At 39.6% G+C, this 144,179-nt stretch overlaps 1 protein-coding gene across 1 annotated transcript; it reads left to right on the top strand.

Annotated features, from left to right (window-relative positions):
* The first annotated feature begins 43,678 nt into the window (after positions 1 to 43,678).
* LOC128687534 (uncharacterized) lies at positions 43,679 to 143,480 on the top strand. The gene is made up of 5 exons (XM_070080601.1): positions 43,679 to 43,852; positions 79,747 to 79,895; positions 89,552 to 89,687; positions 118,931 to 119,045; positions 143,170 to 143,480. Exons 1-5 carry the CDS (start codon positions 43,725 to 43,727, stop codon positions 143,377 to 143,379), a joined length of 738 nt encoding a protein of 245 aa, XP_069936702.1. The 5' UTR covers positions 43,679 to 43,724; the 3' UTR covers positions 143,380 to 143,480.
* Positions 143,481 to 144,179: the final 699 nt, after the last annotated feature.

Raw genomic sequence — 144,179 nt, 5'->3', positions numbered from 1 at the left:
AGACTCATTAGAGAACATACAGAGAAGAATGACTAAAATGATTTACTGTGTAAGGAACCTCCCGTATGAAGATAGACTTAAAGCCTTAAATCTCCACTCTCTGGAGAGGCGTAGAATGAGGGGAGATATCATTGAAGTGTATAAGTGGATGACGGGCATAAACAAGGGAGACATTAATAAAGTACTGAGGGTGTCGAACCAGGTAAGAACCAGGAATAATGGATTTAAGTTGGATAAATTTAGATTTAGAAAGGACATAGGTAAGTACTGGTTTTCTAACAGAGTTGTAGATGCGTGGAACAGTCTTCCCAGTGGGGTGATAGAGGCTAGGACCTTGGGTAGCTTTAAGAAGAGCCTGGACAAATATATGAGTGGGAGGGGCTGGGTTTGATTGGTGTCAAGGGGTACGGGAGTTATTTCTTGAGTAGCTTTAGGTAGATGTCGTTTTGATAAGGACCTGCCTCGTATGGGCCAGTAGGCCTTCTGCAGTGTTCCTACATTCTTATGTTCTTATGTTTAAGTGCTGACATTTGATGAGGGTAAATGAGGGTAGAGCTGATGCCAAAAGATGAGATGAACATCGCCCTCCCTTTGTTTTTGCTGGTATACTAACATTTCTGTCTGTCTATTTGCCTGTCTGTCAAGCTCCCTGTCTATCCGTCTAGCTCTCTGTCTCAGAGAGCCACAAGACTGCGTCATCACTTTTACTCACATCTTCAAGCAGAGTATAGCACTTTGTCTGGGTTTCTTGGGTTATCCTAGGTAATTTATACTATGTATGCTTGTATTTATGTGTACCTGTGAGACAGAGATAAACAGACAGATAGAATGAGGGAGAAAGATAATTAGATAGAATGGAGGAAGGGAAGCAGCATCTGACCCCATTGTTTTGACAGGCGGGAGAGGGAGTGAGTAATGAGACAGTATGTCATTTTGACAGCTGCCGACTCCTGGTAATTTACACTATGGAGGAGGAGGAGAAGGAGAAGGGGGAAGAGGAAGAAGAGGAGGAGGAGGAAGAGGAGGAGGAGGAAGAGGAAGAGTAGGACTAAGAGGAATAAGAGGAAGAGGAGGAGGAAGAGGAATAGTAGGAGGAAGATTAGGGGGAAGAGGAAGAAGAGGAGGAGGAGGAAGAGTAGGAGGAAGAGGAAGAAGAGGAGGTCCTGGAAGAGGAGGAGGAGGAAGAGGAAGAGTAGGAGGAAGAGGAGGAGGAGGAGGAAGAGGAAGAGTAGGAGGAAGAGGAGGAAGAGGAAGAGTACGAGGAAGAGTAGGGGGAAGAGGAGGAAGAGGAAGAAGAGGAGGAGGAGGGTGGAATACTAGTACACTGGTACTGGTACACTAACATTTCTGTCTGTCTATTTGTCTGTCTGTCAAGATCCCTATCTGTCTATCTGTCTAGCTCTCTGTCTCAGAGAGCCACAAGACTGTGTCATCACTTTTACTCACATCTTCAAGCAGAGTATAGCACTTTGTCTGGATTTCTTGGGTTATCCTAGGTAATTTATACTATGTATACTTGTATTTATGTGTACCTGTGAGACAGAGATAGACAGACAGATAGAAAGAGAGAGACAGATTGAAAAAGATAGAATGAGGGAGAAAGATAAAACACCATTGTGTATGACACCATGTTTCAGAGTTCCACAAGCTGCAGAACTAATAGGAATATGTTCAGTGACTGTATATTGGTATATATATTATAGAACAATAATAATAAACAATGTTTTGTATTGTTTGTTTTTGTAAACAAGTTGTGTAAACAATATATTGATAATTATGTTTGTGTGCTTATTGTGTTGTATACAACGAGTGTATATATGTACATTGCACCTTACTTTGGTCTCACAGGCCACATAAGTTATGTGAAAAAATAAAATAGTGAAAAAAACAACAAACCTTCAAATACAAGTAAACTAAAGTTTACCGGGTGAGCGGCAGTCACCACTGTTGCCATACGTGGCTCATTTTCTGCAAACTTCATGCATCCATATCTCCATAAGTATTGATGGTAAATTTTTTTTGTTTATCCTATAATGTTTAGAAAAAAAAACTATTTTTTCATAAGAAAAAAATAATTTTTTTTTTTTTTGAAATTTGGCCGACCCTGAGAACGAGTTTCGGAGAGGGCCTGTCGACCCTCAAAGGGTTAAGGGTATGGCTTCAGGGAAACTCGAAGCATAATCAACTAATGTTAATATATATCTATGTCCCCCAGATGAAAGTGGAGATAAAGGACCAACGATGTCAACAGCTACTCTTTCAAACGGTACCGTAAAGATAGGCATTTTGACCATAGGTACTCGCCTGGTACCTCGGGAGGATGACAGTTGGCAAACTTTACACGATCTACAATAGGTAGTGACATCTGAGGACATTTTAGGCCAAAAATAGGTTTCCCTAATTTTATTTAAAGTTTTACGATGCGAGAAATGTCCGGCCACTGGCAGGTCATGAGCCATTTTAAGAACAGTCTCTCTGCATTGACTTGGAACAACTAAGATGGAATAGTCTATCTCATCTGAATTTAATTTGAATACTGACTTGTACAAGATACCTTTTATATATTCAAATTTATATGAAAAGTTTTTCCTTTGGATCACTTGATTTTGTTTAGCGGCATTATGGCAATTCTGAAGAGAAGGGCAATTACGTTGTAAATTGACAAAGGAGTCCTTCGATATATCTAAAGGCTTAAAGTCAGGGAAAATCAAAGGATGGACAGTAGGAGAAGCCTGGGCTTTGGTCTGAGCCCTAGTCAAGACATTTATGGTATCGGAGGTGATATCTTCACTTTCATCTAACAAGTGAACTTGTGATCCTACTTCCTTGCTTTCGAGAGTAGCATCACTGGTTTTTAATCCCACATGAATCTCGCGAGACATTGTCTCATCTGAACTTTTGAGCGGCTTCTCTGACTCTACAGGAAGAGGATCTGAAACACTTATGTCCATCTTTGGTGCTGACAGGTCAAGCTCAGAAGGAAGAATGGCACCTTTTACATTACCTATTAGTACGTAGCAAGAAGTGATGGGAGCTAGTACGGCTTCAGACCAACCTGTGAACCATTTAGACCTAATGTAACAATGGATGGTAGGAAAAGTGTCTGTACGGCCCAAGTAGTCTGAAAGTATAGCAGAGGAATGAGTTTCTTTAAGATTAGGGAACAGCTTATCAGAAATGACTATACATGTGCATCCAGTGTCTCGTAAAATGGTAGATACATTAAGTCCATTAACTGTTCCTGAACAGAAGGGTGCTTGGTCATTACAGTCTTTAAAACATCTTCCAACTTTTTGGACCTTCTTAGAAGGACAATCTGGATGTTTATGTCCCTTAACACCACACAAATGACAGACAGGAATAAAAGAAGTCATTTTACTTTCCACTAGAGGCTTTGATTTCTTAAGGTTTGATGAACCCTTGCCCTTAGGGTTCGATCCCTTTAGGTTTTTATAGGAATTGTGAGCCTCAGCATACAGGTCAGCAGCCTCAGCAACTTCCTCAGCTTTAATCAGGTTACGTTCTCTAATGAATGTTCGTATCTGGTGAGGAAGAGCTGTCAGGAACTGGTCAGCAACCATGAAGTCTTGAAGAGATTCATAACTGTGATCAATTCCTGAACTCTCTATCCAAAAGTCGAACAAACGAAAGAGTGTTACCTGTAACTGTTGAAAGTTCTGGCCAGGCTGTAAGGTGGCATACCTGAAATCTTTCCTGTAAGAATTAGTGGTTTTTTGATATGCTTTAAGGATTGCCTTCTTTAGTAGGTTATAATTACATATGATATCCTGTGACAAAGTTGCATAGATATTCAAAGCAGTACCAGAAAATAACATTCCTAACCTGGTAGCCCAGGTGTCAGCAGGCCATTCACAGAGGGTAGTGGTATTTTCACACCTGATAATTTATGAAGTTATGTCTTCCCCCTCTGTGAAGGGAGGTAAATTAGGTGTTGGAATATGTGCACTGACTGCACGTTGTTCCATTACTCCTTCCTCTAATTGTTGTTGTGTAAGAGTTAACTTTTTATTCTCCAATTCAAGGCGAGATTTCTCGAGCTCGCGATCCTTTTCTCTCTCTATTAACTCATGTTCTCTAGCTTTTGCATCATGTTCTCTAGCTCTTTCCTCACGTTCTCTAGCTTTTTCCTCAACTTCTCTATCCTTTGCTCTTTCCTCAAGTTCTCTTAATTTAACCTGTTCTTACGTATCTTAGCTTGTTCCTCACGTATCTTAGCTTGTTCCTCACGTTCCCTAGCTCTTTCCTCACGATCCAGTCTATCACGCTCTTTTTGGTCTTTTCGCTCTCTTTCTAACTGTGTTTCTTGGATTTCTCTCTCAATTCTCTCTCTCTCCTTTTTCTCCTGTCTTTCAAGGTTCTCTTTCTCCTTTTTCTCTTCTCTTTCGATTCTTTCTGTCTCCTTTTCTTCTTCTCTTTCCCTTTCTATCTGTCTCTCTTCTCTCTCAATTCTCTCTCTTTCAAGTCTTTCCTGGATCTTAGCACTAATGAAAGATTCTAAATTTTTCCCTGTTATTCCTAACTTCCAGCGTTCATCCAAAACTGGTATTCCTCCATGCTTGCAAGAATAACTTAAACTATCAGGGGAAATGAAACGGGTATTAAAGAAAACGGAGGGTTCAATTCCTGCTCCGCTCAAACTGTAAATAAACCAGAGGGCTCAATCCCTGCTTCAATTAAACAATATGTATTAACGAAAACGAAGGGTTCTATGCCGGCTCTGAGCAAACAGCAAATAGAATGGGGTCCCTTGACCATCCAATCTTCTCACCAACAAATCAAGAGTGTCCTATGACAGTTCCCTTGATAAAATGAAGAGCTCAATGAAACAAATTGTCACTGGAAAATCTCGGGTCCCTAGAGTCTAATCCTCCAAAGTGTTTCAAGCTCACACACAATTAGGTGGCAGAATTAAGTATTATATCCTGCCTGACTTGACTTACAATAAATTGAGACTATAACAATCACCAAATCTTTCAAATACCTGTACTGTAGTCCTACCATAGAGAATGATTACTCATGGCTGGTGGTAACCGTCTGTGGTATGCGGCATTGAAGGTCCAATGGTAGATTCGAGATGGAGTTGAATCTTGATTCAGTAGAGTTGTATCCTGGCAAGGTCGCCACTTGTGAAGGCTTACTCAGCCCTGTAACAACTTGAGTCAGTATTACTCAGGCTGGCTCCTCCTCAGGAAAATTAGTGAATAGAAAAAGAAATAATAACAGACAAACATAAACACTTTATTATGTAGAAAATATAAAATGTAAAACACTTAAATATGGAATATTAATCCTACATTAAAGAAAATGAAAAATATAAATGATAACTGAATTCAACGCTAATTTAAATGTATATAAAACGTGGGTGTCTGGTGTTGGTGACACTGTTGTTGAAATCATAGTTGTTGCTGATGGTGGGGGGGAGGGGTCGCAGGTGTTGGTGACCACCACTGGCTAGTTCTTCACAGTATACCAGTGAGTATTCTATCCCGAAGACAGGAAAGCAGGTTCTTTACCGCTGCAATGCTGTGGAGTTACGTCCTGCAATTTCATACAGGTGCACAGGTACTTCAATACAACCTGGAGAAGTCTCTGGACGTTAGTCCTTCTCCTGTTCTACTCGTTGATTGCCAGGTGACCCTCCCTGACATCCATGCTGGAAAGATAGACAGGTTACCCACTGCTTAAATAATCACTCTCCATGGTAAGTCTGATACTTAAAAGATGTGGTGATTATTACAACAGTCAACATAGAGCAAGGCTGAAAAGACTAAGTTTATTATTGATCAAAAGTGAAGCTTTCAACCAATAAATCCACTAGAATACAAGGCAGGCATGTACTTACAGTAGAGTTGGGAGCTGTGAGTCTAGTGATTTACTGTTTAACCAGAGCCCCACACGTCACCTTTTGGGGGGGGGGAAAGGGAGGGGAAGGGATAGCGGGAGCTAGACTGACCCTACCTTAACAAGCAGCCGGCAGTCAAACTATCACTTTCAGGGAGGGGGAGAAAAGGCGGGAAAAACGGGAGCTTGACTTACCCTACCTTAACTAGTAGCCGGCAGACAAACTATCAGTTTAGGGGTTGGGGGAGAAAAGGCGGGAATATCGGGAGCTAGACTGACCCTACCTTAACGAGTAGCCGGCAATGAAATTATTGTTAATATATATATATATTCCCTCTCTACTCCTATCTATTGAACTTTTCCCCACAAGACACATGTGCAACTCTTGGGTATCTTTATTGAGGAAACGTTTCGCCACACAGTGGCTTCATCAGTCCATACAAAGAGAAACTTGAAGAACAGGAGGAGAATGAGGTAATCAGTCCCTTAGCCTTGAGTTGATGTGGTCAGTCCATCAATCGTGATGGACTGATCACATCGACTCAAGGCTGAGGGACTGATTACCTCATTCTCCTCCTGTTCTTCAAGTTTCTCCTTTGTATGGACTGATGAAGCCACTGTGTGGCGAAACGTTTCCTCAATAAAGATACCCAAGAGTTGCACATGTGTCTAAATTATCAACGTGTCGGTTCTCTGAACCATTGATCTACAATCACCAGATCTTCATTAAAGTTAAGTGTCAATTATTCTATTGTTATTATTCTATTGTTATTGTTGTCATTGTAATTATTGCATTAAACTTAATATTTCATGTGGTATTTTTTTTTTCATACTTTTGGGTGATATGCACGGATTAATTTGATTTCCATTATTTCTTATGGGGAAAATTGATTCGCTTTTCGATTTTTTCGGCATTCGATGAGCTCTCAGGAACGGATTAATATCGAATACCGGGGGTCCACTGTATATTGAAATAACCCATCTGGAGTGACAAAGGCTGAAATTTCCTTGGCTCACTGGGTGAGGGGTATCTGATAATAACCTTTAAGTCCAGTTTGCTCAAAAACTTTGCCCCTCCCACAGCATCAATCACATCATCCATTCATGGCAGAGGGTAACAGTCAGCCTTCATTACTTCATTTACTCTGCGATAGTCAGTGCACATACGCATAGATCCATCAGGTTTGGGAACCATCAGGCATGGAGATGCCCACTGACTCTGGCTAGGCACTACAGACTTGTTTTGAAGTAGGAATTTCACTTCTTCCTCCATGTGAAGCTGTTTTGTTGGGTTCATGTGGTAAGGAGCCTGCTTTATTGGAACAGCTTCCCCGACATCCACATCATGGGGAGGCAATTTACTTACTTTGGGTACATCCCCAAACAAATTTGGAAATTTTTTGAGTAACTGAACCAAGTCACAGGCTCCTGTTACACTGAGTCCCCTCATGTGTGCCAAGGGATTTTGCAAGATGGCTGAATTGTACAGCCTTACTTCTGTTGTTACAGGAAGTTTTTCAGTATCGTCACACTCAACTTGGATGGCAGCAACTCCTGCCCTAGAATGGTATTTTTTCAACCTGTTAATATGCACAGTCCTTTGTGATTTGCGATGGCCAGGTATCTTAATTACATAATTGGGACCAGACCTGCCTGTGATGACAAAGAGTCCATCAAATCGTGCAGCCAAGGCATGTCCCAGAACTGGCTCCAAAGCTAACACTTCCTCTCCAACACTGAAGGAGCGAGGAGCTCCCCTTTGGTCGTACCGCTGCTTCATGGCCCTCTGACTAGCTTTGAGGTTGTCTGCTGCCATCCGTCTCACCTGGTCCAGTCGTTTCCTGAAAAAGAGAACATCTTCCGGCGGGGAAGCCTCATTTTCACCGCTCAACCAATGCTCCTTGAGAATAGTCAGTGGCCCCCTCACTGGATGATCATAGACGGGCTCGATAGGGCTGAAACTGAGAGATTCTTGGGTGCTTTCCTGCATGGCAAACAAGATAAAGGGGATTCCCTCATCCCAATCACTAGTGTTATTCATACAATAAGCTTGCATCATTGTCTTAAGAGTTTGATGAAATCTCTCTACTACTCCCTGAGACTGAGGGTGATAGGCAGTTGAAAATTTAGGGTGTTCATTTAACCCCTTTAACACATTCCTAAATAATTTTGAGGTAAAGTTAGACCCTTGATCTGTTTGTACCTCCTGAGGAAAGCCAACATTGGAAAATAACTTCAAAGCCCTTAAGACCACTCGAGCTGTTATCTTGTGTAGAGGGATTGCTTCTGGATACCTGGTAATGGAGCAAATAATCGTTAGTAAATAATTATTTCCCATTCTGGTCCTTGGGAGTGGGCCAACGACATCCACTACCAGCTTGCTGAAGGGTTCACCTGGTGCTGAAATTGGCTGAAGGGGAACAGGTTTAATGCGTTGATTAGGTTTCCCTATAAACTGGCAGACATGACAGGTCTTTATATAATCTCCTACCATCTCCCACAGCCAAGGCCAGAAGAAGTGCCTGGAAACCCTGGATACTGTTTTAGCAATACCTAAGTGTCCACCTAGAGGTGTGTCATGCACTAAGCTAAGAACATGGTTTCTATAAGGCTCAGGCACCACGACCTGGTGACAAAAACTTGGCTCTCCTTCTACTGGTACTGCAACCGAAGGTGCCTTCTTCATTGGTATACCTTTCCTGAAATGGAAGCATTTACTTAAACGTAAAGATTCCTCCTCAGTCACAGCTGAGGCTCTGATCGACTTAAGAGTGTCATCACACCCCTATGCAGCAATTAACTGCATCATAGTAGGCCCAGTCTCCCTCACACTATTTCCCTGATCCCTGCACTGATAGGCTCGACTCGGGTTGTGGTATCCTTTTCTTCAGTTGACTGCAGTTCAGCATCAGAAAATAGAGTTTCCAAACCTAAGTCCTCACCATCCTCATGAGAAATATCAGGATTACCCTTGGCAGCCTGGTCACGAGACATACTTCTTGTGATGGCACCAACAGGGAAAAGGTCTGGCAGGGTTTCCCTAGCCTTCTTCTCCTAAACTTTGGGGTCTGGTTCCCCCATACTAGTGGTTCCTCACTGTCTAACAGACCCATAACGTTATTCCCCAATAAGAGGTTAACCCCTTTGAAGGGAATTTCATCTGAGATACCTACAGGGAGATAGCCAACTTGGTATGCAGATTCTACCCATAATTTGTATACAGGTGTTCTTATGGGTGAGCCTGTAATACCCTTCAATAATGTATCTACTCCAGTATAACTATTCTTAGACACTGGCAGCATTCCAGCACGTAGCAAGGAGTAGGTGCTACATCCATCTCTCAAGGACAGTATGTTCTCAACCCTACCCACATCCTTATGCAAGGCAACTGTGGGCTTACTAGAAAATACCTGCATCCTAGGGTCTAGATCCAATGGTTCCTCCTCACCTTGCTTTGAAGACCTAATGCAGGCAACTGGGTGTGTCTGCAGTTAGGGTCCTCTGGGGTGGTTCCTCTCTTTCCTGATCTCGCCATCTTGACCAGCAAAACTTTTGTGTGTGTCCAATTTTGTTTCAGTAGTAACAGGCATAACTCTTAAAGGTATTTTTACCATTTGGTGTAGGACTGGTACTGTTTACCTGAGGACCTGAAACATTATCTGATGATCTAGGTAAACTTTGAGCTCCAGCTGACTTACCTTTTCATTCTATTTTAGAGGGCACCTCAGCCTTTATTTGTCCCTGAAAATTCTTGTCCCACTTACCTTTATGACCATAGGACTTGGAATAAGGCTTAGAACGAGTGAGGAAATTTTCAGAAGGAGCATGACTGTTTTTACTTACCAGCTTCCTGTGAGCCAAGAATCTGTCACCCAAATCCAGTGCTTCTGAAAGATTATCCTGTTTTTGTCCTCCAAATATTCTCTGAGGTCAACAGGGATTGTAATGTACAATTCCTCATGAACCATCAGATCTACTAATTTGTCTTAGTCTCTGCTCACTCCTTTTGAACAAACCCATTTCTTAAAAAGAAACAGTTTCTCATTCCCAAACTCATTTAAGGTCTGTCCATCCCAAAATTTTTGATTTCTGAACTTTTGTCTATATTTCTCAGGTATAAGTTTTTACAGACGAATCTCCAGACTTGAGCTAGAGTTCATCACGGCCACGCTAGCTGGAGATTCGTCTGTAAAAACTTGCATTTGTGGTCACAGAGGTGCCTGTGCTAACCTTTCTCAGGTATCATTTGGTATGCAAGCAATACTTCCTCCTTAATTTTATCATAGAAAAATCGTCCCCTTCCAGAGTCTCTACTCTCTGGAATTCTTTACCCACAAGCTGCGTGCGAACTAGGGTAGCCTACTTCTGTTTGGGCCATCCTTGCTCCAAAGCAGTCTTCTCACAAAAAAAAAAAAAAGAAAAATATCTATCTGGGTCACTCTCTGTAAACTTAGGGACAAAATTTGCAGCTTTAGTTATGTTAAAGTACTGCTCAGGCTCTTGTTCTGAACCTCCTAACCTGTGATGTTCTTACTCTTTAGCTTTCATTAATTTCATTTCAGCCTCTAGCACAGCTAGTTTAAGTCTCATCCTCTCCATTTCCATATCACCTTGAGTAGGTGATCCCTCATGTTCACTTGTACCAGGCATGTTTACTGATGAATTATTACCTTCCTCCCTGAAGCCTGAAAAGTCTGAAGACTCCTCTTCTGACATAGTTCTCATCTTTAAGTCTTTCAGGGTCCGTCCCATAGATCTACGGCTTTACGTTCAAGGTCCAAACCATAGATCTACGCCAAAAGTCTAGCGGCGTCAAATTTAGCACGAAAAGGCTGGTAGGCCTACATCTGAGAGAATGGGTCTGGGTGGTCAGTGTGCACCCTATAGAAAAAATCTGGATGCCCGCATGGCATTGTGGGAACACCAGCAAAGTAGCTTTGTTCATTGTACCTGGCAGCAAGGAAGCTCTCACTCTCCACTCACTCGATTGAATTCTGACTCTCCTCTTCACAACTTACAGTTCTAAGACTAATGGAAATAGAGCTGAAGAGGAATTCTATGGTTTTGAACCATATGGTACCATTGTGCCATATGGTACAATGGTACCATGTGGTACAATGGTGCCATGTCATACAATGGTATCATATGGTACAATGGTATATGGTACAATGGTATCATATGGTACAATGGTACCATATGGTACAATGTACCATATAGTACATTGTACCATATGGTACATTATACCATATGGTACAGGGTACAGGGACCCTAATGGAAATAAGTCTGACTTTTTTGGGTTATCCTAGGTTCTCCAAACATATGCTGCTAAGTATCAATCAATCAATCACTCAATCAAGTTTATTCTCTATAAGGATTACAATCGCAGTTTACAGATTTTGGATATTGTGTGGTTTACATGTTTTAAAATACTAATTACAGAGGGGACCACTAGGACACCTAGCATGGCTAAGCATTTCGGGCAGACTTAGATTAATTCTAAACTTTAAATTATTACAGATTATGGTATTAAGGGTAAGTGACTACATTTTGGCGTATTATAGTTTGTAAGTTTAGCACTGTGAATGCTTTTGTTTTGGCACAATACATAATGTCTATATTGGAGTATCATAGGCAAGCTTATGACTAATTAGGGTTCATTATTTGAAGATTAAGATTCGTATTTCGATGTTTATAGTGGATGGGTAAGTGAGTGTAAGTGTGAACCACCAGGTGGTTTACATGTAGTTAGTTGATGGGGTATATCAGGGAGATAAGATGTTTTCTAACTGTAGTCTTGGAAGTGATGAATGTGTCTGCAGTTCTAGAGTTTTCAGGTAGGGTGTTCCAGATTTTAGGCCCTTTGACACGCATTGAATTTTTGTAAAGGTTTAGTCGGACACGGGGAATGTCATAGAGATGTTTGTGTCTGGTGTTATGCCTGTGGGTCCTGTCACAACTATCAAGAAAGTGTTTTAGGTCAAGGTTAATATTGGAATTTAAGGTCCTGTAGATGTAGATTGCACATTAGTAAGTGTGGATGTTCTGAAAAGGGAGTAAGTTTAGATCTATGAAGAGTGGGGGGGTGTGTTGCCAGGGATGGGATTTAGTGATTATTCTTACTGCGGCTTTTTGTTGGGTTATTATTGTCTTTAGATGTGTTGCTGCAGTTGATCCCCAAGCACAAATAGCATAGGTGAGGTATGGATAAATGAGTGATTGGTATAGTGTGAGAAGGGCAGTTTGTGGCACGTAATATCGTATCTTGGAGAGGATCCCCACCGTTTTGGATACTTTTTTTGTTATGTGTGGATATGGGTGCTGAAATTTAGGTTGGTGTCGAGGTATAGACCTAGGAATTTGCCCTCATTATGTCTGGCAATTAGAGTGTTGTTGATCTTAATGTTAAGTTGCGCAACACCTGCTCTGCTACCAAACATAATGTAGTAGGTTTTGTCAGTTTTAAGTGTAAGTTTGTTGGCTGTCATCCAAGTCAGAATTTTGAGCAGCTCCTTGTTGACAGTGGTGTTGAGGGTGGGAGATGACGTAAGTCGTATCGTCAGCAAAGAGAATGGGCTTCAGGTGTTGGGATACATTTGGAAGATCATTAATGTAAATGAGGAAGAGCAGGGAACCAAGGACACTTCCCTGCAGAACTCCAGTATCAAGTGGCTGTGTTGATGAGGCTGTCTTTAATGGTGACATACTGATACCTGTTAGTAAGGTAGGATTTGAAATATGCAAGCGCATGGCCTCTTATACCATAATGGTAAAGTTTCTGGAGTAGGATGCTGTGGTCTACTGTGTTAAATGCTTTTCTTAGGTCAATAAAAATTCCTAGCAGATATTCCTTATTTTCCAATACTGTGTAAAGCAGATCTAGCATTTTTACAATTGCATCATTAGTGCTTTTATTTTTCCTGAATCCAAATTGGCAGGGGTTGAGTATGTTTTGTGCCGTTATAAATGAATATACAGTGGACCCCTGGTTCGCAATGCTATCGGTATCCGATAAATCTGGTAACTGATGCATTATATCGCAGAAAATTTGCTTCAGTTCCCGTTACAAAACCCGTTATGCGATACGATTCGTATGAGACGTGTCCAGTGTTTACAAGCCAGCCAGTGTGCATGCATCTAAGGATACATTTGGTACATTCTATATTATCCATATTATCACTGTTTTTGGTGCTTTTTTCTGCAAAATAAGTCACCATGGACCCCAAGAAAGCTTCTAGTGTTGACCCATCAAGACAAGGGTGCTAATGACTATTGAAATTAAGGAAATGAGTGCAAAGTGGCTTGAAGTGCAAACCTTTTTTAATGAAAATCACCCTGACACAGCTACTGCAAGCCGTGTTGGCAACCTGTACACTGGCAATGTTGTGAACCACTTTAGGAAAGTCATAAAGGAACGAGAGGTACAGGCCTCTTTGGACAGATATGTTGTGCGACAGAAGTCCAGTGACTCTCAGGCTGGTCCTAGTGGCATTAAAAGAAGAATTCAAATTCAAACTTTATTCTCTATAAGTATTACAATGCTGAGTTTACAGAATTTGGTTATTGTGTGGTTTACATGTAGTAAAATAATAATTACAGAGTGTACCACTAGAATGCCTAGCATGGCTAGGCATTTCGGGCAGATTTATATTAAATCTTAGGTTTAAAATGTTACAGAATTATGAGATAAGTTGGTATTATGGCTAAGTGACTAAATACTAGTTGTGAGTTTAGCAATGTGAATGCTTTTGTTTTGGCACTATACATAGTTTCAGTATTGGAGTATCACAGGCCAACTTTTGACTAGTTAAGATTCATTATTTTGAGATTGAGATTGATATTTCTGTTTATGGTCAAATGGGTGAGTGAGTGTAAGTGTGAACCACCAGGTGGTATTCGTATTATTAGTTGACAGGGTGTATCAGGGAGATAAGATGTTTTCTGATGGTAGTTTTGAAGGTGATGAATGTGTCTGCACTTTTGGAATTTTCAGGTAGGGTGTTCCAGATTTTAGGGCCTTTGACATACATTGAATTTTTGTAAAGGTTTAGTCGGACACGGGGAATGTCATAGAGATGTTTGTGTCTGGTGTCATGCCTGTGGGTTCTGTCACAACTATCAAGAAAGCATTTTAGGTCAAGGTTAATATTGGAATTTAAGGTCCTGTAGATGTAGATTGCACAGTAGTAAGTGTGGATGTACTGAACAGGGAGTAAGTTTAGATCTATGAAGAGTGGGGGGGTGTGTTGCCAGGGATGGGATTTAGTGATTATTCTTACTGCGACTTTTTGTTGGGTTATTATTGGCTTTAGGTGTGTTGCTGCAGTTGAACCCCAAGCACAGATAGCATAGGTGAGGTATGGATATATAAGTGAGTGGTATAGTGTGAGAAGGGCAGTTTGCGGCACGTAGTATCGTATCTTGGAGAGGATCCCAACCATTTTGGATACTTTTTTGGTTATGTGTTGGATATGGGTGCTGAAGTTCAGGTTGTTGTCAAGGTATAGGCCTAGGAATTTGCCCTCATTATGCCTGGTAATTAGAGTGTTGTTGATCTTAATGTTAATTTGCGCATCTCCTGCTCTGCTACCAAACATAATGTAGTAGGTTTTGTCAAGAAGAAGGGAAGTAACCCCGGAAAAGGACTTGCTACCTCAAGTCCTAATGGAGGGGATTCCCCTTCTAAACATTAAAAACTTCGAAACTCTCTCCTCCTCCCATCCCATCAATCATTACCAGATCTTCATTAAAGGTAAGTGTCAATTATTCTATTGTGATTATTCTATTGTTATTATTGTTATTGTAATTATTATATTGCATTAAACTTAATATATCATGTGGTAAAATTTTTTTTCATACTTTTGGGTGTCTTGCACAGATTAATTTTATTTCCATTATTTCTTATGAGGAAAATTGATTCGCTTTCCGATAATTTTGGTTTACGATGAGCTCTCAGGAACGGATTAATATCATGAACTGGGGGTCCACTGTAGTCTCCTGTGCACAAGTTTCTCGAAGATTTTGGATAGCAATGGTAAGTTTGATATTGGCCTATAGTTGTTTACATCTATAGGGTCACCTCCTTTATGTATTGGTGTAACCCTTGGTGTCTTGAGTAGTGTTGGGAAAGTGCTAGTTTCTTGTGACTTGTTAAAAAGTAATGTAATAGCATGCGAAAGGACATGGGCTGCTCGCTTGTACAATAATGGTGGGACTTGAGACAGATTCCTGAGTTACTTTTGAGTGACTTTATAATCGCGGTGTCTTCCGTGGGCTCAGTTGGTACAAGATAGAAGGAATTTGGAAAATTCCCATCTAGGTAGTCCCTGGCACAGGCATTGGTACATGGGATTTTACTGGCGAGATCAGATCCTATGTTTGAGAAGTCGTTTACCTTGTTATCTGTATCAGTGGGATGCATTGGTGTTTCATTAGGTTTAGCTAGGACAATATTCTTGTTTTGTTTCAGTTTGTGGGTCTCCAGAATCTGGGAAAGTGTTTTCCAGGTCTTTTTTATGTCTCCTCTGGTGTCAGTGAATCTGCTGGAGTAGTACAGTTGTTTGGCTTTCTTTATTAATTTGGTGAGAACTGATGAATATTGTTTAAGAATATCTTTGTGTATTAAGCCCTGTCTATATTGCTTCTCATATTGGTGTTTCTTATCTTGGAGGTCGCTGCTGTTGCTGCCGCAGCTTACTTATGATGCCACATGCGCTTGAGTAAGTTTATTCAGGTGTACAGAAATACAATTACATAGATTATCATACATAGCAGCATATGTATAAAATCCTAGGATAACCCAAAAAAGTCAGGGTGACTTATTTCTATAGGGATCCCTGTATCTGTACCATATGGTGTCCTGTACTGTATGGTACCCTGTACCATATTGTACCCTGTGCTGTATGGTACCCTGTGCCATATGGTATCCTGTACCATATGGTATCCTGTACCATATGGTACCCTGTACCATATGGTACCCTGTACCATATGGTACCCTGCACCATATGGTACCCTGCACAATATGGTACCCTGCACCATATGTTATCCTGTACTGCATGGTACCCTTTACCATATAGTACAATGTACCATATGGTACCCTGTAAATTATGATACGGTGTACCATATGGTCAATAGGTGTTGGTGGCACAAGACACCAGCCAAGACTGAGTGGCAACGCAAGCTAGCTACTGACTCCGCAGTTTCCGAGACAAAGCTCTTTGTCATCCACCTCAAGGAACATGTCAAGTTCCTGTACATTTGTAAATATATAATAGAACATTACTAATACAACATTTTTGCATATTTTTGTTGTAAACAATTATTGTAAACAAAATAATGATGAAAATATTAGTGTGTTTATTGTATTGAATACAACAGTGCCATATAGTATCATATGGTACAATTAACCATATGGTATCATTGTACTATATGGTACAATGTACCTCATGGTACCATTGCACCATGTGGTACCTTTGCACCATATGGTATCATTGTATCATATGGTACCATTGTACCAAATTGTGCCATTGTACCATATGGTACCATTGTATCATATGGTACCATTGTATAATGTGCCATTGTACCATATTGTACCATTGTACCATAGGTACAATTGCATGGTACAATTGTATGGTACCATTGCACCCTTTTGCTCCATTGTACCATATGGTACTATATGGTACCATTGTATTCAACACAATAACTGCACTAATATTTTCATCATTTTGTTTACAATAAACTTGTAAACAAGTTTTGTAAGCAATATAATGATAAACAAATTAGTGCAGTTATTGTGTTGAATATAATGAGTGTACACTTATACAGTATACATTATATTGGTCTCACAGACCACAAATGTTATTAGAAAAAGAAAAAAATTAGAAAAGAAAAGAAAAAAGTATAAAAAAAAGTAAAATAAAAAAATGCAATTTTGTGGAAGTCACTGATGTTGCCGCCACCTGGTCATTTTGGGTCAACTTCCCACCGCTGTATCTCGGTAAGTACTGATCTGAAAAAAAAAAAAAATTTTTTGTTACCCTCACAAAAATATTATCTTTAATTCTGGGGCACCCATTCCGATTTTGGCCTTGGACCCAGAAAGGGTTAAACACTTGCTTCCCTCTTACAGTATCAGTGGACAAAGTTTTCCCACAAATAAAATAACACAAGTTGAATGTAAACTATGCACATAGCACTTACCATAACCACAACAAAAATGTGTTACTCAACCTTTCTCCCACCTTAGGAGAAAAACAACCTGTAAACTAATATATGAAAACAACACTTCCACTGACACCACCTTGGTAAATCTCCTACCAGGAACATGCGACTGTTATTACCCCATACCAGTACATATAGTTCAATGAATGTTTTGAGTTATTTTAGCAGTCAAATAACTCTCCCGGTCAAGCTCCCATGTTATGTTGGTTTGTCCTTTATTACTTTGATAGTAAGGTTCTCACTACATGTTCTAGTGTGGGGTAGCTTTTTACATAAGGGCCTTATCAGTCTAGGGTAATACTTACATTCATGATTGATCATCCTCAGTCTCTGAAATCCTTTCACCAGTCCTCTTCACAGGTTATTTAAACCTGTGAAGAGGACTTCTACCACAAAATATATACTTATATTCAGGTAGATATATACAAAATATACAATATACAAAACATAAGTCTACACACTCCTTAGCTGCTCTCCTGGGAACAGCCCACATGGTGCATCTCAGCAATTTACCCTTCTCTCTTCTTGACTAATCTCTGGACTAACCAGTGTTTTGACACACTTTAGTCACCCTGGGTATGGTGGCCACAACTTAAGTTATTAAACCTTTGACTGTCGCAGGCCCGTTTCTAAAACTGTCATTCTATGTCGCAAAATATTTGAAAAAAAAAAAAAAAAAATTTCATATGAAAATGATAAGATTATTTTTCTGAGTGTTTTAGTCCAAAAAAAAATTTTGCCATCAGTACTTACCGAGATATAGAGGCGTGAAGTTTGCAGAAAATGAGCTGCGTATGGCAACAGCGGCGACTGCCGCTCACCCGGTAAGCTTTGGTTTACTTGTATTTGAAGGTTTGTTTTTTCACTTATTTTATTTTTTCACATAACCTATGTGGCCTGTGAGACCAAAGTAAGGTGCAATGTGCATATATACACTCATTGTATACAACACAATAAGCACACAAACATAATTATCAATATATTGTTTACAAAACTTGTTTACAAGAACAAACAATACAAACAATTTTTTATTACTATTGTTCTATAACATATATACCAATGTACAGTCACCGAACATATTCCTAGAAGTTCTGCAGCTTGTGGAACTCTTTGAAACATGTTTTCATACACAATGGTATTTTACACTCCTCACACACAAAACTATTGCGTGTGCATTTTTGTGGACTTTTTTTTTTATGTGCAAAGACAAAACACCTCGTCTGAGCAGTTTTCTTCAAAGTATTAGCAGGCAGTTGTGTTATATAGTTATCCTAGGTAAATGGTCATGTGTCATCATTCCTTCCTTCCTGCATTTGTTTCCTACCTTTGTTCCTACCTTCCTGCATTCCTTTCCTACCTTCTTGCATTCCTTTCCTACCTTCCTGCAATCCTTTCCTACCTACCTTCCTACCTTCCTGCATTCCTTTCCTACCTTCATTCCTACATTCTTTAGTCTTTCCTTACTTTTTTCCTTCCTTTCATCTCGTCCTTCCTTCATTCCTGCCTTCCCTTCTTCATTCCTTCTGGTTTCTATAATATATATACACATATATAGTCACTGGATACTTTCTTGTAACTGCTATTTTCTTCATTCATCAAGCTTGTCTTGTGTGCGAGTGTATGGCTTATAATTGTTTTGAGTCAGGAGTTGGCAGCTGTCAAAATGACATATTGTCTGATTACTCACTCCCTCTACTGCCTGTCAAAACAATGGAGTCGGATGCTGCTTCCCCTCCATTCTATCTAATTATCTTTCTCCCTCATTCTATCTCTTTCAATCTCTCTCTCTTTCTATCTGTCTGTCTATCTCTATCTCTCAGGTACACATAAATACAAGCATACATAGTGTAAATTACCTAGGATAACCCAAAAAATCCAGGAAAGTGCTATACTCTGCTTGAAGATGTGAGTAAACGTGATGATGACACAGTCTTGTGGCTCTCTCTGAGACAGAGAGCTAGAAGGATGGACAGGGAAGTTGGCAGACAGACAAATAGACAGACAAATGTTTGTGTACCAGCAAAAGCAAAGGGAGGGCGATGGTCATCTAATCTTTTCTTATCAGCTACACCCTCCTCCACCCTCGTTTACACTCATCAAACGTCAGCTCTTATCAGATGTTATCTCACCTTATCTTGTCACTGTCATGGGGTGGACTTTTTTTTTTCTTGCTTCAAGGGAACAATATTATTACATCATCATCTTCTTCTTCTTCCTCCTCCTCCTCCTCCTCCTCCTCCTCTTCCTCTTCCTCTTCCTCTCCTCCTCCTCTTCCTCCTCCTCCCCCTCTTCTCCTCCTCCTCTTCCTCTTCTCCTCCTCCTCTTCCTCCTCCTCCTCCTCTTCTTCCTCTTCCTCCTCCTCCTCCTCTTCTTCCTCTTCCTCCTCCTCTTCCTCTTCCTCCTCCTCCTCCTCCTCCTCCTGTTCCTCCTCCTCCTCCACAACCTTTGGTCTCAAACTCCTGGAAATCATGAAATTGATCTTCACTGACACTTCCATCTGTGTTAGAGCATCACTTGGGAAGAGAAGAGTCCCAGATTTGCTGGGGAGTCACATATTTCTTACCGCTAAGCATGCTGAAAAAGATGACTGAAATGGCATTCCCCCAATGCACCACTGGCTCCCCGATTTTTTTTATATGGTGCACACTGACCATGGAGACCCATTCTCTCAAATGTGGGCCTACCAGCTTTCTCCTGCTTGATTTGAAGCTGCTAGAATTTTGGCGTATGAATATGCCAAACACGGTCGCTCGTTAGATGTATATATATATGACTGAAACAGTCAAAGGGTTAATATTCTTTGACACCAAGAGACACTTCAGGATTTGGGGTTGTGACAGTCAAAGGGTTACAACTGTATTATTACAGTAATGTAAACTGTTCTAATTATAATATATTTTGCTGTCTGTCTACTATAAATTTATTAATTATAGATTTTGCTTCCTCCCATTGTTGTTATAATACATAATTAAAATTTACTGCTCCATAACTTATGTCCAGTTTTAATTACAGTAGACCGTCATTTAGCACTGTAGTTACGATCCTGAAAATGCCATGTTAGGTAAAATTGTGTTAGATGAACTGAAGAACTTATGGGAAAAATAGGGTTACATTCCTCGGAGCCCCCCAAAAGCCAAACAACTTTCTTTTAGGTCTCCACATCTTACAAAAATAAAATTGAATACGTACTGTAGTTCATTGTTGTGATGTATTATGTTGTTTTTATTACTTAAGACTGCAAATTTAACAGAAATAATAGTATTTCTTACCTTAAATTGTGGGTGCTGGTGTTTATGGATGGTTGTGAAGAGAGTGGAGAGTTATGTTGTGGTCCTACTGTGCTGAGGTGGATGGTAGAGGTTCTGGTACTAAAGTCGATGGTTGTACTGGATTATCTAACTTTAAGTCATTCATTCAGTCAGTCAAGTCACTCAGTAAGTCAGTCAAGTCACTCCTCAAGTCAGTCAAGTCACTCAGTCAGTCATTCAGTAAGTCAGTCAGTACTGGATTATCTAACTTTAAGTCATTCATTCAGTCAGTCAAGTCACTCAGTAAGTCAGTCAAGTCACTCCTCAAGTCAGTCAAGTCACTCAGTCAGTCATTCAGTAAGTCAGTCATTTAGTAAGTCAGTCATTCAGTCAGTCTCACAAACTCATGTTTACCTCTTTTTCTGTGTACAAAGTAACACTTCATTACGGCTACAGGTTTATCTCTTGTCTAATACCTTTTTTTCTTTGTTAATTCTAAGACTTAAGTGCTTATAACTTTGGAGGTAGTAGGTTGGTAGACAGCAACCACCCAGGGAAGTAATACCGTCCTGCCAGATGACTTTGAAACAAAAACCTGTAACTCTTTTACATGATGGTAGGATTGCTGGTGTCCTTTTCTGTCTCATAAACATGCTAGATAACAGGGATATCTTGCTTCTCCTACTTACAGTTTGGTCACACTTCACAGACATGCACATGCATATATATATATACATAAATCTATGTTTTTTTCTCCTTTTTCTGAATAGCTCTTGTTCTTCTTTATTTCCTCTATTGTCCATGGGGAAGTGGAAAAGAATCTTTCCTCCATAAGCCATGTGTGTCATATGAGGCGACTAAAATGCCAGGAGCAATGGGCTAGTAACCCCTTCTCCTGTAAATATTTACTAAAAAAGAGAAGAAGAAAAACTTTATAAAATTGGGATGCCTGAATGTGCGTGGATGTAGTGCGGATGACAAGAAACAGATGATTGCTGATGTTATGAATGAAAAGAAGTTGGATGTCCTGGCCCTAAGCGAAACAAAGCTGAAGGGGGTAGGGGAGTTTCAGTGGGGAGAAATAAATGGGATTAAATCTGGAGTATCTGAGAGAGTTAGAGCAAAGGAAGGGGTAGCAATAATTCTGAAGGATCAGTTATGGAAGGAGAAAAGAGGTATGAATGTGTAAATTCAAGGATTATGTGGATTAAAGTAAAAGTTGGATGCGAAAAGTGGGTCATAATAAGCGTGTATGCACCTGGAGAAGAGAGGAATGTAGAGGAGAGAGAGAGATTTTGGGAGATGTTAAGTGAATGTGTAGTAACCTTTGAACCAAGTGAGAGAGTAATTGTGGTAGGGGACCTGAATTTTAAAACAGGAGAAACTTGAGAGGGTGTGGTAGGTAAGTTTGGGGTGCCAGGTGTAAATGATAATGGGAGCCCTTTGATTGAACTTTGTATAGAAAGGGGTTTAGTTATAGGTAATACATATTTTAAGAAAAAGAGGATAAATAAGTATACAAGATATGATGTAGGGCAAAATGACAGTAGTTTGTTGGATTATGTATTGGTGGATAAAAGACTGTTGAGTAGACTTCAGGATGTACATGTTTATAGAGGGGCCACAGATATATCAGATCACTTCTTAGTTGTAGCTACACTGAGAGTAAAAGGTATATGGGATACAAGGAAAATAGAAGCATCAGGTAAGAGAGAGGTGAGGGTTTATAAACTAAAAGAGGAGGCAGTTAGGGTAAGATATAACCAACTGTTGGAGGATAGATGGGCAAATGAGAGCATAGGCAATGGGGTCGAAGAGGTATGGGGTAGGTTTAAAAATATAGTGTTAGAGTGTTCAGCAGAAGTTTGTGGTTACAGGAAAGTGGGTGCGGGAGGGAAGAGGAGTGATTGGTGGAATGATGATGTAAAAGAGAGTAGTAAGGGAGAAAAAGTTAGCATATGAGAAGTTTTTACAAAGTAGAAGTGATGCAAGGAGGGAAGAGTATATGGAGAAGAAGAGAGAGGTTAAGAGAGTGGTGAAGCAATGTAAAAAGAGAGCAAATGAGAGAGTGGGTGAGTTTTTATCAACAAATTTTGTTGAAAATAAGAAAAAGTTTTGGAGTGAGATTAACAAGTTAAGGAAGCCTAGAGAGCAAATGGATTTGTCAGTTAAAAATAGGAGAGGAGAGTTATTAAATGGAGTGTTAGAGATATTGGGAAGATGGAGGGAATATTTTGAGGAACTGTTTAATATTGATGAAGATAGAGAAGCTGTGATTTTGTGTATAGGGCAAGGAGGAATAACATCTTGTAGGAGTGAGGAAGAGCCAGTTGTGAGTGTGGGGGAAGTTCGTGAAGCAGTAGGTAAAATGAAAGGGGGTAAGGCAGCCGGGATTGATGGGATAAAGATAGAAATGTTAAAAACAGGTGGGGATATAGTTTTTGAGTGGTTGGTGCTATTATTTAATAAATGTATGGAAGAGGGTAAGGTACCTAGGGATTGGCAGAGAGCATGCATAGTTCCTTTGTATAAAGGCAAAGGGGACAAAAGAGAGTGCAAAAATTATAGGGGGATAAGTCTGTTGAGTATACCTGGTAAAGTGTATGGTAGAGTTATTATTGAAAGAATTAAGAGCAAGACGGAGAATAGGATAGCAGATGAACAAGGAGGCTTTAGGAAAGGTAGGGGGTGTGTGGACCAGGTGTTTACAGTGAAACATATAAGTGAACAGTATTTAGATAAGGCTAAAGAGGCTTTTGTGGCATTTATGGATTTGGAAAAGTTGTATGACAGGGTGGATAGGGGGGCAATGTGGCAGATGTTGCAGATGTATGGTATAGGAGGTAGGTTACTGAAAGCCGTGAAGAGTTTTTACGAGGATAGTGAGGCCCAAGTTAGAGTATGTAGGAAAGAGGGAGATTATTTCCCACTAAAAGTAGGCCTTAGACAAGGATGTGTGATGTCAACGTGGTTGTTTAATATATTTGTAGATGTGGTTGTAAGAGAAGTAAATGCAAGGGTCTTGGCAAGAGGCATGGAGTTAAAAGATAAAGAATCACACATAAAGTGGGAGTTGTCACAGTTGCTCTTTCCTGATGACACTGTGCTCTTGGGTGATTCTGAAGAGAAGTTGCAGAGGTTGGTGGATGAATTTGGTAGGGTATGTAAAAGAAGAAAATTGAAAGTGAATACAGGAAAGAGTAAGGTTATGAGGATAACAAAAAGATTAGGTGATGAAAGATTGGATATCAGATTGGAGGGAGAGAGTATGGAGGAGGTGAATGTATTCAGATATTTGGGAGTGGACGTGTCAGCGGATGGGTCTATGAAAGATGAGGTGAATCATAGAATTGATGAGGGGAAAAGGGTGAGTGGTGCACTTAGGAGTCTCTGGAGACAAAGAACTTTGTCCTTGGAAGCAAAGAGGGGAATGTATGAGAGTATAGTTTTACCAACACTCCTGTATGGGTGTGAAGCATGGGTGATGAATGTTGCAGCGAGGAGAAGGCTGGAGGCAGTGGAGATGTCATGTCTGAGGGCAATGTGTGGTGTGAATATAATGCAGAGAATTCGTAGTCTGGAAGTTAGGAGGAGGTGCGGGATTGCCAAAACTGTTGTCCAGAGGGCTGAGGAAGGGTTGTTGAGGTGGTTCGGACATGTAGAGAGAATCGAGCGAAACAAAATGACTTCAAGAGTGTATCAGTCTGTAGTGGAAGGAAGGTGGGGTAGGGGTTGGCCTAGGAAAGGTTGGAGGGAGGGGGTAAAGGAGGTTTTGTGTGTGAGGGGCTTGGACTTCCAGCGGGCATGCATGAGCGTGTTTGATAGGAGTGAATGGAGACAAATGGTTTTTAATACTTTACGTGCTGTTGGAGTGTGAGCAAATAACATTTATGAAGGGATTCAGGGAAACCGGCAGGCCGGACTTGAGTCCTGGAGATGGGAAGTACAGTGCCTGCACTCTGAAGGAGGGGTGTTAATGTTGCAGTTTAAAAACTGTAGTGTAAAGCACCCTTCTGGCAAGACAGTGATGGAGTGAATGATGGTGAAAGTTTTTCTATTTCGGGCCACCCTGCCTTGGTGGGAATCGGCCAGTGTGTTAATAAAAAAAAAAAAAATTTCGTGCCACTTTCATCAACACTGGTATGGCTACTTGGTGTCATGATTGCTTGGCAGATACAACATATAGTAATTAAAATATCATTACATAATTCACAAACACAGCTGCCTTGTAACAGAGAAAGACTGGACTGGACACACATGAATTACGAATGCTGGGATTGTGGGGTAGTGTCGAGGAGTGGTAGGGGATGGCAGGGGGTCTCCTTGGCTGCTCCACAACAAGGCAGCTGCTTGAGCAAAAGAGAATTTTTTTTTCGTTCCCACAAACTGTATGGTGTCAAATTAATTATAGAACGTGTTACATAAAATTGTGCCGCAAATCTTCAATCGTGTGATGCTCAAATTGTGCCAAATAAACTCATGCTAAATTACAGTCTACTGTAGCCTGCAAGCATTCGAATTAGTCTGCCCAAAATGTTCGTGCATTCTAGTGGCTTTCTTTGTTCTTGACAATATTTTATTACTTGTAAACTACACTTTGTACTGTACAAAGCAATAAATTATTTAATTTGAGGTACCCTGAGTTTCATACAGCTCCCAACTCGAACAATTATGTAAGTGTATTATTGTAAGTGCTTTTGTAAGTGTATTTTGGGGGTCTGAAACAGAATAATCTAATATACATTATTCCTTATGGGAACAAATTCGTTCGGTAATGGCACTTGAACAGCTTTCTGGAATGAATTATGGCCAAAACTTGGGGTATCACTGTATTGATAAAATCACAGAATGATCTCACAATAGTCACTATAAAGAATTTTTCCACACTTATCAATTATATTAAATAAAAGTATAATGTTGACAGGTGGTAAATAGACACTTAATGCAGTGGAATGTTTACTAATACTGTTTGATGTTTTTGCCCATGAGGTACAGTGGAACCTTGTATTTTGGCCATAATTTTTCCAGAAGGTTGGCCTAAATTTGAAACAGCCTAAATTTGAAGCTATATTTCCCATAAGAATTAATGTAAATACAATTATTCTGTTACAGACACCCAAAAATATTAACAAAAAATACATTTTTTAACCCCTTGACTGTTGCAACCCCCAATCCTGAAGTGTCTACTGGTGTCGCAAAATTTAAAAAAAAAAATATTTTTTTCTTATGAAATGATAGAGAATCTTTTCCCGATTGTAATGACACCAAAAACACAAAATTTGATGGAAAACTGATAGAACTACACTCTCGCAAAATTAGCGACCCCGGCGATATTTACAAATCGGCAATTTCGCCCACTTTTAGCTCTATTTTTGGCTAATTCCATTGTTCCAGTCGACCAAACTCATAGCTGTTTCTTTAGAACTCCATTTCTTCTATCGATTGAGTTCAAGAAACTGCCCATTTACTGATTTCAACTACCCAATAACTTGGTCAGAAATTTGCAATTTGGCCAATTTCATGAAAATTAAAAAAATATGAGAATTTCAAAATAGGGTCCAGAATGAACAATGCAGACATTCCTGGCTCTAAAATAACATTTTCTTTGTTCATCAGTCACGTCTTCAGGCCCCTCCGATATATTACTCTTGCTTTCTATTTTGAATTTTTATTCTAACAAAAAATAGAAGATTTACTGTTATGCAGACTACTGCATTACTGTAATAATTGTATAAATAACATCAACCCATTCATGACTGCATATTAGAATGGCTAGTTGGACATATATTGGACAGTGACATCATTTGTTTACTTTTGAACATCGGGAAAAATCAAACATTTCCCCTACTTTGAGCTCCATTTCCAGGTTCTTTTTTATAGTAAAATCAATCAAAATCATCTCTTTTTCTATAATATGTTTTCCATTCTATCAAATGAGACCAAGAAAATGAGAATACAACCATAAATACTATACAAAAATACACCACAAAATCTGCATTTTAATTAAAAAAAAAACGGTCGGAGTTTTTTTTTTTCTCATTGTGCACTGCATGCTCCAGGATTTTTTTTTCATGGTGCACACTGACCACACAGACCCATTCTCTCACATGTGGGCCTACCAGCTTTCTCTTGCTTGATTTGAAGCCGCTAGAATTTATGAGTATATATATATGTCAAACACGTTACCTCGTAAGACGTATATATTCGACCTCGACAGTCAAAAGGTTAAAGATTAATTATAGTTTTACAAACACAAAACAATGAGAACTAAATAAAATACAGTGGAACCTCAAATTTCGAACTTAATCCGTTCCAGGAACTAGTTCTAAATTCGACAAGCCTGAAATTCAAAGCAATATTTCCCATAAGAAATAATGGAAATACAATTAATCCGTTCCAGAAACCCAAAAATATTCACAAAAAAAAATACATTTTATAGAGATTAATTACAGTTTTACATACAACAAATACTATAGTTTTTAATTATGTATAGTAATACATATAAAATAACATTTTTACTTACCTTTATTGAAGATTGGTGATGGCATCTGGAAGATAGGGAGGAGGAGTGAGGGAGTTGTGGTTATTGTTTGGAAGGAGAATCCCCTTCCATGAGGACTTCCAGTATCAAAGCCCTCTCTGGGGTTGCTTCCCTTCTCTGTATTTTAATGCCACTAGGACTAGCTTGAGATTCATTGGACCCCAGTCTCACAAAATAACTGTCTTCAGTCCTCTGTTTTTGTCTCACAAAATAACTATCCACAGTCGTCTGTTTGTCTCACAAAATAACTGCCCACAATAGTCTGTTTCTGTCTCACAAAATAACTGTCCACAATCATCTGTTTGTCTCGCAAAATAACTCCACAGTCGTCTGTTTCTGTCTCACAAAATAACTGTCCACAGTCATCTGTTTCTGTCTCACAAAATAACTGTCCACAATCGTCTGTTTGTCTTACAAAATAACTCCACAGTCTGTTTCTGTCTCACAAAATAACTGTCCATAATCGTCTGTCTCACAAAATAACTCCACAGTCGTCCGTTTCTGTCTCACAAAATAACTGTCCACAGTCCTCTGTACATCCTGGCAAGCTCAACAAGTCTCACTCCAATCTCATACTTCTGTATTATTTCCTTCTTCACATCTATGGTGTTTCTCACTTTCTTTACCACAGGGGTACCGCTAGCAAGTTTCTTTGGGCCCATGGCAGCTTATTTCACAGCTCCACAAGCACTAAACACAATTAAATAATCGTAAAATGTGTGAATGAGATCGCAGGTTAGTGTTCACTCAAGCATAAACAAAGCTAGACTGCTCACGGCGCCTGCACGGGGATGCGGACAGAGCCGGCCAGCGGACAGGTACCGTACCCGGCGGTCCGAAAATAGGGGCGCGTTCGATAATAGGGACACAGTTTGTCCGAAAAAATGGTCTTATTTTCGAAACGTTTGATATGTGATACGTTCGATTTTTGAGGTTCCACTGTATATAAATGAACATTTAAATCACTATTACATACCTTAATTGAAGACTCTTATTGGCTTATGGGTTATGGAGAGAGGGAAGACTGATTGTTGTTTGGAAGGGGAATCCCCCTCCATAAGGACTTCAGCAACAGAAGCCAATATGTGTACGCAAATGGGGCAAACTCTTCTGCGCAACCAATTACAGTTGGTGTCCCACAGGGAAGTGTCCTTGGCCCTCTTCTCTTTCTCCTATACATAAATGACCTTCCAAATGCTTCGCAATTACTCAAACCCACACTATTTGCAGATGACACTACATACGTCTTCTCTCACCCGAGCCCAGTCACGCTAGCCAATACTGTAAATACCGAATTACAGAAAATATCTACCTGGATGAGGACTAACAAACTTACACTAAACATTGACAAAACCTACTTCATTCAGTTTGGTAACAGAGCTACAGATGTCCCTCTTAACATAATGATAAATGGATCACCTATCACAAAGCTAACAGAGGAAAAATTCTTAGGAATCCACCTTGATAATAGACTCAAATTTCATACACATATACAACAAATTTCTAAGAAAATTTCCAAGACTGTAGGCATACTATCGAAGATACGGTACTATGTTCCACAGCCAGCCCTCCTGGCCCTATATCACTCTCTTATTTACCCCTATCTCACCTATGGAATTTGTGCATGGGGCTCAACAACAATTAACCATCTCAGACCACTAATTACCCAACAAAAGGCTGCAGTTAGAATGATAACAAATTCTCACTACAGGCAGCACACTCCTCCAATATTCAATACACTAAACCTACTCACCATACAAAACATCCATACTTATTACTGCACCTATTACATACATAGAACACTTAACTCTGATATTAACCCTCCCCTCAAACATCTCCTTGCCAACCTCAACAGAACACATGACCATAACACAAGGCACAGATCACTCTTTGATGTTCCTCGTGTCCATCTCACACTATGCAAAAACTCAATGCACATAAAAGGCCCTAAAATCTGGAATTCATTACCTGTAAATATAAAAGAAACACTACCTGTTTATAAATTCAAGTCTCTTCTCAAAGATCACTTACTCACCCAAAACCAAATAAATACTGAATAACTGAACCTTATAAATTGTATATCTTAAATGTTTCTCACAATTATATCACATAAATGTTAAACCTAAAACCCAATCTAACTTTATTATTTTTTAAATACACTACCTAACAAAATACTCCATACGACTGAATGTGCAACAATGCATGCAACCATATGACCTGTCTTTGTAATACTCATTTGTGCTTTATAGTTATCTGTTTACAATAATGTATTATCACTGATTTCATCATTGCTTAGTTAATTTTAAGCCAGCCCGAAATGCTATGCATAGTATAAGTGGCTTTGGCATGCTGCTCTTATCTGTATTTTTTTGTACCTCTGTATGTATGCTCAAATTGTTAATAAATAAATAAATAAATAAATAAAAAGGTATCAAAGCCCTCTCTGGGGTTACTTCCCTGCCTGCCTGCTACACTCCCTGCCTCCCTTCCATACTCCCTGTTTCTCTGCCACACTTTCTGTCTCCCTGCTACACTCCCTGCATGCCTGCCACACTCCCTGCATGCCTGCTACACTCCCTGCATGCCTGCTACACTCCCTGCCTCCCACACTCGATGCATGCCTGCTACACTCGATGCATGCCTGCTACACTCGATGCATGCCTGCTACACTCCCTGCCTCCCATCTATACTCCCTGTTTCCTTGCCTCCCTGCTATACTCCCTCCCCTCATGCCAAACTCCTCTCATGCTTGCTACACTCCCTCCCTCCATGCAACTCTCCCTGCTCATGGTGGCTTATTGCACAGTTGCACTTAACCCTTTCAGGGGTTGACAGGCCCTCACCCAGACTTGTTCTCAGGGTCGAAAAATATTCGAAAAAAAAAATTATTTTTTCTTATGAAATGATAGTTTTTTTTGTTTAGTATTACAGGTGAAAAAAAAAATTATGATCAATACTTACGGAGATGCGGAGGCGTTAAGTTGACAGAAATTGAACTGCATATGGCAACATTGCCGACTGGTCGTCACCCGGTAATAGTTTATTTTGGAAATATAAACACATATGCAGTATAATGTGATCCTTTATTGACTACGTTTCGCCCACACAGTGGGCTTTTTCAAGTCACAAACAGAACTACCTGGGGTGGTAGTTCTGGAAATATAAACACACATGCTTTGCAAAGCTGACCACGAACTTCGTTTTAAAGTCTATCGAAAACCCACCAACCAAAACGATCTTCTCCACTTTTACTCTCACCACGACACCAAAACCAAACGTGCTGTAATTATAGGCTTCTTCCTGCGTGCACTCAGAATCTGCAGCAATGAGTTTCTTGAAGAAGAATGCACGATGATTGAACAAGTATTTTCTAAACTCCACTATCCTCGTCACTTCATCAGAGACTGCAGACGACGGGCATTAAACATCTTCAACACACCCAGAGAAGACACTGCCGAGAAGAGATACATAGTCCTCCCCACAAACTCCATTGCCAAACACGTTTCCAACATCTTTTCCAATACCTCATTTCAAGCATCTACCTCCACAACCACGACCATCAAGGACATTACCAGTGATAGACAGGACAAGCTTCCACCCTCTGCAGGGGTATACATAATCCCTTGTAATCACTGCAACAAGTTATACGTGGGCGAAACATCAAGGGACCTCCAAACACGTATTTCAGAACACCAATACGCAAGCAGGTCTGACGACACAAGGAATGCCTGCTTACAACACCGTAATTCACACAACCACTTGATAAACTACAGAAACTCAAGACTTATCGCCACAGAAGACAACACTCAATACCGAAGAATCCTGGAATCATCACTTATTTCTATATCCGACAACTTCAACCAGAATAGTGGCTTCTATAACATAGCTGAACCACTTGCCAAGAAACTTCTTCATCGCTATCCCACATAAGAACACTGTAGAAGGTCTGCTCACAAACTTATCCAATCTCCTTTCCAAGCTACCCAAGTTTTTAGACCTATAACCCCACTCGGTACATCATCAGATGCAGCATTCTCCACCTCACCTCAGCATTCTGAACTGGACTATAAATACTCGCGTTCCTTCCACCCCAGGTAGTTCTGTTTGTGACTTGAAAAAGCCCACTGTGTGGGCGAAACGTAGTCAATAAAGTATCACATTATACTGCATATGTGTTTATATTTCCATTGTGTCGGTATTTTATACTATTTATTTCCAATAGTTTATTTTGTTTTTTTCTACTTTTTCTTTTTTTAATATTTTATTTTTTCAAGTAACTTTTATGGCCTCTGAGATCAATATAAAGACTATTTGGTATATATTCACTCATTGTATACTACACAATAACAGCACAAACTTTGCTGTCATTATATTGTTTACTAAACATGTTTACACAAACCAACAATAAAAAATGTAGTTGATTACTATTTTTCTATCATATATATACACATATACATAGTCACTGGACAGGTTCCTATAACTACAAGAGGTTCTGAAAGCTTGTAGTTGTGTGTGGGTGGACTTGTAAATATGCTGAGTCACCTGCATGTCTTGTGTCACAATGATGCATCATACCATCACTCACTAACTCTCACTGCCTTCCACAACACATCCCTTCCTCCCCACACATACCTACCGTCCTTCTTTTCTTCCTTCTGCCCTTCCTTTCATCCTCTCATCTCTTCCTACCTACCTTCCCTCCTGCCTTCCTGCCTTCCTTCCTTCCTTACTTACTTACTTCCTTTTTTTCTTCATTCAAGTAATTTTATGGCCTGTGAGACCAATATAGGCTATACTGAATGTATATTCACTCGTATGCTACACAATAACCACACAGTCATTATATTGTTTACAAAACATGTTTACACAAACCAACAACAAAAAATGTTGTTTATTACTATTTTTCTATCACATATATACACATATAAAGTCACTGGACACTTCCCAGAACTGCTACAGCTTCTGTAAAACTCACAGTTGTTGTGTGGGGGTGGACTTGTAAATATGCTGAGTCACCAGCATAATTAGTGTCACAATGACAAATTACACCATCACTCACCACGATCACTGCCTGTCAACACCCATCCTTTCCTCCCCTCTCCACCAACCCACATGGAAATAAGTCATTGTCTGAATTTTTTTGTTATCCTAGGTTGATGGTTTTCTTCCTTCCGTCCTTCCTTCCCTCCTTCCTTCCCTCCTTCCTTCCCTCCTTCCTTCCCTCCTTCTTTCCCTCCTTCCTTCCCTCCTTCCTTCCCTCCTTCCTTCCCTCCTTCCTTCCTCTCATCTCTTCCTTTCTTCCTTCCTTTCCTCTTTCCTTCCCTCCTTCCTTTCTTACTCTCATCTCTTCCTTTCTTCCTTCCTTCCTCTCATGTCTTCCTTCCTCCCTACCTTCCTTCCTCCCTTCTTACTTTGTTCCTTCCTTCCTTCAGGTTTCCTGGGCATTGCTTTCATTCACAAACTCCTCAAAACCATGAAATTCATCTTCAATGACACTTCCATCTGTGTTTGAACTGTCACTTGGGAACAAAACAGCCCCAGTCAGCCGAGGAGTGAGGAATTTCTTAGTGCTAGACACAGTGAACAAGGTGTAATAAAATGGCTTTCCCCCAGTGCACCGCTGGGTCTCCGATTTTTTTTGTACTGTGCACACCGACCATGGAGACCCATTCTCTCACATCTAGGCATACCAGCTGTTTCCTGCTTAATTTGAGGCTGCTAGAATTTATGCGTACTAGTACAGCACTAACCCTGGCGTGTAAGCCGTACTAGTATGGCACCAACAATGAAAGGGTTAATAAACAAGTTACATCAACTTCCTAATAAGGCCAATATACCAGGCAGTGGCTGGAATGCGGAGCAAAATTTCTGCCGAAAAACTGGCCTAAATATGAATTGCCGATAAACGCAGTGGCTGAAAAATGAGGTTCCACTGCACTTGGTAAATCAGTGTGGGGGTGAAACATTGTACCAGGTATGGTACCAGCTATTACCAGTTGTTCTTTTATGCTTAATATTTTATGCTTAATTTATTCAGACCAACTTCAACCCGTAAACGGTCCAAACATGTATATAAGTTTTTACCGTTAGTGCCCCAAACGTATATATACATTTTATTTGTCATACATTCAACATTGCCACAATAAGCCCGAGGCACCTAGACATGAGAGAATGGGTGTGCGCACTCACTTTGCACCATATTAAAATAATTGGGGATGCCTGGATGCCATATGCTCTTTTTTCCTATTAAATTTTTTTTTTTTTTTTTGTTTTTTTTTAAATTTGGGGCACTACGCGAGAGAACGTATATATACGTTTGGACTGTTTATGGGTTAAGGGCAAATTTTTAGGTCTTCACCTTGACTGTAGAATCAAATTTCAGACACACATACAGCAAATTTCCAAGAAAGTCTCCTAAACAGTAGGCATCCTTTCAAAGATATGGTACTATGTACCCCAATCAGCTCTTCTAGCTTTGTACCACTCTCGTTTACCCTTACCTCACCTATGGTATTTGTGCATGGGGCTCAACCACAGCAAGTCTCCTTAAGCCTTTAATAACCCAGCAAAAAGCTGCAGTGTGATTGATTACTAACTCCTGCATTAGACAACACACTCGACCACTTTTCAAGAGTCTTAACTTGCTAAATGTACAAAACATCCACAATCATTATTGTGCCTACTACATATACAGAACACAATGTTAACCCTCCTCTCAAACTCCTCCTTGATAACTATAACAGAACACACAACCATAATACAAGACACAGATCACTCTTCGACATTCCCGTATTCATCTATCCCTGTGTAAAAATGCTATCCACGTAAAAGGCCCAAAGATCTGGAATTCATTGCCAGAACAAACTAAAGGACCCCTGTCTGCAAATCAGTTTAACTCTTTCAGGGTCCGTCCCGTAGATCTACGGTTTTACGTTCAGGGCCCAAACCATAGATCTACGCCAAAATTCTAGAGGCATCAAATTTAGCGCGAGAAGGCTGGTAGATGTACATCTGAGAGAATGGGTCTGGGTGGTCAGTGTGCACACCATAGAAAAAATCTGGACGCCCGCATGGCATCGTGGGAACGCCAGCATAGTAACTTTGTTCATTGTGCCTGGCGGCAAGGAAGCTCTCACTCCCCACTCTCCGGGTGAATTCTGACTCTCCTCTTCACAACTTACAGTTCTAAGACTGATGGAAGTGGAGATGAAGACGAATTCTATGGTTTTGAACCATATGGTACAATAGTACCATATGGTACAATGGTGCCATGTCATACAATGGTATCATATGGTACAATGGTATCATATGGTACAATGGTATCATATGGTAGAGTGGTACCATATGGTACAATGTACTATATAGTACATTGTACCATATGGTACATTATACCATATGGTACAGGGTACAGGGACCCTAATGGAAATAAGTCTGTCTGACTTTTTTGGGTTATCCTAGGTTCTCCAAACATATGCTGCTAGGTATGATATTCTATGTAACTTTATTTGTGTAAAACTAAATAAACTTACTTATGATGCCACATGCACTTGAGTACATACATAAGAACATAAGAAAGGAGGAACACTGCAGGAGGCCTGTTGGCCCATACTAGGCAGGTCCTTTACAATTCATCCCACTAACAAAACATTTGTCCAACCCAATTTTCAATGCCACCCAAGAAATAAGCTCTGATGTGAAAGTCCCACTCAAATCCAACCCCTCCCACTCATGTACTTATCCAACCTAAATTTGAAACTACCCAAAGTCCCAGCCTCAAAAACCCAACTAGGTAGACTGTTCCACTCATCAACTACCCTATTTCCAAACCAATACTTTCCTATGTCCTTTCTAAATCTAAACTTATCTAATTTAAATCCATTACTGCAGGTTCTCTCTTGGAGAGACATCCTCAAGACCTTATTAATATCCCCTTTATTAATACCTATCTTCCACTTATACACTTCGATCAGGTCTCCCCTCATTCTTCGTCTAACAAGTGAATGTAACTTAAGAGTCTTCAATCTTTCTTCATAAGGAAGATTTCTAGTGCTATGTATTAATTTAGTCATCCTACGCTGAATGTTTTCTAACAAATTTATGTCCATTCTGTAATATGGAGACCAGAACTGAGCTGCATAATCTAGGTGAGGCCTTACTAATGATGTATAAAGCTGCAGTATGACCTCTGGACTTCTGTTGCTTACACTTCTTGATATAAATCTTGTAATCTATTTGCCTTATTACGTATGCTTAGGCAATGCTGTCTTGGTTTAAGGTTGCTGCTCACCATAACCCCCAAGTCCTTTTCGCAATCTGTATGGCTAAGTTCTACATCATTTAACTTATAAGTACTAGGGTTATGGGCACTCCCAAGCTTCAGAACCTTGCATTTATCTACATTGAACTGCATCTGCCACTTTTCTGACCAAGAATAGAGTTTGTTTAAATCCTCCTGAAGTTCCATAACATGTACGTTTGAATCAATTATCCTACCTATCTTTGTGTCATCGGCGAATTTGCTCATATCACTAGTAATTCCCTCATCAAGATCATTGATATATATTATAAACAACAACTGGCCCAAGACTGATCCCTGGGAACGCCACTTGTTACAGATCCCCACTCAGATTTAACCCCATTTATGGACACTCTCTGCTTCCTGTCAGTGAGCCATGACTCGATCCACGAGAGCACTTTTCCCCCAATGCCATGAGCTGCCACTTTCTTTAACAGTCTATGGTGCGGAACTCTATCAAAAGCCTTACTAAAATCTAAGTAAATAATATCAAATTCTTTATCGTGGTCAACAGCCTCAAAAGCTTTACTGAAGAAAGTTAATAAATTAGTTAGACAAGACTGGCCTCTTGTGAATCCATGCTGAGTATCATTAATCAAGCTATGCTTATCGAGATGGCTTCTTTTAATCTCAGCTATAATTGACTCTAGTAATTTGCCTACAATTGAGGTCAGGCTTATTGGGCGGTAATTTGACGGTAATGACTTGTCCCCTGTTTTAAAAATAGGAATTACATTAGCCATCTTCCACATATCAGACACTACACCTGTTTGAAGAGATAAATTAAAAATATTAGTTAATGGTTCACAGACTTCCATTTTGCATTCCTTAAGAACCCTTGAAAAAACCTCATCAGGACCCAGCGACTTATTTTGCTTCAGTCTGTCTATCTGCTTCACAACCATTTCACTAGTGACTGTGATGTTACATAATTTATCTTCTTCTAGCCCACTATAAAAATTGATTACTGGAATATTGTTAGTGTCTTCCTGTGTAAAAACTGAGAGAAAATAATTATTAAAAATCGAGCACATTTCATTCTCTTTGTCAGTAAGGTGCCCATAGTTATTTTTAAGGGGACCTATCTTATCTCTAACTTTTGTTCTATAGACCTGGAAAAAACTTTTTGGGTTAGTTTTAGAATCCCTAGCAACTTTAATTTCATAGTCCCTTTTAGCTTTTCTTATCCCCTTTTTAATGTCCCTCTTAATGTCAATATACTGATTCATAAAATGACCCTCACCTCTTTTGATACGCCTATAAATTCCTTTCTTATGCCCTAGTAGATATTTGAGCCTATTATTCATCCATTTTGGGTCATTTCTATTTGATCTAATTTCTTTATATGGGATAAACGTTCTTTGAGCAGCATGTATAGTGTTCAGAAAACTGTCATATTGATATCTCACTTCGTTACCCCAGTCAACAGATGATAAGTGTTCTCTAAGCCCATCGTAATCTGCTAAGCGAAAATCTGGGACTGTTACTGAGTTATCGCTACTATCGTACTTCCATTCAATGCTAAATGTAATTGATTTGTGGTCGCTAGCACCCAGTTCCTCTGAAATTTCTAAATTATTAACAAGGGATTCATTGTTTGCCATAACTAAGTCAAGCAGGTTATTTCCCCTTGTAGGTTCTGTCACAAACTGCTTCAAAAAACAATCCTGAACTACTTCTAAGAAGTCGTATGATTCTAAATTCCCAGTAAAAAATTCCAATCAATATGACTAAAGTTAAAGTCTCCTAGAATTACTACATTATCATGCCTTGTGGCCTTAACAATTTCCTCCCATAGTAGACTCCCTTGGTCCCTATCTAAGTTTGGGGGATGGTATATCACTCCTAAAATCAGTTTTTCATGCCCCTCTGAAAATTCTATCCAAACAGACTCTGTATGTGTTACTTCAGACTTAATACCCGTTTTTATGCAACAGTTCAAGTGATCTCGGACATACAGTGCCACCCCACCCCCCTTCCCGATACTTCTATCTACTTGGAACAATTTAAAACCCTGAATATGACATTCCGCAGGCATGTCCCGACTTTTTGAATTAAACCACGTCTCAGTTAAGGCAAATACATCAATATTACCTGCACTAGCAACTAATCTCAACTCGTCCATCTTATTCCTAGCACTACGGCAATTAGCATAATAAACATTGAAAGACTCTCCTTTCTCTTTACCCTTCCTGCTCATTTCTGTTTTTTCTACTGAACCTATTACTGTCCTTATCACCCAAAGTCCCTGGCTTTTCAATATCTACCTCATTCTGCTTATTACTAGTTCCCCTAGAACTCGTAATATTACTACACTGGGACTTCACTGTTTTCCTGCCAAAACCCATACCACTAACTATTCCTAGTTTAAAGTCCTAACTGCTCCCTCCACTGCAGTTGCCAGTGCTCCCACCCCAGACCTAGATAAGTGAACCCCATCCCTGGCATACATGTCACTTCCGCCATAGAAGAGGTCCCAGTTGTCAATGAATGTTACCGCATTTTCCTTACAGTATTTGTCCAGCCAGCAATTGACACCAATTGCCCTGGACAACCATTCATTTCCAACTCCTCTCCTTGGCAAAATACCACATATGACAGGGTTCCCACCCTTACTCCTAATTATTTCTATTGCTGACCTATACCTGCTAATCAGGTCTTCACTCCTACGTCTGCCAACATCGTTGCCTCCAGCAACGAAACAGATAATAGGATTGCTCCCATTACCTCTCATGATGTCATCCAGATGGCTAACAATATCCTCCATGCCAGCCCCAGGAAAGCAAACTCTCTGTCTCCTACTCCTGTCCTTCAAGCAGAACGCCCTATCCATATACCTAACTTGGCTATCCCCAACAACAACAATATTCTTACCTTCCTTGGTGTCGTTCGTCGTGATGTTCCCAGTAGTTGACTCACATTCATCGGGTAGCACTGAGAATGTATTAGATGTTTCCACAACAGTTTCCACAGCAGTCTCTTTCTTCTTCATCGTTTCTACCTTTCCATTCGTCTTCTTGATCGTCAACTTCGTTCCCTGCTGTCGAGCCACTGTCCAGTTTCCCTTCTTGACCTGAGGATCAAAACAGGAGGACTACTATGAATCTTCTTGTTTTCCTCGGTCAGTCGCCGAATCTGCAACTTCGCCATCCTCAATTCTTCCTTAAGCTGTTGGTAAAGTTGCTCAATGGAGGGCATCTTGCTTCAATTCGTAGAGAGCGCGCAAACAGGTCTTCACAGAGCTAAGTACACGTCAACACTGCGCAAAAGCCAACTCAATCAGGAGCTACTGCGCAGCACGTCCGCACGGCCCAATAGCGATGTGATGCATTGTGAGTATGTTTATTCAGGTGTACAGAAATACAATTACATAGATTATCATACATAGCAGCATATGTATAAAATCCTAGGATAACCCAAAAAAGTCAGGGTGACTTATTTCCATAGTTATCCCTGTATCTGTACCATATGGTGTCCTGTACTGTATGGTACTCTGTACCATATGGTACCCTGTGCCATATGGTACCCTGTGCCATATGGTACTCTGCACCATATGGTACCTTGCACCATATGGTACCTTGCACCATATGGTACCCTGCATCGTATGTTATCCTGTACTGCATGGTACCCTATACCATATAGTACAATGTACCATATGGTACCCTGTAACATATGATACTGTGTACCATATGGTCAATAGGTGTTGGTGGCATCAGATACCAGCCAAGACTGAGTGAGTGGCGACACAAGCTAGCTACTGACTCTCCAGTTTCCGAGACAAAGTGCTTTGTCATCCACCTCAAGGAATGCGTCAAGTTCCTGTACACTTGTAAATGTATGATAGAACATTACTAATATATAACATTTTTGCATATTTTTGTTGTAAACAACTATTGTAAACAAAATAATGAAAATATTAGTGTGTTTATTGTGTTGAATACAACAGTACCATATGGTACAATGAACCATATGGTATCATTGTACTGTATGGTACAATGTACCATATGGTACCTTTACACCATATGGTACCTTTGTATCATATAGTACCATTGTACCAAATGATGCCATTGTATCATATAGTACCATTGTACCAAATGGTGCCATTGTATCATATGGTACCATTGTTCCATATGGTACAATTGCAATATGGTATCATTGTACTGTATGGTACAATGTACCATATGGTACCATTACATCATATTGCATTGTACCATATGGTACAATTGCAATATGGTATCATTGTGCTGTATGGTACAATGTACCATATGGTACCATTGCATCATATGGTACCATATCGTACCATTACACCATATGGTACCATAAGGTACCATTGCACCATATGGTACCATTGTATATGGTACCATTGTACCAAATGGTGCCATTGTACCATATGGTACCATTGTATCATATGGTACCATTGTATCATGTGCCCCTGTACCATATGGTACCATTGTATCATATGGTGTCATTGTACCATATGGTACCATTGCACTCTATAGCACCATTGTACCATATGGTACTATATGGTACCATTGTATTCAACACAACTGCACTAATATTTTCATCATTTTGTTTACAATAAACTTGTAAACAAGTTTTGTAAGCAGTATAATGATAAACAAGTTAGTGCAATTATTGTGTTGAATACAATGAGTGTACACTTATACAATATAAATTATACTGGTCTCACAGGCCACAAATATTATTAGAAAAAGAAAAAATTAGAAAAGAGAAGAAAAAAGTATAAAAAACGTAAAATAAAAAAATGGGATTTTGCGGAAGTCACTGATGTTGCCGCCACCCGGTCATTTTGGGTCAACTTCCTGCTGCTGTATCTCTGTAAGTACTGATTAGAAAAATTTTTTTTGTCTTATTACCTTCACAAAAATATACTCTTTAATTCTATAAGAAAAAACAATTTTTTCCTTTTTTCAAAATTTCTTGGACACTGGAGCACCACTTCAGATTTTGGCCTTGGACCCTGAAGGGGTTAAGGCCCAAATAAGAAATCACCTCATCACCCAAAATTAACCAGACAAACCATCCCTAATCACTACCAGTTTCTCAAAAGCTACTCATATTGTGCTGATGAATGCTCAACCACTTACTGTCTCGAAATTAGGAAGTCTGTTCTTTTCATTGCTTTAAATAGTAGTAGATTGTAATAAAGGACATCGTAATGTAAATTGTTCCATTGTAATACCAAATTTCATTGTTTTAACCCTTTCAGGGTTTTTGATGTACTAGTAAGTCTTATGCACCAGGGTTATTGACGTACTAGTACAGTGGACCCCCGCATAGCGACCTTAATCCGTGCAAGAGGGCTGGCTGTTATGCGAAATGTTTGGTATGCGAATGAATTTTCCCCATAAGAAATAATGGAAATCAAATTAATCCGTGCAAGACACCCAAAAATATGAAAAAAAAATTTTTACCACATGAAATATACATTTTCCTACACACAAAGAGAAGGATACATGCACAATAGTAGAGTAGTACATGCACAATATATATTGTGCATGTACTACTCTACTAAATGAAGAATAAATGACACTTACCTTTATTGAAGATGCAGCAATGACTGATGAGACACTGTGTCCTGGGAGTGCCTTTTCCTCCTGAGTACTGTAGGTCCTGTTTGGTATTTTCTTCCAGAACAGGCCTTATCACACTGTGTATGCCACTACGATTCTTAAATCTCTCAAACCAACCTTTGCTGGCTTTAAATTCACCAATATGAGCACTAGTTCCAGGCATTTTCCCTGTTCACCTGGGTGTTAGTCGACTGGTGTGGGTTGCATCCTGGGAGACAAGATTAAGGACCCCAATGGAAATAAGTTAGACAGTCTTCGATGACACTGACCTTTTTGGGCTATCCTGGGTGGTAAATCCTCTGGGGTTAATTGTTTCTTGGTATTCTCAATAAGCCACACCAACAACGGTGCTACAGCAGCAGCAGCAGCTGACGGTGGTACAGCAGCAACAGACGATGCTACAGCAGCAGCAGACGATGCTACAGCAGCAACTGACGATGTTACAGCAGCAGCAGACGATGCTGCAGCAGCTGACGGTGGTACAGCAGCAACAGACGATGCTACAGCAGCAACAGACGATGCTACAGCAGCAGCAGACGATGCTACAGCAGCAACTGACGATGTTACAGCAGCAGCAGACGATGCTACAGCAGCAGCAGACGATGCTACAGCAGCAGCAGCAGCTGACGGTGGTACAGCAGCAACAGACGATGCTACAGCAGCAACAGACGATGCTACAGCAGCAGCAGACGATGCTACAGCAGCAACTGATGATGTTGCAGCAGCAGCAGACGATGCTACAGCAGCAGCAGCAGCTGACGGTGGTACAGCAGCAACAGACGATGCTACAGCAGCAGCAGACGATGCTACAGCAGCAGCAGACGATGCTACAGCAGCAGCAGATGGTACTACAGCAGCAGGAGCAGCTGATGGTGGTACAGCAGCAGCAGCTGACAGTGCAGCAGCAGCTGACAGTGCAGCAGCAGCTGACAGTGCAGCAGCAGCTGACAGTGCAGCAGCAGCTGACGGTGGTACAGCAGCAGCAGCAGCTGTACCACCAATAGTAGCGATGGTTAATTGGGGTTTATTATACAACCTGGCCAGCTCGGAGACACGCACTCCACTTTCATACTTATCAATGATCTTTTTCTTCATCTCCATAGTAATTCTCACCCTTATTGCTGTAGGGTTGGCACTAGAAGCTTTCTTGGGGCCCATGGTCACTTATTTTCCAGAAAAAAATCACCAAAAACACTGTAATAATACGAAATGTTCCGATTGTATGCTTGGATGTTACCGCGGAGGCTGGCTGGTAAACAATGCCACCGGCGGAACATGTGAGCGTGGCTCAGGCCGCACATTGGACGCGTCTCGGACGAAGGGCGCTGAGCGGGTTTTTGGGCGGTATGCGAGGCAAAATTTTAGCGATCAAAGCGTCCGGTATGCGGATTGTCCGTTATGCAAGGTGTCCGGTATGCGGGGTTCCACTGTACGCATAAATTCTAGCGTCCTCAAATCAAGCAGGAAAAGGCTGATAGGCGTAGATGTGAGAGAATGGGTCTCCATGGTCAATTTGCGTGGTTCAAAAAAAAATCGGGGACTCAGTGGTGCATTGTTGGAAAGCCATTTTATTACACCTTGCTCACCATGTCTAGTGCTAAGAAACTCCTCACTCCTCGGCTAATTGGGGTTCTTTTGTTCCCAAGTGACAGTTCAAACACAGATGGAAGTGTCAGTGAAGATGAATTTCATGGTTTTGAGGTGTTTGTGACAGAAAGCAATGCCCAGGAAACCAGGAGGAAGGTAGGAAGAAAAGAAGGAAGGAAGGGAGAGATGAAAGGAAGGAAAGAAGAATGTGGAGAGAGACCTGTAATGATTTTTTATTTGCACCAAAAAATAGAAGATTTACTCTTATGTAATTTTGTAATAATTGTATAAATACGTATTATCAGCGCATTTGTGAATGCACATTAGACCCTCCAGCTTACGCGTATTGGATGCGTGACGTCATTTGTTTACTTTTGAACATTGGCAAAAATCGAACATCTTCACTACTTTTAGCTCAGTTTCAAGCCAATTTCAGTATTAAATCCAATCAAAATCATCTCTATTTCTGTAATATATCTTCATTTTATCACATGAGACCAAGAAACCGTGAATACAACTGTAAAAAAGACATACAAATATACAGTGGACCCCCGCTTAACGAACTTTTTTCATTCCAGTAGTATGTTCAGGTGCCAGTACTGACCGAATTTTTCCCCATAAGGAATATTGTGAAGTAGATTAGTCCATTTCAGACCCCTAAACATACACGTACAAACGCACTTACATAAATACACTTACATAATTGGTCGCATTTGGAGGTGATCGTTAAGCGGGGGTCCACTGTACTTCGGAAAGTCACTGTTTTAATCCAAAATTGCACTGTGTGCTGCAGGATTTGTTTTATATGATGCACACTTACCACTTAGATGCATTCTTTCGTATCCAGGCCCAAATTTACCACTCACAGTTTATCCGAGTTAGCTGAGCTCATGGTGTAGAGCTACGGCTTGGACCCTGGCCGTCGAACTATGGGATGGACCCTCAAAGGTTTAATAGCGAATCATTGTTTAATGCATTTTTAAATTATATTCATACACTCAAATTCCATCATTATCCTCTGCATCATCATTACATTAAAATATATTTTTCTAATTTGTTGTAAAATGCAATCTCTCAGATGATATTTCTGACACAGTGCAACTCTCCTTCATAAATACTGTACTATTCACAAGCCCACATGGGTTGCTGTGATAAAACTAAAATTGCTATCATGAAACAGGAAAATTAATGTAATTGTTTTTTGAGTACTGTGGTGCAGAATACTTGTCTAATAAGTTTGGTTATAATATTAGCATTCACTAAAGTGTCAGGATTGGAACCCTAATTTTAGTTTTGTTTTTAAGGATAAAAAAAAGTATAAACTGAAAGAAGAATGACTTTATTTCTGTTTCCAAAATGAAGGAGCCTATCAGCCATCCATGTGTGAAGATGCTGCTATTGTAACACGTATTGGCACAATCTTCCTGGGTGGGCCACCCCTGGTGAAGGCAGCTACTGGTGAGGACATATCTGCTGAAGACCTGGGTGGAGCCACTGTACACTGCAGGTATTACACAACACTGGGTGCTGCTTGTGGTTATACTGTATGCCATTATATCATGTATAGAAAAAAATCTTAGTTAATGTACTGCACTTTATATTCTCTGAGAGATGTAAACAGTTGTCTAATTCTAATCATCTCCCTTAAAGATCTTGTTGCAATTAGCCCTCCACTTTCGTGAGTTCTACTTTCGCGAGCTTCGAACATTTGCGAATGCCCAGCTCCCCAATCATATTTACCATAACATGTATATGCAATATTTTATGATTTCATGTGTTTTATGATTGTTCGTGGTTCAGTAGGTTAAGGAAGCAGTAGTGTTAGGCTAACTAAATGCTGTTATTATATTTCCCAACAATATATTTGCGCATCAAAACATTCGCGAATGCTACAGTTCAGTATTATTATATTTTCCTACATCATATTTGCACACCACACATTCACTATTTTTCAAGATTTGCGAGGTTCTTGACCCCTTAACCCTCGCGAATGTGGAGGGCCTCCTGTATAGCTAAGAGTTATATAGCCCTTACTTATACTTCTCGAGATAAAACCAAGTAATCTGTTGGCCTTGTTGCGCACACTAAGGCACTGCTGTCTTGGCTTTAGATTTCTGCTCACCATGACTCCCAAGTCCTTTTCACATTCTGTATGATCAAGCTCTACTTCACCTAGATTATAGCTTCGAGGGTTATTTTCATTACCAAGGGCAAGTACCTTACACTTATCCACATTGAACTTCATCTGCCATTTTTCAGACCAAGACATTAATTTGTCCAAATCCTGACTGACTGACTGAATGACTTACTGAGTGACTTGACTGGCTTACTAGAGTGACTTGGCTGACTTACTGAATGACTTGACTGACTTACTGTATGACTTGACTGACTTACTGAGTGACTTGAATGTTTTACTGAGTGACTTGACTGACTTAAAGCTGAGTGACTTGACTGATTTACTGAATGACTTGACTGACTTACTAAGTGACTTGACTGACTTACTGAGTGACTTGACTGGCTGAATGACTTATTGAGTGACTTGACTGACTTACTGAATGATTTTACTGACTTATTGAGTGGCTTGACAGGCTTACAGAGTGACTTGACTGACTTACTGAGTGACTTGACTGACTTACCAAAAGACTTGACTGACTTACTGATTTGACTGACTTACTGAGTGACTTGAGTGACTTACTGAATAACTTCACTGAGTTACTCAGTGACTTGACTGACTTACTGAGTGACTTGACTGACTTACTGAATGGTTTGACTGACTTAGTGAGTGATGACTGATTGACTGACTTACTGAATGATTTTACTGACTTACTGAGTGGCTTGACAGGCTTACAGAGTGACTTGACTGACTTACTGAGTGACTTGACTGACATACTAAGTGGCTTGACAGACTTACTGAGTGGCTTGACTTACTGAGTGACTTATTGAATGTCTTGACTGACTTACTGAGAGACTTGACTGACTTACTGAGTGACTTGACTGACTTATTGAGTGGCTTGACAGACTTGCTGAGTGACTTGACACACTTACTGAGTGATTTGACTAACTGCCTTAATGACTTGACTGACTTACTGATTTGACTGGCTTACTGAGTGACTTGAGTGACTTGACTGACTTACTGATTGGCTTGACTGACTTAACTGACTTATTGAATGACTTGACTGACTTACTGAGTAATGATTGACATATTGAGTGACTTGACTGACTTAGTGAATGACTTGACTGACTTACTGAATGACTTGGCTGACTTACTGAGTGACTTCACTGGCTTACTGAATGACTTGACTTACTGAGTGACTTGATTGACTTACTGAGTCACTTGAGTGACTGAATGATTTAATAACTTGACTTATTTACTTAGGCTTACTGAGTGACTTGACTGACTTACTGAATGAATTGACTGGCTTACTGAGTGACTTACTGAATGACTTGACTGACTTACTGAGTGACTTGACTAACTGAGTCATGTGACTTACTGAGTGATTTGACTTAGTGACTTGACTGATCTATTGAGTGACTTAGTGAATGACTTGACTTACTGAATGACTTGACTGACTTACTGAGTAAAGATTGACTTATTGAGTGACTTAGTGAATGAGTTGACTGACTTACTGAATGGCTTGACTGACTTACTGAGTGACTTGACTGACTTACTAAATGACTTGACTTACTGAGTGACTTGACTGACTTACTGAGTTGCTTGACTGACTTACTGAATAATTTAATAACTTGACTGACTTACTGAATGACTTGGCTGACTTACTGACTTGACTGACTTACTGACTTGACTGACTTACTGAGTGACTTACTGAATGACTTACTGAATGACTTGACTGACTTACTGAGTGACTTACTGAATGACTTACTGACTTGACTGACTTACTGAATGACTTGGCTGACTTACTGACTTGACTGACTTACTGAGTGACTTACTGAATGACTTGACTGACTTACTGAGTGACTTGACTGACTTATTGAGTGATGTGACTAACTTACTGAGTGACTTGACTTACCGAGTGATTTGACTGACTTAGTGACTTGACTGATCTAATGAGTGACTTAGTGAATGACTTGACTGTCTTAGTGACTTGACTGACTTACTGAGTGACCTGACTGATTTACTGAATGACTTGACTGACTTACTGAATGACTTGACTTACTGATTTAACTGACTTTATTTATTTATTAATTTGAACATGATACAGTGAAGTACAAAGTTATTACAGTGCAACATGCCAAAGCCCCTTGTATGCAGAGCATTATGAGCAGGCTTAAAATTAACTTAAGATTAACTAAGCAATGATATATTCAGTAGTAAATACATTATTGTAAACAGATAACAATTTAGCACAAATGAGTATTACAAAGACAGGTCATATGGTCAATTACTGTGTTGCTGAGTATTCAGTAGATTGGAGTATTCGGTTAGGTAATGTAATTAAAAAATAAAGTTTGATTGGGTCACAGGTTAGGCATTTATGAGATACAATAATGAGAAACATTTACGAGATACAATTTATGAGATACAATTATTCAGTATTTATTTAGTTGTGGGTGAGTAAGTGATTTTTGAGAAGAGACTTGAATTTATAAACAGACAGTATTTCTTTTATATTCACAGGTAATGAATTCCAGATTTTAGGGCCTTTTATGTGCATTGAGTTTTTGCATAGCGTGAGATGGACTCGAGGAACATCAAAGAGTGATCTGTGCCTTGTGTTATGGTCGTGTGTTCTGTTGAGGTTGGTAAGGAGACGTTTGAGGGGAGGGTTTATATCAGAATTAAGTGTTCTATGAATGTAGTAGGTGCAGTAATAAGTATGGATGTTTTGAATGGTGAGTAGGTTTAGAGTTTTGAATATTGGTGGAGTGTGCTGCCTGTAGTGGGAATTTGTTATCATTCTGACTGCAGCCTTTTGTTGGGTAATTAATGGTCTGAGATGGTTTATTGTTGTTGAGCCCCATGCACAAATTCCATAGGTGAGATAGGGGTAAATAAGTGAGTGATACAGGGCCAGGAGGGCTGACTGTGTAACATAGTACCGTATCTTCGATAGTATGCCTACGGTCTTGGAAATTTTGGGGGAAATTTGTTGTATATGTGTTTGAAATTTGAGTCTGTTATCATGGTGGATTCCTAAGAATTTTCCCTCTGTGAGTTTTGTGATAGGTGATCCATTTATCTTTATGTTAAGAGGGACATCTGTAGCTGTGTTACCAAACTGAATGAAGTAGGTTTTGTCAATGTTTAGAGTAAGTTTGTTAGTACTCATCCAGGTAGATATTTTCTGTAATTCGGTATTTACAGTATTGGCTAGCGTGACTGGGCTCGGGTGAGAGAAGACGTATGTAGTGTCATCTGCAAATAGTGGGGGTTTGAGTAGTTGCGATGCATTTGGTAGATCATTTATGTATATGAAAAAGAGAAGAGGGCCTAGGACACTTCCCTGTGGGACACCAACTGTAATTGGCTGTGCTGAAGAGTTTGCCCCGTTTGTGTACACATATTGGCTTCTGTTACTGGGGTAAGACTTCAGGTAGTTGAGGGAGTGCCCTCTTATACCATAGTGCGACAATTTTATATGGAGCAAGTCATGGTCAACTGTATCAAAAGCTTTATGTAAGTCAATGAAGATCCCCAGTGGGACTTCTTTTTCCTCTATTGCAGTGTATATGTGTTCTAGCATGTGTATAATAGCACCATTTGTATTTTATTAGACCTGAACCCAAATTGACAGGGGTTGAGTATGTTGTGGGAGATAAGGTACGAATAGATTCACTTATGAATTAATTTTTCGAAGATTTTAGAGAGAGGGTGTAAGTTGGATATTGGCCTATAGTTATTCAAGTCTGTTTGGTCTCCTTCTTTATGGATCGGGGTGACCCTTGCTATTTTGAGAATTGTAGGGAAGGTAGAGGATTCTGTGGATTTGTTAAAGAGTGTTGCAATGATTGGTGATAGTACTTGTGACGCTTTTTTGTATATAAAGGGTGGTAAGGTATTTAAATCTCCTGTCTTGTTTTTTGGTGTGTTGATAATAAGGGAGACTTCAGTAGGGTTAGTCGGAGCTAGGAACAGTGTGTTCGGGTAGTTGCCAGTGAGGTAGTCATTGGGTGGGGTATCTGAGCTTGGAATTTTATTGGCAAGGTTTTTTCCTATAGTGGAGAAGAAATTATTGAGTATGTTCTCTGTTTCAGTTGGTGGGAGTTGGGGTTCATCAGGTTTTGTTAATTCAATTTCGCTATTTCGTGATATCTTTTTTGTTCCTAGAATTGCTGATAGGGTTTTCCAGGTCTTTTTTATATCACCTCGTAAGTTGGATAATCTGTTCTCATAATACAATCTTTTAGCCCTTCTTATCAGGCTGGTTAGGATTGACAAGTAACATTTTGTTTGGTCTCTGGTTATGTGACCCATTCTGTACTGTTTTTCGTATAGGTGATTTGTATTTATGGATTTGAAGATGCTGGGTGTTAACCAGGGACTGTTCAGTCTCCTAGCTGTCATCTGTTTAGATTTTTGGGGGCAGTGCTTGTTATAAAGGTATTGGGTCTTTTTAGAAAATTATTAATACATTCGTCAATATCTGTATAGATTTCTAGCTCAGTGTGCCAGTCAATGTTTGTCACTGCTGCTGTGAAGTTATTAATGGCTGCCTCATTGTGAAATCTGAAAGTGACTTTAGTAGTGTCTTGGGGCAATTTGCCAAGGTTTGTGATGAGGAAGGTAGGGTAGTGATCTGTGGTATTATCTGTGATTATGCCTGATTTTAATGGGGATATGGTGTTGGTCCAGATGTGGTCTAGTAGGGAAACACTAGTCTCTGTAACTCTTGTAGGTTTTGTTACTGCTGGTAGCAACATGCAGTTACTCATAGTGTTTGTGAATTCAGTAACGTGTGGGTCCTGGTCTTGCAGGAGATTTATATTAAAGTCACCTGAGAGTAGCAAGTGATCTTTGTTCATGTGTGCATCAGTTATCATGCTTCCTAGGTTGTCACTAAAACGACTAATGTTTGACTGTGGAACTCTGTAGATGTTTATCATGGTGAGAGGTTTTTGTAGGTATTTGGATTTGAATTTAGCTATTGTATATTCCCCATGTTCATCCCTTGTGCAAGTATTAGTGATACATTCTAGTTGGTCTGAGTACTATATAGCTGTGCCACCCCTTTGTTGATCTGGCCTACAGTTGTGTATGGCTGTGTAACCAGGAATGGCATAGACATCTGTAGTATCAGGCTTTAGCCAGGTTTTGGTGAGAGTAATGATGGATATACTGGAATGCAGGGAATTTAGTAATGCTATGAGGTCATCGTAATGTTTACTTAAAGATCTGATATTGTAGTTAAAGACAGTTATGTTTTTGTTGGCTCTGAGAAGTGCATTTGATTGTTCTGCTGTGTAGTAATTACAGTTACTGTTTGATTCATTTAAGTCATTCAATAAGAGGTTGGTATCAGGATCAATGCTTGTTATCATAAGATTTATAGTGAATCTTACTGGGTGACTTGACTGGCTGACTTACTGAATGACTTGACTGACTGAATGAATGACTTAGACACTCCAGTACAACCATTGACGTTAGTACCAGAACCTCTATCATCCACCTCAGCCCAGTAGGGCCACAGTATAACTCTCCACTCTTTTCACAATCATCCACAAACACCAGCACCCACAATTTAAGGTAAGAAATACTATTATTTCTGTTACATTTGTAGTCTTAAGGAATAAAAACAACATAATACATCACGACAATGAACTACAACTACATATTCACTTTTATTTTGGTATGATGTGGAGGCCTAAAAAAAAGTTGTTTGGCTCTTTGGAGGCTCCCAGAAATGTAACCCTATTTTTCCCTTAAGTTCTTCAGTTCATCTGACACGATTTTATGTAACATGGCATTTTCAGGAACGTAACTACCGTGCTAAATGATGGTCTACTATTTGTAAAGCCAATAAGTAAAGATGTCCCTAGTGATCCATGCCCTTTCGTAAACATAATAAGGGACTGGTATCAGTCCAAGGACAGTGAAAACACTGGCTTTTACCTTCCACAGCATTAGCACATCCTATCATGGTTAATCTGTTCTTGGCATCCTTATCTCCTGTAGGAGCTCTCATGTTGTCACTGTTTTTTTGAGAGAATAACACCAGAGCAGTGATGATGTCTCAGCATTGTAGATTTGTTCTGTTGTTAGATTTCATCGGCAACAATCTTGGCAAACACATCAGTGAATTTCTCTGCTGCTTCATGACCAGTAGATGCTTTATCACCACTAATCTTTAAATATTTAATACTGTGTCTTTTCTTAAAATTTTGTAACCACCTGCTTAATATTCGGTTACCTTCAATATTTAGTTCAGCATAATAGATTTTTGCTTGTTTTACGATGAGCATTATGTTAAGTGGCACATGCTCATTCTGACACTAACTAATCCACTCCATGAATATATGATCGAGACCTTCATTTTTCCCTTTATGCAATGTTTTTCTATTTTTCATTAACTTCTATTCATCACTTTCTTCATAGAACTTCAACAATTAGTACTTCTTTATCTTGAAGTAGTAGATAGTGGTTGTTCCATTGTCAAACTTCTCAGTCAGATGCTTCACACTTAAACCCCTCTCAAGTTTTTACTTGTTTTCTTTTCACTATTACCCATAAGCCATTTTGACATTTTCAAAAAATTAAAAAATTCAAATTTTTTATTTTTTTGTAAAGTTTGCAATGTAAGGTTTACATATTACAAAATATAATGTACAAAGAAAGCCATTAGCATGCCTAATCCTAATTCTTACTGACTGCTCTATATTGATAAAGGTAATGGAGTGGTACATTCTAATGCTAATTAATTCACATTATGTATTACTTTATCGCTGAACTTAATTGCTACAAATTCTGAGGCATATCACGATGGTTAGAAAAAAGAAATTTGGCAAAATAACTGCACAAAAGCACAAAACGCAAGCCCAACACAAGAGAGGTGAGGTAACCACGTGCACTGCACGAGTGAGATGTGGGATGCTGGGCGGATGTTGTGGCGTTCACTGCACCAACTAGTGGCGGAGTATCGCAAGCTTGCTCATAACTCGTATTTTGGCTCACAACTCAAAGCAAAAAATCTACCAAGCAATGGCTTGTAACTTGAAAAACTCCTAGGTTGGGGCACTCGTAAGTCAAGGTACCACAGTAACCAGGAAAAAGACTGGTAATGTTGCTCATCCCTTTCCTTATGAGAAAGCAGATGACCTCATAAATGACTGATCTAAAACATCCAGGCATGAAAATCTTCCATCTCATATTAGAAAAAACTTAGAGAGTGCTTCTGAAGAAATGATGAAATTGATTAATTTTATGAGCCAAAATACTGATGAGAGTGATTGCCTCTTCATCAAGTATGAATTAGATAATGCATTAACTAAAGGTAGATCAACCGCTCCTGGAGACGATGGTATAACCTATGATATTCTCAGAACTCTAAGGCACATGCCTGATAGCCCGTTGTTAGCACCCTATAATCTCAGTTACTTTGAGGGTATTCTTCTTGACTGTTATGCTCCAAGTTTTATTTCAAGCCAGAAAGTTTACTTCTGGTTAGGGCATAACAATTATGGTCAGAGAGTTTGGGGTGTAAATAATACTCTTCAATAAATCTTATTTTAATGAAGTATCTATATATATCATACAAATTAAGGTAAATAAAAATATATGAGTATATCATATATTGGCTAAGAACATTTACGTTTGTTCTACATTATCAGAATAATATATAAGCCTTAAAATACATGGGTAGCAAGAGACCATGGATATACATTATGTACAGAGAGTACTGTTACTGGGTTTTTGTAACAAGTAGTCAGTATCCTGGTCCAATTATCCATTAGAATTTACTAAGATTCAATAGTGCTTCAGGATTACAACTGGTAGGCTGCTAACTAAAGAAATTAAAATTTAATAAGTTTATTAACCCTTTGACTGTCGCGGTCGTATATATACGTCTTACAAGGTACCGTGTTTGACGTATATATACTCATAAATTCTAGCGGCTTCAAATCAAGCAGGAAAAAGCTGGTAGGCCCACATGTGAGAGAATGGGTCTGTGTGGTCAGTGTGCACCATATAAAAAAAATCCTGGAGCACGCAGTGCATAATAAGAAAAAAAAACTCCGTCTGTTTTTTTTAATTAAAATGCCGAATTTGTGGTCTATTTCCGTATAGTATTTATGGTTGTATTCTCGTTTTCTTGGTCTCATTTGATAGAATGGAAAGCATATTGTAGAAATAGAGGTGATTTTGATTGATTTTACTATAAAAAGAACCTGGAAATGGAGCTCAAAGTAGGGGAAATGTTTGATTTTTGCCGATGTTCAAAAGTAAACAAATGATGTCATTGTCCAATAAATGTCCAACTAGCCATTCTGATATGCAGTCATGAATGGGTTGATGTTATTTATATAATTATTACAGTATTGCAGTAGTCTGCATAATAGTAAATCTTTTATTTTTTGTTTGAATAAAAATTCTAAATAGAAAGCAAGAGTAATATCAGAGGGGCCTGGAGACATGACTGATGAACAAAGAAAATGTTATTTTAGAGCCAGGAATATCTGCATTGTTCATTCTGGATCTTATTTTGAAATTGTCATATTTTTTAATTTTCGTGAAATTGACCAAATTGCAAATTTGTGACCACGTTATGGGTTAGTTGAAATCGGTAAATGGGCAGTTTCTTGTACTCAGTCAATAGAAAAACAGAGTTCTGAAGAAATAGCTATGAGTTTGGTCGACTGGAACAATGGAATTAGCCGAAAATAGGGCTCAAAGTAGGCAAAATCGCCGATTTGCAAATATCGCTGAGGTCACTAACTTCGCAAGAACGTAATTCTGCCATTACAATCGGGAAAAGATTCTCTATCATTTCGTAAGAAAAAAATAATTTTTTTTTTAAATTTTGCAACACCAAGAGACACCTCAGGATTTGGGGTTGCGACAGTCAAGGGGTTAATAACAATAAAGTGTAGGCATATAATATCAAAGTAAATTATAGTAATCAATTGAATATAATATAGGATACAAGTTCCTACACTTCTTTCGTGTACAGTAGTATTGTGCTGAAGGCACATATCACATCTATATGGCTTTTAAGTACCATCTGGTACATTGTTAGCATATAATAACATAATACAAATATATACAAGTAAGTTTGTGTGTATGTGTGTAAGTGCTCTAAGTAGTTCGCTATGTTTCAAGACTCGACTAGGCTTAACCAGTGACTGGCTAAAAGTCCTCACATAAACTAACTTCTTGACCAACCTGGCAATCAGCACAGCTTGCTTGAACAATAAAATGACTGATAAGCTGAACAGCAATATAACAAGCAACAGCGACACAAAATCAGGAACAAGGAGATAATATAACGACACTAAGAAGGGACCATCTGCAGATCCTTCATAAACGTCACAAAACTCCCATGCTACTGAATCTAAGTTCAGCATTAGAAAATCCCCAACTGTGACAGTACACAGATTCCATTACAAATTAGGTCAGAAGCTACAGCTCAGGACCTGAGTTTCTCAGAGTGTCTATGAGACACAACCTCAGTACAATGTTAAAAATCACTAAGTCTAGGCTATGTTCTGTGAATAGAGTACACAGAACCAACAACAAGAAAGCGACAGAGATGATCTTCCAACAAGGGCCTGCAATGGAGAGCTGGAGAGGCTGTGTTGTTGGAAGGCACATCAAACCGATAAGAAGCGCAGGCCAGGCAGACTACTCCAGGTGAGGTGTCATCACCCCACCCTGATCACATGACTCTCCATGGACTGCTGCTGCCCAGCAACTACAGAGAAACCGGCAGGCTAACAAGCGGAGCAATAGTTAGACAAGACCATCAGCTACTTAACACTCATGAACTATGAGCACTGAATATATAAATGTTACATCCTACCTAATAATATAACAAAGTCAAATACAGTGGACCCCCGCATACCGATGGCATCACATAACGATTAATCCGCATACCGCTTGCTTTAATCGCAAAAATTTTGCCTCGCATACCGCTTAAAAACCCGCTCACCGATTTTCGTCCGAGATGCGTCCAATGTGCGCCCTCAGCCAGCCTCACATGTGCCGCCGGTGGCATTGTTTACCAGCCAGCCTCCGCGGTAACATCCAAGCATACAATCGGAATATTTCGTATTATTACAGTGTTTTCGGTGCTTTTTCTGGAAAATAAGTGACCATGGGCCCCAAGAAAGCTTCTAGTGCCAACCCTACAGCAATAAGGGTGAGAATTACAATAGAGATGAAGAAAAAGATCATTGATAAGTATGAAAGTGGAGTGCGTGTCTCCGAGCTGGCCAAGTTGTATAATAAACCCCAATCAACCATCGCTACTATTGGTGGTACAGCTGCTGCTGCTGCTGCACTGTCAGCTGCTGCTGTAGCATCGTCTGCTGCTGCTGCTGTAGCATCGTCTGCTGCTGCTGTAACATCGTCTGTTGCTGCTGTAGCATCGTCTGCTACTGCTGTAGCATCGTCTGTTGCTGCTGTACCACCGTCAGCTGCTGCTGCTGCTGTAGCATCGTCTGCTGCTGCTGTAGCATCGTCTGCTGCTGCTGCTGTAGCATCGTCTGCTGCTGTAGCATCGTCTGCTGCTGCTGTAGCATCGTCTGTTGCTGCTGTAGCATCGTCTGCTGCTGCTGTAGCATCGTCTGTTGCTGCTGTACCACCGTCAGCTGCTGCTGCTGCTGTAGCATCGTCTCCTGCTGCTGCTGCTGTAGCATCGTCTGCTGCTGCTGTAACATCGTCTGTTGCTGCTGTAGCATCATCTGCTGCTGCTGTAGCATTGTCTGTTGCTGCTGTACCACCGTCAGCTGCTGCTGCTGCTGTAGCATCGTCTGCTGCTGCTGTAGCATCGTCTGTTGCTGCTGTACCACCGTCAGCTGCTGCTGCTGCTGTAGCACCGTTGTTGGTGTGGCTTATTGAGAATACCAAGAAACAATTAACCCCAGAGGATTTGCCACCCAGGATAACCCAAAAAAGTCAGTGTCATCGAAGACTGTCTAACTTATTTCCATTGGGGTCCTTAATCTTGTCTCCCAGGATGCAACCCACACAAGTCGACTAACACCCAGGTGAACAAGGAAAAATGCCTGGAACTAGTGCTCATATTGGTGAATTTAAAGCCAGCAAAGGTTGGTTTGAGAGATTTAAGAATCGTAGTGGCATACACAGTGTGATAAGGCCTGTTCTGGAAGAAAATGCCAAACAGGACCTACAGTACTCAGGAGGAAAAGGCACTCCCAGGACACAGTGTCTCATCAGTCATTGCTGCATCTTCAATAAAGGTAAGTGTCATTTATTCTTCATTTAGTAGACTAGTACATGCACAATATATACTGTGCATGTACTACTCTACTATTGTGCATGTATCCTTCTCTTTGTGTGTAGGAAAATGTATATTTCATGTGGTAAAATTTTTTTTTTCATACTTTTGGGTGTCTTGCACGGATTAATTTGATTTCCATTATTTCTTATGGGGAAAATTCATTCGCATACCGATTATTTCGCATAACAATGACCCCTCTTGCACGGATTAAAATCGGTATGCGGGGGTCCAATGTAATAATGTAAAGCAATATATTTACAGTTTAACTAATATCACAAATAAAAGCAATATAAAATTATTTGAACAGGTAATATACATTATATACATTGTGACCCATTCAGATGTCACAATACCCCCCCCCCCCCGGCACGACAAACGGTCGCACTAGCAGTTGTGTTAGTGTCTTTCACATGATTACTGTGATAACTCCTGTCACTTTAATAACACAGTTTAATATAAAAAATCAGTCACTTTTGTGCCAAGCACTTCTTACATTTCACAGTGTCTAAGTTATCATATCTCTGCATACTTGTGGTTATGTACATCAATGTAGAGACAGGTTAGTGTAGACAAGCATGACACGTTGAGGCTCGATCATAATAGTGGAGGCTGTATATTAGAATAGCAGTCTTGTTCGATAGATAGAAGATGGCATTCCACTCTTAACCCTTTGACTGTCGAAAGGCCCAATCCTGAAGTGTCTCCTGGTGTCACAAAATATTCGAAAAAAAAAATTTTTTTTTCTTGTGAAAATGTTATTATTTTTCTGATTGTTTTAGTCCAAAAAAAAAAAATTCCCATCAGTACTTACCCAGATATAGAGGCATGAAGTTTGCAGAAAATGAGCCCAATATGGCAACAGCGGCGACTGCCGCTCACCCCGTAAACTTTGGTTTACTTATATTTGAAGGTTTGTTGTTTTTTTTTTCACTATTTTATTTTTTCACATAACTTATGTGGCCTATGAGACCAAAGTAAGGTGCAATGTACATATATACACTCGTTGTATACATCACAATAAGCACACAAACATAATTATCAATATATTGTTTACAAAACTTGTTTACAAAAACAAACAATACAAAAAATTTTTTATTACTATTGTTCTATAATATATATACCAATATACAGTCACTGGACATATTCCTATTAGTTCTGCAGCTTGTGGAACACTTTGAAACATGGTGTCATACTCAATGGTGTTTTACACTCCTCACACATAAAACCAGTGTGTGTGCATTTTTGTGGAAGTTTTTTTTTTATGTGCAAAGACAAAACACCTCGTCCGAGCAGTTTTCTTCAAAGTATTCGCATACAGTTGTGTTATGTAGTTATCCTAGATAAATGGTCATGTGTCATCATTCCTTCCTGCATTCCTTTCCTACCTTCCTTCGTCTTTCCTTACTTTTTTCCTTTCTTTGATCTCGTCCTTCCTTCATTCCTGCCTTCCATTCTTCCTTCTGGTTTCTATAATATATATACACATATATAATCACTAGATACTTTCATATAACTGCTATTATCTTCATTCACCAAGCTTGTCTTGTGTGCGAGTGTATGGCTTATAATTGTTTTGAGCCAGGAGTCGGCAACTGTCAAAATGACGTATTATCTCATTACTCACTCCCCCTCCTGCCTGTCAAAACAATAGGATCAGATGCTGCTTCCCCTCCATTCTATCTAATTACCTTTCTCCCTCATTCTATCTCTTTCAATCTGCGTCTCTCTTTCTGTCTATCTCTGTCTCACAGGTACACATAAATACAAGTATACATAGTGTAAATTACCTAGGATAACCCAAAAAATCCAGACAAAGTGCTATACTCTTCTTGAAGATGAGAGTAAACGTGATGATGACAGTCTTGTGGCTCTCTGAGACAGAGAGCTAGACGGATAGACAGACAGAAATGTTAGTGTACCAGCAAAAACAAAGGGAGGGTGATGGTCATCTAATCTTTTCTTATCAGCTGCACCCTCCTTCCACCCTCGTTTACGCTCATCAAACGTCAGCTCTTATCAGATGTTATGTCCCCTTATCTTGTCACTGTCATGGGGTGAACTGTTTTCCATGCTTCAAGGCAACATATTATTAAATATTATTATTATTACCTATTATTATTATTATTATTATTATTATTATTATTATTATTATTATTATTATTATTATTCCTCTTCTTCCTCCTCTTCCTCTTCTTCCTCCTCTTCCTCTTCCTCCTCCTCTTCCTCTTCTTCCTCCTCTTCTTCTTCTTCTTCTTCCTCTTCTTCCTCTTCTTCTTCTTCTTCCTCTTCTTCCTCTTCTTCTTCTTCTTCTTCTTCTTCCTCCTCCCTCCTCCCCCCTCCTCTGCTTTTGGTCTCAAACTCCTTGAAATAATGACATTGATCTTCACTGACACTTCCATCTGTGTTAGAGCATCACTTGGGAAGAGAAGAGTCCCAGATTTGCTGGGGAGTCGCATATTTCTTTCTGCTAGACATGCTGAAAAAGGACAACTGAAATGGCATTCCCACAATGCACCACTGGCTCCCTGATTTTTTTTATATGGTGCACACTGACCATGGAGACCCATTCTCTCACATGTGGGCCTACCAGCTTTCTCCTGCTTGATTTGAAGCCGCTAGAATTTATGCGTATAGATACGTCAAACAAGGTATCTCCTCTGATGTATATATACAACCGCGACAGTCAAGGGGTTAAGTAGTGGTTGTGGAATGCGAGGCAGTATGGACATCTGCGTATGAGAAAGCTTGAGTGCACTAACTTAGGGTGTTTAGAGAGGGGGGAGGCTGCGGCAGGACTGTTCCACCACTCGGTAACTAGCATCGAACACACAACACTACACACTCAACACTCAGCTTCTGTCTCCAACTGTCTCCTTCTCACACCAACATATATCACCACTACTGTGAATATATAAACAGAATAATTAGACATGAGTATACATAGTTAACATTGGCTTGATAGATTATGTTACTTTACTGAATTTAAAGTAGGAAGTAACAAAAGGTATTTGGGCATAAAATTATGTTAATTTAAATGTAACAATGATAATTAAGGATGTGACAGAGCATCCTTAATTATCATTAGTGTACAACATATCAATGGTCATTACAATGACCACTGATATGTTGTATACTAATAGAGTATGGCTGGATTCTGAGAGCCCACCTCATGATCCTAGCATTTTTACTCTTCATTGTGTTTATGTAGGTGAGTGGATTGTGATCTGAAAAAAACGTTAATTTTAAATGGGGAAGTGCCCAAATACACATCAAAATGTTCCAAGGACACCACAAAAGCTAGAGCCTCTTTCTCAATAGTGGCTTAATTTTTCTGGTGTCGTTTGAGCTTAGATGAATAGTAACATATAGGATGGAGAATGTCAGTGGATGTTGACTGTTGGAGCAGCACAGCACCCACTGCATAACCACTCGCATCTATATGTAAAAAGAAGGGAAGATTGAAATTAGGACTCCTCAATACAGGAGCAGAAGAAAGCAGATGCTTCAACCTTGTAAACGAGTCTGAACAATCTCTAGTCCAGATGAACTGAACTTTGCTACTAGTATGTTCCGTGAGAGGAGCAGCAATCTGAGAAAATTTGGACAGAACCTGCGATAATATCCTGCCATGCCCAGGAATCTCTGTACTCCGTTCCTATCCTGTGGCACTGGAAATGCAGAAATAGCATGAACCTTAGCCTCAATAGGAGCAACCTCACCTTGGCCAATACAGAAGCCTAGATAGGTAATCTTGGCTTGACCAAAACTACATTTAGCCAAGTTAACAGTGAAGTTGTAGTGTGCCAGTCTCTCAAACAATGCTCTGAGATGTGTCAAAATTTTTGTTCCCACTTGTCACTGTACACCACTAAGTCGTCAAGGTAGGCTTCTACTCCGTTTAAATTGTGGGTCAGCTCATTTATTATACGTTGGAAAGAAGAAGCCGCGTTACATAGGCCGAAGGGGTGACGAGATAGTTAAACAATCCATCTTAAACAGTAAAAGCAGATATTTCTTGAGCACGTTCAGTAAGTGGGACTTGATAATAGCCTCGTAAGAGATCTAAACGGCTGACAAACTGGGCTCCTGACACACAGTCAATAAGGTCGTCAAGGCGAGGTAGGGAATAACCATCAGGCAATGTGACAGAGTTCACTTTCCGGTAATCAGTGCACATCCTGAAACTATCGTCAGATTTAGGCTCAATATGTCTATGAGATAACAGAAAATCAACTTCTTCTCTCAATGCTTTATGCTTCATTGGACTCTTCCTATATGGTGATTGCTTAATGGGTGATGCTCTCTGTACATCAATGTCATGTACACCCAGAGTACAACGTTTAGGAACATCACTGATCAATTCAGGATACTGCAAAATCATGTTTTTAATATCACCAGCTTTATCAATCCCAAGATTACTAAGAAAATTGTCTAGTGATTGTAGAGTCACTGAATTTTTTAAACGCACCTCTATACCTCTAGAGATGTCAGGCAGACTGACATTTTCTTCCTCTGTCCTAGGAAGAATAGATGTAGTAGGTAGAGGACTAGCATAGTATGTCTTGAGCTGGTTAACATGGTACACATGATTTGATTTCTTCTTCCCAGGCGTACGTACTAAATAATTTACGTTGCTAAGCATTTTCACTACTTCCAGGGGACCATCATACCTGGCTTGTAGAGCATGACCTGGTACTAATTTCTGAGCCATCACATTATCTCCTGCTTTAAAAGAGCGAGAGACAGCACGCTTGTCATAATGTTGCTTCATTCTAACTTGGGCTGAAACTAGGTTTTTTGAAGTTAGCTCTCTAGCAGCTGTAAAATGTTGCTGCATTAATGAAGGTGATGTGCTCAATGATGGATTTGATTTTCCTGTCCACAAGTCTTTTAACACTGCGAGAGGACCACGCACTTGGTGTCCGAATATTAACTCAAACGGACTAAACCCGAGACTTTCTTGCTCACTTTCTCTCATAGCGAACAGAAGAAAAGGTATACCCTCATCCCAGTCTCTAGATAAATGTTCACAATAAGCTCTCATCATGGACTTCAATGTCTGATGAAATCTCTCTAGAGCACCTTGTGACTGGATGATAACTGGTTGAAAGTACAGACTTTATTCCTAAATGGGATAATGCTTCTCGAAAGATCTTAGAAGTGAAGTTAGATCCCTGGTCTGATTGTATCTCTCGTGGCAATCCAACCTGGGAGAAAAATTTCATCAGTGCTCTCACAATAGCGCGTGCATTCATTTTTCTCATAGGAATAGCTTCAGGATAGCATGTTGCAGCATCCATAATAGTAAATAAGTATTGGTTCCCTAGTTTGGTTCTAGGCAAAGGACCAACACAGTCGAAAATAAGACGTGAGAATGGTTCACCATCCACGGTGATAGGAATGAGAGGTGCAGGTGGAGGTGTGTGTGCTGGCTTGCCTGTCACATGACAGATGTGGCACCGTCGCACATGATCAGTTACTCTTTCCTTCATTTTTGGCAAAGTAAAATGTTTTGCCAGTTTACCGAGTGTCTTCTTGACACCCAAATGTCCTCCTATGGGACTATTGTGAGCAGAATCAATGGCTTGTTCACGAAATCTAACTGATAATACTATGAGATGCTTGACTGTGGTGGAAACACTATCAGCTGAAAACTTACATGTATTTTTCTCCATCAGTACACCATTACTATAATAATAACAATTATCGAGATCCTTTGCTTCACTCTCAGTAACTGCTATCTCTGTCGGTCTTTCCAGTGACTGATCAACAAACTGATCCTTGATTAAATCATCATGAGTTAGAAATTTAACGTCAGTTGTGTCCTGACTAGATTGATGACAGCGGGGAGTCAGTGTTAATGATCCTGGACGCAAAGTATCACTAAACAACATATTCAAGCCCAAATCATTGTCATCCACTAACTCAAAAGGAGACAAGGATGGGCGTTTCATCTTTGACATAGCTCTAGTAATTACGCTGAGAGAAAATAAAATAGGCTTCTCTCTACAAGCTTCAATGGCATAATTATTATCAGTGGTATTATCAATCACAAGTGGTTTCTTACATATACCAGCATGAAGGATATCGTTCATTATCAACAAGTCCTGTGACCTGATGGGAAATACACCACTGGATATACCCACTGAAATATAACCAGTATAATACGTAGCTTGTTTCAATGTAAACTTTGTGCACAGGTACTTTTATAACAGCCCCACCATAGGCTTCTAACAATACATCTATCTTGCAATAGGTATCATCAGTTATGGGCAGTACATCTTCTCTCAATAATGTGGGATAGCTGCCAGTGTCTCTGAAAGTAATTATCTCAGTTAGATGTGATTCGTCAAGTCCTACTTTGCCTCTCGATAAGTACGGACTCATCGCTGAACAAATCTTTTTGTCAGATACACTTTCTGATGCTACTCATCTATTCTGAGTAATATTATCTAAAACAGTGGGATCAGAGGTATTACTAGGATTTTGGTGCCTTTGTTGCATGGAAGAGGATACGACTTGTGTGGGTGCACCAGCTGTATGACCGCTTCTCGTATCTCTTTCTAACTTATAGCAATACTCTCTAGCATGTCCTTTTCTGTTACAATAGGTACATTTAACTTTCTTCTTCTCAATATCAGACTTCTGTCTTACCACAGAGACAAATTCAGGATGGTGAGTTTTCCTGGTAAAGGTACGAGAAGTTACAGTAGCAGGTACATCACGCCGGCACTGATCAGCTGATTTAGGTTGCCAACTTCTAGGACAATTTTTCGTTACCTTGTTCCTCTGTGTTTTAGTACGTACAAGTTTGTGAGAAATCTCGTAATTGTCTGCTAATGCTGCAGTTTTCAGAATATCCGATGCAGTATGATCGATCAGATATTCTTGAATGTCCACAGACATACAGTTGTTAAACTCTTCGTGAAGTAACAACTGAAGCAGACTGTCATAATTACTGCACTTAGCGGCTCTGCACCACCTCTCAAATGCAACTTTTTTTCTCATGAGCAAACTCTACACAAGTTTGATCTTGTTGTCATTGTAACATATGAAATGCATGTTGATAACTTACAGGTAACAAGTTATATGTCTCTAGAATAGTTTCCTTGACAGCATCATAACTAATGTACTTGGCAAATGGTAAAGCTGCAGTACAAGTTTGAGCTCTTCCTGTCAAAGCTGTGTGCAACAAGGTAGCCCAGTGCTTACGTGGCCAGTTCATAGCACGTGCCTGTTTCTCAGACACATCAAAATAGGTGTCTAAGTCACTCTCAAAAAACTTAGGAACTGCTGAGGCAGCTTTCTGCACATTAAATGTGTCCTGTGTTGTACTAACAGGTTTATCAACTTTGTCAGATCTATCAGTCTGTTGTCTTCCAAGACGAACATTTTCTCTCTGGAAATCTTTTTCGTTCAATTTCCTCTGTGCCTCTATTTGTGCAGTCTGCAACATAATGAGGCATTCCATCCTCTCAAACTGTTCCTGTGAGATAGGACCAGTGGGTAATGGAGGAGTAAGGAATCTAACGAATGAGGCTGGACGGTCCTTAGGTCAGACACCTTGTCTAGCCATCCCTAGAGACTCTAGATCTGGTCTAGGATAAGTAGATACAGGTGTAGTATACACGGTACTAGTATGAGGCTGAGTCATACTACCAGCTACACTCTGTACTATTGTGTTAGTCAGGCGGGAAGGTGTGAGTGTGAACGGAGTTACACTAGGTTCAGACACTTCTGCCGTAGTTGCTCTCTCTTTTACATCACCCAATAGTCATACTTCCTAATAGTGACACTAGGCTCTCTGTATCTGAATCATAATCAGACATCTCTGCATGAGCAGGAAACAATATATCTTTGATTAGCGCTCTGACAGTTTCTGCGGTGTAATTCCTGTTATACGTCACACTGAGATATTTGGCTACTCGCCAACACATCTGAAGTTTTAATGTACAGTGGACCCCTGGCATACGATGGCATCGGTATATGTTAAATCCAGTATACGATACATTTTAACACAAAAATTTTGCCTCGCTTCTTGTTAAAAAACCCGCCACACGCGATTCGTCCGGAACGCGTCACATGTGGCCTGAACTGCCTCGTGTGTGCCAGTGTTTACAAGTCAGCCAGTGTGCTCGCATCTGAGCATACATTCGTTACATTCCATATTATCACAGTGTTTTTGGTGTTTGTTTCTGAAAAATAAGTCACCATGGGCCCCAAGAAAGCTTCTAGTGCCAACCCTGTGGTAAAAAGGGTGAGAATTAGTATGGAAATTAAGAAAGATTTTGAAGTGTTTGGGGCTAACCCTGAGAAGCCTATGCCAGTTGTGGAATCCATTGTGCCTACTTCAAAAATTAAGGAAATGTATTCAAAATGGGTTGAACTGCAAACCTTTATGGATGAAAATCACCCTAACACACCTATTGCAAGCTATGCTGGTGACTATTAGAGATTTGTTGTGCGACAGAGGTCATGTGACTCTCAAGCTAGTCCTAGTGGCATTAAAAGAAGAAGTAAGTAACCCCGTTAAAGGACTTGCTACCTCAAGTCCTAATGGAAGGGGATTTCCCTTTTAAACATTAACAACTTCCACACTCTCCCCTGCTCCCATCCTATCAATCATCACCAGATCTTCATTAAAGGTAAGTGTCATGTATTCTATTGTTAGTAGAGTACTACAAACTGTGCATGTCTTCTTCAGTTTGTGTGCATTAAACTTTTTTTTCATAGTGCTGTTGGGTGTCTTGCACGGATTAATTTGATTTCCATTATTTCTTATGGGAAAATTAATTCGCCTTCCGATAATTTTGGCATACATCATGAAAATAAGTGCACTACGAGAGAGTGATTATGGGAAACTATATTCCTAACAGGAATTTTAGTGTTGATTGTCTTAGAGCTAGAGTTCATAAACAGTATTTCCATCTCCTTGGATCAAGAGACTCAGTCAAGTACATACATCCACGTATTATGTTGTACAAGACTAACCTCAAAGCCTTCAGATTAGGAAAGTACTCGAAGTGTTTGACTATAGAGTTACTAGTGTGTCAAACTGGACAATTTTTCCAACACCTTGGATCAAAAGCCTCCCAGACAGGCCCCCATTTGTTACAAAAACCCAGTAACAGGCTGGATGCTAGAAGGGCAGTCCTTTCTAGTATTCTCTGGAAATCTCTATCATTATTAGAAATCACATTTTTTGTAACAAATGGGGGCCTGTCTGGGATGCTTTTGATCCAAGGTGTTGGAGAAATTGTCCAGTTTGACACACTAGTAACTCTATGGTCAAACACTTTGAGTGCTTTCCTAATCTGAAAACTTTGAGGTTAGTCTTGTTATTAATAAACTTATTAAATTTTAATTTCTTTAGTTAGTAGCCTACCAGTTGTAATCCTGAAGCACTATTGAATCTTAATAAATTCTAATGGATAATTGGACCAGGATACAGACTATTTATTACAAAAAATGCAATTTCTGATGATAGAGATCTCCAGTGAATACTAGAAAGGACTGCTCTTCTAGCATCCAGCCTGTTACTGGGTTTTTGTAACAAATAGTCAGTATCCTGGTCCAGTTATCCATTAGAATTTAGTAAGATTAAATAGTGCTTCAGGATTACAACTGGTAGGCTACTAACTAAGGAAATTAAAATTTAATAAGTTTATTTATTAATAACAATAAATTTGTCTTGGCGTATAATATCAAAGTAAATTATAGTAATCAATTGAATATAATATAGGATACAAGCTCCTACACTTCTCTCGTGTACAGTAGTATTGTGCCGAAGGCACATATCACATCTTTATGGCTTTTAACCCTTTGAGGGTTTTGGTCGTACTAGTACGTCTTACGTGTAGGGGTTTTTGACGTACTAGTACGCATAAATTCTAGCGGCCTCAAATCTCGCAGGAAAAGGCTGATAAGCCTAGATGTGAGAGAATGGGTCTGTGTGGTGGGTGTGCGCAGTAGGAAAAAAATCTGGGACCCAGTGGTGCATTGTGGGAATGCCATCATAGTACACAATTTCCACCGTGCCCTGCGGTAAGAAGTTCCTCACTCCTCGGCGAATTGGGACACTTTTGTTCCCCAGTGACAGTTCTAATACAGATGGAAGTGACAGTGAAAATGAGTTTCAAGGTTCTGGTGAGGTTTTGACCGAAACTAATGACCATAATATGGGTAATAGTGAGGAAAACCCAGACAACCCACAGCCTTCCACCTCTGATGCTGGGCCGTTGTTCAGTTGTACCAGAATCAAAGAGGAAACTCCTATTTTCCAAAATCCCAGACTCAGATGTGAGCATTGGTGATGATAATGATAGTGATTATGAACTACAAGCTCTTCAAACTTGTTCCAAGAATGGAGGAGGAGGAGGAGGCAAGAGGAGGAGGAGGCAGAGGAGGAGGAGGAGGAGGAGGAAGAAGAAGAGGAGGAGGAGGAAGAAGAGGAGGAGGAGGAGGAGGAGGAAGAGGAGGAGGAGGAAGAAGAGGAGGAGGAGGAGGAAGAAGAAGAATACGTAATGATAACAATAATACATAATAATAATAATAGGTAATAATAATAATATGTAATAATAAATGTTCACCCATGACAGTAACAAGATAAGGGGAGATAACATCTGATAAGTGCTGACGTTTGATGAGGGTAAATGAGGGTAGAGCTGATGCCAAAAGATGAGATGAACATCACCCTCCCTTTGTTTTTGCTGGTATACTAACATTTCTGTCTGTCTATTTGCCTGTCTGTCAAGCTCCCTGTCTATCCATCTAGCTCTCTGTCTCAGAGAGCCACAAGACTGCGTCATCACTTTTACTCACATCTTCAAGCAGAGTATAGCACTTTGTCTGGGTTTCTTGGGTTATCCTAGGTAATTTATACTATGTATACTTGTATTTATGTGTACCTGTGAGACAGAGATAGACAGACAGATAGAATGAGGGAGAAAGATAATTAGATAGAATGGAGGAGGGGAAGCAGCATCCGACCCCATTGTTTTGACAGGCCGGAGGGGGAAAGAGTAATGAGCCAATATGTCACTTTGACAGCTGCCGACTCCTTGTAATTTACACTATGGACGAGGAGAAGAAGGAGAAGGAGGAAGAGTAGGGGGAAGAGGAAGAAGAGGAGGAGGAGGAAGAGTAGGAGGAAGAGGAATAAGAGGAAGAGGAGGAGGAAGAGGAATAGTAGGAGGAAGATTAGGGGGAAGAGGAGGAAGAGGAAGAAGAGGAGGAGGAGGAAGAGGAAGAAGAGGAGGAGGAGGAAGAGTAGGAGGAAGAGGAAGAAGAGGAGGAGGAGGAAGAGGAAGAGTAGGAGGAAGAGGAAGAGTATGAGGAAGAGTAGGGGGAAGAGGAGGAAGAGTAGGGGGAAGAGGAAGAAGAGGAGGAGGAGGGTGGAACACTAGTACACTGGTACTGGTACACTAACATTTCTGTCTGTCTATTTGTCTGTCTGTCAAGCTCCCTGTCTATCTGTCTGTCCATCTAGCTCTCTGTCTCAGAGAGCCACAAGACTGTGTCATCACTTTTACTCACATCTTCAAGCAGAGTATAGCACTTTGTCTGGATTTCTTGGGTTATCCTAGGTAATTTATACTATGTATACTTGTATTTATGTGTACCTGTGAGACAGAGATAGACAGACAGATAGAAAGAGAGAGACAGATTGAAAGAGATAGAATGAGGGAGAAAGATAAAACACCATTGTGTATGACACCATGTTTCAGAGTTCCACAAGCTGCAGAACTAATAGGAATATGTTCAGTGACTGTATATTGGTATATATATTATAGAACAATAATAATAAACAATGTTTTGTATTGTTTGTTTTTGTAAACAAGTTTTGTAAACAATATATTGATAATTATATTTGTGTGCTTATTGTGTTGTATACAACGAGTGTATATATGTACATTGCACCTTACTTTGGTCTCATAGGCCACATAAGTTATGTGAAAAAATAAAATAGTGAAAAAAACAACAAACCTTCAAATACAAGTAAATCAAAGTTTACCGGGTGAGCGGCAGTCGCCGCTGTTGCCATACGCGGCTCATTTTCTGTAAACTTCATGCATCCATATCTCCGTAAGTATTGATGGTAAAATTTTTTGTTTATCCTATAATGTTCAGAAAAAAAACTCTATTTTTTCATAAGAAAAAATATTTTTTTTTTTTTTTGAAATTTAGCCGACCCTGAGAACGAGTTTCGGAGAGGGCCTGTCGACCCTCAAAGGGTTAAGTACCGTCTGGTACAGTGTTAGCATATAATAACATAATAATGGATTTGTCAGTTAAAAATAGGAGAGGAGAGTTATTAAATGGAGAGTTAGAGGTATTGGGAAGATGGAGGGAATATTTTGAGGAATTGTTAAATGTTGATGAAGATAGGGAAGCTGTGATTTCGTGTATAGGGCAAGGAGGAATAACATCTTGTAGGAGTGAGGAAGAGCCAGTTGTGAGTGTGGGGGAAGTTCGTGAGGCAGTAGGTAAAATGAAAGGGGGTAAGGCAGCCGGGATTGATGGGATAAAGATAGAAATGTTAAAAGCAGGTGGGGATATAGTTTTGGAGTGGTTGGTGCAATTATTTAATAAATGTATGGAAGAGGGTAAGGTACCTAGGGATTGGCAGAGAGCTTGCATAGTTCCTTTGTATAAAGGCAAAGGGGATAAAAGAGAACGCAAAAATTATAGGGGGATAAGTCTGTTGAGTATACCTGGTAAAGTGTACGGTAGAGTTATAATTGAAAGAATTAAGAGTAAGACAGAGAATAGGATAGCAGATGAACAAGGAGGCTTTAGGAAAGGTAGGGGGTGTGTGGACCAGGTGTTTACAGTGAAACATATAAGTGAACAGTATTTAGATAAGGCTAAAGAGGTCTTTGTGGCATTTATGGATTTGGAAAAGGCGTATGACAGGGTGGATAGGGGGGCAATGTGGCAAATGTTGCAAGTGTATGGTGTAGGAAGTAGGTTACTGAAAGCAGTGAAGAGTTTTTACGAGGATAGTGAGGCTCAAGTTAGAGTATGTAGGAAAGAGGGAAATATTTTCCCAGTAAAAGTAGGCCTTAGACAAGGATGTGTGATGTCACCGTGGTTGTTTAATATATTTATAGATGGGGTTGTAAGAGAAGTAAATGCGAGGGTCTTGGCAAGAGGCGTGAAGTTAAAAGAAAAAGAATCACACACAAAGTGGAAGTTGTCACAGCTGCTCTTTGCTGATGACACTGTGCTCTTGGGAGATTCTGAAGAGAAGTTGCAGAGATTGGTGGATGAATTTGGTAGGGTGTGCAAAAGAAGAAAATTAAAGGTGAATACAGGAAAGAGTAAGGTTATGAGGATAACAAAAAGATTAGGTGATGAAAGACTGGATATCAGATTGGAGGGAGAGAGTATGGAGGAGGTGAACGTATTCAGATATTTGGGAGTGGACGTGTCAGCGGATGGGTCTATGAAAGATGAGGTGAATCATAGAATTGATGAGGGAAAAAGAGTGAGTGGTGCACTTAGGAGTCTGTGGAGACAAAGAACTTTGTCCTTGGAGGCAAAGAGGGGAATGTATGAGAGTATAGTTTTACCAACGCTCTTACATGGGTGTGAAGCGTGGGTGATGAATGTTGCAGCGAGGAGAAGGCTGGAGGCAGTGGAGATGTCATGTCTGAGGGCAATGTGTGGTGTGAATATAATGCAGAGAATTCGTAGTTTGGAAGTTAGGAGGAGGTGCGGGATTACCAAAACTGTTGTCCAGAGGGCTGAGGAAGGGTTGTTGAGGTGGTTCGGACATGTAGAGAGAATGGAGCGAAACAGAATGACTTCAAGAGTGTATCAGTCTGTAGTGGAAGGAAGGTGGGGTAGGGGTCGGCCTAGGAAAGGTTGGAGGGAGGGGGTAAAGGAGGTTTTGTGTGCGAGGGGCTTGGACTTCCAGCAGGCATGCGTGAGCGTGTTTGATAGGAGTGAATGGAGACAAATGGTTTTTAATACTTGACGTGCTGTTGGAGTGTGAGCAAAGTAACATTTATGATGGGATTCAGGGAAACCGGCAGGCCGGACTTGAGTCCTGGAGATGGGAAGTACAGTGCCTGCACTCTGAAGGAGGGGTGTTAATGTTGCAGTTTAAAAACTGTAGTGTAAAGCACCCTTCTGGCAAGACAGTGATGGAGTGAATGATGGTGAAAGTTTTTCTTTTTCGGGCCACCCTGCCTTGGTGGGAATCGGCCAGTGTGATAATAATAAAAAAAAAATACAAATATATACAAGTAAGTTTGTGTGTAAGTGCTCTAAGTAGTTCGCTATGTCTCAAGACTCGACTAGACTTAACCAGTGACTACGACTAAAAGTCCTCACTTAAACTAACTTCTTGACCAACCTGGCAATCAGAACAGCTTGCTTGAACAATAAAATGGCTGATAAGCTGAACAGCAATATAACAAGCAACAGCGACACAGAATCACGAACAAGGAGATAATATAACGACACTAAGAAGGGACCATCTGCAGATCCCTCATAAAAGTCACAAAGCTCCCATACTACTGAATCTAAGTTCAGCATTAGAAAATCCCCAATTGTGACAGTACACAGATACCAGTACAAATTAGGTCAGAAGCTACAGCTAAGGACCTGAGTTTCTCAAAGTGTCTATGAGACACACAACCTCAGTACAATGTCGAAAATCACTAAGTCTATGCTATGTTCTGTGAATAGAGTACACAGAACCAACAACAAGAAAGCGACAGAGACGATCTTCCAACAAGGGCCTGCAATGGAGAGCTGGAGAGGCCGTGTTGTTGGAAGGCACGTCAAACAGTCAAGAAGGAGCACAGGCCAGGCAGACTTCTCCAGGTGAGATGTGATCACCCCACCCTTATCACGTGACTCTCTGTGGACTGCTGCTTCCCAGCAACTACAGAGAAGCCAGCAGGGAAACAAGTGGAGCGATAGTTAGACAAGGCCGTCAGCTACTTAACACTCACGAACTATGAGCACTGAATATATAAATGTTACATCCTACCTAACAATATAACTAAGGCAAATAATATTATAAAGCAATATATTTATGATTTAGCTAATATTGCAAATATAAGCAATATAAAATTATATGAACAGGTAATATACATTATATACATTGTGACCCATTCAGGGGTCACAATAGGAAGTATACTGAGGTACCACTGTAATAATACATTGGAACCTCTACTTACTAGTGCTTCCACGTGCGAGTTTTTCCAGATACGAGCTGCTGCTTAGTCGATTTTTTGCTTCCAGACACGAGCAAAATTTCCAGATGTGAGCAGGCTTCAAGGGAGGTTAATTGACACTGGTGAGGGGGCTCTTGCTCTTGATCTAGGGAACTGGATCTCAGTTGTTTGTTGGGCTGTCTTATTGAAACTTAGGCAATGTATGATGAAAAGATGCTTCTTAACATACACCAAAAATGAAAGAAATCGGACCATTAATAACGGAGTTCACTTTTCAGCCATTATCCTCCCCTTAGCGGTATATTTTTGTATGGTTTTTATGGTTGTATTCTCGTTTTATTTGGTCTCATGTGATAGAAAGATATACTACTAAATAAATATGATTTTAATTGGTTTCACAATGAAAAGTACCTTCAGACTGAGCTCAAAATAGAAATGTTTGATTCTTTGGCGACATCAGTGGTAGACATCATGAGGTAGCAGTGGCAGACAACATGAAGCAGCAGTGGCAGACATCATGAGGTAGCAGTGGCAGACATCATGAGGTAGCAGTGGCAGACAACATGAAACAGCAATGGCAGACATCATGAGGTAGCAGTGGCAGACAACATGAAGCAGCAGTGGCAGACATCATGAGGTAGCAGTGGCAGACATCATGAGGTAGCAGTGGCAGACATCATGAGGTAGCAGTGGCAGACATCACGAGGTAGCAGTGGCAGACAACATGAAGCAACAGTGGCAAAGTGTAGCATTAAGAGTGTTGCAATTAAGTGAAGCATTAAGAGTGTAGCACTTATAAGTCACTCTGTCTGACTTTTTTGGGTTATCCTAGGTTCTCTACACATGTAGTCAGGAGCAGGAATGGCCACTGTGGTGGCCCAATAAACCCCAACAACAATGGCTGCTTTCACCACCACTAGCCACATACCTAATGACATGTATTTTATTCATTCTAGTGTGTATATCATGTTTCTATGTTTTTAACCTTGTTTATTATGTCATATTACATGAATTGTGATAGATAAATAAGCTGTAGAATTGATATTAAGGAAATTATTAAGGTATTTTCTCGTGCCTGGAATTCCACTGGAACGAATTAATTGCATTTCAGTTAATTTAAATGAGGAAAATTGACTCTGCAAATGAGCAAATCTAGTTGCGAGCAAGGTCATGGAATGGATTAAACTCATAAGTAGAGGTTCCACTGTAATTTATAATAATACAGAGGAACCTCAAATTTCAAACATATCACTTATCTAACTCTTCAAAAATCGACCGCTTTTTTCGAACCAACTTTGTCCCTATTATCGAACTCGCCCCTATTTTCGAACTGCCGGGTACCGAACCTGTCTGCCAGCCGCTCTGTCCACGTCCCCACGCAGGCGCCTTGAGCCAGTCTGGCTTTGTTGATGCTTGAGTGAACACTAACTGGCACTCTCATTCAAACATTTTACGGTTAATTCATTGTGTTTAGTGCTTGTGGGACTGTGAAATAAGCTACCATGGGCTCAAAGAAACTTGCTAGTGGAACCCCTGTGGTAAAGAAAGTGAGAAACACCCTAGATGTGAAGAAGGAAATAATACAGAAGTATGAGAGTGGTGTGAAACTTGTTGAGCTTGCCAGGATGTATGGGAAAAACAAGTTGACCATCGCTTCTATCCTGGCAAAGAAAGTACAAATCAAGGAAGCTGATGTTGCAAAAGGTGTTAATATGCTAACCAAAATAAAACCCGTCCTTATGGAGGGGGATTCCTTTTCCAAACACTAACCCCAACTCCCTCTCTCCTCTTCCCTATCTTCTAGATGCCATCACCAATCTTCAATAAAGGTAAGTAAAAATGTTATTTTATATGTTAATTTAAATTTATTAATACATAATTGTACACTATATTTGTTGTGTGTATGTAAAACTATAATTAATCTCTATAAAATGTTTTTTTTTTTTTGTGAATGTTTTTGGGTTTCTGGAACGGATTAATTGTATTTCCATTATTTCTTGTGGGAGATATTGCTTTGCTTTTCAAACTTTTCGAATTTAGAACTATCTCCTGGAATGGATTAAGTTCGAAATTTGAGGTTCCACTGTAATAATTTATAATAACAATAATAATTTATAATAATAGTTTATAATACAGTGGAACCTCGGTTTTCGTCATTAATTCATTCCAGAAAGTCTGACGAGAAACGAATTCGATGAAAACTGAAGCAATATTTCACATAAGAAATAATGTATATTCAGTTAAATCATTCTAGACACCCAAATGTATTAATAAAAAATACATTTTATAGAGAATAACTATAGTTTTACACACAGAAAACAATGAGAAATAAATATAAAGGACTAATGAAATGGATAAATGAACATTTAACATTACTTTTACCTTTATCGAAGGCTCTTGTTGGCGTATGGAAGATGACGAGGAGGGGAGAGGGAGGAGGAGAGGTTATCTTTACCACCATCACTACCACTCTCTACCACAATCACTATCACCCTCTATCACCATCATAATCACTACCACCATCACTACCCCAGTCACAACCAATACCACCCTCTACCATCAATGTCACCCTCTACCACCATTACTATCACCCTTTACCACCATCACTACCACACTCTACCCACAAGAAACATAGCCAGACTGACTCAGAATGTGTGGAATGCTTTGTGTGGGTGCGGGCAGACACATTTGGTATGGCAGACCACTGTCAGTTTGGCGAAAACTGAGGTGATGAATGAAAACTAGGACAAAATTTTGATGAAAAAGTTGTTGAAAACTGAATTTGACGAAAACTAGGGCAAACAAAAACCGAGGTACCACTGTAATAATAATTTATAATAATAATAATAATTTATAATAATTTATAAGAATAATAATAATAATTTATAATAATTTATAAGAATAATAATAATAAATAATCACTCTGGAGTGCTTTAAATGTCATATATATTTCATGTAGGTTTGGTAGCTGACATTTAAAGCACTCCAGAGCGATTATTTATTATTATTATTATTATTATTATTATTATTATTATTACCATCGACATACCTTGTTCACTGAGTTTAATCATTTCTTAAGCCGTCACAATACACTGAGAATGTAAACACAGATGAACACACCAGTTAACCCCTTTACTGTAAACTTCTTTTGTATTTTTTCCATTTTCCTGTTGTTTTTTCCTCTTGGAAGAGGGAAAAACAACAGGAAATTTGTACAAATATGTAGTCTTGGGGACTGTGAAAGCTAGTGTACTGAGTGGCTGTAAGAAGGAGATTTAGATGCTCGAGACTTGAGACGCTGTGCTGCCCATTCATGATGCAAGCTCACTCACGTACAGTATACTATAACAACTTGTCAGAGAGCCTGTCGTAACTCCAAGTTGTTGGTAAACAAGTACAGTGGACCCTCAACCAGCAATATTAATCCGTTCCTGAGAGCTCATTGTTAGTCAAAATAATCGTTAGTCAAGTTAATTTTCCCCATAAGAAATAATGGAAATCAAATTAATCTGTGCAAGACACCCCAAAGTATTGAAAAAAAAAAAATTTTTACCACATGAAATATTAATTTTAATACACACAAACTGAAGAAGACATGCACAGTTACATGACACTTACCTTTATTGAAGATCTGGTGATGATTGATGGGATGGGAGGAGGGGAGACCGTTGATCTTGTTAGTGTTTAGAAGGGGAATCCCCTTCCATTAGCACTTGAGGCAGCAAGTCTTTTTCTGGGGTTACTTCCCATGTTCTTTTAATGCCACTAGGACCAGCTTCAGAGTCACTGGACTTCTGTCGCACAACATATCTGTCCATAGAGGCCTGTACCTCTCGTTCCTTTATCCTAAAGTGTTTCACAACATTGTCAGTGTAATAGTCACCAGCACGGCTTGCAATAGCTGTGTGAGGGTGATTTTCATCAAAAAAGGTTTGCACTTTAAGCCACATTGCACACATTTCCTTAATCTTTGAAGTAGGCAACTTCTTCAATTTCTCTCTCCCCTCCTCCGATGCAGTTTCCTCAGGTGTGGCCTCTTACTGTTGAAGATGATCTAGCAGCTCATCAGTGGTTTGTTCTTCATTGTCCTCCTCCACCAACTCTTCCACATCCTCCCCACTAACCTCACCAATATGAGCACTAGTTCCAGGCATTTTTTCCTGCTCACCTGGGTGTTAGTCAACTGTTGTGGGTCGCATCCTGGGCGACAAGATTAAGGACCCCCAATGGAAATGAGTTAGACAGTCTTCGATGATGCACTGACTTTCTTGGGTTATCCTGGGTGGTTAACCCTCCGGGGTTAATCGTTTCTCGGTAATTGTTTCACGTTAAGCCACACCAACAACACTCTCTCCACATCTTCGAGTAATACAGCTGATGGTGGTGCAGCAACAACAACAGCTGACTGTGGTGCAGCAGTAGCTGCACCTCTTTCAAGAACAGCTTCCTTGATTGCCGTTTTCTTGCCCACAATAGTAGCGATGGTTGATTGGGGTTTATTATACAACCTGACCAGCTCAGAGACACGCACTCCACTTTCATACTTAGCAATGATCTCTTTCTTCATCTCCATAGTAATTCTCACCCTTTTTGCTGTAGGGTTGGCACTAGAAGCTTTCTTGGGGCCCATGGTGACTTATTTTGCAGGTGCAATCACTACAAAGGCTGTGATAATATGAAATGTTCCAGTTGTTGTATGTTTGGAAGCGACCGCGGTGGCTGGCTGGCTGGCTTGTAAACACTGACACCCAAGGGACAAGTGAGGCGCGCTCAGGCCAAAGTGGACGCGTATGGTACGGAACGAAAAGCGCTGGTCGGGTTTTTAAGCGCTAGTCGAGGCAAAATTTTTGCGTTTAAATGAATTGCTAGTCAGATTTATCGTTAATCGATGGAATCGCTAGTTGAGGGTCCACTGTACGTCGGTAAGTGAGGAGAGGCTGTGCTGAAAAAGGCTTGAAACTGAGCTCAAAATAACAGAAATGTTAAATTTTTGCTGATGTTCAAGAGCAAACAATTGGCGCCACGCATCTAATACACGTCAGCTGGTGGGTCTAATGTGTGTTCACGAATGTGCTGATATTATTTATACAATTATTACAGTCTTGCATAACAGTAAATCTTCTATTTTTTGGTGTAAATAAAAATTAATTATGTGAATAAAAAATCTAAGTGGAATTCTTTTGTAAAGCCTGGAAATGTAACTAATGAACAGAAGAAATGTTATTTTAGTGCCAGGAATGCCTGCATTGTTTATTCTGGACCCTATTTTGAAATTGGAATATTTTAAACTTTGTGCAAAATTGGCCAAATTACCAATTTCAGCTCACTTTATTGGGTAGTTGATATAGTTGATTGGGCGAGTTCTTGTGCTCAATCGATAAAATAGAAGTAATAGTGAAATAGCTAAGAATTTGGTTGACTGGAATAATGTGATTGGCCTAAAATTGGAGTCAAAGTGGGCAGAATCACTGATGCATAAATATCGCTGACACAGCAAAATTTGCAAGAGTGTAATTTCATCAATTTTCCATTAAATTTCGTACTTTTTGTTTTATTACCTTCAGAAAAAGATTCTCTACCATTTCATAAGAAAAAATAACAAAAAATTTTTTTTTGAAAATTCTTGGACCCTGTGGACAAGTCTCAGATCAGGGTTCTGGACCCTGAAAGGGTTAAGATCCATTTTATACTGGTCAAGCATCTCAGGCCAGTTGTGCCAAATTTGGAGACAGGAAAAATAAAACATTGATCTATGTTTGGAGTGCTAGTGGTAAGAATGTAAATCTACATTTGGACAGTTAAGGGGTTAACTAGGAAGGTGGCAACAAGAGCAGATGCGGGCCTGCTAGTAGACCTCTGCTTAGATCCATCACTGTATATAACTTGTGATAAATTATTACCACCAGTTAGGCGATAGATTTCTTCTTGAGCAGTTGCTTTTACAAGTGATTTAACCCCTTGAGGGTCCAAACCCACAATCTGATAAATTTCCACAGGGTTCAAGAATTTAAAAATAAAAAATTTTTCTTATGAAATGGTAGAGAATCTTTTTCTGAAGGTAATAAAACAAAAAGTATGAAATTTGATAGAAAATTGATGAAATTACACTTTCGTGAATTTTGCTTTATCAATGATATATATGCATCGGTGATTTTGCCCGCTTTGACTCTTATTTTAGGCCAATTACATTGTTCCAGTCGACCAAGTTCTTAGCTATTTCACTAGTATGCCTTCTATTTTATCGATTCAGCACAGGAAACTGCCCAATCAATTATTTCAACTACCCAAAAGTTGCACCAAAAAATAGATTTACTGTTATATTGCAATAATTGTATAAATAATATCAGTGCATTCATGAATGCACAGTAAACTCACCAGTTGATGTGTATTGGATGCATGATGTGATTTGTTTACTCTTGAACATTGGCAAAAATTGAACATTTCCATTGCATTGAGCTCATTTTCAAGCTATTTTCATTCCTAAAAGCAATCAAAATCATCTCTATTGCTGTAATACATCTCCCATTCTATTAAATGAGACTAAGAAACTGCAAATACAACCAAAAAACCATATGAAAATACACCACAAAGTCACTGCTTTAATCTATGCTGTGTGTTCTGCAGGATTTTTTTATGTGGTGCACACTTACCACACAGACCAATTCTCTCATATCTAGGCCCAAATTTACCACTCACAGCTTATCCGAGTGAGCTGAGCTCATGACATAGTACAACATCACAGACCCTGGCTTCAAACCTGTAGAACTAAAGCAAGAATCCTGAAAGGTTAATGATGGAATTACCAATGATGAGCTTCTTGGGCTTGCAGGTATGTTATATTAAATGAACATATCTTCCATGGAGGGATGAAATGCTCTTGTTGCCTACAGTAATACAGTTCATACAAGTTAAAAACTGAATATAATTGCATGTTTTCACAGCCTCTTTAGATCTATGTGTATTTCTAGACATTTAGTAAGATTCATGGTGACAGTGTCTGGTTCGTTTCTTAATATTCTAATACGAAGTACAATGTTAATCTTGATAATCCTATGACTGATACTAGAGACACCACACTCCTTCCTTATTTCAAGAACCTTGGTAGAGTTAGGACAGCCAAGAATAATTAACTGCAAGGGTCGAAGAAAATTTTTCATACCTATTATCAACATGGGAGCAGCATAATCAATTAAGGACCTAATATAGGCTATGTACATAATTTTCACGATTCTCACATAAGGTCAAGAGAGGCCTGAGCTTGCTACCATCTGCAGCTCATAAGACTGCCATCCCCACGAGCCCCTTTGAGGCGGGGTAGATGGCAGACCAGAGGCCTAGCTTCTCCCTACGAGCCCCGTGAGGGCGGGGAATGTGGCTAGGCCTGGGGACACTTGGTCCCAAAGATGAGGAGGTACTGTACCTCCTCCCATGGGAGACTTAAGTCTCGAGACACTCCCCAGATAGGGAGCCAAGGCCGGGTCACCACTACTTGGAAAAGACCCGGGCCGGGAGAATGCCGGCGAATAAAAAAAAAAAAAAAGGATTCTCACATTAGCATCATACTTAGGATTGTAGCCAGCAACATTAGCACCATAGTTGGGGTTGTAGCCAGCAGCAACTTTGAGAGCATTTAGCCTATCTTTGCATTTCTTATTTAGTTGTGGTATGGTGGAGTTATTGAAGGGTACATCGACACCTAGGTATCTTTAAGATTTAATGTAGGTAATGTTTTCACCCTGCAAATAGATGGGTGGGGGATGTCATTTGCTTGTCAATATATTTGTTCCAGATGACGATATAATGAGGCCTAATCGATTACAAATTGCTTGAACATCGTTAAGAATGGTACTCATCATCTTATGCCTTCTTGTATGGATCATGATGTCATCAGCATAGCTTATAGCTATATGTTTAGATGAGGCAGGTAGAGCATTTAGGAGAGCATTAATCAGAACATTAAATAGCATGGGACTGAGAACTCCTTGAGGTGTACCTAGGGACATTTCTTTAGACTCACCTCTAAAGCCTTGGTAGAGGATACTCTATTTGACAGGTATCCTATTATCCAGCAGAGTAAGCTACCACCAATATTCATTTTGGCTAGTTCATGTAGTATAACGACTGTTTGCAATATCAAATGCAGATTTTAGATTAAGAAATGTGGCAAAACTAGTAGAGATGTGTGGTGAGAAAGGTGGAAATACAATTCTGCATACTTTTCATTTCATTAACCCATACAGATAGGAAAAAAGTTGGTGTCTGATTCTGTAGTATAGTCTGTTAAGTATCTTCTTTCAAGAAACCGGCAGTATCCCACCGAGGTAGGTTGGCCCAGAAAGAAAGATGAAAGTGTTTATCTTTTTAGCTTTAGTAAGGTACACAGGAGACGGGGGTTCTTTTAAGTATCATTCTTTCAAAAGTTCTACAAATACAACCAATTAAGGAGATTGGTTCAAGTGCCTCAGGCTGTTGTGGCTTAGGGATAGGTATAATGAGACTATTTTTCCAGGATAAGAAGAACTCCCTCAATGTAGCTGAGATTATACAGTGCTAACAAAGTATTAACGAGGACCTACCTTAGAGTACTGATAATATCATAAATTATACCATCCTCAATAGGAGCAGTTGATTGACCTTTATGTAACGCATTATCTAATTCATACTTGGGGAAGAGGCACTCACTCTTCACCGAGTACATATTAACATTTAAAATATTGTACATTTTAGTGATTATACATTATTTGCAATTTTAATCAACTGCTTGATTTTGTGATTTGTTTTTTAATGTTCTTTAGTGTGAGTGGTGTCACTGATTATTTTGCTGGCACAGAAGAAGATGGTTTTGAAATTGTGCGTGACATTGTTGCCACACTTAACGTTGAGCCTCTCTCCCCTGCACTGCTGCACTCTGAAGAACCAGTCATGCAGTCTGATGTACTAGATGGTAATGCCTTTGTATTTCAGCTTTTATCCCTTTTGCTAGGATCATCTTTGTTTTGTACCATTTGTACATTTTTTTATTCAGCTTTCCACAAATCATTTAGTGCAGTAATTTTTCTACTCTTTTTCATTGAAACTGAACTTTCTCAAGTTCTTTTCCCAATTGTTTTACAGTGTGTCTAGTGGAAGCTCTACTGCCTGCTACTCAGTTCTCCATAAATTTCAGCCTTTCATTCATTTTTTTTCCTGCCACAAGCTGAGTCCTTGTACCTCTGCATGGCAGTGATGGAGTACTAGTGATAACTAAATATATTATCTCCAGTGTATTAATATACCTCTCTTACATCATCAATATATATTTGCTTTTATCTCAGCTAAACAACATATCACTGTTTCAAGAAAATAAATAACAAGTATGATAAACAATTTTACTCAGTCAATTTGCACTTGTCAACTGCAGTCACTGCTGTTTGTTTTATTTTAATCAGAGGAAAGCATTAACCCTTTGACTGTTGCAGGCCCCTTTCTGAAACTCATTTTATGTCAAAAAATTTTTGGAAAAAAAAAATTCACACAAATTAAAAAAGATGCCACTTTCAAAATAAGGTCCAGAATAAACAGTGTAGACATTCTTGGCACTAAAATAACATATCCTCTGTTCATTAGTCACGTCTCTAGGCCCCTCTTATATTACTATTGCTTTCTATTTTGATTTTTCATTCATACAAAAAAATACAAAATTTACTGTTATGCAGACTACTGCATTATTTTAAAAATGGTATAAATAATATAAGTGCACTAGTGAAAGAATGTTAGACTCCCCAGTTGAAGTGTATTGGATGTGTGGTGTGATTTGCTTACTCCTGAACATTGGTAAAAATCAAACATTTTCGCTATTTTGAGCTCAATTTCAAGGTCATTTTCATTATGAAAGTAATCAAAATCATCTCTACTTCTGTAATTTGTTTTCATTTTTATCACCTGAGACCATGAAAATGAGAATACAACGATAAATACTATACGAAAATACACCTCAAAGTCGGCATTTTAACCCTTAACCCTTTCACTGTCGCAGGCCCCTTTCTGAAACTGTCATTCTATGTCAATAAATTTTTGGAAAAAAAAAAAATTTTTCTTTTGAAATAATAGAGAATCTTTTCCTGATGGTAATGACACCAAAAGTATGAAATTTGGTCAAAAACTCACGGAATTGCACTCCCGCGAAGTTAGCAGTCTCGGCGACATATACGTATCAGCAATTTTGTCGACTTTGAGCCCTGTTTTTAGCCACTTCCGTTGTTCCAGTTCACCAAACTCATAGCTATTTCTTTAGAACTCTATCTTATCTATCAGTTGAGTACAAGAAATCTCCCATTTACTGATTTGAACTACCCAATAAAGTGGCTAGAAATTGGCAATTTGGCCAATTTCATGCAAACTTAAAAAGATCCCAATTTCAAAATAGGGTCCAGAATAAACAATGTAGACATTCTTCGCACTAAAATAACATATCCTCAGTTCATTAGTCACATCTCTAGGCCCCTCTTATATTACTGTTGCTTTCTCTTCTGATTTTTTATTCATACAAAAAAATACAAAATTTACTGTTATGCAGACTACTGCATTATTGTAAAAATGGTATAAATAATATCAGTGCACTAGTGAAAAAATATAAGCCTCCCCAGTTGATGTGTTTTGGACATGTGGTGTGATTTGCTTACTCCTGAACATTGGTAAAAATCGAACATTTTCGCTATTTTGAGCTCAATTTCAAGGTCATTTTCATTATGAAAGTAATCAAAACCATTTCTATTTCTTTAACCCTTTGACTGTTTACGACGTATAAATACGTCTTATGAGCCAATGTTTCTGACGTATTTATACGCACAAATTCTAGTGGCTTCAAATCAAGCGGGAAAGGCCTGGTTGGCCTACATGAGAGAGAATGGGTCTCAGTGGTCGGTGTGCACCCTGTGAAAAAATCTGGGACCCAGCGGTGCATTGTGGGAACGCCATCTTGTTAGTCCATTTTCACCATGCCTCTCGGTAAGAAGTTCCTCACTCCTCAGTGGATTGGAGGTCTTTTGTTCCCAAGTGATAGCTCTAACAGCGATGAAAATGTCAGTGGCAGTGAATTCCAGGGTTTTGAAGAGTGTTACCGGAAAAAGTGCCCAGGATAATGTAATTAGTGATGAAAACCCAGATGACCCACAACCTTCCACCTCTGGTGCTGGGCCGGCTTGTTCACGTTCACGTTCGCCTGTACCAGGACGAAAGAGGAAACTATTTGGTCGTGTACTACACCCAGATGATAGCAGTGAATGTGATAGTGATAGTGATTTCAAGGTCATTGAAAGCAGTTCTAGTGACAGTGAGGGTGAATATTCCCCAGTGAAGCGGCAGTGTGCACGACGTAGCATGCGGTCTGGTAGTGTTTCATATGTTGTTCCAAGGGGAAGGAGAAACTCTGGGAGCACATCCCGTGGCCCTACACCACGACCTGGTAGTGAAGATGACGATATTGTAACGATGGGTATGAATGATGTGAGTGAGGGAGCAGGCAGTGGTGGTGATAGTAAGGGTGGCACGGCCCATGTGGCACCATCAGCGGGCCACACTACTACCCACGCTGCTGACTCTGCACAACAACCAGCCTCACCAGAACCCACACTCCCACAACCACGGTACAATATCCAGACCCCACCAGCAGACCGCATCTGGGATTGGCAGGACAGTGACGAGTTTCTTCCCAGTCCCCATGACTTTGATGAAACACAAAGTGGAATAAAGCCATCATGTCCACTTGGGAACAATGCCAGTGAACTGGACTGCTTTGAGTTATTCTTCAATGAACCCCTGATGGACATCATTGTCAGGGAAACAAACACATACTGTGATTACACCATGGCAAATACAATTCTCTCACCAAAATCACGGCTACAAAAGTGGAAGGAGACAACTGTGGCAGAGATGTACCTGTTTTTTTGCCACAATAATGCTTATGCCACATGTGTATAAGCACACTGTCACCACATACTGGGCAACAGAACGCCTGATTTCAACTCCAGGTTTTAGTGACACTATAGGTGTCAATCGTTTCCTGATACTGTTACGTATGTTACACTTTTCAGACAAAACCAGGCCTGACAGAAGCAACAGGTTATATAAGATAAGAAATGTGTTTATGTACCTGAAACAAAAGTGAGCATGTATTTTTATCCCTTCAGGAAGCTTGTTATTGATGAGTCCTTGATTTTATTCAAAGGAAGACTCTCATTCAAGCAATATATACCAAGCAAGAGGAAACGCTTTGGTATAAAGCTATTTGTACTGTGTGATTGCAGAAGTGGTCTAGTTTTGGATATCATTGTGTACACTGGCAGTAATACTTTGAGAGATACCATGAAGTTATTGGGTATCTCTGGTGATGTGGTTCGAACAATGATGGAACCATATCTTGGTAAGGGGCATATGTTATTTACTGATAACTGGTACACAAGCCCCTTACTCAGTGATTTCTTGTGAGTGAACTTGACAGACGTGTGTGGCACAGTGCGTCGTAATCGTAAACATATGCCAAGGTTCGACGCTGGCACTCGCAGAGGTGAGGTGCAAGCCTTTGCTGCCAATGACATCATGGCATTTCGGTGGCATGACAAACGTGATGTCACATTATTGACATTAGTTCACCAAAACGAAATGGTACACAGTGGCAGGCACAACAGAGAGACCAATGAACCCATTCTAAAGCCTGCAGCTGTCATGGACTACAACCTCAATATGCGCTTAGTGGACAAATGTGACATGCAGATTGGGTTTGCAGACTGTGTACGCAAGAGTTATAAGTGGTATATAAAACTTTTTTTCCATCTTGTTGATATCTCTATGCTGAATGCTTATAACATACACAAGTTGAAGACCAAAAAAAAACCAAAATATGGTGAATTTTGCTTGTCAGTAATCAGACAAATAATTGCAAAGTACCAAGGAGCAACACCTGCAATAGACCAGCACCCACGAAATTACCAACACATGTCATCTCGTTTCAGGCCTGGTGATCACTACTCCATGCAACTGCCTCCTACTACTGCCAAGAAAAATGCTCAGAAGGGGTGTTTTGTATGTATGCATACCACAAAACGCCCACAAACATGCAGAGACACTCGTTTTATGTGTGAGGAGTGTGAAGTGCCCCTCTGCATATACCCATGTTTCAAAGAGTTCCACGAGCTGCAGCAGTTCTAGGAACGTGTTTAGTGACTGTACATATGTATATATATTATGGAACAATAGTAATAAACATTGTTTTGTATTGTTTGTGTAAACAAAGTGTATACACAAACTAATAGTGATAAAGTTTGTTCTGTTATTGTGTTGTAAACAATGAGTGTATATTTGAAGAATGCACCTTACATTGGTCTCACAGGCCACATAAGTTACCTGGAACAGAAAAATATTGAAAAGTGCAAGAAACCTTTGAATTAGAGTAAATAAAAGAATACCGGGTGGGCGGCAGTCGCCGCTGTTGCCGTACGCACGTCACTTTCTGCAAACTTTGCGGCTCTATATCTCGGTAAGTACTGATGGCAAAAATTTTTTTTAGGCTTAAAACACTCAGAAAAATATTCCTAACATTTTCATAAGAAAAATAATTTTTTTTTTTTCGAATATTTGGCGACATAGAATGACAGTTTCAGAGAGGGGCCTGAAACAGTCAAAGGGTTAATATGTTTTCCATTTTATCACCTGAGACCACGAAAACGAGAATACAACAATAAATACTATACAAAAATACACCTCAAATTCAGCGTTTTAATCCAAAAAAACGGTCAGAGTTTTTTTTTCTCATTACACACTGCGTGCTGCAGGATTTTTTTTGTGTGTTGCACACTGACCACACGGACCCATTCTCTCACATGTGGGCCTACCAGCTTTCTCCCGCTTGATTTGAAGCCGCTAGAATTTACACGTATTAACCCTTTGACTGTCGCAGCCATATATATATGTCTTACGAGGTACCGTGTTTGACGTATTTATACTCATAAATTCTAGCGGCTTCAAATCAAGCAGGAGAAAGCTGGTAGGCCCACATGTGAGAGAATGGGTCTGTGTGGTCAGTGTGCACCATATAAAAAAAATCCTGGAGCACGCAGTGCATAAGAAAAAAAAACTCCGACCATTTTTTTTAATTAAAATGCCGACTTCGTGGTCTATTTTCGTATAGTATTTATGGTTGTATTCTCGCTTTCTTGGTCTCATTTGATAGAATGGAAAACATATTATAGAAATAGAGCTGATTTTGATTGATTTTACTATAAAAAGAACCTGGAAATGGAGCTCAAAGTAGGGGAAATGTTTGATTTTTGCCAATGTTCAAAAGTAAACAAAGGATGTCATTGTCCAATAAATGTCCAACTAGCCATTCTAATATGCAGTCATGAATGGGTTGATGTTATTTATACAATTATTACAGTATTGCAGTAGTCTGCATAATAGTAAGTCTTCTATTTTTTGTTTGAATAAAAATTCAAAATAGAAAGGAAGAGTAATATCAGAGGGGCCTGGAGACATGACTGATGAACAAAGAAAATGTTATTTTAGAGCCAGGAATGTCTGCATTGTTCATTCTGGACCATATTTTGAAATTGTCATATTTTTTAATTTTTTATTTTATTTATTTATTTATTTAAAAATTTGTGCACACATACAGAGGTACAAAAAAATACAGAAAAGAGCAGTATGCCAAAGCCACTTATACTATGCATAGCATTACGGGCTGGCTTAAAATTAACTTAAGATGAACTAAGCAATGATGACATCGGTGATAAAACTTTAATGTAAACAGATTACTATAAAGCACAAGTGAGTATTACAAAGACAGGTCATATGGTTGTATGCATTGTTGTACATTCAGTAGAATGGAGTATTCTGTTAGGTAGTGTATTTAAAAAATAATAAAGTTAGATTGGGTTTTAGGTTTAACATTTATGTGATATAATTGTGAGAAATATTTAAGATATACAATTTATAAGGTTCAGTTATTCAGTATTTATTTGGTTTTGGGTGAGTAAGTGATCTTTGAGAAGAGACTTGAATTTATAAACAGGTAGTGTTTCTTTTATATTTACAGGTAATGAGTTCCAGATTTTAGGGCCTTTTATGTGCATTGAGTTTTTGCATAGTGTGAGATGGACACGAGGAACATCAAAGAGTGATCTGTGCCTTGTGTTATGGTCATGTGTTCTGTTGAGGTTGGCAAGGAGATGTTTGAGGGGAGGGTTAATATCAGAGTTAAGTGTTCTATGTATGTAATAGGTGCAGTAATAAGTATGAATGTTTTGTATGGTGAATAGGTTTAGTGTATTGAATATTGGTGGAGTGTGCTGCCTATAGTGAGAATTTGTTATCATTCTAACTGCAGCCTTTTGTTGGGTAATTAGTGGTCTGAGATGGTTACTTGTTGTTGAGCCCCATGCACAAATTCCATAGGTGAGATAGGGGTAAATAAGAGAGTGATATAGGGCCAGGAGGGCTGACTGTGGAGCATAGTACCGTATCTTCGATAGTATGCCTACAGTCTTGGAAATTTTCTTAGAAATTTGTTGTATATGTGTATGAAATTTGAGTCTATTATCAAGGTGGATTCCTAAGAATTTTCCCTCTGTTAGCTTTGTGATAGGTGATCCGTTTATCATTATGTTAAGAGGGACATCTGTAGCTCTGTTACCAAACTGAATGAAGTAGGTTTTGTCAATGTTTAGTGTAAGTTTGTTAGTCCTCATCCAGGTAGATATTTTCTGTAATTCTGTATTTACAGTATTGGCTAGCGTGACTGGGCTCGGGTGGGAGAAGACGTATGTAGTGTCATCTGCAAATAGTGTGGGTTTGAGTAATTGCGAAGCATTTGGTAGGTCATTTATGTATAGGAGAAAGAGAAGAGGGCCAAGGACACTTCCCTGTGGGACACCAACTGTAATTGGTTGTGCAGAAGAGTTTGCCCCATTTGCATACACATATTGGCTTCTGTTGCTGAGGTATGACTTGAGGTAGTTGAGGGAGTGCCCTCTTATACCATAGTGTGACAATTTTACGTGGAGCAAGTCATGGTTAACTGTATCAAAAGCTTTACGTAAGTCAATGAAGATCCCCAGTGGGACTTCTTTTTTCTCTATTGCAGTGTATATATGTTCTAGCATGTGTATAATAGCATCATTAGTATTTTTATTTGGCCTGAATCCAAATTGGCAGGGGTTGAGTATGTTTTGGGAGATAAGGTAGGAGTAGATTCGTTTATGAATTAATTTTTCGAAGATTTTTGAGAGAGGGTGTAAGTTGGATATTGGCCTATAGTTATTCAACTCTGTTTGGTCTCCTCCTTTGTGGATCGGGGTGACCCTTGCTATTTTGAGTACTGTGGGGAAGGTGGAGGATTCAATGGATTTGTTAAAGAGTGTTGCAATGATTGGTGATAGCACTTGTGACACTTTTTTGTATATAAAGGGTGGTAAGGTATTTAAATCTCCTGCCTTGTTTTTTAGCGTGTTGATAATAAGGGAGACTTCGTATGGGTTAGTCGGAGCTAGGAACAGTGTGTTCGGGTAGTTGCCAGTGAGGTAGTCATTTGGTGGGGTATCTGAGCTTGGGATTTTATTGGCAAGGTTTTGTCCTATAGTGGAGAAGAAGTCATTGAGTCTGTTTGCTGTTTCTGTTGGTGGGAGTTGGGGTTCATCTGATTTTGCTAATTTTATTTCGCTATTTCGTGATATCTTTTTTGTTCCTAGAATTTCTGATAGGGTTTTCCAGGTCTTTTTTATATCACCTCGTAAGTTGGATAATCTGTTCTCATAATACAATTTTTTTGCCCTTCTTATCAGGCTGGTTAGGATTGACGAGTAACGTTTTGTTTGGTCTCTGGTTATGTGACCCATTCTGTACTGTTTTTCATATTGGTGTTTTGTATTTATGGATTTGAGAATGCTGGGTGTTAACCAGGGACTGTTCAGTCTCTTAGCTGTCATCTGTTTAGTTTTTTTAGGGCAGTGCTTGTTATAGAGGTATTGGGTCTTTTTTAGAAAATTATTAATACATTCGTCTATATCTGTATAGATTTCTAGCTCAGTGTGCCAGTCAATGTTTGCTACTGCTGTTGTGAAGTTATTAATGGCTGCCTCATTGTGAAGTCTGAAGGTGACTTTAGTAGTGTCATGAAATTTGCCAAATTGCAAATTTCTCACCACATTATTGGGTAGTTGAAATCGGTAAATGGGCAGTTTCTTGTACTCAATCGATAGAAAAAATGGAGTTCTAAAGAAATAGCTATGAGTTTGGTCGACTGGAACAACGGAATTAGCCGAAAATAGGGCTCAAATTGGGCGAAATCGCAGATTTGTAAATATTGCCGAGGTCGCTCATTTTTTGAGAGCATAATTCCGTCAGTTTTCCATCAAATTTTATTTTTTTGGTGTCATTACAATCAGGAAAAGATTCTCTATCATTTCATAAGAAATTTTTTTTTTTTTTAAATTTTGCGACACCAGGAGACACCTCAGGATTGGGGATTGCGACAGTCAAGGGGTTAATATGTCAGAAACAGTGGCATGTAAGACGTATATATACAACATAAACAGTCAAATGGTTAAACTGTCCAAACATAGATCTATGTTTTTTCAACATTTGAAAGTACAGTGGACCCCCACATAACAATTACCTCCGAATGCGACCAATTATGTAAGTGTATTTATGTAAGTGCGTTTGTACGTGTATGTTTGGGGGTCTGAAATGGACTAATCTACTTCACAATATTCCTTATGGGAACAAATTTGGTCAGTACTGGCACCTGAACATACTTCTAGAGTGAAAAAATATCGTTAACCGGGGGTCCACTGTATGTGAAAAAGTAGACTTTTTTTTTTACATTTGAAAATGTGTAAAAAAACTTTGATCTACATTTTTTTTTTTTTGTTATATTTGAAAATATATAAAAAAACATAGATCTACTTTTGGAGCACTACACATGTGAACGTAGATCTGTTTGGACAGTTTAAGGGTTAATAAAAAAAAAGGTCAGAATTTTTTTCTCATTACGCACTGTGTGCTGCAGGATGTTTTTTATGTGGTGCACTCTGACCACTCAGACCCATTCTCTCACATGGGGGCCTACCAGCTTTCTCCTGCTTGATTTGAAGTCGCTAGAATTTACGCGTATAAATACGTCAGAAAAGTGGCACGTAAGATGTACATATACGACTGAAACAGTCAAAGGGTTAAACCCTTAGGGGCCATGTAGCACCTGGGAACTGACAGGCAATTAAGTTCCATGTAAGGAAAGGGTAAGTTCAGTTCTTGGATCAAGAGCTTCTAGCCAGCTTGGCAGCACCTTCCTTGAGGAGAATTGACTATGTATCCAAATATGGCCAGGAACAGACTTAGTACAGAAAGTAGAGGTTTCACTGTACTTTATAAACTGTGTAATATTTGCTGCCGTAATATAAAAGACTCCTCATAATCCTTCACACATATGTTTCTTCTTCACCTCTATAGTAATTATTGCTCCTCAGTATTTGTGACTGAAATAAAATTTACAGTATATGACAATGCTTTTCACTGAATTTGTATTACAATTTGCCTGTTTGTTATTTAAGATTTATATATTTTTTGCAGCTTTGAGTGGTATAGATTTTATTGATCGAAGTAGACTGTATGCAGTGATTGGTAGAATAGTGGATGGTGGAAGATTTCGTGAATTTAAGCAGCAGTATGGAGAGAATCTTACTACAGGATATGCTTTTATTGAAGGGTAGGCATTTATTCAAAAAATTTTATTTCATATTTATTGTCGTTTTATTTAGAGACTGAAAATATATATCTTAAGTCTTACATGTAGCTCAGATTTCATTAATAAATAGTGATGAATTAGACAGACTCTGAAGATATGTACCCCTTTGAGTCAGGCTCATATACCTCCTTCAGTCAGGTTTATGTACCTCCTTCAGTCAGGTTTATATGCCTCCTTCACTTAGGTTTATATACCTATACCTCCTTTAGTCAGGTTCATATACCTCCTTCAGTCAGGTTTATATACCACCTTCAGTTAGGTTTATATACCTCCTTCAGTCAGGTTCATATACTTACTTCAGTCAGGTTCATATACCACCTTCAGTTAGGTTTATATACCTCCTTCAGTCAGGTTCATATACCTCCTTCAGTCAGGTTCATATACCTTCTTCAGTCAGGTTTATATACCTCCTTCAGTCAGGTTCATATACCTCCTTCAGTCAGGTTCATATACATTAGGGCCCCACTTATACGGCAGGTTAGGTTCCAGGCTACTGCCCAAAAGCGGACATCGCCGGAAAGCAGAACGCCATTTTTTTCCACTTATGAAAGTCAAATAATAAGTTTACACTAGCATGTATTAAGTTAACAATAGAACAAGGTATTAAAAAACATTTAAAAGTAAAATACACACACAGTACACTCATTACTTACCTCAAAATATTTGTAGTCTTAATGTAGAGTGAAAAGTTAGCAGTGTTTATGTAAGAAGTTAGGTGTAGTAGGTATGGTAGCCAGCCAGGCCACCCCACCCAACCCACACATAATATACTTCAACATTTGAAGAACCCTAGAGTGATAAAATGCATATAGTGTACACTCATTACCTACCTTAAAATATTTGTAGTCTTAACCCTTTCAGGGTCCAAAGGCAAAATCTGAAGTGGTGCTCCAGTGTCCAAGAAATTTTGAAAAAAAAAAAATTATTTTTTCATACAGAATTAAAGATGATATTTTTGTGAAGGTAATTAAAAAACAAAATAAATTTCTGATCAGTACTTACCGAGGTGAGAAGTTGACCCAAAATGACCGGGTGGTGGCAACATCAGTGATTTCCACAAAATCTCATTTCTTTATTTTACGTTTTTTTATACTTTTTTCTTTTCCTAGTAACATTTGTGGCCTGTGAGACCAATACTGTATATAATGTATGTATATACACTCACTGTATTGAACATAATAACTGCACTAACGTTATTATTATAATTTTGTTTACCACTATTGTTTACTACAATAAACATACACAAATCTTGCATAATACTAATATTCTATTATATATTTACATATGTACAGTCACTGGGCATGTTTTTAGAACTGCTGCAGCTTGTGGAAGTCCTTGAAACAAGGTATCATGCACAGAGGTGCCTTACATTCCTCACACATAAAGCGAGTGTCTTAACGTTTTTGTTGCAGTCATTTTGTTTGTGCACAGACAACACATCTCTTCTGAGTAAATTTCTTCTTAGTTGCAGGAAGCTGTGTTATGAAGTGATCACCTTCCCTCCTCAAATACCTGGGTATTTCCTGAGGAGTTCGAGGACGGTTTTGTATAGCAGGTGTTGTTACCTGGTACTTCATTATGAGTTGTCTGACAACGTTACCTGGTACTTCATTATGAGTTGTCTGACAACAGACAAACAAAATTCACCATACGGTGGTCTGTTGCCGGTCTTTATTTGGTACATATTATAAGCATTGAGCATTGAAATGCCCATGAGATGGAAGAAAAGTTTCATGTACCACTTGTAACTCTTATGAACACAATCAACAAAGCCAATCTGCATGTCACATTTGTCAACCAGATGCATGTTTTGTGTATAGCAATCACTCATTGGTTTTCGAATACGTTCATTAGTTACTCTATCAACTTTGTGACTGTCTTGCATTTTGTTAGGGTAAATAGTTGTCAACAGTGTGACATCTTGTTTGTCATGCCACCATAATGCCATGATGTCATTGGCAGTAAACACCTGCACCTCACCACTATGAGTGCCTGTGTTGAACCTGGGCATATGTTTACGATTAGAACGCACTGTGCCACACACATCTGTCATGTTCACTTGCAAGAAATCACTGAGTAAAGGGCTTGTGTACCAGTTACCGGTATATAATGTATGCCCCTTACCAAGATAAGGTGCCATCGTGTTTCTCACTACGTCACCTGAGATACCCAATAACATACTGGTATCTTTCAATGTTTTACTTCCCGTGTATACAATAATATCCAATACCAGGCCACTGTCACAGTCACAGAGTACAAACAGTTTTATACCAAAGCGTTTCCTCTTGCTCAGTATATACTGCTTGAATGACAGTCTACCTTTGAACAAAATCAAAGACTCATCAATTACAAGATTCTTGAATGAATAAAAGTACATGTTGAACTTTTGTTTCAGATACATAAAAACATTTCTAATCTTGTATAACCTGTCACTTCTGTCAGGCCTGGTTTTGTCAGAGAAGTGCAACATACGTAAGAGTAAGATAAACCTGTTCACTGGGATGATTTCACTGAAGGCCAGGGTACAAATTAGCTGATCTGTGGGCCAGTATGATTTTATATTATGCTTATAGACATGAGGCATAAGCATTATTGTTTCAAAAAGCAAATACATTTCAGCAACAGTTGTCTCTTTCCATTGGTGTAATCTTGACTGTGGTGATATGATCGTATTTTCCATGGTGTACTCAAAATACTTGTTACTTTCCCTGACAATAGTTTCCATCAAGGGCTGGTTAAAGAATAGTTCAAAGAATTCCAGTTCATTTGCAGTGTTTTCAAGAGAACAAGTTAGTAGAATTCCACTTTGAGAGTCATCAGACTGGTGGGGCTGGGGAACAAAATTGGGATTTTGCTGCCAATCCCAGATACGGTTTGCTGGTGGATACTGGACATCATAAGCTGGTTGTGGTGGTAGTTGTGGTTATGGTAGGGTGGTGGCTGATGCTCCACTTTGTCCTTGAGCTGAGGAGTCAATGGCGTGGGTCCCAGCCTGGGCTGGTGAGTCATGCATGGCCGTGGCACTACCACCATCACCACTGCCACCATCACCTACTGATGCCTGTGGTTTATCCATGCCAAGTGTAGCCACATCATCCTCACTTTCACTGTCTATCCCTGGTGTAGGGGGGAATGGGATGTACTCCAGGATGTACTCCGTCCCCTGGGCACTACATAGGGAACACTCCCCAAGCACATGCAGTGGCATATATACCGACACTTCACTGGTGAATATGATTCCTCACTATCACTACTTGACTGATCGACAAGAGCAATAAAATAACAATCCACATCACTATCATCATCATTACTGAAGTCTGAGGTCTGGCCATGCGAAGATATTAGTTTTGTCTTGCGACGAGGTACAACTGAATGTGACTGATACGTGCCCACACCAGAGGTAGAAGGTTGAGGATCGTCAGGATTTTCTGCACTATTTTCAATATCCTGGTCATTCCTTTCACTAATTGATCAGAGCCATAGAATTCGTCTTCATTTCCACTTCCATCAGAGCCAGAACTATCAGATTGGAAGAGGAGAGTCCCAGTTCGCCTTGGAGTAAGAGCTGCTTTGTGACGAGGCATGGTGAACAAAGGTAACTGAGGCGACATTCCCACAATGCCATGCAGGCACCTAGAATTTTTGTTTATGGTGCACACACACACCATGCAGACCCATTCTCTCTTCTCTCAGATGTGGACCTACCAGCTTTCTCGTGCTTAATTTGATGCTGCTAGAATTTTGGCATAGATCTACGGTTTGGACCCTCAACGTATAGCCGTAGATCTATGGCACAGACCCTGAAAGGGTTATTGGTCTTAACCCTTTCAGGGTCTGTGCCATAGATCTACGGATTTACATTGAGGGTTCGAACCGTAGATCTACGCCATGAGCTCAGGTCACTCTGATAAGCTGTGAGCGGTAAATTTTGGCCTTGATATGAGAGAATACATCTATGTGGTATGTGTGCACCACATCAAACAAATCCTGCAGCACACAGTGCATAATGAGATAAAAAACTGAGACTGTAATTTTCGATTAAAACAGCAACTTTGCAGTGTTTTTTCGTATTTTTTATAGTTATATTTGCGATTTCTTGGTCTCATTCGATAGAATGGAAGATATGTTACAGAAATAGAGATGATTTTGGTTGGTTTTAGTACTGAAAATGGCTTGAAACTGACCTCAAATTAGCAGAAATGTTAAATTTTTGCCAATGTTCAAGAGTAAACAAATGACTTCACACGTCTAATACACACCAGCTGGTGGGTCTAATATACATTCACAAATGTGCTGATAATATTTATACAATTATTACAATATTATATGAAAGTAAATCTTCTATTTTTTTGGTTTAAATAAAAAATCATTATGTGAATTAAAAATCAAGATGGAATTCATTTGAAAAGCCTGAAAATGTCACTAATGAACAGAGGAAATGTTAGTTTAGTGCCAGAAATGCCTGCATTGTTTATTCTGGACCCTATTTTGAAATTGGAATGTTTTGAACTTTTCAATAAATTGGCCAAATTACCAATTTCCAATCACTTTATTTTGAGTTGGCGATTTCTTGTGCTTAATCGATAGAATAGAAGTAATACTAGTGAAATAGCTAAGAATTTGGCCTACTGGAATAATGTAATTGGCCTAAAATGGGAGTCAAAGTCGGCAAAATCGCCGATGCTTAAATATCGCTGACACATCAAAATTCGTGAGAGCATAATTTCGTGAATTTTCCATCAAATTTCATACTTTTTGTTTTACCTTCAGAAAAAGATTCTCTACCATTTCATAAGAAAAAATAACAGAATTATTTTTTAAAAATTCTTGGACACTGGTGCTGCACACTTTGAAATTTGGCCTCTGGAACCTGAAAGGGTTAATGTAGGATGCAAGGTGAATAGTAAGGTAGGTAGGTAGTGAATAGTGTGGTAGGTATCATAACCCCATCTGGCCACCCCACCCACACATTATGTACTAGTCATTTAAGTCTTAGAGCGATAAAATGCTTATACAGTACACTCATTACTTACCTTAAAATATTTATTGTCTCAGTGTAGAGTGAGAGATGAGTAAACAAGATTATATGAATAAACGAGAGAGAGAGGAAATGCATACATGAGAGAGGACAGATGCGAGTTATGTAAACAAACCAGCTGAACGTGTATGGTATTAGTTCACTCCAGCAAGCTGACTAGGAAAACATCTCATACAGTGGACCCCCGGTTAACGATTTTAATCCGTGCAAGAGGGGTAATTGTTATGCGAAATAATCGCTATGTGAATGAATTTTCCCCATAAGAAATAATGGAAATCAAATTAATCCGTGCAAGACACCCAAAAGTATGAAAAAAAAAATTTTACCACATGAAATATACATTTTCCCACACACAAAGAGAAGGATACATGCACAATAGTAGAGTAGTACATGCACAGTATATATTGTGCATGTACTAGTCTACTAAATGAAGAATAAATGACACTTACCTTTATTGAAGATGCAGCAATGACTGATGAGACACTGTGTCCTGGGAGTGCCTTTTCCTCCTGAGTACTGTAGGTCCTGTTTGGCATTTTCTTCCAGAACAGGCCTTATCACACTGTGTATGCCACTACGATTCTTAAATCTCTCAAACCAACCTTTGCTGGCTTTAAATTCACCAATATGAGCACTAGTTCCAGGCATTTTTCCCTGTTCACCTGGGTGTTAGTCGACTTGTGTGGGTTGCATCCTGGAAGACAAGATTAAGGACCCCAATGGAAATAAGTTAGACAGTCTTCGATGACACTGACTTTTTTGGGTTATCCTGGGTGGCAAATCCTCTGGGGTTAATTGTTTCTTGGTATTCTCAATAAGCCACACCAACAACGGTGCTACAGCAGCAGCAGCAGCTGACAGTGCAGCAGCAGCAGCAGCTGACAGTGCAGCAGCAGCAGCAGCAGTTGTACCACCAATAGTAGCGATGGTTGATTGGGGTTTATTATACAACCTGGCCAGCTCGGAGACATGCACTCCACTTTCATACTTATCAATGATCTTTTTCTTCATCTCTATTGTAATTCTCACCCTTATTGCTGTAGGGTTGGCACTAGAAGCTTTCTTGGGGCCCATGGTCACTTATTTTCCAGAAAAAGCACCGAAAACACTGTAATAATACGAAATATTCCGATTGTATGCTTGGATGTTACCGCGGAGGCTGGCTGGTAAACAATGCCACCGGCGGAACATGTGAGCATGGCTCAGGCCGCACATTGGACGCGTCTCGGACGAAAATCGGTAAGCGGGTTTTTAAGCGGTATGTGAGGCAAAATTTTTGCAATTAAAGTAAGCGGTATGCGAAATAATCGCTATGTGATGCCATCGTTATGCGGGGGTCCACTGTATTTATGTTAATTTCTTCTACTGTAGATATATTTATCATGTTTATATTTTATGTAGTGTTTATTATATAATTTTGAAAAATTATCTTAGATGGATGAAGCAAAATGTCTATATTAACATTTTATATGACATTTAATGCCTAGGAATGATTATTGTGTGTTATTATCATTATTAACCCTTTCAGGGCCCAGAGGCCAAATCTTAAAGGGTGCACCAGGGTCCAAGAATTTTTGAAAAAATAAAAAATATATTTTCTTACAGAATTAAAGATAATTTTCTGTAGGCAATAAAACAAAAAAAAAATTCGATCAGTAGTTACCGAGATATATAGGCGTGAAGTTGACCCTCAATGAACTGGTGGTGGCAACATCTGCGAATTCCGTAAAGTCTCATTATTTTATTTTAGTTTTTTGTTACTCTTTTCTTTTTTCCAGTAACTTTTGTGGTCTGTGAGACCAGTATAATGTATACATGTACACTCATTGTATTCAACACAAATACTGCACTAATTTGTGCATCATTACATTGCTTACAAAACTTGTTTATAAGTTTATTTTAAACAAAATAATGATGAAACTATTAGTGTGGTTGTGTTGAGCGCAACAGTACCATATGGTACACTGGTACCATAGGGTTCAATGTATCATAGGATGCATTGTGAATGCTTACTCAGCCCTGTAACAACTTCAGACAGTATTACCCAGGCTGGCTCCTCCTCAGGAAAATTAATGTATAGAAAAAGAATAAAAACTGACAAACATAAACACTTTATTATTTAGAAAATATAAAATATAAAACACTTAAATATGAAATATTGATCCTACATTAAAGAAAATTAAAAATTAAAAATATAAATGATAACTGAATTCAACGCTAATATAAAACTTGGGTGTCTGGTGTTGGTGACACTGTGTGTTGTTGAAATCGTAGCCGTTGCTGATGATGGGGGGGGGAAGGGTCGCAGGTGTTGGTTACAACCCACCGGTTCGTTCTTCACAGTATAGCCGTGAGTATTATATCCCGACAACAGGAAAGCAGGTTCTTTACCACTGCAATGATGAGGGGTTACATCCTGCAATTTCATACAGGTGCACAGGTAATTAAATCCAAAAAGGGGAAGTCTCAGGACGTTAGTCCATCTCCATAAGTTCTACTCGTTGATTGGCAGGTGACCCTCTCTGTCATCCAAGCTGGAAAGATAGACAGGTTATCCACTGCTTAAATAATCACTGCATGATAAGTACAATACCTAAAAGATGTGGTGATTATTACAACAGTCAACTTAGAGCAAGACTGAAAGGAATAAGTTTATTATTGGTCAAAAGTGAAGCTTTCAACCAATAAATCAACTAGAATACAAGGCAGGCATGTACTTACAGTAGTGCTGGGAGCTGTGAGTCTAGTGATTACTGTTTGGACCGGAGCCCCACACGTCACCTTTTTGGGGGGGGGGAGAAGGAGGGGAAGGGATAGCGGGAGCTAGACTGACCCTACCTTAACAAGCAGCCGGCAGTCAAACTATCACTTTCGGGGAGGGGGAAAAAGGCGGGAATAGCGGGAGCTTGACTTACCCTACCTTAACAAGTAGCCGGCAATGAAACTATTGTTACTATATACTCCCTCGCTACTCCTATGCATTGAACTTTTCCCTCACACTCCCCCATACCAAGACTTAATAGTCAAGGAGTATAAGAAGAATAGGCGAAGAAAAAGTTCTAACATATGGAAGTCGCGTAAGGCAAGAAATCTTCTACTGACTGTCACGACTTAACCAGTCAGAGAAATACAGTGGACCCCCGCATACCGATTTTAATCCGTGCAAGAGGGCTCATTGGTATGCGAAATAATCGGTATGCGAATGAATTTTCTCCATAAGAAATAATGGAAATCAAATTAATCCGTTCAAGACACCCAAAAGTATGAAAAAAAAAAATTTTTACCACATGAAATGTTAATTTTAATACACACAAACTGAAAAAGGCATGCACACTTACATGACACTTACTTTTATTGAAGATCTGGTGATGATTGATGGGATGGGAGGAGGGGAGAGTGTTAGTGTTTAGAAGGGGAATCCCCTTCCATTAAGACTTGAGGTGTCGAGTCCTTTTCTGGGGTTACTTCCCTTCTTCTTTTAATGCCACTAGGACCAGCTACAGATTCACTGGACTTCTTTCGCACAACATATCTGTCCATAGTGGCCTGTACCTCTTGTTCCTTTATGACTTCCCTAAAGTGTTTCACAACATTGTCAGTGTAATAGTCACCAGCACGGCTTGCAATAGCTGTGTGAGGGTGATTTTCATCCATGAAGGTTTGCACTTCAAGCCACTTTACACAGATTTCCTTAATCTTTGTAGTAGGCAATTTCTTCAATTTCTCTCTCCCCTCCTTCGAACCAGTTTCCTCAGGTCTGGCCTCTTGCTGTTGAAGTTGATCTATCAGCTCATCAGTGGTTAGTTCTTCATTGTCCTCCTCCACCAACTCTTCCACATCCTCCCCACTAACCTCCAACCCCAAGGACTTTCCCAATGCCACAATGGATTCCTCAACTGGCATAATCCTCTCAGGGTTAGCCTCAAACCCTTCAAAATCCCTTTTGTCTACACATTCTGGCCACAGTTTCTCCCAAGCAGAGTTCAAGGTCTTCTTAGTCACTCCCTCCCAAGCCTTACCTATAAGGTTTACACAATTGAGGATATTAAAGTGATCTCTCCAAAACTCTCTTAGAGTCAGTTGAGTTTCTGAGGTCACTACAAAGCACCTTTCAAACAGAGCTTTTGTGTACAGTTTTTTGAAGTTTGCAATAACCTGCTGGTCCATGGGCTGCAGGAGAGGAGTGGTATTAGGAGGCAAAAACTTGATGTTAATGAATTTCATGTCCCCATGAAGTCGCTCTGCCACGTCTGTAGGATGACCAGGGGCATTGTCTAACACCAGGAGGCACTTAAGTTCTAATTTCTTTTCAGTTAGGTAATCTTTCACATTGGGGGCAAATGCATGGTGTAACCATTCATAGAAAAAGTCCCTAGTGACCCATGCCTTACTGTTTGCCCTCCACAGCACACACAAATTCTCCTTGAGGACATTCTTTTGCCTGAACGCTCTGGGAGTTTCAGAGTGATACACTAATAAAGGCTTAACTTTGCAATCACCAGTAGCATTGGAACACATCAACAAAGTAAGCCTGTCTTTCATAGGCTTATGTCCTGGGAGTGCCTTTTCCTCCTGAGTAATGTAGGTCCTGCTTGGCATTTTCTTCCAAAACAGGCCTGTTTCATTGCAATTAAACACTTGTTCAGGTTTCAGTCCTTCAGCCTCTATGTACTCCTTGAATTCATGCACATATTTTTCAGCCGCTTTGTGGTCCGAACTGGCAGCCTCACCATGCCTTATCACACTATGTATGCCACTACGCTTCTTAAATCTCTCAAACCAACCTTTGCTGGCCTTAAATTCACTCACATCATCACTAGTTGCAGGCATTTTTTTAATTAAATCCTGATGCAACTTCCTAGCCTTTTCGCTTATGATCGCTTGAGAGACGCTATCTCCTGCTAGCTGTTTTTCATTTATCCACACCAATAAGAGTCTCTCAACATCTTCCATCACTTGCGATCTTTGTTTCGAAAACACAGTTAAACCTTTGGCAAGAACAGCTTCCTTGATTGCCTTTCTGGTGCCCACAATAGTAGCGATGGTTGATTGGGATTTCTTGTACAACCTGGCCAGGTCGGCGATACGCACTCCACTTTCATACTTATCAATGATCTCTTTCTTCATCTCTATTGGAATTCTCACCCTTATTGCTGTAGGGTTGGCACTAGAAGCTTTCTTGGGGCCCATGGTCACTTATTTTCCAGAAAAAGCACCGAAAACACTGTAATAATACGAAATATTCTGATTGTATGCTTGGATGTTACCGCGGAGGCTGGCTGGTAAACAATGCCACCGGCGGCACATGTGAGGCTGACTGAGGGCGCACATTGGACGCGTCTCGGATGAACATCGGTGAGCGGGTTTTTAAGCGGTATGCGAGGCAAAATTTTTGCGATTAAAGCAAGCGGTATGCGGATTAATCGTTATGTGATGCCATTGGTATGCGGGGGTCCACTGTAATTGGATGAACCATTGATATACACAATATGGAACTTAAAAGCCTGGAGTGCCAATGTCCACCTCAAGAGGCGACTGTTGGTTCCCTTAAAAGTTTCTAGGTATATCAAAGGTTTGTGGTCTGTTTCTAAAATGAATTCTTTTCCCAGCAAATAAAATTTAAGTTTGGAGATACCCCACACAAGGGCCAAACATTCCTTTTCTATGGTGGAGTATCTCGTTTCTGTGGGAAGGAGTTTCCTGCTTAGGAAGCATACGTACAGGGAAGGGAGTACCATCATGGTATTGTAGTAGCACCGCACCTAAGCCAGTATTGGAGGCATCAGTTCTTAAACAAAATGTTTTATTATTATCTGGAATCTTAAGTATAGGGTCTTTCGAAAAGATACTTTTAATCTCATTAAACTTTTCCCGAGCTACATAGGAAAGTTCAAGAGGTTCCTTCACAGACTTTTTAAGGAAGTCGGATAAGATGCCTGCAAGATCAGTAAGGTTCGGGATAAACCGTGCATAAAAATTTACAGAACCAAGAGAGCTATGCATGAGTTTCTTGGTTTTGGGGAATTTAAATTCTAATAAAGCTTTGATCTTACTGGGGAGAGGCTGCAGAGAGTTATTAGAAAGTATCAGTCCAAGATATCTAATCTTGTTATACCCAAGAAAGCATTTCTTCGGCTTGGCAGTGAGGCCATGTGAGCATAACCTACGCAAAACTGATGTTAATGTTTGGATATGTTCGCCCCATTTGGATGTCATTACGTAAATGTTATCAAAATAAACTGAAACATTTGGCATATTACCCAAGACCTTTCTCATCAGTCTCACGTAGGTAGCACAGGCAGTTACCAAACTGAAGGGCATAGTTCTATATTGCATCAGTCCTTGGTGTGTAGGAAAAGCGGTGTACTGCTTAGAGGAAGGATCTAACATTACTTGATGATATGCCTGCGCAATATCAATCTCTGAAAAGAAGGAAGAGTCATAAAATTTGTGTAGATCGCTATCTATTAAGGGCATAGGCTCAGCATCCCACTGAGTTATAGCATTAAGGCCTCTGAAGTCAATAGCAAGTCTATATGAATTATCCTCCTTCTTAACCATGACTACTGGTGAACAATATGAAGATACTGAAGGTTCAATGATCTTTAGTTTTAATAATTTGTCTACCTCTCGGTCAAATGCATCCCTAAGGTGAACTGGAACTGGGTATAATTTCCGTTTGATAGGATTGTCCGTCACTAAGTCAATCTTATGGACTACCGTGGAGGTAACACCTGGAATATCAGTAAAGACGTCTGAAAAGTTACTCACACATTGAAGTAGTTCATGTCTCTTATGGTCATCCAAAGATTCATTAATATTAATGTTGGTTGTGCCTGAGTGGTCAAGAGTCACCAAGTCATGTAGTTCTTCATCATAGTCTAAGTTAGAGGTGTCAATTACGCACACCTTACATTCTTCAGTTGTCGTATCAAGTTCGTGTGGAAAAACTAAGTCTAAGTTATTAAGGCAGTTAACCGAATTTCTTCGGTAATATTTCTTAAGGATGTTGATATGATAAAGCTTAGGTTTCCCCTTGACTTCTATGATGTAGTCAACTTTCCCACAAATTTTTAATACTTTATATGGACCTTTCCATGCTACTAATAATTTATTTGACTTGATAGGCAAAAGTACAAGAACTTCATCCCCTGCTTTAAAACTTCTCCTCTGACTTTTGGAATCAAAATAGGTTTTGTACTGGTCCATTGACAAGCTTAGGTTTTTCAAAACTATGTCAGAGGTCTCCTCAAGTTTGGATCTAAGGTCAAGGAGAAACTGGTAAGAAGACTGAACCTCAGCACTCATCTCCTCATTAGTCCATAAGTCATGAAGGATGGACAATGGGCCTCTGGCCTGTCTACCATAGAGAAGTTCAAAAGGTGAAAACCCCAAAGAGTCACTGGGAACTTCCCTCATGGCAAACAAAGCACAGGGTAGGTAACGATGCCTCTCCTTAGGTTTAAGGGAGCAAAGTTTCCTTAAAATGGACTTGAGAATCGAATGCTGGTGCTCAATCCTCCCATTACAGCTGGGATGATAGGGTGTGGTGAAGAGAGGCTTCACTCCCAGAAGGTGGTATAGATGTTGCATTAAGTCAGATGTGAATTGTGCCCCATGGTCAGACAAAATTTCTCTAGGGATGCCCACTCTGGAGAAGATGGACAAAAGGGCTTCAGCCACCTCTGTAGTAGTTAGGGTCTTTAAGGGTATGGCTTCAGGGAAACTCGAAGCATAATCAACTAATGTTAATACATATCTATGTCCCCCAGATGAAAGTGGTGATAAAGGAGCAACAATGTCAATAGCTACTCTTTCAAAGGGTACAGTAAAGACTGGCATTTTGACCATAGGTACTCGCCTGGTACCTCGGGAGGATGACAGTTGGCAAACTTTACACGATCTACAATAGTGACATCTGAGGACATTTTTGGCCAAAAATAGGTTTCTCTAATTTTATTTAAGGTTTTACGATGCGAGAAATGTCCGGCCACTGGCAGGTCATGAGCCATTTTAAGAACAGTCTCTCTGCATGGACTTGGAACAACTAAGATGGAATAGTCTATCTCATCTGAATTTAATTTGAATACTGACTTGTACAAGATACATCCTTTTATATATTCAAATTTATATGAAAAGTTTTTCCTTTGGATAACTTGATTTTGTTTAGCGGCACTATGTCAATTCTGAAGAGAAAGGCAATTACGTTGTAAATTGACAAAGGAGTCCTTCGATACATCTAAAGGCTTAAAGTCAGGGAAAATCAAAGGATGGACAGTAGGAGAAGCCTGGGCTTTGGTCTGAGCCCTAGTCAAGACATTTATAGTATCGGAGGTGATATCTTCACTTTCATCTAATAAGTGAACCGGTGATCCTACTTCCTCGCTTTCGAGAGTAGCATCACTGGTTTTTAATCCCACATGAATCTCACGAGACATTGTCTCATCTGAACTTTCGAGGGACTTCTCTGACTCTACAGAAAGAGGATCTGAAACACCTATGTCCATCTTTGGTGATGAAAGGTCAACCTCAGAAGGAAGAATGGCGCCTTTTACATTACCTATTAGTACGGAGCAAGAAGTGATGGGAGCTAGTACGGCTTCAGACCAACCTGTGAACCATTTAGACCTAATGTAACAACGGATGGTAGGAAAAGTGTCCGTACGGCCCAAGTAGTCTGAAAGTATAGCAGAGGAATGAGTTTCTTTAAGGTTAGGGAACAGCTTATCAGAAATGACTATACATGTGCATCCAGTGTCTCGTAAAATGGTAGATACATTAAGTCCATTAACTGTTCCTGAACAGAAGCGTGCTTGGTCATTACAGTCTTTAAAACATCTTCCAACTTTTTGGACCTTCTTAGAAGGACAATCTGGACGTTTATGTCCTTTAACACCACACAAATGATAAACAGGAATAAAAGAAATCATTTTACTTTCCACTAGAGGTTTTAATTTCTTAAGGTCTGATGAACCCTTGCCCTTAGGGTTCGATCCCTTTAGGTCTTTATAGGAATTGTGAGCCTCAGCATAAAGGTCAGCAGCCTCAGCAACTTCCTCAACTTTAATCAGGTTATGTTCTCTGATGAATGTTTGTATCTGATGGGGAAGAGCTGTCAGGAACTGGTCAGCAACCATGAAGTCTCTAAGAGATTCATAACTTTGATCAATTCCTGAACTCTCTATCCAAAAGTCTAACAAACGAAAGAGTGTTACCTGTAACTGCTGAAAGTTCTGGCCAGGCTGTAAGGTGGCATACCTGAAATGTTTCCTGTAAGAATTAGTGGCTTTTTGGTATGCTTTAAGGATTGCCTTCTTCAGTAGGTTATAATTACATATAATATCCTGCGACAAAGTTGCATAGATATTCAAAGCTGTACCCGAAAATAACATTCCTAACCTGGTAGCCCAGGTGTCAGCAGGCCATTCACAGAGGGTAGCGGTATTTTCAAACCTGATAATGTATGAAGTTATGTCTTCCCCCTCTGTGAAGGGAGGTAACTTAGGTGTTGGAATATGTGCACTAGCTGCATGATGTTCAATTACTCCTTCCTCTAATTGTTGTTGTGTAAGAGTTAACTTTTTATTCTCTAATTCAAGGTGAGATTTTTCGAGCTCGCGATCCTTTTCTCTCTCTATTAACTCAAGTTCTCTTGCTTTTTCCTCACGTTCTCTATCCTTTGCTCTTTCCTCAAGTTCTCTTAATTTAAATTGTTCTTCATGTACTCTAGCTCTCTCCTCACGATCAAGTCTATCATGCTCCTTTTTGTCTTCTCTCTCTCTTTCTGTCTTTCTTGGATTTCTCTCTCAATTCTCTCTCTCTCATTTTTCTCTTCTCTTTCAAGGTTCTCTTTCTCCTTTTTCTCTTCTCTTTCAATTCTCTCTTTCTCCTTTTCTTCATCTCTTTCCCTTTCTAACTGTCTTTCTTCTCTCTCAATTCTCTCTCTTTCAAGTCTTTCCTGGATCTTAGCACTAATGAAAGATTCTAAATTTTTTCCCTGTTATTCCTAACTTACTTCCAGAGTTCATCCAAAACTGGTATTCCTCCATGCTTGCAAGAATAACTTAAACTATCAGGGGAAATGAAACGGGTATTAAAGAAAATGGAGGGTTCAATTCCTGCTCCGCTCAAACTGTAAATAAACCAGAGGGCTCGATCCCTGTTTCAATTAAACAATATGTATTAATTAAAACGAAGGGTTCTATGCCGGCTCCGAGCAAACAGTAAGTAGAATGGGGTCACTTGACCATCCAATCTTCTCACCAACAAATCAAGTGTCCTATGACAGTTCCCTTGATATAATAAAGAGCTCAATGAAACAAATTGTCACTGGAAAATCTCGGGTCCCTAGAGTCTAATCCTCCAAAGTGTTTCAAGCTCACACAAAAATAGATGGCAGAATTAACTAGTATTCCTGCCTTGACTTGACTTACAATAAATTGAGACTATAACAATCACCAAATCTTTTATATACCTGTACTGTAGTCCTACCATAGAGAATGATTACTCATGGCTTGTGGTAACCGTCTGTGGTATGCAGCGTTGAAGTTCCAATGGTAGATTCGAGATTGAGTTGAATCTTGATTCAATAGAGTTGATCCTGGCAAGGTCGCCACTTGTGAAGGCTTACTCAGCCCTGTAACAACTTCAGTCAGTATTACTAAGGCTGGCTCCTCCTCAGGAAAATTAATGTATAGAAAAAGAATAAAAACTGACAAACAAACACTTTATTATTTAGAAAATATAAAATATAAAACACTTAAATATGAAGTATTAATCCTACATTTAAGAAAATGAAAAATGAAAATTATAAATGATAACTGAATTCAATGCTAATATAAAATTTGGGTGTCTGGTGTTGGTGACACTGCTTGTTGTTGAAATCGTAGCCGTTGCTGATGATGGGGGGGGGCGTAGGTGTTGATGACAACCCATCGGCTCGTTCTTCACAGAGTCTATCCGTGAATACTCAGTCTAGATGATAGGAAAGCAGGTTTTTTCCACTGCAATGATGAGGGGTTATATCCTGCTACTTCATACAGGTGCACAGGTAATTAAATCCAAAAAGGGGAAGTCTCAGGACGTTAGTCCATCTCCATCAGTTCAACTCGTTGATTGGCAGGTGACCCTCTCTGTCATCCAAGCTGGAAAGATAGACAGGTTACCCACTGCTTAAGAAATCGCTCTCCATGATAAGTACAATACCTAAAAGATGTGGTGATTATTACAACAGTCAACTTAGAGCAAGACTGCAAGGACTAAGTTTATTATTGGTCAAAAGTGAAACTTTTAACCAATAAATCCACTAGAATACAAGGCAGGCATGTACTTACAGTAGTGCTTGGTGCTGTGAGTCTAGTGATTACTGTTTGGACCAGAGCCCCACACATCACCTTTTGGGGGGGGGGGGAGAAGGAGGGGAAGGGATAGTGGGAGCTAGACTGACCCTACCTTAACAAGTAGCCGGCAATGAAACTATTGTTACTATATACTCCCTCGCTACTCCTATCTATTGAACTTTTCCCTCACAGGTACAGTGTACCATAGGGTGCAATGGTACCATATGGTATAATGTACCATAGGGTGCAGTGGTACCATATGGTTCAATGTACCATATGGTACAATGGTACCATATTGTACAATGGTACCATATGTTACAATGGTACCAAATTTTGCAATGATACCAACTGGTGTAATGGTACCATATGGTACAATGATACAGTATGGTACATGGTACCATATGGTACTGCTGTATTCAACACAATAACTGCACTAATATTTTTATCGTTATTTTTTACAATAATTGTTTACAACAAAATATGCAAAAGTTGCATGTTAGTAATGTTCTGTTATGTATTTTTACATATGTAAAGCCACTGGACATGTTGCTTGAGGTGGATGATGAAGCACTTTGTCTTGGAAACTGCTGAGTCAGGGGCCTGGGTCCCCACTCACTCAGTCCTGGCTGGTGCCTCATGGCACTAACACCACCTACTGGCCATGTGGTACAGGGTATCATATGGTACATTGTACCATATGGTACAGGGTACCATATAGTACAGAATACCATATGGTACAGGGTACCATATGTTGCAGGGTACCATATGGTGCAGGGTACCATATGGTACATGACACCATATGATACAGATACAGGGATCCCTATGGAAATAAGTCACCCTGACTTTTTTTTGGGTTATCCTAGGATTTTATACATATGCTGCTATGTATGATAATCTATAACTGTATCTGTGTACACCTGAATAAACTTATTTGAATAAATGTACTTGAATAAATTTATTCAGGTGTACACAAATAGTTACATAGATTATCATACATAGCAGCATATGTTTGCAGACCTAGGATAACCAAAAAAAGTCAGATGTATTCCCATTAGGGTTCCTGTACCCTGTACCATATGGTACAATGTACCATATGGTATAATGTACCATATGGTACAATGTACCATATTGCACATTGTACCATATGATTCCATTGTACCATATACCATTGTGTGATATGGCACCATTGTACCATATGGTACTATTGTACCATATGGTACAATGTACTATATGGTTCAGAACCATAGAATTTCTCTTCAGTTCCACTTCCATCAGTCTTAGAACTATAAGTTGGGAAGAGGAGAGTCAGAATTCACCCGGGGAGTGAGAGCTTCCTTGCCACCAGGCATGGTAGACAAAGCCACTTTGGCGGTGTTCCCACAATGCCATGCTGGCGTCCAGATTTTTTCTATAGTGTGCACACTGACCTCCCAGACCCATTCTCTTAGATGTAGGCCTACCAGCCTTCTCGAGCTAAATTTGAGGCCGCTAGAATTTTGGCATAGTTCTACGGTTTGGACCCACTACTCAAAGCCGTTGAACTGTGGCACGGACCTTGAAAGGGTTAATATGGCGTCTTCAAGACTAATAAGATGCTCTTAGTGATCTTAATGTGTACTTGCATTCCAGCGCAGTGTGTAAGTTTACTTAGGTACAGGTACACATAATTATCAGAGTACATATAAAACAATGGAGAGACGCAATGCTCATGGAGAATGTAAGCAAACTGAGTGGCACGCACCATATTAGAAGGATGGGGAGCCATGTAGAGAGTTTTGGTCATAATTTGAATTCACTGTACTAGCTTCAGAATGCCATGAGGTGAAATATCGTAAAGCGGAGCCCTACTGTACTTCCTTCAGTTAAGTTTATATGTCTCCTTCAGTCAGGTTCATATACAGGTTCGCCATCACAAGTCGAGCATCATTAGGACCTGTAGTGTGCCGGATTACTGAGTTTGGCAGATTACAGAGTGGTTAGGTTAGAATACACTTAATATAATTAAACATCTTGAGTTACACAAGAAAGTTAATTGAACATTGGTAAAAATTGAACATTTCCGCTACTCTGAGCTCAATTTCGAGGTACTTTTCAACGTGAAACCAATCAAAATCATATCTATTTTTGTAATATATCTTCCATTCTATCAAATGAGACCAAAAAAAATGAGAATACAGTGGACCCCCGGTTTACGATCAGCTCCCAATGCAACCAATTATGTACGTGTATTTATGTAAGTGCGTTTGTACGTGTATGTTTGGGGGTCTGAAATGGACTAATCTAATTCACAATATTCCTTAAGGGAACAGATTCGGTCAGTACTGGCACCTGAACATACTTCTGGAATGAAATAATATCGTAAACCGGGGGTCCACTGTACAGCCATAAAAACCATACGAAAATATACCACAAAGAGGCAGCTAATGGCTGAGAAATGAACTCCCTTATTTATCATGCACATTTTCATTTTTGGTGTACATTAAGAAGCATCTTTCCATCATAAATTGCCCAAGTTTCAATAAGATAGCCCAACAAACAACTGAGAGAAAAAAATATTTACCAAAAATCATTTTTGGCAAGCCCAAGCCAGGTACTGGAAATAAGGCACTTTGACTTTTTTTTGGGTTATCTTAGGTTTTCTGTACATGTGCTGCTATGTATGATAATGTAACTATCTGTGTATACCTGAATAAATTTACTTATTTACTTCTATTCTGTCAACTGAGTACAAGAAACTGCCCATTCACCTATTTCAACTACCCAATAAAGTGGTCAGAAATTGGCAATTTGGCCAATTTCACACAAATTTCAAAATAGGGTCCAGAATAAACAGTGTAGACATTCATGGCATTAAAATAACATTTTCTCTGTGTATTAGTCATAGCTCCAAGCCCCTCTTACATTACTCTTGCTTACCATTTGGAATTTTTATTCACACAAAAAATAGAAGATTTACTGTTATGCAGACTACTGCATTATTGCAATAATTTTATAAATAATTCAACCCATTCATAACTGCTCATTTTATTGGTCAGCCGGACAGGTATTGGACAGTGGCGTCATTTGTTTACTCTTGAACATCGCTAGGTAATAGAACATTTCTGGTACTTTGAGCTCAATTTCAAGGTACTTTTCATCATGAAAAAATGAGAATACAACCATAAAAACCATACGAAAATATGCCACTATGGGGCCACTAATGGCTGAGAAGTGAACTCCATTATTTATGGTCTGATTTCTTTCATTTTTGATGTATGTTAAGAAGCATCTTTCCATCATACATTGCCCAATAATAATAATAATTATAATAATAATAATAATAATAATACAGTGGACCCCCGGTTAACGATTTTAATCCGTGCAAGAGGGGTAATTGTTATGCGAAATAATCGTTATGTGAATGAATTTTCCCCATAAGAAATAATGGAAATAAAATTAATCCGTGCAAGACACCCAAAAGTATGAAAAAAAATTTTTTTTACCACATGAAATATTAATTTTAATACACACAAACTGAAAAAGGCATGCACACTTACATGACACTTACTTTTATTGAAGATCTGGTGATGATTGATGGGATGGGAGGAGGGGAGAGCATTATCTTCTTACTGTTTAGAAGGGGAATCCCCTTCCATTAGGACTTGGGGTAGCAAGTCCTTTTCTGGGGTTACTTCCCTTCTTCTTTTAATGCCACTAGGGCCAGCTTCAGAGTCACTGGACTTCTTTCGCACAAGATATCTGTCCATAGTGGCCTGTACCTCTCGTTCCTTTATCACTTCCCTAAAGTGTTTCACAACATTGTCAGTGTACAGGTTGCCAACACGGCTTGCAATAGCTGTGTGAGGGTGATTTTCATCCATGAAGGTTTGCACTTCAAGCCACTTTGCACAGATTTCCTTTATCTTTGTAGTAGGCAACTTCTTCAATTTCTCTCTCCCCTCCTCTGAACCAGTTTCCCCAGGTCTGGCCTCTTGCTCTTGAAGTTGATCTATCAGCTCATCAGTGGTTAGTTCTTCATTGTCCTCCTCCACCAACTCTTCCACATCCTCCCCACTAACCTCCAACCCCAAGGACTTTCCCAATGCCACAATGGATTCCTCAACTGGCATAATCCTCTCAGGGTTAGCCTCAAACCCTTCAAAATCCCTTTTGTCTACACATTCTGGCCACAGTTTCTTCCAAGCAGAGTTCAAGGTCCTCTTAGTCACTTCCTCCCAAGCCTTACCTATAAGGTTTACACAATTGAGGATATTAAAGTGATCTCTCCAAAACTCTCTTAGAGTCAGTTGAGTTTCTGAGGTCATTACAAAGCACCTTTCAAACAGAGCTTTTGTGTACAGTTTCTTGAAGTTGGAAATAACCTGCTGGTCCATGGGCTGCAGGAGAGGAGTGGTATTAGGAGGCAAAAACTTCACCTTAATGAAGCTCATGTCCCCATAAAGTCGCTCTGTCACGTCTGTAGGATGACCAGGGGCATTGTCTAACACCAGGAGGCACTTAAGTTCTAATTTCTTTTCAGTTAGGTAATCTTTCACATTGGGGGCAAATGCATGGTGTAACCAGTTATAGAAAAATTCCCTAGTGACCCATGCCTTACTGTTTGCCCTCCACAGCACACACAAATTATCCTTGAGGACATTCTTTTGCCTGAACACTCTGGGAGTTTCAGAGTGATACACTAATAAAGGCTTCACTTTGCAATCACCAGTAGCATTGGCACACATGAGAAGAGTAAGCCTGTCTTTCATAGGCTTATGTCCTGGGAGTGCCTTTTCCTCCTGAGTAATGTAGGTCCTGCTTGGCATTTTCTTCCAGAACAGGCCTGTTTCATCACAATTAAACACTTGTTCAGGTTTCAGTCCTTCAGTTTCTATGTACTCCTTGAATTCCTGCACATATTTTTCAGCCGCTTTGTGGTCCGAACTGGCAGCCTCACCATGCCTTATCACACTATGGATGCCACTACGCTTCTTAAATCTCTCAAACCAACCTTTGCTGGCCTTAAATTCACTCACATCATCACTAGTTGCAGGCATTTTTTTAATTAAATCCTCATGCAACTTCCTAGCCTTTTCACATATGATCGCTTGAGAGACGCTATCTCCTGCTAGCTGTTTTTCATTTATCCACACCAATAAGAGTCTCTCAACATCTTCCATCACTTGCGATCTTTGTTTCGAAAACACAGTTAAACCTTTGGCAAGAACAGCTTCCTTGATTGTCTTTTTGGTGCCCACAATAGTAGCGATGGTTGATTGGGGTTTCTTGTACAACTTGACTAGGTCGGCGATACGCACTCCACTTTCATACTTATCAATGATCTCTTTCTTCATTTCAATGGGAATTCTTACCCTTATTGGTGTACAGTTGGCACTAGAAGCTTTCTTGGGGCCCATGGTCACTTATTTTCCAGAAACAGCACCGAAAACACTGTAATAATACGAAATATTCCGAGTGTATGCTTGGATGTTACCGCGGAGGCTGGCTGGTAAACAATGGCACGGGCGGCACATGTGAGGCTGGCTGAGGGCGCACATTGGACGCGTCTCGGACGAAAATCGGTGAGCGGGTTTTTAATCGGTATGCGCGGCAAAAATTTTGCGATTAAAGTAAGCGGTATGCGAAATAATCGCTATGTGATGCCATCGTTATGCGGGGGTCCACTGTACAGTGGACCCCCGGTTAACGATATTTTTTCACTCCAGAAGTATGTTCAGGTGCCAGTACTGACCGAATTTGTTCCCATAAGAAATATTGTGAAGTAGATTAGTCCATTTCAGACCCCCAAACATACACGTACAAACGCACTTACATAAATACACTTACATAATTGGTCGCATTCGGAGGTAATCGTTATGCGGGGGTCCACTGTAATAATAATAATATACCATCTTTTAGGAGTGAAGAAGAGCAGAATGTAAGTGTGGTGGAGGTACGTGAGGCATTACGTAGAATGAATGGGGGTAAAGCAGCTGGAACTGATGGGATCATGACAGAAATGTTAAAAGCAGGGGGGGATATAGTGTTGGAGTGGTTGGTACTTTTGTTTAATAAATGTATGAAAGAGGGGAAGGTACCTAAGGATTGGCGGAGAGCATGTATAGTCCCTTTATATAAAGGGAAAGGGGACAAAAGAGATTGTAAAAATTATAGAGGAATAAGTTTACTGAGTATACCAGGAAAAGTATACGGTAGGGTTATAATTGAAAGAATTAGAGGTAAGACAGAATGTAGGATTGCGGATGAGCAGGGAGGCTTCAGAGTGGGTAGGGGATGTGTAGATCAAGTGTTTACATTGAAGCATATATGTGAACAGTATTTAGATAAAGGTAGGGAAGTTTTTATTGCATTTATGGATTTAGAAAAGGCATATGATAGAGTGGATAGAGGAGCAATGTGGCAGATGTTGCAAGTATATGGAATAGGTGGTAAGTTACTAAATGCTGTAAAGAGCTTTAATGAGGATAGTGAGGCTCAGGTTAGGGTATGTAGAAGAGAGGGAGAATACTTCCCGGTAAAAGTAGGTCTTAGACAGGGATGTGTAATGTCACCATGGTTGTTTAATATATTTATAGATGGGGTTGTAAAAGAAGTAAATGCTAGGGTGTTTGGGAGAGGGGTGGGATTAAATTATGGGGAATCAAATTCAAAATGGGAAGTGACACAGTTACTTTTTGCTGATGATACTGTGCTTATGGGAGATTCTAAAGAAAAATTGCAAAGGTTAGTGGATGAGTTTGAGAATGTGTGTAAAGGTAGAAAGTTGAAAGTGAACATAGAAAAGAGTAATGTGATGAGGGTATCAAATGATTTAGATAAAGAAAAATTGGATATCAAATTGGGGAGGAGGAGTATGGAAGAAGTGAATGTTTTCAGATACTTGGGAGTTGACGTGTCAGCGGATGGGTTTATGAAGGATGAGGTTAATCATAGAATTGATGAGGGAAAAAAGGTGAGTGGTGCATTGAGGTATATGTGGAGTCAAAAAACGTTATCTATGGAGGCAAAGAAGGGAATGTATGAAAGTATAGTAGTACCAACACTCTTATATAGATGTGAAGCTTGGGTGGTAAATGCAGCAGCGAGGAGACGGTTGGAGGCAGTGGAGATGTCCTGTCTAAGGGCAATGTGTGGTGTAAATATTATGCAGAAAATTCGGAGTGTGGAAATTAGGAGAAGGTGTGGAGTTAATAAAAGCATTAGTCAGAGGGCAGAAGAGGGGTTGTTGAGGTGGTTTGGTCATTTAGAGAGAATGGATCAAAGTAGAATGACATGGAAAGCATATAAATCTATAGGGGAAGGAAGGAGGGGTAGGGGTCGTCCTCGAAAGGGTTGGAAAGAGGGGGTAAAGGAGGTTTTGTGGGCAAGGGGCTTGGACTTCCAGCATGCATGCATGAGCGTGTTAGATAGGAGTTAATGGAGACGAATGATACTTGGGACCTGACGATCTGTTGGAGTGTGAGCAGGGTAATATTTAGTGAAGGGATTCAGGGAAACCGGTTATTTTCATATAGTCGGACTTGAGTCCTGGAAATGGGAAGTACAATGCCTGCACTTTAAAGGAGGGGTTTGGGATATTGGCAGTTTGGAGGGATATGTTGTGTATCTTTATACGTATATGCTTCTAAACTGTTGTTTTCTGAGCACCTCTGCAAAAGCAGTGATAATGTGTGAGTGTGGTGAAAGTGTTGAATGATGATGAAAGTATTTTCTTTTTGGGGATTTTCTTTCTTTTTTGGGTCACCCTGCCTTGGTGGGAGATGGCCGACTTGTTGAAAAAAAAAATATTATTATTATTATTATTATTTTCTGCAAGTACATGTATGCATGGTATACAGGCCTTGCTGACATCAGTGATATACTTTACACCTTTTATCCATTGTTGACAGGAATATAATTGAATCATTGTTTTCACAAAAAGCATTTTTGAATATATGAATATATCTTTTGTCTTATATAAATTAGATTCACTTGTAATTAATAATCTACTGTACAACTATGATATAATTAATATTCTACTGTACAACTGTGACATAATTCTTAGTGTTAAGTAGTCTGTAAGCCAATAACGTAAAGTCAGCCCATAATGCCTAGGCATAATAGAGGCTCTCTTTGCATTGCAACCCATTATTGTAAATACAAAATCTCAATGTACTATTTGCAAAGACATAAATAAATAAATAAATAAATAAATAGAAAGCCCATTGTTATGCAAAGCATTTCAAGCATATTAGATCAGTGTCCCAGGATAAGACCCACACCAGTCCACTAACACCCAGGTACCCATTTACTGATGGGTGAACAAAGACAACAGGTGTAAAGAAACACCCCTAATGTTTCTACCCTGGCTGGGAATCAAATATTTACCAAAAATCATATATGGCTAGCCCAAGCCAGGTACTAGAAATAAGCCACTTTGTCTGACTTTTTTGGGTTATCCTAAGGTTCTCTACACATGCTGCTATGTGTGATAATCTGTGTAGAGAAAATAGCTTTTTTGTTTCACTTTTATGGTGCAGTACGAGTGTATATCACAGTTAGCCCTGTGCTATATTCTGTTTTCTCTAATATAAGCCACTATAATATAATATAATATAAGCTAAATCTGCTTTACACAGCATTGGAGAATAAGGAATATCCGCTAGGAATTTTTATTGACCTAAGAAAAGCGTTTGACACAATAGACCACGGCATCCTACTCCAAAAACTTGACCATTATGGTATAAGAGGCCATGTGCTTGCATATTTCAAATCCTACCTTACTAATAGGTATCAGTATGTCACCATTAAAGACACAGCCTCATCAACACGACCACTTGATACTGGAGTTCCGCAGGGAAGTGTCCTTGGTCCCCTGCTCTTCCTCATTTGCATTAATGATCTTCCAAACGTATCCCAACACCTGAAACCCATTCTCTTTGCTGACGACACGACTTACGTCATCTCCCACCCTAATCTTGCCATCCTCAATACCATTGTCAACGAGGAGCTGCTCAAAATTCTGACTTGGATGACAGCCAATAAACTTACACTTAACACTGACAAAACCTACTACATTATGTTTGGTAGCAGAGCAGGTGTTGCGCAACTTAACATTAAGAGCAACAACACTCTAATTGCCAGACATAATGAGGGCAAATTCCTAGGTCTGTACCTTGACAACAACCTAAATTTCAGCACCCATATCCAACACATAACAAAAAACGTATCCAAAACGGTGGGGATCCTCTCCAAGATACGATATTACGTGCCGCAAACTGCCCTTCTCACACTATACCATTCGCTCATTTATCCATACCTCACCTATGCTATTTGTGCTTGGGGATCAACTGCAGCAACATATCTAAAGCCAGTAATAACCCAACAAAAAGCCACAGTAAGAATAATCACTAAATCCCGTCCCTGGCAACACCCCCCCCCCAATCTTCATAGATCTAAACTTACTCCCTGTTCAGAACATCCACACTTACTACTGTGCAATCTACATCTACAGGACCTTAAATTCCAATATTAACCTTGACCTAAAACGCTTTCTTGATAGTTGTGACAGGACCCACAGGCATAACACCAGACACAAACATCTCTATGACATTCCTCGTGTCCGACTAAACCTTGCCCGAAATGCCTAGCCATGCTAGGCGTTCTAGTGGTACACTCTGTAATCATTATTTAACTACATGTAAACCACACAACAACCAAATTCTGTAAATTCAACATTGTAAACTTTATAGAGAATAAACTTTGAATTGAATTTACAAAAATTCAATGTGTGTCAAAGGGCCTAAACTCTGGAACACCCTTCCTGAAAACTCTAGAACTGCAGACACATTCATCACTTTGAAAACTACTGTTAGAAAACATCTTATCTCCCTGATACACCCCGTTAACTACCTACATGTAAACCACCTGGTGGTTCACACTTACACTCACTCACCCATTGACTATAAACCCAGAAATACAAATCTTAATCTTAAAATAATGAATCCTAACTAGTCATAAGCTTGCCTATGATACTCCAATATAGACACTATGTATTTTGCCAAAACAAAAGTATTCACACTGCTAAACTCACAAACTATAATGTAGTCACTTAGCCTTAATACCATAATCTGTAATAATTTAAACTTTATAATTAATCTAAGTCTGCCCGAAATGCCTAGCCATGGTAGGTGTCCTAGTGGCCTCCTCTGTAATTAGTATTTTAAAGCATGTAAACCACACAATATCCAAAATCTGTAAACCCCACATTGTAATCCTTATAGAGAATAAACTTGATTGATTGATTGAAGACAGGGATAGGAGAATGGTACTTGTATCCCATGTCCTTTTCATGTCTCTGTCAAACTGCTCAGTATTATGCCAAGTATTATTCATTCTGGACTATTAAACATGTTTTTATGTTATTTATATTGTTTATTATGTCATAATAGAGCAGTTGTGATAGGCAAATAAGCTGTAATGTTGATATTAGCATAATAATAAAGGATATTTCCCTGCATCACCAGACTGAGCTCATGGCTTCAAAGCCACCTTATCTTTAATGGATAATGTACTGTATAGGTGCTTTACACAACGTGAAGCATTTCTTTTATTTGTTGGAACCATGGCTAGGGCTAAAAGTAAGCAGGTTATAACAATAAATGGAGAAAAAGAAATTGGAATGACTTATGCAACAAGTAGTGCCACCAAACAGTACCAACAGGTTGGTTTGGCGACCCAGGAAATTTGAAATTAAGCTAGCCGACATTAGTGCCGAATAACTGATGGAACTGGTTGTCTGATTGCTGGATTTGTGATGGCAGACCTGTACCTCCTTCAGTCAGATTCATATACCACCTTCAGTCAGGTTCATATACCTCCTTTAGTTAGGTTCATATACCTCCTTCAGTTAGGTTCATATACCTCCTTCAGTTAGGTTCATATACCTCCTTCATTTATACAATACAATGCAATTTTTATTTCTTTGCAAGTTTACATTGAGATTCTATAGTTACAATAATGAGTTGCAGCACAAAGAGAGTCACTATCATGCCATGGCATTATGGGCAGACAAAATTAATGGCTCACAAACTACTTAATACTAGAGAAATTGACCATAGTTTAAGTTGAACATCTGTTTTTATTTAAAGCAGACAGTAAGTTAACTCAAGTTACAATCTGGGGATATTACACTGGGACAATTTGAAGGTATTTTGTAGGTTGTGTATATCAATAGTAAATATTTAAGTTATATTATTGGAATATAATATTGAGCGTTGGTGAAAGTAGTTTACAGTATGAGAATGCTATAATATGGTGTAAGGCAGTATAGTTTTGTGCAGGTATTTATACAATAGTATAATAAGTATTAAGTTATGTATGAACTTTGGGTATTTAAATTTTGAAGTGTTAAGATTTAGGTAATTGGGAGATCTTAATTTAAGTATTGAGTATTTAATATTTAGTTTAGGGTGGTTTTTGAGAAGAGACTTAAATTGATGTTTTAAGTTATATTTAAGTTATATTATTGGAATATAATTCTTTCTTTCTTTCAACACACCGGCTGTATCCCACCAAGGCAGGGTGGCCCAAAAAGAAAAACGAAAGTTTCTCTTTTAAATTTAGTAATTTATACAGGAGAATAAGATTAAGGTTTCGTTCGGATTTTTAACCCCGGAGGGTTAGCCACCCAGGATAACCCAAGAAAGTCAGTGCGTCATCGAGGACTGTCTAACTTATTTCCATTGGGGTCCTTAATCTTTTCCCCCAGGATGCGACTCACACCAGTCGACTAACATCCAGGTTACCTATTTGCTGCTAGGTGAACAGGACAACAGGTGTAAGGAAACGTGTCGAAATGTTTCCACCCGCCGGGAATCGAACCCGGGCCCTCCGTGTGTGAAGCAGGAGCTTTAGCCACCAGGCCACCGGGGTTACTACCCCCTTGCTCCCGGCATTTTAGTCGCCTCTTACAACACGCATGGCTTATGGAGGAAGAATTCTGTTCCACTTCCCCATGGAGATAAGAGGAAATAAACAAGAACAAGAACTAGAAAGAAAATAGAAGAATACCCAGAGGGGTGTGTATATATATGCTTGTACATGTATGTGTAGTGTGACCTAAGTGTAAGTAGAAGTAGCAAGACATACCTGAAATCTTGCATGTTTATAAGACAGACAAAAGACACCAGCAATCCTACCATCATGTAAAACAATTACAGGTTTTCGTTGTACACTCACTTGGCAGGATGGTAGTACCTCCCTGGGTGGTTGCTGTTTACCAACCTACTACCTAGGAATATAATATTGAGCATTTTTGAAAGTAGTTTACAATATGAGAATGCTACAATATAGTGTAAGGTTTATATGGTGTTAGGTTTATATACCTCTTTCACTTAGGTTCATGTACCTCCTTCAGTTAGGGTTATGTACCTCCTTCACTTGGGTTTATATACCTCCTTCAGTTAGGTTTATATACCTCCTTCAGTTAGGTTTATATACCTCCTTCAGTTAAGTTTATATACCTCCTTCGGTTAGGTTTATATACCCTATTGAATTAGGTTCATATGACAAATTTGATTATTACTTCAACATTAACTAGGAATTCTTTCATAAATTTTCATGCTTTTATTGGAGTTATTTAGCTTTTATGCACATTGCTTCCACTGGTTTTATGCACATTGCTTCCACTGGTTTTATGCACATTGCTTCCACTGGTTTTATGCACATTGCTCCCACTGGTTTTGCTCAGTGTAGAGCTTCATCAAGTCCAACATTTTGATTAGAGTTAATATCTTGTTTATAGATTGTAATATAGGAAGATGTTTTCACAATATTTTGTCTTCTAGGAGATGTGTTGGAGTTGTAGGTAATGCTGGACCTCTTACCTACCAGGATGCTCTCAAAGGTTCACACTTCACACAGATTTGTCAGCAGCGTCAGTTACCACTCATATTCTTACAGGTGTGTTTTATTGCTCTCGTGTGTTAATGAAAGATTATTTTTTTCTTTTAACCCTTTCAGGGTCCGTCCCGTAGATCTACGGCTTTACGTTCAGGGTCCAAACCGTAGATCTACGCCATGAGCTCAGCTCACTCTTATAAACTGTGAGTGGTACATTTGGGCCTAGATATGAGAGAATACATCTATGTGGTATGTGTGCACCACATAAAACAGATCCTGCAGCACACTGTGTATAATGAGAGAAAAAAAATGAAATCATGATTTTTCGATTAAAACAGCAACTTTGCAGTGTTTTTTCGTATGTTTTTTATAGTTGTATTTGCGATTTCTTGGTCTCATTTGATAGAATGGAAGACATATTACAGAAATAGAGATGATTTTCATTGGTTTTAGCACTGGAAATGGCTTGAAACTGAGCTCAAAGTAGCAGAAATGTTAAATTTTTGCCGATATTCAAGAGTAAACAAACGACCTCATACGTCTAATACACACCAGCTGGTGGGTCTAATATACATTCACAAATATGGTGATGATATTTATACACTTATTACAGTATTGCATCACAGTAAATCTTCTATTTTTTGGTGTGAATAAAAATTCATTATGTGAATAAAAAATCAAAATGGAATTTATTTGTAAAGCCTCAAAACATAACTAATGAACAGAGGAAATGTTAGTTTAGTGCCAGGAATGCCTACATTGTTCATTCTGGACCCTATTTTGAAATTGGAATATTTTGAACTTTGTGTTAAATTGGCCAAATTAACAATTTCTGATCACTTTATTTTGTAGTTGAAACAGTTGACTTGGCGATTTCTTGTGCTCAATCGATAGAATAGAAGTAATACTAGTGAAATAGCTAAGAATTTGGTTGATTGGAATAAAGCAATTGGCCTAAAATGGGAGTCAAAGTCGGCAAAATCGCCGATTCGTAAATATCGCTGACACATCAAAATTCGCGAGAGCATAATTTCGTCAATTTTCCACCAAATTTCGTACTTTTTGTTTTATTACCTTCACAAAAAGATTCTCTATGATTTCATAAGAAAAAATAACAAATTTTTTTTTTTGAAAATTCTTGGACACTGGTGCGTGACTCCAGATTTGGGCCTTGGACCCTGAAAGGGTTAATCAATCTTTATGTGTTAGGTGTCTCCTGAAGGAGTAGTTTTTGCATCATATTGTTGATTTTTTTTGTTTGTACAGGTTTTTAAACAATAAATTAAAAATGCTTGTCTTCATTGACTTGAAACATAAAACACTTATGTTTATTAAATGAAACTTCTTATTGAAATTGAACATGATGTAAAACAATGTTTTATTTGTTGTGGGTCTTTGTCTCAGCACTCCGACATAACAAGACTAGTACAGTGAAACCTCTGCTTGCGAGTTTAATCCGGTCCATGACCTTGCTCGCAACTGGATTTGCTCGTTTGCAGAGTCAATTTTCCTCATTTAAATTAATTGAAATTCAATTAATCCGTTCCAGTGGAATTCTGTGCTTCAATAATTTTGCTAATATCAACTCTATGGCTTATTTATCTATCTCATTTCATCTAATATGACATAATAAACAATATAAATAACATAGAAACCTGATATATACTCTAAAATGAATAAAATATGTAATTCATGTAGTGGTATGGGCGGTGTCGGCAGTGGAGGAGAGTTTGTCTGGAGACCGGGCAAAATGCTTCTTGAATAATTTCGCTACTATCATCTAAACGGCTTATTTATCTATCAGAGTTCATCTAATATGACATAATAAACAATATAAATAACATAGAAACCTGATATATACTCTAGAATGAATGAAATATGTCATATATGTGGAAGTGGCGGCTGACGAGAGTTTGTGTGGAGACAGGACAAAATACCCTTTGAATATTTCGCTATCATCAACTCTACGGCTTATTTATCTATCACAGTTCATCTAATATGAAATAATAAACAATATAAATAACACAGAAACCTGATATATATACTCTAGAATGAATAAAATAGGCCATTATATAACAGGTGGAGGCGGCCACAACCGCTCCCTCTATGTTGTGGTAAACACTGCCATCTAGTAACGGCCTTTTGAAGCCATCTATTATTATAATTATGTAGTACATTATTATTATACAGTAGAACCTCTACTTGCGAGCGTGTCCATGTGCGAGTTTCTCCATTATTATTATTATTATAATCAAAAAAGAAGCGCTAAGCCACAAGGGCTATACAGCGCTGCAGGGTAGGGAAGGAAGCAAGGGAATTGGATGGCAGAAGGGAGGGGGGATGATCAGCAGGTTACAGAAAACAGCGGGGCAGGGGATAGTACGGGGGTAGAGGGTAGCAAGAGATTCAAGTAGAAAGGGCTGAAAGTATCAGAATTTGTGAAGTAAGTCAGTCGTTGTCAAAAAGTCAATGAGAGAGTCCGGATGAAAGGTGGGTCCATCAGCGAGAAGAGAAGGTAAAGAGAGAGCAGCGGGGCGAAGACGACGACAGAGGTAAATTCTGCGTGCTCGTTGATAAAGTGGGCAGTCCAACAGAATGTGGCTGACTGATAATGGAGCTTGGCAATTCTCACAGAGAGGAGCAAGACGCCTCTCCATGAGATATCCATGAGTAAGACGAGTATGGCCAATATTATACACTCGGCCAGTAAATACTCGAAGACGAAGTTTGTTGCTAAGCCACAAGGGTGTGAAGGTGGGAAGATATTACAGCAAAATAGTCCGTACATGGAATACCTCTATAAGAAACTGGTAGGTCATGTACTGCTGACCGCGCAGCAGTGTCTGCCTGTTCATTGCCCTGTACGTCAACATGACCAGGGACCCAACAAAAAACAATATCTTTATGCTTAGTATTATTATTATTATAATCAAAAAAGAAGCGCTAAGCCACAAGGGCTATACAGCGCTGCAGGGTAGGGAAGGAAGCAAGGGAATTGGATGGCAGAAGGGAGGGGGGATGATCAGCAGGTTACAGAAAACAGCGGGGCAGGGGATAGTACGGGGGTAGAGGGTAGCAAGAGATTCAAGTAGAAAGGGCTGAAAGTATCAGAATTTGTGAAGTAAGTCAGTCGTTGTCAAAAAGTCAATGAGAGAGTCCGGATGAAAGGTGGGTCCATCAGCGAGAAGAGAAGGTAAAGAGAGAGCAGCGGGGCGAAGACGACGACAGAGGTAAATTCTGCGTGCTCGTTGATAAAGTGGGCAGTCCAACAGAATGTGGCTGACTGATAATGGAGCTTGGCAATTCTCACAGAGAGGAGCAAGACGCCTCTCCATGAGATATCCATGAGTAAGACGAGTATGGCCAATGCGAAGACGGGAGAGAGTAGTCTCCCAACCTCGACACTGGTGATAAGAAGACGGCCAGTAACCTATACTCGGTTTAATAGACTGAAGTTTGTTGCCGAGCATAGTAGACCAACGTTGTTGCCAACGGGTGTGAAGGTGGGAAGATATTACAGCAAAATAGTCCGTACATGGAATACCTCTATAAGAAACTGGTAGGTCATGTACTGCTGACCGCGCAGCAGTGTCTGCCTGTTCATTGCCCTGTACGTCAACATGACCAGGGACCCAACAAAAAACAATATCTTTATGCTTAGTAAAGATGCGGCGTAGCCAAAGTTGGATACGGAGGACTAAGGGGTGAGGTGTATCAAATTTTTGTATAGCCTGTAAAGCACTAAGGGAGTCTGAGACAACCACAAATGATGACACAGGCATAGATGCAATACGGATAAGCGCTGTAAGGATGGCATATAATTCAGCAGTAAAAATACTAGCTGAAGATAGTAAATGCCCTTGTACGACGCTGTCCGGAAACACTGCTGCGAATCCTACGCCGTCAGAAGACTTAGAGCCATCTGTGTACACAGCAATGGCATGAGAATGAGAGTGAAAGTGGTCAAGAAAAAGAGAGCGGGAAGCGACCGTAGACAGTTGGGCTTTCGAGCAAGGGAGGGAGAAAGAACAGACTCGAACAGCTGGAACTTCCCAGGGGGGTAGGGAAAAGTGAGATGCTACATGTACATAGAAAGGTGGTAGTTGAAGAGAAGACAAGAGCGAATGAAGGCGAAGAGAGAAGGGACGGAGTAAGCAGGGGCGGCGAACAAATAAAGAATGTCTACTAATATCAGTGACCATTCTATAAATGGAAGGATTGCGGAGATCATGAGAGCGTACATAGTAGCGCAGGCAATGGGCATCACGGCGATCGGATAAGGATGGAACGTTCGCTTCTGCATAGAGGCTTTCGACAGGGGAAGAGCGAAAAGCACCAAGGCATAAACGTAATCCTTGGTGATGAATGGGGTTAAGGCTAGAGAGAGTAGCAGGAGATGCCGCTGAATAGATCTGGTCACCATAATCAAGTTTCGATAAAATAAGGGTGGAATGTAGGTGAAGGAGGGTTCGACGATCAGCTCCCCACGAAAGATGAGCAAGGGTTTTAAGAAGGTTCAGCCGGCTGTGACAAGTTGCCTTCAGAGAGGTAATGTGAGGTTTCCAGGATAACCTACGATCAAAGAGGAGGCCCAGAAACTTGACTGTATCACGTTCAGGGATACGTGAGCCATAGAGGTACAAAGGATGATCGGAGATGACAGAGCGTCTAGTGAAAGTGATTTGGTGGGTTTTAGTGCTGGAAAATTTAAACCCATGTGTGGTGGCCCAATTGGAAACACGGTCGACTGCATGCTGGAGAGAAACTGTAAGGAGGTGACAGTCAGCGCCTGCACAGGCAATAGCGAAGTCATCAACATAGAGTGATGACCAAATATTTGATGGAAGACTAGAGGCCAAATCATTAATAGCAAGGAGAAAAAGTGTTGTGCTCAGAACACATCCCTGGGGGACACCTTCAGCTTGGATAAAGTCCGGGGAGAGCACATTATTAACCCGAACACGGAAATGCCTGTCAGTTAAAAAGTTCTTAAGGAAGGATGGTAGATTGCCTCGAAGGCCTAAGGAGTGGGCTTGGGCTAAAATATTATACCTCCAAGTTGTGTCATATGCCTTCTCAAGGTCAAAAAATATGGCAATAACTGAGTGGTTATTCGCAAAGGCATTACGAACATACGTATCCAAGCGCAGTAAGGGGTCTATGGTAGAACGTCCCTTACGAAAGCCATATTGACGAGTGGAGAGACTGTTGTGTGTCTCTAAATACCACACTAAACGTCTATTTACTAGACGTTCCATTACTTTGCAAACTGCACTGGTAAGAGCAATGGGACGATAGTGGGAGGTTTCATGTCCCGTAGTGCCTGGTTTGCGGAAAGGGAGAACAATGGCGGATTTCCACAGCTGTGGAAGAACTCCTTGTGACCAAATAAGATTGTAAAGGCGTAATAGGACTGCAAGGGCTGACTGATGTAAATGTTGTAGCATACGAATATGAATGTCGTCGGGCCCAGCTGCCGATGATCGACAAGCTGAGAGTGTTGCCTCCAGTTCTTGAAGTGTAAAAGGCACATTATACTGTTCTTCTCTGAGAGAAGAAAAGTCCAAGGGTGCTAACTCTCTGGCAGACTTTGAGGAAAGAAATGAGGGGCATAGATGGAGTCCCTGAGAAATACGGACCAGATGATTGCCAATTTCATTGGCAACATCTAGTGGGTTTGCTATATCAACACCGGCAGCCCGCAGAACAGGAGCCGGGTCAGGAGAATATTTACCACTCAGTTTTCGTACTTTTTTCCAGACTGCACTCATAGAGGAAGCAGAGGTGATGGTGGAGACATAATCTCGCCAGCAAGTGCGTTTAGCGTCACGGATGACACGGCGAGCGATCGCACGCTTCTGTTTAAAATCAAGGAGTCGCTCTGTGGTTCTATTGTACCGGTACCTGCCCCATGCAGCGCGTTTCAAACGTACTGCACGAGCACAAGCAGGAGACCACCAAGGCACGCATTTCTGAGAATGCCTGCCCGAAGTTTGGGGTATAGAATGAGAAGCTGCGGTGAAAACAGAGGACGAGAAGAGGTGTAAAAGCTCATCGATGGAGGACGAAGAAGGAACCTCTTTAAAAACAGTCAGGTGTGAGTAAAGGTTCCAATTTGCCCGATTAAATTGCCAGCGTGGGGTGCGAAGAGGTGGCGAATATGAAGGGGAAGTAAGAATGATTGGGAAATGATCACTGTCATGTAAGTCCGGGAGAACAGACCAAGTAAAGTCTAATGCGGTGGAGGAAGAGCAAACTGAGAGATCGATGCAAGAGAGAGTATGAGTCCGAGGATCAAAATGGGTGTGAGTACCTGTATTTAAAACATGGAGGGGGTGGGTGGCAAGAAAAGCCTCTAACTGAATTCCTCGGGAATCACAGTGAGACCCTCCCCAGAGGAAATGGTGGGCATTAAAATCACCAAGTAACAGAATCGGTGGCGGTAATGACGAAACAAGGAAGGCAAAATCCGGAATAGATAATGCCCGAGAAGGAGAGAGATATAAAGAACAGAGCGTATACCACCTATGTAAGTGGATACGGGCTGCTGTGTAATGCAGCGAAGTATGAACAAATAGCTGATGGTACGGAATATCAGTGCGGAGAAGAAGGGCACTTTCATTAAAGGTCCCATCAGGAAAAGGATCTGAAGAATACAATAAATTATAGCCTGAGATGTGAGAAATAACAGCAGAGTGTAATTTTGGTTCTTGTAAGCAAACACCAACAGGGGCAAACTGGGAGAGTAACATCTGAAGCTCACCCCGATTACCCCTGAGGCCGCGTATATTCCACTGTAAAAAGGCCATGATTGGCAATGATAGAGATACTTGAAATCCGCAGGTAAGGGTTCCTACGGACTAGAAGGGTTAGAAAAGTCCACATGCGGAGGCAGTGGAAAATGTTCAAGCAGCGAAGGAACGGTGCGCTGTGAAGAAAGGAGTTGCGCAGATGGAGCAGAGGAGAGAGAAAGAGCGGAAGGTGGATCAGTGTCCATTGATGGTTTGGTCTCTGCAATATATTCAGAGATTGCTTCAAGTGTTTCGGAATTCAGAGATGTCGTATGGGAGACAATATTGGGAATGGTAGGGGGAGGATGAGTAAAGATTGGAACTGTATTGGACTGTACCAAGGTAGGGGGGGGCGAAAGGGTGGAGGGAACTGGAGAAGCGTGGCAGGGGACAGAAGAGACAGGAACCTGGGGGGTGGCAGAAGAGGAAGAAACTTGGGAGGGAACAGGGGAGGAAGGTACATTACGAGGAGGAGGGTGAACCTCTGCACTTGTAACTGAGCCAGTGAGAGGGGAAGAACTAGGGACAGAGACAGGGAGGGTAAAATGAGGAGGTGGAAGATGGGTAGGAGGTGTTACCGGACCTTTTTTTGACTTTTGAGAAGTAGAGGGACGATTGGGAAGAGGTGTCGTACGAGGTCTCGTCGATACTGAGGCTTGTAAGAGAGAACTCGAAGAAGCGAGATTAGACTGAGGCGTTGAAGTAGGGACGTCTGAGCCGAGGACAGCAAAAGGATTAGATACAGGAGTGATTATGGGAGAGGTAACCACAGAGGTGGGTGTAGAAGATGGGATACCAGAAGTGGGGGGACGTTTTGAAACACGGGAATAAGAAACACGTGGGAGTCTCCCTTGGAGGCGGAGATGAGAAACTGCCATGGCATAAGGGAGACCTTCTGTCTCTTTGAGGTAACGGATTTCCCGCTCGTTTAAATAGACCTGACAACGGCGAGAGTACGAAGGGTGAGCCTCATGACAGTTAAGGCAAGAGGGAGATCGATTGCAAGACGTATTAGAATGGTCATCGGCACCACAGACTGGGCATTCGGCGATAGATCTGCAATATTTCGCTGGATGGCCAAATCGCCAGCAATTTCTACACTGTTGTGGTGTAGGGATCACCTTTCGAACTTGTAACCGATGTCCTGCTATATAAACTGAGGATGGGAGTTCTCGGCTGTCAAAAGTTAAACGAGCCACATTGCTAGGGTATCGTCTCCGCCCACGGGCAGGAAGAACGTAAGTGTCTACCTTGAGGATTGGGAGATCTTGGAGTTCCAGCTGTTCTAGAATGTCGGTGCCACATGTCTGGAAATTTTGTTGAACTATGGTATGGGGCAGAATAACGGTACCACTACAAGAATTGAGGGAATGATGTTTTTCAAGGGTGACAGGAACAGTATCTATATGGGAAAGACGAGAGAGCTCACGAGCCTGGGTAGCATTCTGTACAGTAATGATGCGCGTACCGCTCTTAAGAGCATGAAAAGAAATATCTTTACCAACATGGCGTAGGAGTGCCTTGCCAATACTATGGTCAGAAAGATAGGCAGTAGAGGAAGTTGGTCGTAAAGTGAAGAATTTAGTCCACTGTTCAGTCTGAAACTGAGCGTGGAAAGGTAGTGAAGGACGTGTCGATCGTTTCTGAGAAGAACGAGAAGGTGAAGGTGGAGAAGTATCATCAGCAGGTAATTGTCGTTGACGTTTAGGCGTGGGACCAGAGTTGGTCCGACGTGGAACGGGTCGGCGATTTGAAAATTGCCGCACCGTAGAGGGAGAGGCCGGAAGCATAGTCAGAGGAGAGCGAAGGTCTGATAAATCGAAGGAGTCAGTCGAGGCCTCAGTACCTGAAGCGGGTGAGGAAACAGCACCGGCAATAGGTACAGAGGCATGAGGAATGTCTGAAGAGTGGTCCAAAGACGAGGCGGGGTCAGAACGGGGTGCGGTATCAAGAAGGGGCCCGGGGGTACCAGGTTCATGGACTAGGGCTGCCATGGTTAGGTTACTTCTTTCTTTTTGTTTTTAAGAAAAAAAAAGAAAGAAGAAAAGAAAATAAAAATAAAAAAAAGAAAAAAAAAGGGGGGACCGGGGAGGGATAGTTCCTAGGAGGAATGAAAGGGCCAGAAATCTCCCTCCGCGCCCAAGAGGACTCGACACCGCTAGTAGCGCAGATGCAGCATGGAACCCGTGCCATACCCTACCCTTCATGCCAGTAAACCAGCAATCTGGGATAGCAACCTCACATCTGCCGAGCTACCTCGGTGGACAAAAGAGAGGGCGGCCGGATATCCGCCACAAAGCATACCTCCTTCAGCCACCACCCCCGGAATCCGAAAGGTGGCTTCCAGAGATACACCCGTCGCCCAAAAGACACCCAAAGCTACTCCGGGATACCGGAGAGGGATCGGGACATCCCTAGGCAATCCAGATTCCACGGCAAACTACGCCACCGCCAAGAAACCTCAACGGAATGGGATGGACCCCGGTGTCCTTTCCCCTACCTAGGAACTAGCGCGCCTGTGGGAGAAATCCCAAAGGACAAAAAGAGGAAGGGCAAAAGGGAGGAGTGGGGAGGAGGAGGAGGAAAGGAAAAAGGGGAGGATGGGGAGGATGGGATAGGGGAGGGGAGATTGGGGGGTAATTAGGTTCGGTCTGAGGAAGAAGACCGATAGGTCTAATTCCTCAGACCAAGAGCCTCTTCACCACGCCAAGGAGCCCCCCTTGAAGAGGCGAGTTTCTCCAAATACGAGCAGTCAGTGGGTCGATTTTTTGTGTCCATATGTGAGCAAAATTTCCACAAGTGAGCAGACCTCAAGGACCTCAAGGCAGGTTCCTTGACACTGGTGAGGGGCTCTTGCTCTTGATCTTGGGAATTGTATCTCATTTGTTTGTTGGACTATCTTATTGAAACTTGGGCAATGTATGATGGAAAGATGCTTCTTAACATACACCAAAAATGAAAGAAGTCTAAGCATAAATAATGGAGTTCACTTCTCAGCAATTAGCCACCCCTTAGTGGTATTTTTGTATGGTTTCTATGGTTGTATTCTCGTTTTTTTGGTCTCATGTGATAGAATGGAAGATGTATTACAGAAATAGATATGATTTTGATTGTTTTCACGATGTAAAGTACCTTGAAATAGACTTGACTCAAGAAATCGTAATGACACGATTGCAAATAAACCATACCCCTCTATGACCGCGGGTTCAATCCCGGCCGTGGGTATGGTTTACCTTGAAATAGAGCTCAACCTAGGAGAAATGGCCCATTGCTTGGCTATTTCAGTGTAAACAGTAAATCTTATATTTTTTGTGTGAATAAAAATTACAAATTATTTATATAATAATAATAATAATAATAATAATAATAATAATAATAATAATATATATCATTTTCATCACTCTTAGTATAAACCACTTTTTTGCATTCGATGCTTATTTTAATCAACATAATCCCTGAATTTATACATTTATATTCCTTCTTTTCCTCACCTAACCCTTTAACTGTCCAAACATAGATCTGCATTTTCACTGCTTAAGCTCCAAATATTTTGAAAAAAAAAAAAAAAAATTTTTTTTGATTAAGAGGTCTGTGTGTAATAAGACCCCCCAAAAAATTTTTAGGGTTAGTACTTACTGAGATATAAGTCCATGAAGTTGGCACTGGATACTCACCTGATGGCAACATGGAATCCTGCCACTTACAGAAATGTTGCCAATGTACCTTTTTTTCTTGTTTTTATTTTAATTTATATAATTTTTATATTCTAATAATTACAATTTATAGTAGTTCTTGTGATTTTATAGCCAATCTTTGTTCTGACACTAATATTAGGTACTGAAATAATAATCAGATAGTCACAAACACACTAACAGGTGAACATTTTCACCTGTCTTGGTCACATACTATTGTCTACAAATATATACAAAGTATTTATAAGTCTCAGCAATGTATTAGACATGCTGGAGTGTATGAAACCCCTTGAAGTATGCTGCAAGATGAGTGTCACTTTACACTGCTGATGGTGCAGTTACACTGTTACATATAAATATGTCTGTCTGTTTATCTGTCTGTCTGACTGTCTGTCTAGCTCTGTCTCTGCTTATCTGTCTTTCTGTCTGCCTGTGTGTCTGTCTTCCTGTCTCTCTGCTTGTCTCTCTGTCTCAGAGAGAGAGCCGCTCATGAACCAATAGGTATTACACACAATGCAGAGTCGTCACATCTGATTCCTGAACAAGTGAAAATGCGTATTACTTGCCAGTCATGCTTATTATGCCTTATATCTCTGGATTTTCTGGGTTATCCTAGGTAATTTACACTATGTATGATAACTGCACTTATGTGTACCTGTGAGACAGAGATAGACAGAGGCAGTGATAGATACAGACAGAGATAGAGACAGCCAAAGTCAATCATCCAGCAACCCACATACCCTGCTGGTCAGCCACCCAGCCTGCCGAACACGTATTATGCATTCCAGAATTGTTTCTCTTAGGGCATAGGTTATAAGACATTCTGGCAGGATGACACTACCAGTGGTATCAAAATTTAGAGGATGTGGCACTAATGTTGCACATGAGTTATTATCAAGGTTTTCGATATTTCCTCGACCACTTGTGGCCACATCCACCTCAAAACTACTAAACTCAGGGTCAACATCACTTTCCTTTTAAAAGGGGGTGTTAATACTACATGGCATCAGTGAATCCCTGGTATTTGCCACACAGTTTGCTCTAGCTGGTGCTTAATTGAACTGGTGCTCCCACAGGGTACTAAGTGATCCCAGATTTTTTTAATACAACCTCTCCTCGCTTAACAGCGGAGTTCCGTTCCTAAGATCATGCCGTTAAATGAATTCATCTCTGAGGAGCATAACATTTCTGGTGTTTTTTTTTTTAATTTTTATACAGTAATGTACTGTACCATATTGAAATAAACAGAATAGAGGAAATCAGCTGTATTATACATTATTTAGGTATAAATACTGGTCAGAGAGCTTGTCATAAGTCTGAGGCATCAGTAAACGAGTACACGTACATCGCTAAGTGAGGACAGGCTTTACTGCGCACGCTGAATGTTAAGACCCATTCGATACTGACCAGGTATCTCAGGCCAGTCATGCCAAATTTGGAGGCACGAAAAATAAAACATTGATCTACGTTTGGAGTGCTAGCAGCGAAAACATAGATTTACATTAGAGCAGATAACGGGTTAACTGATCCTTCAACATTATTGCTACTCCTTCCTTAGCTCTAACTCTCTGATACACCTGACCTAATCCCATTTATTTCTCTCCATTGAAACACCCCTACCCCCCCCCTTCAGCTTCGTTTTGCTTAGATATAGGACAGCCAGCTTTTTCTCATTCATAACATTGACAATCATCTCTTTCTTAGCATCTGCACTACATCTACTCACATCAAACATCCCAGCTTAAAGTTTTTTTTTTTTTTTTTTTTTTACCACACCGGCTGTCCCTCACTGAGGCAGAGTGACCTGAAAAAGAAGAAACAACAAAAAAGAAGAAACATAGGGTTTTCTTATTTTTAGTAATTTATATGGAAGGGGTTACTATCCCTTGGTCCTGGTATTTTAGTTAGCTGTCACAACGTGTACTTCAAATTCAAATTCAAATTCAAAGTTTATTCTCTATAAAGATTACAATGTTGAATTTACAGAATTTGGTTGTTGTGTGGTTTACATGACACAAGCACAGTGCAAAGAAACTGCTATGAGGATAATACAGAACCACGTACAAGTCATCGTGCAAAACAATGAAATCAAAGAAACACGTTTGCTAGGAAAACCAGGAAGTAAACACAGTATAATGATCCGACTTCATTCATACGATAAAAGAAAGGACCTAATTAAATCAGCAATTACAATGAAAAATGGAGTGTACATAAATGAGTGTCTAACAAAAAAACGTCAAAACCTTCTGTTCAGGCTGAGAAAACTTAAACAGGAAAACAAAATACATCAGTGTTTCACGCGAGATGGGAAAATACTAGTAAGGAAAACATCAACAGGACAACAATATACTATCTCAAATGAACACGATTTCTCTACCTTCCTTAGAAAAGCTGACATTTCTGTAACAGATTAGATAAGTGCCCTTAATACATATATACGTGTGGTGCATATAGTGTACGTTACTATTATATTGTACATTATTATTTTTATTATTTTTCATCACTAGCTAATGAAATACCTCCAATACTCTATACTTCTTTCTTACTGCTATTAATTGCTCATAATTTTAAATTACAAGTCAAATCTTACTCCAAATTAATAATATTCATTATTCTTACCTGTCCATTTAATTTTGTTTATCACTACTTGTTTTTTTAGTCACTTTTCATTGTGTATGCAATTAGTGTATATTCCAATTACTTTTTTGCAAGTACCAAAACTATCTTTTGCTAGCTAGTACCAACTACCTCATTTTTTTTACTTTTATTGTGCAATAAACTGCTCAATTTATTTAATATTACAAATCAGATCTTACTCCTAAACCAATATTATTTCATAGTGACCACCTGTCCATTTAACTTTGTTTACCATTACTTAATTTTAGTCCCTTATATATTTTCTCCTTTATTTTAGCTTTATATAACTACCCTAGTTTATACATTCACAATTGTTAAAATAATCAAGGTGCTATTCTCAGGTGCTAAAGTAGAATAAGTTCACAATTTTGCCATTATATTCCAAAGCTCATTTATTTGATTACCACTTTATTGTTCACCACAACTTACATTAGTCCCTTTTATATTATTATTTTATACTATAATTCTAACTTTAAAGAATTACCTTTATAGTACTACCTACTATCATATTCCCAAGCTCCATTATTTGATTATCACTTTATTTGTATTAGTCCCTTTTATATTGTCTCCTTTATTTTAGCTTAAAAAAAAAAAAAAAAAAAAAAAAAAAAAAAAAAAAAAAAAAAAAAAAACTACCTTAGCTCATTATTTTACATTTGTTAAATAATTCAGGTGCTATTTTTTAGCTTAAGACTATTTACTTTGTTTTATACTTAATTCTAACTATAGATTCACTACAAATCTTATGATTACAAGCATTGATCCTGATACCAACCTCTTATTTAATGACTTAAATGAATCAAACAGTTACTGTAATTACTACACTGCAGAACAATCAAAGGCACTTCTCAGTGCCAACAACAACATAACTATCTTTAACTACAATATCAGATCTTTAAGCAAGCATTACGATGACCTCATAGCATTACTAAATTCCTTACATGCCAATATGTCCATCATTACACTAACTGAAACCTGGCTAAAGCCTGATAGTACAGATGTCTATGCCATTCCTGGTTACACAGCCATACACAACTGTAGGCCAGACCAACAAGGGGGTGGCACAGCCATATACTACTCAGACCAACTAGAATGTATCACTAATACTTGCACAAGGGATGAACATGGGGAATATATAATAGCCAAATTCAAATCCAAATACCTACAAAAACCTCTCACATTGATAAACATTTACAGAGTTCCACAGTCAAACATTAGCCAATTTAGTCAAAACCTAGGAAGTATGATAACTGATGCACGCATGAACAAAGATCACTTACTACTCTCAGGTGACTTCAATATAAATCTCCTGCAAGACCAGGACCCACACGTTACTGAATTCACAAACACAATGAGTAACTGTATGTTGCTACCAACAGTAACAAAACCTACAAGAGTTACAGAGACTAGTGTTTCCCTACTTGACCACATCTGGACCAACACCATATCCCCTTTAAAATCAGGCATAATTACAGATAATACCACAGACCACTACCCTACTTTTCTCATAACAACTCTTGGTAAATTACCCCAAGACACTACTAAAGTCACCTTCAGACTTCACAATGAGGCAGCCATTAATAACTTCACAACAGCAGTAGCAAACATTGACTGGCACACTGAGCTAGAAATCTATACAGATATTGACGAATGTATTAATAATTTTCTAAAAAAGACCCAATACCTCTATAACAAGCACTGCCCTAAAAAAACTAAACAGATGACAGCTAAGAGACTGAACAGTCCCTGGTTAACACCCAGCATTCTCAAATCCATAAATACAAAACACCAATATGAAAAACAGTACAGAATGGGTCACATAACCAGAGACCAAACAAAACGTTACTCGTCAATCCTAACCAGCCTGATAAGAAGGGCAAAAAAATTGTATTATGAGAACAGATTATCCAACTTACGAGGTGATATAAAAAAGACCTGGAAAACCCTATCAGAAATTCTAGGAACAAAAAAGATATCACGAAATAGCGAAATAAAATTAGCAAAATCAGATGAACCCCAACTCCCACCAACAGAAACAGCAAACAGACTCAATGACTTCTTCTCCACTATAGGACAAAACCTTGCCAATAAAATCCCAAGCTCAGATACCCCACCAAATGACTACCTCACTGGCAACTACCCGAACACACTGTTCCTAGCTCCGACTAACCCATACGAAGTCTCCCTTATTATCAACACGCTAAAAAACAAGGCAGGAGATTTAAATACCTTACCACCCTTTATATACAAAAAAGTGTCACAAGTGCTATCACCAATCATTGCAACACTCTTTAACAAATCCATTGAATCCTCCACCTTCCCTACAGTACTCAAAATAGCAAGGGTCACCCCGATCCACAAAGGAGGAGACCAAACAGAGTTGAATAACTATAGGCCAATATCCAACTTACACCCTCTCTCAAAAATCTTCGAAAAATTAATTCATAAACGAATCTACTCCTACCTTATCTCCCAAAACATACTCAACCCCTGCCAATTTGGATTCAGGCCAAATAAAAATACTAATGATGCTATTATACACATGCTAGAACATATATACACTGCAATAGAGAAAAAAGAAGTCCCACTGGGGATCTTCATTGACTTACGTAAAGCTTTTGATACAGTTAACCATGACTTGCTCCACGTAAAATTGTCACACTATGGTATAAGAGGGCACTCCCTCAACTACCTCAAGTCATACCTCAGCAACAGAAGCCAATATGTGTATGCAAATGGGGCAAACTCTTCTGCACAACCAATTACAGTTGGTGTCCCACAGGGAAGTGTCCTTGGCCCTCTTCTCTTTCTCCTATACATAAATGACCTACCAAATGCTTCGCAATTACTCAAACCCACACTATTTGCAGATGACACTACATACGTCTTCTCCCACCCGAGCCCAGTCACGCTAGCCAATACTGTAAATACCGAATTACAGAAAATATCTACCTGGATGAGGACTAACAAACTTACACTAAACATTGACAAAACCTACTTCATTCAGTTTGGTAACAGAGCTACAGATGTCCCTCTTAACATAATGATAAACGGATCACCTATCACAAAGCTAACAGAGGGAAAATTCTTAGGAATCCACCTTGATAATAGACTCAAATTTCATACACATATACAACAAATTTCTAAGAAAATTTCCAAGACTGTAGGCATACTATCGAAGATACGGTACTATGCTCCACAGTCAGCCCTCCTGGCCCTATATCACTCTCTTATTTACCCCTATCTCACCTATGGAATTTGTGCATGGGGCTCAACAACAAGTAACCATCTCAGACCACTAATTACCCAACAAAAGGCTGCAGTTAGAATGATAACAAATTCTCACTATAGGCAGCACACTCCACCAATATTCAATACACTAAACCTACTCACCATACAAAACATTCATACTTATTACTGCACCTATTACATACATAGAACACTTAACTCTGATATTAACCCTCCCCTCAAACATCTCCTTGCCAACCTCAACAGAACACATGACCATAACACAAGGCACAGATCACTCTTTGATGTTCCTCGTGTCCATCTCACACTATGCAAAAACTCAATGCACATAAAAGGCCCTAAAATCTGGAACTCATTACCTGTAAATATAAAAGAAACACTACCTGTTTATAAATTCAAGTCTCTTCTCAAAGATCACTTACTCACCCAAAACCAAATAAATACTGAATAACTGAACCTTATAAATTGTATATCTTAAATGTTTCTCACAATTATATCACATAAATGTTAAACCTAAAACCCAATCTAACTTTATTATTTTTTAAATACACTACCTAACAGAATACTCCATTCTACTGAATGTACAACAATGCATACAACCATATGACCTGTCTTTGTAATACTCACTTGTGCTTTATAGTAATCTGTTTACATTAAAGTTTTATCACTGATGTCATCATTGCTTAGTTCATCTTAAGTTAATTTTAAGCCAGCCCGTAATGCTATGCATAGTATAAGTGGCTTTGGCATGCTGCTCTTATCTGTATTTTTTGTACCTCTGTATGTAGATGTTTTCTAATGGTAGTTTTGAAGGTGATGAATGTGTCTGCAGTTCCAGAGTTCTCAGGTAGGGTGTTCCAGATTTTAGGGCCTTTGACATACATTGAATTTTTGTAAAGGTTTAGTCGGACATGGGGAATGTCGTAGAGATGTTTGTGTCTGGTGTTATGCCTGTGGGTTCTGTCACAACTATCAAGAAAGCGTTTTAGGTCAAGGTTGATATTGGAGTTTAAGGTCCTGTAGATGTAGATTGCACAGTAGTAAGTGTGGATCTACTGAACAGGGAGTAAGTTTAGATCTATGAAGAGTGGGGGGGTGTGTTGCCAGGGATGGGATTTAGTGATTATTCTTACTGCAGCTTTTTGTTGGGTTATTATTGGCTTTAGGTGTGTTGCTGCAGTTGATCCCCAACCACAAATAGCATAGGTGAGGTATGGATAAATAAGTGAGTGGTATAGTGTGAGAAGGGCATTTTGCGGCACATAGTATCGTATCTTGGAGAGAATCCCAACTGTTTTGGATACTTTTTTGGTTATGTGTTGGATATGGGTGCTGAAATTCAGGTTGTTGTCAAGGTATAGGCCTAGGAATTTGCCCTCATTATGTCTGGTAATTAGAGTGTTGTCGATCTTAATGTTAATTTGTGCATCTCCTGCTCTGCTACCAAACATAATATAGTAGGTTTTGTCAGTGTTAAGCGTAAGTTTATTGGCTGTCATCCAAGTCGATATTTTGATCAGCTCCTCGTTAACAATGGTGTTGAGGGTGGCAAGATTAGGGTGAGAGATGACATAAGTCGTGTCGTCAGCAAAGAGAATGGGTTTCAGGTGTTGGGATACGTTTGGAAGATCATTGATGTATATGAGGAAGAGCAGGGGACCAAGGACACTTCCCTGCGGAACTCCAGTATCAAGTGGCCGAGTTGTTGATGCTGTGTCTTTAACGGTAACATACTGATACCTATTAGCAAGGTAAGATTTGAAATAAGCAAGCGCATGGCCTCTTATACCGTAATGGTCAAGTTTGTGGAGTAGGATGTCGTGGTCTACTGTGTCAAAAGCTTTTCTTAGGTCAATAAAAATTCCTAGTGGATATTTCTTATTTTCCAATGCTGTGTAAAGCAGATCTAGCATTTTTATGATTGCATCATTAGTGCTTTTATTTTTCCTAAATGCAAATTGGCAGGGGTTGAGTATGTTTTGTGCTGTTATAAATGAATATAGTCTCCTGTGCACGAGTTTCTCAAAGATTTTGGATAGCAATGGTAAGTTTGATATTGGCCTATACAGTGGACCCCCGCATACCGATTTTAATCCGTGCAAGAAGGCTCATTGGTATGCGAAATAATCGGTATGCAAATGAATTTTCCCCATAAGAAATAATGGAAATCAAATTAATCCGTGCAAGACACCCAAAAGTATGAAAAAAATTTTACCACGTGAAATATACATTTTCCTACACACAAAGAGAAGGATACATGCACAATAGTAGAGTAGTACATGCACAGTATATATTGTGCATGTACTAGTCTACTAAATGAAGAATAAATGACACTTACCTTTATTGAAGATGCAGCAATGACTGATGAGACACTGTGTCCTGGGAGTGCCTTTTCCTCCTGAGTACTGTAGGTCCTGTTTGGTATTTTCTTCCAGAACATGCCTTATCACACTGTGTATGTCACTACGATTCTTAAATCTCTCAAACCAACCTTTGCTGGCTTTAAATTCACCAATATGAGCACTAGTTCCAGGCATTTTTCCCTGTTCACCTGGGTGTTAGTCGACTGGTGTGGGTTGCATCCTGGGAGACAAGATTAAGGACCCCAATGGAAATAAGTTAGACAGTCTTCGATGACACTGACTTTTTTGGGTTATCCTGGGTGGCAAATCCTCTGGGGTTAATTGTTTCTTGGTATATTCTCAATAAGCCACACCAACAACAGTGCTACAGCAGCAGCAGACGATGCTACAGCAGCAGCAGCAGCTGACAGTGCTACAGCAGCAGCAGACGATGCTACAGCAGCTGACAGTGCAGCAGCAGCAGCTGTACCACCAATAGTAGCGATGGTTGATTGGGGTTTATTATACAACCTGGCCAGCTCGGAGACACGCACTCCACTTTCATACTTATCAATGATCTTTTTCTTCATCTCTATAGTAATTCTCACCCTTATTGCTGTAGGGATGGCACTAGAAGCTTTCTTGGGGCCCATGGTCACTTATTTTCCAGATAAAATCGCCAAAAACACTGTCATAATACGAAATGTTAGGATTGTATGCTTGGATGCTACCGCGGAGGCTGGCTGGTAAACAATGCCATTGGCAGAACATGTGAGGCTGGCTAAGGCGCACATTGGACGCGTCTCGGACGAACAGCGGTGAGCGAGTTTTTGAGCGGTATGCGAGGCAAAATTTTTGCGATTAAAGTGAGCGGTATGCGGAATAAACGGTATGTGATGCCAACGGTATGCGGGGGTCCACTGTAGTTGTTTAAGTCTGTAGGGTCACCACCTTTATGTATTGGTGTAACTCTTGCCATCTTGAGTAGTTTCGGGAAGGTGCTAGTTTCTAGTGACTTGTTAAAAAGTAATGAAATAGCATGCGAAAGGATATGGGCCGCTCGCTTGTACAGTAATGGTGGGACATTAGACAGATTCCCTTAGTTGTTTTTAAGTGACTTTATAATCTCGGTGACTTCCGAGGGCTCAGTTGGTGCAAGATAGAAGGAATTTGGGAAATTCCCATCTAGGTAGTCCCCGGCATGGGCATTATTATGTGGAATTTTATTGGCGAGATTAGATCCTATGGTTGAGAAGAAGTCGTTTATCTTGTTAGCTGTGTCAGTAGGATGTAGTGGTGTTTCATTAGGTTTAGTTAGGACAATATTCTTGGTTTTTTTCAGTTTGTGGGTCCCTAGAATCTGAGAGAGTGTTTTCCAGGTCTTTTTTATATCTCCTCTAGTGTCTGTGAATCTACTGGAGTAGTATAGTTTTACCTGGAGTTTACCTGGAGAGAGTTCCGGGGGTCAACGCCCCCGCGGCCCGGTCTGTGACCAGGCCTCCTGGTGGATCAGAGCCTGATCAACCAGGTTGTTGCTGCTGGCTGCACGCAAACCAATGTACGAGCCACAGCCCGGCTGATCAGGAACTGACTTTAGGTGCTTGTCCAGTGCCAGCTTGAAGACTGCCAGGGGTCTGTTGGTAATCCCCCTTATGTGTGCTGGGAGGCAGTTGAACAGTCTCGGGCCCCTGACACTTGTTGTATGGTCTCTTAACGTGCTAGTGACACCCCTGCTTTTCATTGGGGGGATGGTGCATCGTCTGCCAAGTCTTTTGCTTTCGTAGTGAGTGATTTTCGTGTGCAAGTTCGGTACTAGTCCCTCTAGGATTTTCCAGGTGTATATAATCATGTATCTCTCCCTCCTGCGTTCCAGGGAATACAGGTTTAGGAACCTCAAGCGCTCCCAATAATTGAGGTGTTTTATCTCCGTTATGCACGCCGTGAAAGTTCTCTGTACATTTTCTAGGTCGGCAATTTCACCTGCCTTGAAAGGTGCTGTTAGTGTGCAGCAATATTCCAGCCTAGATAGAACAAGTGACCTGAAGAGTGTCATCATGGGCTTGGCCTCCCTAGTTTTGAAGGTTCTCATTATCCATCCTGTCATTTTTCTAGCAGATGCGATTGATACAATGTTATGGTCCTTGAAGGTGAGATCCTCCGACATCATCACTCCCAGGTCTTTGACGTTGGTGTTTCGCTCTATTTTGTGGCCAGAATTTGTTTTGTACTCTGATGAAGATTTAATTTCCTCATGTTTACCATATCTGAGTAATTGAAATTTCTCATCGTTGAACTTCATATTGTTTTCTGCAGCCCACTGAAAGATTTGGTTGATGTCCGCCTGGAGCTTTGCAGTATCTGCAGTGGAAGACACTGTCATGCAGATTCGGGTGTCATCTGCAAAGGAAGACATGGTGCTGTGGCTGACCTCCTTGTCTATGTCGGATATGAGGATGAGGAACAAGATGGGAGCGAGTACTGTGCCTTGTGGAACAGAGCTTTTCACCGTAGCTGCCTCGTACTTTACTCTGTTGACGACTACTCTCTGTGTTCTGTTAGTGAGGAAATTATAGATCCATCGACCGACTTTTCCCGTTATTCCTTTAGCACGCATTTTGTGCGCTATTACGCCATGGTCACACTTGTCGAAGGCTTTTGCAAAGTCTGTATATATTACATCTGCATTCTTTTTGTCTTCTAGTGCATTTAGGACCTTGTTGTAGTGATCCAATAGTTGAGACAGACAGGAGCGACCTGTTCTAAACCCATGTTGCCCTGGGTTGTGTAACTGATGGGTTTCTAGATGGGTGGTGATCTTGTTTGGCTTTCTTTATTACTTTGGTGAGAACTGATGAATAGTGTTTAAGAATATCTTTGTGTATTAAGCCCTGTCTATATTGCTTTTCAGAATGGTGCTGGTTAGCCATGGGCAACCAAGCCGTTTGTTTGTGATCTGTTTCGTTTTTATAGGACAATGTTGTATAGTCTAAGTAATTTGTTAAGAAAAATGTCTGTCCAGTCATCAATACCATTGGCCTTGGAGAATTCTGTAGGCCAGTCAACAATCTCTAGGTCAGTTGTGAACTTCCTTATTGAGGCCTCGTCATGGAGTCTAAATGAGACTTTGTTGTATTCAAGTGGTGGTTTATTAATGTTTGTCAGGAGGAAGGTAGGGTAGTGGTCTGTAGTGCTATCTGTGATTTAAGGGGGGCTAGTATATTGGTCCATATGTGGTCTATTATGGTTGCACTTGTCTCAGTGAGCCTGGTTGGTTTAGTATTGTTGGTATGAGAAGTGAGTTGTTCATATTGTTGATGAAATCAGTTACAGGCTGATCATCTAGTAAGCCAAGGTTGATGTTGAAGTCTCCAGCTAAGAGAAGGTGGTGCTTATTCATTTGTCTGTTTGTTATTAGTGACTTTAATTTCTCACTGAAATTTGGGATGTTTGTGTGAGGTATCCGGTAAATGGCACCGATTGTTATAGATGTCTTAAGGTTTTTTACAGTAAAATTAGCAAAAATGTATTCCCCATATTCATCACTAAAGCAAGTGATGCTAATACAAGATAATTGGTTAGAGTAATAGATTGCAATACCACCCCCAACTTGGTTTGGTCTGCAGTTGTGAATTGCTGTGTATCCTGGTAGAGGGTAGATATCTATTGTGCCCTGCTTAAGCCAGGTCTCAGTAAGAATAATGCAGGAGAAGGGTGTCTTTAGTGATTCAAGGAGTGCCAGGAGGTCATCATAGTGTTTGCTTAAGGACCTGATGTTGTAGTTAAGTACTGATAGGCTTTTAGCATTGTTTAGGATAGTGCTGGCTTGTGATGCTGTGTAATAAAGGCAGTTACTTTCCAATAGGTTTTGATTGGGTGTCAGATTATGGAGGTTTAGATCAGGGTCAACGTGATCAATCATCTTCTAGGTTTAAATTATGGTTATTTATATCCTGAGTTGTGTGTTGAGTTTTAGTACTGATATCTGTAGTGGTGGGAAGCTTGGATAAGTATATAGCTAGAGTATTTTGGTCATGTAGAGTATAGTCACTACTACACATAATGAAGTTGATGTTGTCTATGTGTTGTGCTGGAATGAACTAAAGTACAACTAGGTATAAACTAGTAATATAAAAATACAAATTTAAAATAGAACAAGACTCTCACTTGTAATCACACTAAGGTCTAATATAATGACTTTTGTGGAGTCTATGTTTTGAACTAGAATGAGCTATAGTACAACTAGATTTAATCTAATAATATAAAAATACAAATTAAAAATAGCACCAGTCTCTCACTAGTAATTGCAGTATGGTCTAATATAATGAATTTGGTATTGACTATAGTACAACTGAGTTTAATCTAATAATATAAAAAAGGCACAAGACTCTCAATTGTAATTGCACTAAGGTGTTATATAAGTTGTTTACAAGAATTAGAGTATAACTAGATTTAAATTGACAAGATAAAATATACAAGTTAAGGTAGCAAAGGAATAAAAAAAGTAGAAAAAAAAAAAAAAAAGATATATGAGGTAGTTGGTACTAGTTTGCAAAAGATAGTTAAGGGCCTTGAACAATAATATAATTGAAATATACACTAATTGCACACACAATATAGTCACTAAGATATGAAAACAATCTTAGAGTAGGAATTATAATATAAACTTATAATATAAAAATACAAACTGAAATGGTACTTGAGTCTGGTATAGGTTGTTGACAAGATCAAGAGTATAACTAGATTTAAATTGACAAAATAAAATTCACAATTAAAGTACCAAAAGAATAATAGTAAAAAAATAACAATGGTAATGTCTTGGTTATAATATGATAGTAAGATGGTAGACAGGTACCCAGGTACACAGGTACAAAGGATAATATAAAGGTTGGAGTTGAATATACAAACTTGAAAATTTGGCAACAAAATGTAATGGGAAGTATAAAATAATGTTTAATGTACAAAAGTAAAATTGACTGGTAGTGTAGTGTGACCTAAGTGTAGGTAAAAGTAACAAGATGTTCCTGTTATCTTGTGTGTTTATGAAACAGACAGAAAAGACACCAGCAATCCTACCATTGTGTAAAATAATTACAGGTTTCTGTTTGACACTTACTTGACAGCCTGGTAGTACCTCCCTGAGTGGCTGCAGCAAATATTGACACTTGTATTAGTGAGTTGTAGTCTCATGAAACATGATCTTCTGGATACAGTCATGATTCTATCACAGTGGTCCTATATGCATTGCATGGTTGCTCATAAAATTTACTCAGTCAAGTAAAAGTATGTAATTTTACCTTGATTTAGAAATTTATGTACACTGTATAGTCGGTATTGAAATTGGTTTTTATTTAAAATATAGTTTCCAGATCAGTATATGCAATCATTGATTTTTTTTTATAACAAAGATGTCTGCTGTTGTATTTTGAAGCTAAAGTGCTGTAGACATAATATAGCCTTAAATCTTCTATTTCAGAATTCTGGGCCTTTAGAGAAACATGAAACATTTACAAGAAGCTTATGTATAGATGAGCTGCACCAAGCCATGAAGGGAAGAGCAGCTATGATGGGTGCTGTTTCATGTGTCACTGTCCCAAAGATTACATTCAACATTGGTAACTGCCATGGAGACGATAACTATACAATGGTATGTCTGATAACTGCCATGGAGATGATAACTATATAATGGTATGTCTGGTAACTGCCATGTAGATGATAAATATACATTGGTATGTCTGGGAAATAACATGAAGGCAATAACTATACAATGGTATGTCTGATAACTGCAATGTAGAGGATAACTGTACAGTGGTATATCTGGTAACTGCCATGGAGATAACTGTACATTGGTATGTTTTTTGGTTGTCAGTGCTCAAACACATTTCCAAACATTTTTAAAAGTGGAAAGAGTATTACATTGATTTTTCCTTCTCCAGAAAAAAAAAAAACTTACAGAGCTGCTTTATGTGTAGTTTTGATCTCACTAGTCACTATGTGGGGGAGCCATCTTCACTACTGCTTCATGTACAGTATTGATCTCACTAGTCACTAAGTGGGTGATCCATTTGTGTAAGCAATAATTTTGCAAAAATCATTCTGAACCTAATGAAGAAAATATATTTCATTATGTTTGTTTATTTAATTATTCTAAACTTCTCTAAAATATATTTAGTTGGATTAGGCTAAATTGTTACTTTGCTCACACTCCAACAGTATGTCAATATTAAAAACCATTTGTCTCCATTCATTCCTATCAAATACGCTCACGCACGCTTGCTGGAAGTCCAAGCCCCTCGCACACAAAACCTCCTTTACCCCCTCCCTCCAACCCTTCCTATGCCGACCCCTATCCTGCCTTCCCTCCACTACAGATTCATACACTCTTGAAGTCATTTTGTTTTGTTCCATTCTCTCTGCATGTCTGAACCACATCAACAACAACTCCTCAGCCCTCTGGATAATAGTTTTGGTAATCCTACACCTTCT

The sequence above is a fragment of the Cherax quadricarinatus genome, unplaced genomic scaffold (genome assembly GCF_038502225.1).
Source record: "Cherax quadricarinatus isolate ZL_2023a unplaced genomic scaffold, ASM3850222v1 Contig663, whole genome shotgun sequence".
Taxonomy (NCBI): Eukaryota; Metazoa; Arthropoda; class Malacostraca; order Decapoda; family Parastacidae; genus Cherax; species Cherax quadricarinatus.
This window is presented reverse-complemented; position numbering and strand designations above follow the sequence as displayed.

Bases quoted from the DNA above. Each gene is read 5' to 3' on its own strand.
- LOC128687534 (XM_070080601.1), top strand. From the start codon at position 43,725: ATGTGTGAAGATGCTGCTATTGTAACACGTATTGGCACAATCTTCCTG. The intron at 43,853-79,746 runs GTATTACACAAC...AATGTTCTTTAG, and splicing joins GGAGCCACTGTACACTGCAG to TGTGAGTGGTGTCACTGATT. The intron at 89,688-118,930 runs GTAGGCATTTAT...TTTGTCTTCTAG, and splicing joins GGATATGCTTTTATTGAAGG to GAGATGTGTTGGAGTTGTAG.